Source organism: Amblyomma maculatum, chromosome 2 (assembly GCF_055883805.1).
Source record: "Amblyomma maculatum isolate TAMU_Amacu chromosome 2, ASM5588380v1, whole genome shotgun sequence".
Lineage (NCBI taxonomy): Eukaryota > Metazoa > Arthropoda > Arachnida > Ixodida > Ixodidae > Amblyomma > Amblyomma maculatum.
The window spans coordinates 161858687-162002865 of record NC_139345.1 but is presented as its reverse complement, the minus strand read 5'-3'; the positions used below and the strand labels follow the sequence as shown (position 1 = coordinate 162002865).

The 144179-nt window shown below is 46.3% G+C and overlaps 1 protein-coding gene, 1 long non-coding RNA gene and 1 pseudogene across 4 annotated transcripts; 2 read left to right on the top strand and 1 right to left on the bottom strand.

Moving 5' to 3' along the window:
* The first annotated feature begins 32226 nt into the window (after window positions 1–32226).
* Window positions 32227–46096, top strand: LOC146200319 (uncharacterized). 2 transcript variants are annotated; one of them, XR_014705221.1, is made up of 3 exons: window positions 32227–32669; window positions 36781–36878; window positions 45937–46096. It is a non-coding gene; the product is annotated as an uncharacterized LOC146200319 (long non-coding RNA). The 2 variants fall into 2 exon arrangements; XR_014705220.1 differs by lacking the exon at window positions 32227–32669 and having other exon boundaries at window positions 36734–36878.
* Window positions 46097–47352: 1256 nt separating this feature from the next.
* LOC146200318 (uncharacterized) lies at window positions 47353–49027 on the top strand (annotated as a pseudogene).
* A 17637-nt stretch (window positions 49028–66664) lies between these two features.
* On the bottom strand, window positions 66665–126965 carry LOC146200317 (carbohydrate sulfotransferase 4-like). Of its 2 annotated transcripts, XM_084595500.1 has the most exons (5): window positions 126658–126965; window positions 80626–80702; window positions 75060–75160; window positions 71910–72457; window positions 66665–69210 (listed from the first exon to the last, which is right to left on the bottom strand). In XM_084595500.1, exons 2-5 carry the CDS (start codon window positions 80631–80633, stop codon window positions 68626–68628), a joined length of 1242 nt encoding a protein of 413 aa, XP_084451626.1. In that variant the 5' UTR covers window positions 80634–80702; window positions 126658–126965; the 3' UTR covers window positions 66665–68625. The 2 variants fall into 2 exon arrangements, with proteins under 2 accessions (XP_084451626.1, XP_084451625.1); XM_084595499.1 differs by lacking the exon at window positions 80626–80702.
* Window positions 126966–144179: the final 17214 nt, after the last annotated feature.

Here is a 144179-nt window from a genome sequence, read left to right as displayed (position 1 = left end):
GACGCGGGACACGTGTCCGGATCTTACCTTTACTCGCAACATACGACACGCAGACTAGGTTAACACCGAGGAAACCCTCGGCAGCGACCACTGCCTTCTTAATACCACGATCTACACACGCCCCCTCAAGCGTCCTACCACACAAGAACACATCCCTAATTGGACACTACCTTCCGACAAAATTTTCCCGCCACTACCAACATTGCCATAGCAGAGCAAGGGTACACCAACTTGTGCCGGTCACTGATGTCACACCTTCGCACACATGAAACGCGGATCCAGCTCACAGAGGCAATAACGGACGTGGATAATCACCTCATTCACCTCTGGGTAGCTCGCCGCAGCCTTACACGCCGCTGGCGTTGCCAAAAAACACAACCGCAAACTTAAAGAACGTATTGCGATATCACCCACCGAGCCGCCGAGTACGTGGCTAGCTAGCCAACTCAACTGGGTGGATCGTTGCAATACAGCGGCCCGACAAATGTCTAGCCGTAATACATGGAGGCTCTTCCGAGCTCTCATCAATCCTACGCAGACCCACACTGAAACCCAAAAATATTTACACCGAGCAATCCACTCCTTTAAAGGCAACACTATGCAGCTGGCACAATCGCTCCGGGACCGCTACTTGTGCACAACTCAAGACCCCCGAGGATCGGTCTACTCGTACGCAGGCAAGGAGAACTCGGAGCTGGACAAACCTTTCCAGCTTCACGATCTTCGGGCAAGTCTAGTCAAAATGAAGAGAGGCACCGCGCCTGGTCGGGACAAGGTCGCCGTCAAGCTTTTGGCGAATCTGCCTGACTCGACGTACCAGTGCCTACTCGAATAGATTAACGCAATATGGACAGGGGAAACCCCCTTACGAATCGATTGGAAAACGGCACTTATGACTTTCATCCCGAAAGCTGGTAAACCAATAGACACGGATAACATCCGCCCCATCTCTCTCACCTCCTGTGTGGGCAAACTAATGGAGACTATGGTGCGCGATTGGCTATCCGAGTATCTTGAACACAGGCACACTTTCGCGGACACCATGTTCGGATTTCGCCCACACAGATCCGCACAGGATGTCCTTCTCCAACTTAACAGAGAAATTCTCAACCCATTCGAACGTTCCTACAATGACCGGGATGTACTCGCCCTAGACTTAAAAGGCGCTTTCAATAACGTCACACACGAAGTCATACTGACCCATCTAAGTGAAACACACTGTGGCAGCAATAGGTTCAATTATATTAGACAATTCCTTACAGACCGACAATCATACATCAAAATACAAGACAAGGAACACGGACCATTTATGCTCGGCACCCGGGGAACACCTCAGGGCGCAGTTCTTTCCCCGTTGCTTTTTAACATTGCCATGATGCGTCTGCCAGCCCAGCTGGCTGAGGCCGAAGGCGTGCAGCACGCGCTCTACGCCGACGACATCACCCTATGGGCAATGCAGGGCAGTGTGGGCGACATTGAGACCTGCCAGCAAACAGCGGCGAGCATACTGGACCGCTATGCCCGGCGCTGTGGTCTTCAATGTTCCCCCCAGAAATCACAGTTTATGCATCTCCGCCCCTCTCGGAGATGCAGTACACAAATCTCGCTGTCGCTTGCGAGCGGTCCAATTCATGAATCAAAAGCGATCAGAGTACTCGGTCGCTTCATGCATCACCAAAGATGCCCTGACACAACACTAGCCAAGCTCCGCCAGGTGGTGGACCAGGTGGGCCATATGGTCCGCAGGGTGTCTAATAAACGCGGGGGGTTGCGAAGTAAGAATGCCTTGCGGCTGGCAAACGCCTTCGTAACCATACGAATCCTGTATTCGACTCCTTACCTCCACTTGCGTAAGCACGAGGAGGATACCCTTAAGGTGATCCTCCGAAAAATCATGAAACGTGCCCTCGACTTCCTCCCAATCTCCACCTCCAACAGTCGGCTCATGGCCCTAGGAGTGGTGAACACTTTCAGGGAGCTTCGGGAAGCACATTTGATGAATCAGTATACCCGCCTCGCACAGACAGTGTCGTGTCGCCGCCTACTTGCCCGGCTGAACACTCAACATAAACAGGTCACAGTGGAGAGGCTCCGCATCCCAGAACTCTGGAGACGCGACCTCAGAGTGTGGCCTCTCCCTGCCAGCATGTCACGAGAAGACCATAATGGGCGGCGCCTGGCGCGGGCGGAAGCCTTGGCCCGCCATTATGGCAACAAATCAGGTGTGTTCTATGTGGATGCCTCGGGCCCCCATCCAGGGGGCAGGTACACGGCCGCCGTCGTTCACAACGGGAACACAGTCGATGGCCTTACATTCAAGGCCAAATCTATAACACACGCTGAAGAGGTAGCCATTGCACTCGCCGCCTCTGACCACACTTCTAAATATATCATCACCGACTCACGAGGGGCTTGCTGGAACGTCGCCCAAGAGTGGACCACCCCCTTAGCCTATAGAATATTTCAAAATTGCTGTCGGGACACGGACCCCGGTTGCCGATATCTCGTCTGGGCTCCTAGCCGCCAGGATCTTGCAGGGAACGAGGCAGCTGACGTTGCCGCCCGCGCACTTTCTCTCCGGGCAGTTTCCTCGGGACTCGAATCGGCTGAGGACATCGATTCTAATCCGGCTTACACATTCAAAGATATTGTAATTTTTTTATCAAAACTCGCATCGCAAGTACCCTAACCCCTGCAAAGGGTCAGGAAAAGCGAACGAGAGGCTGCTCCTGCGCCTCTTCACTAACACAATGCTGTGCCCGGCAGTACTTAAACATTTTGACTCCCAATTCACTGGACAGTGCCAGTACTGTAGGGAGGTGGCTGACACCTACCACAAGGTATGGGCCCGCCGACAAAACCCATCCCTTCCCCCCATCCCTAACCCCTCCCGGGAGGACTGGGAGGCGACGCTGCTCGGCTGCTGCGACCTACAGGCCCAAAGGGCCTTAACGCTGCGTGCGCGGGCGGCAGCAACCGCCAATGGGGTGCCTGACTAGGGTCTCCACCCAGTATTATAAGGCCGAAGCCCTTAAGCCTCCGCGTCAAACCTCCCAATATGAAATACACGTTTTCACCACCACCACCTCCCAGGTTGTAAGGTGCTCTAGACCCCGCGGAGGAGGATCCGCCGGGCATTGGAACAGGATGTGGGCCAGGGTGGCAGTGGGGTTGTTGCCAAATGTGCAGGATGGACCGGTGAGGGTATGGTGGTATTGAGACGGGAACTCTGGCCCAGTAGTCGGGCGTCTTACCCCTGCACCCCCGCGGCGGGGCTACAGTACTTTGCTGTATGCAAAAATGGGCTGACACAAAGCCGCCTGATGATATCACTCTCCGATAAGCGTGTAAAAAACAAAACCAAAGTATAATTTCTTTTGAATGTTAAGGAGTTGCGTTTATTTTATTCAAAAACAAAAGAGAAAAAGAAAGAAAATGCATACCAAATTTACTACGTCCGGAAAAATGCAGTAACCGACTGCAAGTTTGATTGAACATTTTGAAATGCTGTAGCTGACCGATTTTTTGGAGTACAACAAATTTGCGCGATATTTGGCACTTTATTCAGGAACAGTCACGAGTCCCCTAGAAAGGCGTAAGTTTTCACGACCAATATTTCCGACTCTACTCTTGCCAGCTCACTCAGCGGAGGAATGGGACAAGCTGTTGGCGAGCACAACAGGACTCGTACCTTGACGTTTTAAGGTTTACGGAGTTTAACCTCTTAAAGTTACTCAAGCTGTGAAAGGGGCCATACGTAAATGAGAGCTCCGGAATTTTCTACCTCCTGAGGTTAAGGTGGTCTGACATCGGACAGCACAAGGGCACTTTGCTTTTCGCCTCAACCAAACAGCAGCCATCGTGGCCGGGAACCAATCTTCCTTGCTTGGACACAGGAGTCGAGCGCCTGTAATCACTGCACTACCATGGCGAGGCTCGTCACTTGATATTATGCGCGCAAAACTAATGCGAAGTCAGTACATACTCCATCCTGACGAAAGGCAGACGACGCCAAAAATATTGCCACTTGATGTGGCGTTTAGAGCTATTGACCTCTTTAAAAGGAGAGCTAAAGTTCAGACAATGGTAGCTGCCTAGTTTGCGGCTTCTTTTATTGAGTTTAATATTGCTCCTCTTATATAGAGCGACTTTGATGCTCCTCTAAAAACAATACAGAAACTCTAGCAGACGCTGTAAAGGGTACAGACGCTCTGCCAAGCGTGTCCAAAAAGGCATACACCTTCTCTTCCACTATTTTTGCAGTCGGAGGTGGTAAAAAAAATGGCTGAGGCTTAGCTTGGTTAAGCCTGGTCAGATGCGAAGCATATTGATTGCTAAACACGGCTTTCCATGGTTACATTTGGCAAGGGCAAGACGTGGAACATGCTGCGGCACCTCCTCGACGAAACCAAGACCAAGGGCCACCAGCACAATAACCTGGCCAGGATCCTACACAAGGCAATCTGCGAACACGGGGAAGACGAGGTCAAGCGGCGCTTGGACGCCAAGTACCTGCCGACCACCCCCACGGAAAGACACCCGGATTACCAAGGCAAAGAGAACGAGACGCTAGATCGCGACATCCCGACCTGGGAAGTCAGAGTTGCCCTACAGGATCTCAATGGAAGGTCTGCCGCGGGTCCCGATCGAGTGACCAACAGAGCGCTCAAGGACCTCAACGAAGCGGCCATCGAAACGCTCACGAACTTCTACAACAAGTGCTGGCAAGAAGGAAGGCTACCCAAGCAATGGAAAGCAGCCAAGACAATCCTCATCCCCAAGCCTGGCAGGCCGCCCAACAAAGAGAACCTCAGGCCGATCTCGCTCACTTCGTGCGTGGGAAAGGTCCTCGAGCACGTTCTCATGAACAGGTGGCAGAGTTACCTGGAAGAATCGGAGTTTTACCCAAATTCCATCATCGGGTTTCGGAACAAACTCGGGACGCAAGACGCCATGATCTTACTGAAGAACGAGATCATCGACGATACGACGGCACCAAGGACAACAGAGCCATACTCGGGCTGGACTTGCAGAGCGCCTTTGATAAAGTGAGGCACTCGGCTATCCTGGCCCAAGTATCCAGGCTAAACATGGGCAGGAGGACATACCAGTACATCAAAGACTTCCTGACGGAACGGACCACCGAAATCTGTGCGGGAGACCTGCAGCTCGAAGAGAAGAAGCTGGGCAGCGTCGGAACTCCACAGGGGTCGGTAATCTCCCCACTACTCTTCAACCTTGTGATGATCGGGGTGGCCACCCGGCTAGGAAAAGCAGCGGGAGTCCGGCACACCATCTACGCCGACGACGTTACGCTATGGGTACCGGGAGGAAGCGACGGACACATCGAGACAACGCTGCAAGAAGCGGTCAACGCCATCGAGGAGCAGCTGGACGGGTCTGGACTCGTTTGCTCTCCGGCCAAGTCAGAACTGCTGGTGATTCCCCCGAAAGGATCGGGCAGGAAAAGAAAGAATATGGAAGTCAAGTACGAGCGTCCCAAGATCACGGTCAAGACGGCGGGAGGACAAGTAATACCGGAGGTCGAGAAGATTCGAGTACTCGGGCTGCTCATCCAGCGAAACCGAGCCAACGGTGAAACGGTCAACAAGCTCGCGGGCAAAGCGGCTGCGGCAATGAGACTCATCAAGAGGGTGTCCAACAGAAAAGCGGGGATGAAGGAGGAGAGCCTGACTAGGCTCGTTCAATCCTTCGCAGTTAGCCACATAACGTACGTGGCCGCCTTCCACAACTGGAGGCCGAGTGAACGTAACAAGATAGACGCCACCATACGCAAGGCGTATAAGGCGGCACTCGGTCTCCTTGGGGGCACGAGCACCGAAAAATTCATGGCGCTGGGAGACCACAACACACTGGACGAAATAGCCGAAGCACAGAGAACGGCACAACTCGAGCGTCTCTCCGAAACGAGAACCGGGAGACATACTGCGGGACCTTGGCCTCGAACCGAGGGAAGGCAAGCAGCAGAAAGACGTACCTATACTAGATAGCATCAACAGAAAGCTCAGGGTCTTCCCGATCCCGAAGAACGTGAATCCCGAGCACAACAGGGAGCGGAGGTTGGCGAGGGCCAGGGCTCTCGTAGACCTCCACGCCAGAGAAGAAGGCGCCGCCTACGTGGACGCGGCGGAGTATCGAGGGAACACCAACGCATACGCGGCGGTGGTTGTCGGGGCATCGACGGGTGCAACGAAGACCGCGGTGAGCGTCCGGACTCGAGAAGCGCACCGGGCGGAGGAGGTGGCCATCGCCTTGGCCGTTTCCGACCCCGATGCACTACAGTGTTGTGTGACTCTAGAACGGCAGTGAAGAACTACGCCAAGGGTAGGGTATGTAGTGAGGCCGCGCGCATATTGCGCAAGGCCGAAGGCATCGGACGCAAAAGTCCTGTCGTGATCAAGTGGTTTCCGGCCCACATGGGCAGTGACGTGTCGGAACGCGGAAACGTGAACCACAACGAGACGGCCAACTCGGCCGCGCGAGGACTAACCAACCGCGCGGCTGCAAGCACGGCCGACTCGGAGTCTTGGTCGCGGCGCAGTGCCAAGGACAAGATGACCACCTTCAACGAAATAGTGAAATGGTACAGACTGAACAGACTATGCCGCCACCTCACCCGGGGCTTACCCGGAAGGAGGCAGTGTTATACAGACAGTTACAGACGGGGTCCCTGCTCACCCCGGTGCTAGCTAAGCACATGTGTCCGAGTGTGCACGCGAGCGACATGTGTAGACTGTGCGCGAAGGAGAGAGCCACCGCGGCTCACATCCTTTGGGACTGTAGCGTAAATCCGCGCGAGGCCAGCGAGAATACGACGATCCCGCCGCAGCTAGAGGCTGCAACGAGGAGCTGTGATCAAGAGACACAACTCAAGGCCGTCCAGCAGGTCTCGGCAGCTCTAGAGAGGCAGCGACCGAGCGAAACCGAGGAGAGGGGGGGGGGGGGGCAGCACCCCCAAGAAGGGGGCGGCGGCCCTCTCGAACCCGCGGAAGTAGCGACGGACGTAACAAGACCTCAAGCAGCACAACGCACGAGACTGACGTAGTGGCCGCGTCACGGTAAAAGCTTGTCCTCCCTGCTTGGAGGGAGCCTAACCGATTCTGCAGGCATCTTAAATAAAAGTTGTTCTCTCTCTCTCTCTGGCTAAACTTTTCTTTCCTTGGTTACATGTGCTTTTACATGTTTAAACTCGGAATGCACAATGTTTTCCCATCGCATAAAACTAGGTAATAGCATGACTCGTTCATCTCTAATCTAACTGTGTTACCGGCACGCACAACGAACATGTCGTCCCCCAGGCCAACGATACTCGATTGCCACTACGCGAATATGTACGCAAAGCAAAAGCTCTTAGAACACCGACGTGCTAAAGGAATCAACGATTTTGAGTTCTTCGGCAACAACACGGTCGTATGGGAAAGCCTCCCAAACGTGTCGACGTACTACTAGACTCACTGTCCATACTAGTGGAAGCGTTGCTCGTATCAGTGGAGCATCGTTGTCGCCGAGCCGCACGCCGAGCACGCTTCTTGGCCAATCGTTCTTCCCGCTCTTCTGGGCTCTCTGCAGCACGCCGCAGCCTTCGCTTTTCATTCCACCGCTCGGCTGCACTCCCTGGAGGCATCGCCACCTTTTGTGAGGGTCTACTGGAGGTTGTTGCTGTTGTTGTGGCTGTAGGAAGAAAGAAAATAAAATGCACGGGCCTGCTACTGCTCTGTAGTTGAGCCACCTCCGCTGCCTCGTGCAGATAGAAGAGAATATAGATAAGAAAGAAAAGGAAGAGGAAAAGAAAGACGCGCGCCGCAAGAACAGCCGTCGTCCACCACCAGCGGTGGCGTGTGCAATGACGGCCTAGAACAGATAAAAATTCGGTGCCAGGCTAGCCCCCGCCGCAAGCGGCGGTGACCCACCTGTACCAGCCCCTACTGGAGGCGTTGTTGTTGTTGGTGGTGTGGCTGTAGGAAGAAGGAAAAGAAAATGCACGCGCCTGCTACTGGCTCTGTAGCTGAGCCACCTCCGCTGCCTCGTGCAGATAGAAGAGAATATAGAGAAGAAAGAAAAGCAAGAGGGAAAGAAAGACGCGCGCCGCAACAACAGCCATCGTCCACCACCAGCGGTGGCGTGTGCAATGACGGCCTACAACAGATAAAAATTCAGTGCCAGGCCAGCCCCCGCCGCAAGCAGCGGTGCCCCACCTGCACCAGCCCCATCAGGGCAGAGCCTACTGAAGGCGAGTGCAATCGTTTCCCCTTTATATATAAACCTGCGCTATACCACGTGGTCCGCACAGCTTGCAACCGCAGCCGACGGCGCGAGCCGGTCCCCGTCTCTCCTCTGTCGTGATGTCAGCGTATCACGTGTTGTGACGTAGCATTCCACACTCTGCATGGCGTGTAACCGTCACGAAGGGCTGTGCTTTACCTCTAGCAATATGCTTCGCATAAAAACAACTGCACACACACCTGTTTACCAGTACGTGCAACTCCTTGTTGTTGTGGCTGTGGCTGTTGGAAGAAGGAAAAGAAAACGCACGGGGCTGCTACTAGCTCTTTAGCTGAGCCAACTCCGCTGCCTGATTTATTTAAAAACTGATTTATTTATAGGAAGTGAAAGGCGCAGTAACTGTCTCACTTGTTTTCTGTGGACGCCGCAACCGCGTCATAACGGAAGGGAGGAAGATGGGAGTGAAAGTGGAAAAAGAGAAAGAGGAGCCGTAGTGGAGGGCTACGGAGTAATTTCGACCACCTGAGGATCTTTAACATGCGCTGACATCGCACAGCACACGGACGCCTCTTCATTTCGCCTCCATCGAAACGCAGCCACCGAGGTCGGGTTCGAACCCGGAAACTCCGGCACAGTAGTCGGGCGTCTTACCACTGCACCACCCCGGCGGGGCATTCGTTCGGACAGAAGAGAAAATAGAGAAGAAAGGAAAAAGAAGAGGGGGAGAAATACGCGCGCCGCAACAACAACCGTCGTCCACCACCGAAGCAGTGGCGGCTGCAATGATGGCCTACAACAGATAAAAATCGGTGGCTGTCTAGCCCCTGCCGCAAGCGGCATTGTTTTACTGTCCCAGCCCCGTAGGGCCAGGAACTACCAGCCTACATGCAACTCGGAATGCATTTATGTTTCGCCGTAGCTTGAAACTACCTTTGACGTACACTCTTTGTTTAAGTTTAAAGCCCAGTGACTGTGTTTGTAAGCGGTGCAATGGCAACCATTTAGTCTTCATGTGGGTCCGCCGCTTTCGACTGGGAGGACGTAAAATCCACCTACCATCAGGAGATCTTGATCAGCGTAAATGCAATACAAGGCATACAGTGTGAGTCATATTTTCCCCTTCAGCTGTATATGCTTGGCAAGATTCCACAGCTTAATAGCAAGAAATCGCTTAAAAATTACAAATTTTCCTTTCAGCCGGCCCCGCCGGGGTGGTGCAGTGGTAAGACGCCCGACTACTGTGCCGGAGCACACGGGTTCGAACCCGTCCTCGGCGGCTGCGTTTCGATGGAGGCGAAACGAAGAGGCGTCCGTGTGCTGTGCGATGTCAGCGCACGTTTAAGATTCCCAGGTGGTCGAAATTACTCCGTAGCCCTCCACTACGGCTCCTCTTCGTCTCTTTTCACTTTCACTCCCACCTTCTTCCCTTCCCTTACGGCGCGGTTGAGGTGTCCACAGAAAACAAGTGAGACAGTTGCCGCGCCTTTCCTTTCCTATTACAATTAATCAGTTGAATCCTTTCTGCCGTATGACTTGCAGCTAGGACCAGAGCACTGCGTCAACGTGCCAAGTCGGGCATAATAGGGCTGTAGAATTAAGAACAACCCCTTCTAAAATCGCTTGTCACCTTCGCGGAAAAGAACAAAATTAAAAGCTCCGTCAAGTTTGGTGATACTGTAACTAGTGGATGACCTTTTTAGATGACTTTCATTATTTAAAAAAATGTAGCTGGCTTTTTGTGACTAGTATCATTGGATATGTTACAAAACGTTATAGGGCTCAACGCTGCAGAGCTGAATGGGGAGGTACCTTCAGAAATGTGTAATGTGGAGCGAACGCATTGGCTGCAGGGAACCGAGCGTTGCATCGAACGCAACCAGCGCTCCGTTGAACGCATAAAATTGCAGCGGCTTCTAGGCAATCCACGTTTATGCCGGGAGCACGCGATACTGGTAGAGGCCTCCTGCTCCACCTGGTCAGCTTTACGTGGCGGCCCGCGCATGTGCAGTGCGAAAACTATCCTTCTCTTCTACTTCGCGCCGGCGCGAACCTTTACTTGGGTGCTGCTATCGTCCTCCCTTTCTCTGTAGCTACAGCAGCAGCGAAACACCAGTGGAAATACGCAGCTTTTTGCCGTGATAAGGTGCATGTGCAGGAGCGGCTCCTAAATCACCCGGCAACCGTGGCTTTACATGGTGTAGTGAAGCTTTCATTTCAAAAGAGGGAAGAATGTGCAATAACTGCAACAGGAATGTCAAAATGTTTTTTAACAAAGAAGCTTGAAAGAATTATTGCCTAAATTTAACAAAAATGGCGCTCGGTGTTTTTTTTTTCTTTCCCCAAATTAGTTCGAATCAACGTTTATAGGTTTATAGGTGAACAAGGTTTTCTAAGCATAGAAAATTTGTCTCCGGTAATGCGCCAACTGACTGGGCGATTATTAGGAAACCAGCAATTTGTACTGTCTGCGCACTGAAACTCTGACTAAAATTATCAAAAGGAAAGAAACATCGCCCTAACCAACTACCCAGACAGACTCCGAACTCCTGCAGATTATGACAGTAAAAAAAGCTTATAATGCTTCTGAACGCGCAGTGAAAAGTTCAGTACAGAGGAACCTTTCTTTTAGCCTACATCGAGAAGCAGTTGCTATGGGCAGGATTTTATCCCGCGTCCTTGGCTTCGGCAGCTGATCGGCCAAGCCATTTAAGCCGCAACGGCAAGGTGAGCAGGTTAAACATGCTAAAAATAACAGCACAAACCCCCGTAAGGTAAACACAATTTCGTACAGTTCGCGAATTGCAAGTATCTATAGCATCCGCATAATAAGCAGGTGAGCAATAAACGACACAAAGAAGCCAACAGCAGTCACACTGCGCGACTCGGCACCAAACGTATTATGAGCACTAAGAGCTCTGTTTTGAGAAAGGTCTTGGCAATTATTAATCCCCATCGAGCCTCGGCTGTGCTTCTTCAAAGGCATTAGGCAAACCGCAAACACCTCGCCATTTTCTATTTCGGGGCAAAACGTTCACTCGATGCCGCTTATCGTATCACCTGTGCAAAACAAAAATCAAGCTAGAATTGCTTTTGACTTTGTTTTATGCACTTGAGAAATTGGAGGCAATAACATTTTTTTTTTCTATGGCTTCAACTTAAGCAGTAACTCATAACTTTTCGAGCTGAACTACATCCTGTAAATGTTAACCCGACGTTGATGGGAATAGTTCGTTATGGATCACTGCCTTGTCGTGGCGGAGGGGCTTGCGAAACTCGATGAAGTCGTGAGCTCTGCTGTGTAGGGCCACCCAAGATAGACAGGTCACGGCAGAGAGTTCTGACAAAATGTGATTCACTGGAGAAGGTAATGGCAACCCACTCCAGTATTTCCTGCCAAGAAAATCCTATGGCCAGTCACAATACCATTATCGATATGGCGCCGGAAGATGAGCCCCCCAGGTTGGAAGGCGTCCCACATGTTACTGGGGATGAACAAAGGGCGATTCCTAGTAGCTCCAGGACGAATGAAGCGGCTGGGCTAAAGCCAAAAGGACGCTCAGTTGTGGATGTGTCGGGAAGCGACCGGAAAGTCCGATGTTGCAAGGAGATATATCACATAGCAACATGGAATGTAAGATCTATGGCGCAAGGTAAACTGGATATCGTCAAGCGAGAAATGGACAGATTGAACATTGATATCTTGGGTATCAGCGAGCTCAAGTGGACCGGAATGGGAGAATTTAACTCCGGCGACCATTATGTCTTTTATTGTGGGCACGAATCCAAGAGAAGGAATGGGGTCGCTCTCATAGTAAACAGAAGAATGGGCAAAGCAGTGCTAGGGTACAACCCCAAAAACGACCGAATGCTTTCACTTCGGATCCAAGGTCACCCTTTCAACATAACAGTTATCTAAGTCTATGCACCGACCACTGCTGCTGAAGAAGCTGACGTTGAGAGATATTATGCGGACCTACAATGCCTTTTAGACCGCACCCCATCATCAGACGTCGTTTTTCTCATAGGAGACTGGAATGCTAAGGTCGGGAGTGAAGAAATATCCGGAATTACAGGCAAGTTGGGTCTTGGTGAGCCAAATGAAGCTGGGCAGAGGCTAGTAGAGTTCTGTCAAGAAAACAACCTGACCATAGCGAATACTCATTTTCAACAGCACAAGAGGCGCCTGTACACATGGATTTCACCGGACGGTCTGTACAGGAATCAGATCGATTATATTATTTGCCGGCAGAGATGGAGAAGCGCTATACAAGCAGTAAAAACAAGGCCTGGGGCCGATTGTGGCACCGATCATCAGCTTCTTGTTGCCAAAATTAAGCTTCGATTGAGGAAAACGCAGAAAACTAGAAGGCCTTTCAGGTATGATCTGGATCAGATTCCATTAGAATATGCTGTGGAAGTGAGGAATCGATTTCAAGAATTAGATCTAGAAGACAAAGAGCCCGAAGAGATGTGGAATGATGTTCGTGATATCATACAAGAAGTTGCTACTAAGGTAGTTCCAAAGCAAAAGAAATGCAAAAAAGCAAACTGGTTATCTGAAGAGGCTTTGCAAATAGCTGAGGAAAGGAGGATGGCAAAATGTATGGGGGAAAGAGAAAGATACAAGGCTCTCATTGCGGATTTTCAGAAAATAGCAAGGAGAGATAAGAATGCCTTCCTGAACATACAGTGTCAAGCAGTTGAAGACAACAGCCAATTAAGGAACACAAGAGCTCTGTATAAGACAATCAAAGATATCAAAGGAAGCTTCTGTGCTAAGCTGGGCGTGATAAAAGACAAACGAGGCAAGGACCTCACTGAAGCCTCAGAGATAAAGAAGAGGTGGCAGGAATACACAGAAGAACTGTACAAGAAGGACCCGGATGTGCAAACCCAAAATAGGACGGTTGTGATTACTGATCTCGAGCCGGGCATCCTGAAGAGTGAAGTTGAATGGGCCTTAGCCAGCCTTGCTAAGAACAAAGCTAGCGGAATTGATGGTATTCCAGCTGAGTTGCTTCAAAACCTCAACCACGACGCTGTTAACACACTGCATACATTATGTCAAAAGATTTGGGCAACCCTGCAGTGGCCACAGGATTGGAGGAGGTCAGTTTACATCCCCATTCCAAAGAAAGGCAGTGCCAAAGATTGTTCCAACTACCGCACGATCGCGCTTATTTCACATGCTAGCAAGGTGATGTTAAAAATCCTGCAAGGTAGGCTGCAGCAGTATGTGGATCGGGAGCTTCCGGACGTGCAAGCTGGGTTTCGCAAGGGCAGAGGAACTAGAGACCAAATTGCCAACCTTCGCTGGATCATGGAAAAAGCAAGAGAGTTCCAGAAACCCATTTACTTCTGCTTTATTGATTATGCGAAAGCGTTTGACTGCGTAGATCACAGCAGATTGTGGCAAGCTCTCCAAGAGATGGGAGTTCCAATTCACCTCATCTGTCTCCTCAGGAACCTTTATGAAGGGCAAGAGGCCACAGTCAGAACTGGGCATGGTCTTACTGATTGGTTTCCGATTGAGAAAGGGGTGAGGCAAGGCTGCATACTGTCGCCCTGCCTATTTAACCTATATGCAGAGTGCATCATGAGGAAGGCCGGTCTGGACGAGTCTTCAGCTGGAGTGAAGATTGCTGGAAAACGTATCAACAACCTTAGATATGCGGATAATACCACTTTAATGGCAGAAAGTGAAGTGGAACTCCAGAGACTTCTGATGCGTGTACAAGAAGAGAGTGAGAAGTTTGGGCTTAAACTGAACATTAAAAAGACGAAGATTATGGCGTCTTGCCCTATCAAGTCCTGGAGCATCAATGGACAAGAAGTGGAAGCTGTGACAGATTTTCTGTTCTTGGGCGCCAAGATTACCTCGGAAGGAGACTGCGGCCATGAAATTAGGAGACGCCTGCTTCTGGGAAAGAGAGCAATGGTTAGCCTTGACCGCCTAGTAAAGAGCAGAGACATTAGTCTGCCAACCAAGATCCGTAAAACCCGTGCTATGGTCTTTCCAGTTGTGATGTATGGATGCGAGAGTTGGACTGTGAAAAAGGCTGACCGCCGAAGAATTGACGCGTTTGAATTGTGGTGCTGGCGAAGACTCTTAAGAGTTCCTTGGACTGCCAGAAGATCAAATCAGTCGATATTGTCGACCATAAACCCTGACTGCTCATTGGAGGGTCAAATTCTAAAGTTAAAGCTCAGCTACTTTGGTCATCTGATGAGAAGAGAGGAGTCGCTGGAGAAAGATTTGATGTTGGGAAAGGTTGAGGGTCGCCGGAGAAGGGGTAGGCAGCGAACGCGATGGTTAGATGGCATTCTCGAGGCATTGCAGATGAAGCTATGTAATGTTAAGAAGATAGTGAGAGACCGGAAAGCGTGGCGTGACATGGTCCATAGGGTCACGAAGAGTCGGACACGACTGAACGCCTGAACTGAAGTTTTAGAGCGCATTTATGTTTCGCATGACCTCAAAACATTTTTGAACCTGGAGCCAACAATATTAATCATACAAAATGAATAGGTATGCACATTTTAATTACGGACTTTCCGAAGCAGTTTTGCTCGTTTTCATTGCTCGAAAAGTTCCATTATAACCGGATTGGAACAACCAACCTTTTTTTCTGCCAACACATGAATAGTCTCCATATACGTAATTCTGAAGTTCACCGTGACTGTAAACAGTTCTTGAATAACCCGTTTCTGCAGTTAAACAGGTGTTCTGTCAATGTTATATGCCAGATAAATGCTCATATACAGCCTGACAGCTGGCAAACATTTCATCATATTTTTCACAATCCTATATTCCTGCAGCATATCAAGGCAAACATTTAGGTTCGGTTTGATTCGGTGCGAAGTCGGCCACGCGTATGTAATAAAGCATTTTGTAAGCTTTGTCATTTCACTCCTCTTCAAGAAGTTCCTGAATGTCACTAGTACCGGGAGCCGAATTAGAACTGAATTTTACTTAAGAAAAGTCTCAGGACACATATGGCATCAAAGCTATCGGGACACTGTGTATGAGGGTGTTTAGCACAGGCAATACAATTAAACATCGAAGACACTGATTAACTTTATAATACAGAAGTTCTTTCTTTCACCACAAATAATGCGCAAAAGAGCGGGTTAATTATTTCGCGTTCGTATACCAGCGACGCCCCCTTGCCCAGTGCTGCTGAAATGAATGGGGGCGTAGCCTGCAAAAATTGTACTCTCGCGTTGTTATGGTTGCGTAATTCGACCTCCCAGAAAAAGAAAACAAAACAAGGCGCTTTTGCGACGACAGTTTACTGACTTCGTGGTGAAACGTGCATTTCACTTAGGATAAAACACATACAATAAAAGAATAGTGATGCCTAAGTGCCCTTGCATCTGCAACGAGAAGCAAACTCAAGGAAATTGCTGGCAGTACATTTCCCCATGCCAATGGTGCCGCCTTTCCTGATGCCACCGAATTAATTGTAAGTGTTGCTGGGTCCAGTTGTTACTCGTGTTGATAATGCTGAGTTGTTTGACGTCAAAGAAAAAGGAGCCAGAACACAAAACTTTTGCAGTCATCTTAAGCTACAGCCGTCCGTGCATTTCACGCAAAAAAACAACAACAAAAAAAGTTGAAAATATCCAGCAATGACCCCTTCCCCCCCCCCCCCCCACCCATATCTATCCCCCTTCGCAACACCGAAACCTTTGAATAGGAAGCGTTATATGTTGCAACTTCAGTGGTTTTTTTCTTCATTGTTCCGTATTTTGCCAGCAGTTCATACATCCAATTTCATCTCTGAAGCAAACACAGAACGAACATTTATTGCTGCGCACGCCAACTACATCCTCAGTCTAAATGCTGGAGTTATCATCTACCTGCAGTGATTATTATAGCTTCGAGATGCCGGGACATTGAATATTTCCCGGAGGCTTATGGTAATAATGGTCCATATGTTCCATTTTTTGGCTCTAGGACTAAATTGGACTTTTTTAATGGGGCCTAATGCTCCAGAGCGTGCTACGAGAGGCGACGCAGGAGAGGGCTGCTGAAATTTTGATTGGCTCAATTTCTTTCTTTACGTGCATTGGCATCGTACAGCACATGGTCGCCTTCATCGAAAAGCGGCCGCCACGGCCGGATACAGTTGCGTAACCTTGGGTGCAGCACTCGAACATCCTAAGCACTGATTTATAACTTTCTGAGCGGCGCATTTGTACTAAAGCATATTGTCGAGTTCAGGTTACTTTGAGTTCAGGAATGAAAGTGGACACATGGCATGCTGAGGAGACGAACTGGTGATGACTTGGCTGCCGCTCATTGAGATACACGAATGAACATGTCCAACACCTTGGTGCGTCGAGGATGAGCCGAAGCTATAGGTAAACTCGGTAGAAGGTTTGTTGGCACAACAAGGTTGGGGAGACGAGTGGAACGTTCGCCTCTATTATTCCAATAAGTGTATTTGTCTCTATGATGATGCGCCTGCAGTTTCACCCTTTATAAAGCGCCAGTACTTGCCGCTTTAGCAGCTGGTGCCTATGAAAACTTATAACTTCATCTTCGGACAAATGCTCCAGCAATAAAGTCAACATCAAGTAAACAGTATATAACCTGAGTTCCAGCACTGCAAGTGGTTACTTGTGCTTGTCACAAATATGCCTACGCCAGAAATTTCAGGGAAAATCCGTTTTTGTAAAACCTAATGGCTGCAGATCGCGCTGTCTTCTTTGTAGTAAGGGAGGGCATGCTTTGGTTCCGCAGCTTCCTTTGGGTCACCAGAAAAATGCTCCGGAACGCAGTCGCCTTGTTCTCAGCTACAAATGATAGTGGTTATGATAAAGATTATTTTTCTTCATTGCTGGATTCGCAATGAAGTACTCCCGTACTGGTTCTGAGAGAATCGCATGTGCTCTTTAGAGAGAGCCAAAATTTGCGAGAAGTTTACCCGCTTTTTTGAACAACTTAGCTATCCTCCTCAAGTACTTAGTCATTTTCAAAACGTTTTCAATGTCGCTTGATTTCCCCTTCTCTTCAGGTGCCTAGGAAAACAACCATACCACATAATACTGGCGCTAGGTATTTCACTATAAATGTGTCTGTTGGCCAAGTGAGGGCACTTATGTGTGGTTCTATCTTCAAGTTGAATCGTCAAATCGCTGCCTACGCAGCCGCTTTTCCTATCCTTATTGTTGGCTTCTACAAAAACACCAACTTAACATTTGTGTTATGTCCTCACTGATAGCAGCATTTTTTAGCTCATTGTATGCTACATTTCTTTCAGTCTAGTGCACTGAGCGATATTGTTTTAACCTTCGAAATGTCTCCCCGTTATCTTTTAGGTAAGCTCCGCACCTGCAGAGTATTTCATGTCGAGGGGTCTTTGCTCAGTCATGCAACGAACTGGCTAAGCCATTGATAAACATACCTAAAGAGCGGACATTCCCGTAGGTCCTTGCAACCTAGCTGTTGCATTGCAGCCAGTGCCACGAGCAAGTTGGTCAGACCACTTATTTCGCCCTCAGAGATTTTAGACCCATGCTTGAGCTTTGGTTTGGTATTCATTTAGATAGAAATGATTTCAATCCTGATTTAGATTTGGGTATTAGAATATTCAGCCTCATTTTCTATAGTGAAGCGCGCGGGCTTTAATATTTAATTTTTAAGCATGCAATGTATGCAGACAAAATAAACCCGCATAGAGCAAGAAACTATCAAACTTCCCAAAGAACCTAAGCAATGCTCAATTAGTTTGTACAGATTGCAATATTGCGATTAGATCACTTTTGTTTGTAATATTGTGGCGTTTTTGAGTCGCCTTTCTCAGTTTCATACAGTATGATACTCTGGTTTCCGACCAAAAGTTTATTTTTTATTGTTTTGTTTTGATTTCTGCAGAACGAGTTCTGGATTGCACACTCTATAATATGCTTCATATTACAAAGGACAAGATGAAAGGAGTTATGGTAAACCATATAGCACCATGTAAAGAAATAAAGAAAAAAATGCGCATACGCGCTGTGTTCTGCCTAGAAAACATCCCTCGTCAGAACAGCACAAAAGTAGTCGTCAAGGATGAGACACAAGCAAGAAAGAAAAAAATTACAGGACACTTTGGCGAGTAAAGGGATGAAAGGCTAAAGCCTAAGTGCCGCATTCTGCTAGTTCGACTGTTGCGCATGTGGCGATGAATGCTGGTACAAGTAGAGCGAGCGACTACTTTTTCATATTCTGCGAGTACATTTATTCAGTGAATTCTGATTGGCAGCGACGAGCTCGCGCTCCTTGCATCTTCGCAGTTGCTCTGCGTTTACTGTTGTGTGATTGATTTTACCGGGTGAGCGGCAATAGTTAATAATTATTAGTTATTTACGTATTTAACTGTCATTATATAGTAAATGTTAAATAATTAGGCATTACACAGTAATCAAGTAGTAATGCGTAATTAGTAAATAGGGAGTTTTAGTTTAGAGGGGTTTACGGTGATTGCGGGATTAGCGGAATAGCGGAACGGAAATGCGCATGCGCTGAGCGCTAGCATAGAAATAGCGCTAGCGCGTTCACGCAATTTTGAGAATTTAGCGATCGTCTTTTGCGCATTTAGCGCGAAAACATGGCAGCGTCCATGGATCGGGCAGCCGTCCGCTTCAAACGAACAAATAGTCGCTGCAGTTCCGGTTGGCACGTTTACGGACAACTACTGGTACTGTCATCATTCGATTTGACTAATCTTGGTTCGACGACGATGTGCAGGGTGTAAAGAAGCTTTGTTGTGGAGATTCGGTCTGGAATCTAATGCTCCTAGGCCTATGGGGTCGCCTGCGACGATGCCTCCACTCTGAACGCAGCGAATTGGTTTAAAGCCTCGTTTCTGCGGTTACTATATTTTATTACTAAATTTGGCTATTTTATGCGAGAGTATTGAGCTCGTTGTGAAGTTTGCATTGCATCTTTTCTACGTTCAAAGTCTCACTTCAAGCGGGCATGCAGGCGAGGTTCTCGTAGCATACGTCCATCAATCTGCAGAGCAGACGAAAGCAGACGACAAGCGCCGTAATCAAGATGTGCAGTGACAGAGTCGGAGCACGGTGCAACGTAAATATGCGTATACGGTTCTCTGCTCATGACGACGTCGCAATGCTGCGAGAAGTACGGAACCTGAATCCGTTTAGGGACTTGTCGCTATGGCCAGAAGTTGCGAGCAACGTACAACAAGCTACGGAGAAAGCGTTCACAGCTCGTGCTATCAAAGACCGCTGCGACTTGTTGATGTCTCAGTATGTAAGCGAAGACCAGGCGAACATCCGCAGGTAAGTTATTTTTGTTACTTTTTAGCGCTACGCGATTCAAATTATACTGGCTTTTTCTTATAGATCGGAGACCGAAGAGGAATACGATGAAAAAGCGCATTTGCTGCAAGAAATCATCGATGTTTCAAGAGAGTTTGGATACACGGTAAAGAGCCGAAAGCAGCTACCGCGTGTTCAAGTTCAAGGAGGTGCATCTTCTGCAGTACGTTGCGTACCTCCTAACGCACCTGGTGCGGTCGAGTCTGCCTACAGTTGAGAGGGCGACCGTTCCTACTGACTGTAAGCCATTCATTGTGAAGACATAAAAAATTCTCCCACCTCAACCGCTAGCATCGTTTGGTATGAAACTGGCGCAGAGCTCGCGCACTGCAATAGTAAGTCTAACAATCGCACTTGCCTGGTTCGGCCGCGCTACTTGGAATCGTCTGTATTGAGCTCGAAAAAGCGAAAGCTGGCAACGCAGCGTTGCAGCCAATGGGGGGTGCTAGTTGGTAGACAGTACAGAAGAGGCCAAACATCGCTCAGAAAGCGCACGCAATTGTTCGTCTGCTTCCAAAAGTTTCGCTTTGCTCGCGAGTTCAAGATGAGCTTGTCTCGGCTCGCTGCGGCTCAACCTGCGGCTCCGCCTTGTTTCATTTCAGTCAACACTTTGCTACCAGGTAACGCTGGCAAGCACTTCGAATATATCCTCAGCTGTTGATACCTCCATACAAAATAGATTGTGTGGCGTTTGCTAAACGCTATACTAAAGCTCGGTCCGACAGGGAGTCGTTTGCGGCACGCTAACTTTATTTCCGTTAGCCCCGCTATTTACACTAACGCTAAACTAAAGCTCTCTAATAATTAGTGAAATACTCATTATTTAGTAATTGATCACTTATTGGCATATGGCCATATAAGGCATGCATTCGCGCATACAGTGGTGGTGCTCTATGATTGGTCGAGGCCTCCATGACGTCAACTCGTCCCGACCAATCAGAACCGCCCCAAAAGCGTGACACTTTTACTCACGTCAACGACGAGTCAATAAAGGCATTCGCCTTAAAATGCACCTAAAGCCCATGTTTCATTTTTGTACATAAGCTTCCAGCAACAGACTGTTCCTAAATCCAAACACAACACACTAAGTACGTAACTGTACCGAAATAATAAGCTTCCCGTGTATTTCACAATCAAAATTGTCTGATTCCCGTATTACATAGGTATTACCTAGAGCTTACTATACGCGACTAACAGCAATAAGTATGTTCTGAAAACTGCATGCTACTGACAGCAGCCAACCAACGCGTCATGTAAACCTGGCGCTTGCGAGCAGGCCACGGCGCATGCATTGTGCGTACACTGTGAAACGGCGTTCTAAAACCACCCCAAATGCGCATTAGCACTGTTCGAGTCGCGCCAAATGAAAGGCTTGTGCTATTATGCGGGTGAGCCACGTGAAACATATTCTGTGTTTTAAAGTGAAGGTGTTGCCTGTGGCGTTTGAAAAATTGAGCGTTTGAAGTAATGCACATGTTCTTCCGGAAAAAACGACCGAAAATCAAACAGATGACCGCCGAGTAAGTATGCGTCAAGAAAAATATTCCACGTTACAAGTGTAAGATACGTTCACTCAGCATACCAATCGACTTGTTAACAATCTTCTCAGCTCAAGAAATATAAAAATTAGAAACAAGTTACCGGAGGAATGAGGTGGCACGCTATAGCGGAAGGGAGCGGGGTGAGTTAGGCGGGCGTAACCAGCACCACATGACCGGTGCACTATCAGCGGCTATATCGAAGTGGGACGCCTCGATTCAACGCGATATATGTTCTATAAACTTTCTATCTCCGAGGTAAAGTGGAAGCGCACAATGCTACGCTGCATAGAGGTGGGTCAGACATTCGGTTGCGAAACGGTTCGAGTGACCCTTTATATTTATGTTTCTCTATGCCATGTGCAGGCGCCCACTAGCGCCGGATGTGGAAGCCAGAGGGGAAAACCACGTCGCTCTTCGGATACAAGTTTTTGGGGGCGCAGCCTATCAGTCCGCTACGTTGGAGTCACAAAGACTGTACCATGGGCACTCAGAGGAAACTCCATGGGTGCCCTCTTGTAGACAAATCAATATGTTGTACAAATTGTGACGTACGCATGACGTGTGCAGCAGAAGAATGTCAGGTTACGTAAGCACACAATCCGGATACGTATTCCCCAGAAAAAGGAGAGAAAAATGACGGAAAAAAAACGCCGCCGTCTGCTACTATATATTTGCGCCAAGTATGAAAACAGTCTATGCTCATGAAATCGAGCTGCAGCGGTGCATTGAGAGCGATTTATCTTTTTGTGGCGTTCCTGTGGACGGTGTGTTGAGCAAGTTTACGCGACACGAGTAGCGTTACAGTTGAAGGGCAAGAATGGCACCGATATATTCGAAGTGGCTTGGCGCATAATAAAAGCGGAAAGTGGCACTGTGCCTCATAACACTTACCTGTCATCGGGAAGAAGGGTGGTTTTTGGGTAGTCTCGTTATATATTTTTTTTCTTTGACAAAATTTAGTGGGTACAGAGTGTTTAGTATCACATTGTAGAAGGAGAATTCTTCACATTGGTATTAGCGACAATCAACACATTAATGAAATAAGTGATGAAAAAAAAAAGCGTCTACCCTAACAAAGTCTTGACTAGAAACATCCTTTTTTCTCAGGCTTACAGAAAGCATTTGTCTTGAGACACGGGTTACTATTGTCAGGCATGCGCACAGAAGAGGACAAGGAAGTGCGAAAAAGATGTTCTCCAGAATAGAGGTTGAAGAAGAGGCAGCTCACCATCTGTTGGTTAGTGCACAAGGATAAGGTGCAGCATCACTCTGTAAATAAACTTAACAGTGTGGTGGCAGGTGCTGCAACGATCACCACGGATTCTTCTCTACCTCGTTCGAGCCGACGACTCGCTGGGCTCCCCCTTTGACCGCCACAATGATCCAAGACGACAACGCACGGCAGCTAGGTCCAGCGGCACCCGTATGGCAGCATTACCGTGAGCCGCGCACCTTTTCTGGCAAGGCTGGCGAAGACGTGGATGACTGGCTCACCAATTACCAGCGGGTGAGCAAGTACAATCGCTGGGATGCCGCTGGAAAATGATGTTTGTTTTCTTGGACTCCACAGCCCTGACATGGTTTGAGAACCATAAAGCGTCTCTAACGAGCTGAGATCGGTTTCAAGAGGAGATTCGAAATTGTTTCGGGGATACCACGGCAAAACGGAAATGCGCTGAGCAGACTTTATTCGAGCGAGCCCAAGTGCCTGGCGAAACATGCACAATATACATTGAAGAGGTCCTAAAACTCTGCAAAGCGTAGAATCCGAGCATGTCTGACGAAGACAGAGTTGGCCACCTATTAAACGGCATCGCGGTGAACGTACATAACTTTTTAAATACAAAAGAAAACTTTGATTCTCCCACGGCCGTGATCAACTACTGTCGTACGTTCGAAGCTTTAAAGCTGCATCACATAATCCCGAAATTCGGCCGTCTGCCTAACGTGACCACTGTTGCAAGCGTGGATTCTCACGAGCATTCACATGAGCCTCCGCATTTCGCCGACATGATTCGCCAAATTGTCCGTGATGAACTCCCCCGCCATCCAGATTTTGTGAACCGCAGTGCGATCCCCTGTGATAGCTGCTCCCTGTAGGCAGCTCCTATCCAGCGCTCTTCTTCTTGGGGTTCTACCGCCCCTCCTCCCGTCCGTGACCACCGAAACGACTCATACGGCCCTGCTCCCCTGCTCATTCCCACTACAGGGCGTCATCTCCTCCGCAACGACCCCAGCGGCTGGATGTTGCTGATCGGTTCGATCCTGTTTCCGAGGACTGTTACTTGGACCATGCTCGTGGACCACCAGTCTATTACCGCTGTGGTATGCTTGGCCACATATCCAGATTCTACCGCCGCCGGAACCCGGCACCACGCTACCAGCGCCAATGGTCAAATCGCCGTTCGTGAGTCCAGAAGTCCGTGACCCGACTGCCCCCTCCTTCGGGCTCCTACCACTACGCACCATCACGCTACGACTCACCAGTTTCAGACCGCAGCGTGGCGCAACTCTCGACTTCAACAGTGGCGAGATATGAATAAGCCCCAGCCTTCGATGGGCCCTCATAGAAGAATCGCCGCGGCCTGTCCAAGTGTTTTCTGTCTTCGAGGATACCGCCGTTCCGTTGATGTCCGCCATCTTCATCCCACTTGTGTTCTCGGGCGCGCTTCCCAGTGCCTTCCACGCTCTGGTGGAACCCGTTTCCCTTTCCGGTGCGAAAAAGAATGTGTTGGTGCCCCGCAACGTTGTTCGAGTGAACGAGGGCCGTGCCACGCTATGGACTGTCAGCCATACCAACGAACCTGCCGCATTGCCGCGTGGTTTGAAACTCACCGACTTTGAGGAAGAACGCCTTTCTATGCACATCGTCGCGTTCAATGACGGTGTTGCTCGTTCAACTAGGCGTCCGATAATGCTGATTCCCAGTTTCAGTCCATGATAAACGAATCGCTACAAACCAACGACCAGCGAATATTGATGGATGTTCTAATGAAAACATGCGGACGTGTTCGACTTTGCTCGAGATCAGTCACCACAAATTCCGCCTTCCCGCACCCATCACATGAACGAAACTGGATCTACAAACCCGATTAGACAGACGCCATACCGTGTTTCACCTTCAGAACGTAAGATAATTTACGATAAGGTCCGCGATACGATGCAAAGAGGAATTAATCAGGACTCATCTAGCGCATGGGCCGCCCCTGTTATTCTTATGAAAATGAAAGATGGCACCTCGCGATTTTGTGTCGGCTATAGCCGCCACAAAGAAGGATGTTTACCCTCTCCCGCGTGTTGATTATGCCGTTTACTGCCTCCATTCAGCTTCCTACTTTTCATCTGTAGATTTAAGGTCCGGATACTGGCAGATACCACTGAATCCGAAAGACAAAGAGAAGACAGCATTCGTGACTCCCGATGGGTTATATGAATTTAACGTCATGCCTTTCGGCCTATGCAACGCTCCAGCTACCTTTGAAAGATTTATGGACACTCTTTTGCGTGGACTGAAGTGGCAAATTTGCATGTGTTACCAAGATGACGTAGTGATTTTCGGGAGGACCGTCACCGATCATAACAACCGTTTAGCTGTGGTCCTTAACTGCATGAAGAAAGCGGGTCTCGTGCTGAACTCTAAGTGCCGCTTCGGTGAACGCCAGATCGTTGTGCTAGGGCATTTGATTGACAAAGACGGTGTTAGGCCTGACCCACAGAAGATTGAAGCTGTCAGCTGCGTCAAAGAGCCCAAGTCTGTTAAAGAAATCAGGAGCTTCCTGCGACTTTGTTCTTACTTTCGACGCTTCATCCCTAAGTTTGCTGACGTAGCCTACCTCCTGACATGCCTCTGGCAGAAAGATATTCCTATTTAATGGCCTCCTGAATGTGATTCTGCGTTTCGCCAGCTCGTTTCTTCTTACCTCGCGGCCCATAGTGCGTCATTTCTGCCCGACAGCTCCCACTGAACTCCACACTGACGCAAGTGGCATCGGCGTGGGTGCTGTGCTCATATAACGGCATGACGGGAACCAATACGTTGTCGCTTACGCAAGTCCCACCCTTAGCAAGTCTGAACGCAACTATAGGGGGTATTCACTGGCGCGCCATGCGCGTTGCATTGTGGGCAATTTCGGGGCAGACGGCCATTTTTGTGTCCTCCGGGGTGGAGGGTTATCGTGCGGTCCCGCGCATTCGTCGCTATGGTTTATTGCGCTGTCTTCGGCTGTAATAGCCGTACACTGAGCAGGCAACAGAAGCTAAAGAGCTGTGCGAAAGACATTAGCTTTTTTAAGGTTCCTAAAGTACGCACGAAAGAGTGCGAACGAGCAAATACGCTTTCCGAAGTGCGACGTCGCTTATGGCTGGCGCGGCTCAACCGCGCGGATATCACGAATCCTGACCAATGGCGGATCTGCTCACGGCATTTTGTATCAGGTATGTACACAAATACCGCCAACTTTAAGCGCTGAACTTTCGATGGACAGAGAAGAACACGGAATATAGCGAATGCATGCTTTCAGTGAAAAAAAAAAAAGACACGGGGCGAAGAAAGGAGACAGACGCAGGACGAACGCTGAAGCTTCAGCGTTCGTTCTGTGTCTCCTTTCTTCGTCCTTTGTGTGTGTGTGTGTGTGTGTGTGTGTGTGTGTGTGTGTGTGTGTGTGTGTGTGTGTGTGTGTGTGTGTGTGTGTGTGTGTGTGTGTGTGTGTGTGTGTGTGTGTGTGTGTGTGTGTGTGTGTGTGTGTGTGTGTGTGTGTGTGTGTGTGTGTGTGTGTGTGTGTGTGTGTGTGTGTGTGTGTGTGTGTGTGTGTGTGTGTGTGTGTGTGTGTGTGTGTGTGTGTGTGTGTGTGTGTGTGTGTGTGTGTGTGTGTGTGTGTGTGTGTGTGTGTGTGTGTGTGTGTGTGTGTGTGTGTGTGTGTGTGTGTGTGTGTGTGTGTGTGTGTGTGTGTGCGTGTGTGCGTGTGTGTGTGTGTGTGTGTGTGTGTGTGTGTGTGTGTGTGTGTGTGTGTGTGTGTGTGTGTGTGTGTGTGTGTGTGTGTGTGTGTGTGTGTGTGTGTGTGTGTGTGTGTGTGTGTGTGTGTGTGTGTGTGTGTGTGTGTGTGTGTGTGTGTGTGTGCGTGTGTTCTTGCGCTGAAAATATGCATTCGTCGTACCAAGACTAACTAACCAATCTTTCCACGTTAACGGAATGTAATGCGCAGCACGTAGCACAAAGTCGATCGGTGCGTGTTTCAGATTGCTTGACAGAGGGCATGCCTCGCTGATTAAAATGGTTCAAACAGTGCATCATAGTCGCATTAACAGCTGGTGTTTCGCAAATTGTATATAAACTAACATATGTGTCTGTTCTGCACGAACGAAAATTTTCGCGCAGGCTCGCCCGCTGCCCTCTTCGATGAGTGCAATCCAGACTGGGCTCCTTCACTACATCTTGGCTATGACGCAAAACCTGCCGACGAGAGAAGATACAAACGGCTGAAGACTCGGCGAACTCGGCGAGAGCAGGTAGCTCCAGCTGGTAATTCAAGTATATGCCTGCATTATGTGTAAAAAAAAGTGTTCTTGTTGCGAAAACACTTTTCTGTTTTACTTTCTCAGATGAACCAATGGATGCATCGGTCAAGGCACCTGCGTTAGTAGAACCTGCAACCTCAGAACCTGGTATGCGCTGTTTACAGTATGGTCTGCACTGCCACTCACACTTCATACCTTACCTAACTAGAAGTACCATTGATTGTATGTGAGTTGCTCGCCAACAGCAGTGATATGTACATAATTTGGTAGCATTTGAACAAGAAGTTGATGTTGAAAACTTCAACATGTCTGATTTTTGCTTAATTATGCATTTAATGTTTTAATTTTCTACTTTCCTTTGTACAGAGGCAATGGATGAACCATTCGAAGCAGCTGCAGCGATAGAACAGCCAGTGCTTCTCGTGGAGCCTGGTATGTTTTTTCTCAGCATTGCCTGTACTGCCAGTGCCTCTCCATGTATTTAAGTTAAGTGCCACCGATTGTGATGTTATGATTACATTAGAAGTATTTACAGCTATAATGGCAAAAGTTTGGAGCCAAAGGGGTTAGCTTCAAAGTGTGCTGTGGGCTTATGTAACATAGATAACTCAAAGTTTCAGAGGACTTGGGATGTTAATTAGTTCCTGTCACTGACAAATATGAAACGTGAGTGCATAACGAGCTATACAGCAAGGCTTAGAATGAAACTTCTTGAGATCTTTGATTTTGACAGAGGGTGTAGATACACAGGTAGTAATCAGACAATGCAGTAATTTTTTCAACTTAAGCTTTGCACTATACCCTACTGAAAAAATTGTATGTGAGCTGTACAAGAAAGTGTGAGAGCGAATGAGAATGTATAAGAATATGTGAGTTCTTGGTAGATTAAACGTGGATTTATGAGAGCACGTAGAGCCACTGTGCAGGAACGCATGAGATTGTACAAGTTCTTGTGAGTTTGAATGAGCCCATGAGCGAGCTCACAGAAGCACGCACAGCCACTGTGCAAGATTGAATGAGAATGAGCTGGTCACGTATTTGTGCGAGCTTGTAGAAGCACATGGAGCCAGTGCGTGAACAGATGCTCTAAGAGAGCATGCAAACTACGTGGCCATGTACATGCTTGCATGCTAAAAAATTAGTCGTTGAGACTGTGTAGGTCCTTCCAATATGAAAGAGGTCAAAGTTAGAGCTTTAATATAATGATTACTTCATGATTATTTGCGACAGGTACACTTTTTCATATTTCACAATTTTGGTCTTGGCTTGCAGCACATTTTCAACATTAGTAGAAAAGTGCTTGCTTCCATTCATTATGAAGAAATCTTTATATGACAACATGCACGCTGAGCAACAACTACTCGACATATCAAGCTTACTGTAAAGCAATGTCAAAAGCGAGATACTTCAACTAGATCTAATAGCATCATTTGCTTCTCTTTCAACCGTTCGTTTCTGAAAGTTGGACGCAGCCATAGATGCACGACAAAGGCTGTGTGCACAACATTGATGTGTTGCCTGCCAAGCAGATGACGGTCAAACTGGCGATCAAAATCTCCCTTACATTGTGTTTTGCATATGAATGGAGACAACTCACTATAACTGCACACTATTACCACCATTAGGCATCACAAGTTTGTATGAAGAACTGGCTTGTAGTTTCATCTGTAGAAGGAAAAGTAAATGTGATAGCAGAAATGTGAAAGCCAACTGCAGTACTAAACTTCACGAGCTCATATTCACTTGTAAAGACCACAGAAAGACAATTCTCAAACGACTGAACAGCACTAACAGATGGGATGGGAGAGAAGATGACAACAATTCTGCTTCTTTATCTCCCTTACTATCTTAGAGCACTGTTCACTTAATCGACTCATTATAACCAACCAGCCTGACTCTCTTTTTCAGCACAAGGATAGGCTGAGCAAAACAGCTCCTACAGCCTTTTGAGTTTTGACTTGCACATCTACACCTATATACACCATTTTTAAGTTTCCTGAGACTATAGCAAAAATTTGCTGAACTGCACTACTCTGAATTGAAGCTTTCTGCTGCGTAATGACACTTGCAAATGTTGTCCGTCTCAATGTCAAATAAAAAGAAAAAAAGAAAGGATTGAATCGGTGATCTTAGACTAATGAAGAGATACACAAATCCTAGTACTTTATGAGAGGCGATACCAACAGTATGTGTTGCATCTTGAAGCTATGCACACTATACACATATATGCTGAATCATCATATTGCAAGGAAATGTATTTTATTTGGCATATTTTTCAGTGTAGCTGTAGGCTGCGTCACGCGAGAGGCATTGAGGAAAGCTGCATGTGCAACTCCACGAATATATGTTGTGCAGTTTCCACCAGCAGTGCATAATCATTATGCTGCATGGAAAGAGCAGCTTGATTGCTTTAGCTTCTTTACTGTATGCTGTAGGCCACAGAGATAAGTTGAAATATTTGTATGGTCAGTTTCTTAATTGAAGTAAAGAGCGTGCAAACACCCCACACTGCCTTCACTTGAAGCTTGACCGGTAAGCTATTTTTGCATATCGCATATCTTTCCTGATTGAGAGTTCAGGCTTTCACCCCACTGTCCTTGCTTTTGCTATAAGCTACAGGCATTCAAAAATTTCGTCACCATTTAAGAGTTAAACACTGAAGTAGTGAGGCACATATCACACAAGAAATTATCGCTCTCAGGTGACCAGTTCGAGCTGACAGCCATAGATGTGGCGCCCATAAAGGAACAGCGGGTGAGCCGAATTGGGCTCGCCCGCTGTTTTTTATGAGCGAGCACAATTAATTCAGCATCTTCTGTTTCCAAGCAAATCACTTGATCTGTAAAACGCCGTATAGTCTTTCAATATTAACAAACAAACAATTGCCACTGTAACTGTTTATGAACAGGAGTTTTCGCAAGGAACTTGGCAATGAATTTGGGCCAAAGCTCCGATTCGCCGAACCACAGACCGCGGTCAACCTAACGTCCATGACAAGCAAAGCACGCAGTTTGTCCAGCATCGCGAGAAAAGAAGCGAAACTCACGGTGGTCTTTCGCTAGCACTGCTAATTTTTGAATGTACAAACTACAGGCGCGTATACACGACAAACATGCAGCGTTAGCGCGTAGACGCCCGACATCGTGCTTGCCACTGTTCGGCGAGCAGCAAAGTCGTTAGGTCAGCGACTTCCGAAACCGAAACAAGTCGAAACCAGACGAGGCAGCCGAAGCCGATCGAAGTGCTAGCCGTAGCCATTATGAGTTGGTGGCGTCGCGCCTTTTTCTCTTGTGTGTTGTTGGGGGCCTTGCTGCTGGCGGCTCTTTATTTCGAGATATACGAGGCACAGAGCGCAACAAAATAGCTCGTGCGATGTGCAGAAGCGTGGTAAGGTTGTGTGCATACCTGTGCAAAAAGTGTGCTCGCGTGCCCGACAGGTAGTGCGTTTCCTTTGTGCGCTCTCACTGCAAACACTACGCTGACGACGGGACTCTTGGAGGGCGGCCACCACTCGGCATACTTTTGACATCTCGGAGGTAAGTTAATTTCCATCTTCCCTGTACATTCTCCTAAAAACTTTGCGCAGAACTGATGATGCATGCCAACACAGCGCTAGTTCGTAAACATCAAGACGCGCATGTCATTATAACATACGGTAGTTTGCTTTTGACGAGGGAAGGGTGAATGCGTTTGCAGTGTCTAGGAAAAGAGACAGTTAGTGCCAGGGGCTGCACGCTCAGAGTAGAATATGCCGTACAAATCATCACTCGTAAGACCATTGCGGGGTGCACGATGCTGGCGCCTACTGCAATTCAGCCTTCGGCAAGAATTTAGAATGGGCCAGTTCCAAGTACCTCGACCCGTTGCGCTGCAGTTGAAGATCAGGCGCTTGTGCAGTTGCAACTACACGGATTGAATAAGTGGTAAAACCTACCTGCGTTACAACAGGGCTAGATCATTATTCTTATGTTCCATAAATATTGCGGATGACGAGATATGGAGCCGGCGAACATGCGACGGCGGTATGATTCAGCAGCAACCGTACTTAAACTCCATTGTCGAGCCTTGGGTAGCAGAAGGGGAAAAAAAAAGTTTTGAGCTATTTTGAATTTTTTCGCCTGTATTGGGCTTGATATTTTCTTTTTCATACTTTGGTCGTGACTGAAGTAATCCCCAAAAACTACTAAGCGCATATAAATGACAGACACCAAACTCAGACCTTCAGTCCAGAAATGTCAGTAAGGTGTAAAGGTAATTATGCATTCAACAGTACCAATAGTATTGATTTTCTTGTTTAAGTATTTACAAATGAAGCGAAAAAAAATCTTAGTGCTGAGATGCCCCATTTTCATCTTCTCTAATATGAAATGTGAATCAAAATGTGCAGTTTTTCTGTACTCAGTATACCACTGATTCATCACAGATGTGAGAATATGAAATTCATGCAAGTTTCAAAATGAAGAGTGCATGCAGAATTCCAAGCAAAGCAAGCCTTTGCTTAAAGTATCATTCAGTTGTGGTGTTTTTGTTTAAATTTATGCATGTTTTGTAGAAGCAACGGTAGATGTTGATATGGAATTAGTGTTGTGTCTGGATCTAGATTATGAATGGCTACCACATTTATGAATTGCTTGGTTGCCACATGCACTTCCAGACATTGTTTGAACAGTCACATCACATTCTGCATTTGGCTTCTTTTTACTTTTTTTGCATGGAACTGTTTCCACTTTAGAGTGTGTAGCCTTTCACAATTCATAATTGATCGGTTGAGCATGTTTTGGCATGATAAAAGGTTTGGAAGTTCGAGAGCATTGGCCCTTCATGATGCACAAGGGGCAGACTGCTTACTGCACTGGTACCACTATCTTCCTAGATTCCTAGATATCACTCATATTTCTATACAGAATACATGTTTTCAGAAATCCATATTTCTTGTCTGACTCTGCACATTCTTCAGTTGACATAATGGGAGCTAGGGACGAACTTTTGCCTTTCTTGGTGCACTGCTCCTATTTCATTTAAAGAGCCGCCACATTTTCTGTAACCCGATTTGGGGTGCAAACACTGCATGTTCATAGGGTGGTCAGGGAGCAAACTTGGTGGCCCTGTGAAGGCCATGAACAATATGCTGATGATAGGCTGCCTTTAGACTGACTGGCTTGCATTTCTCGGTGTGTTTTGTATGTGCGAGGGTTCCATAAGCTGCCACATATATTGCTTTGACTTGATGTTGAGGTGACTGGCATGATTAAAAAGTAAATGTGATGATCGAAGTCTTCAGAACATTCAGAACATGCTGGGATTGTACTCCTGGCTTAAGTTGCAGACATTGTTTGCTGGTTATACCTTTGAGAGGAAATCTAGTAGATAAAGCTATGGGCAGAGTGCTTGCTTGGTATTCCAACCTAACCACCCAAATGTCACTGTTTACTGGAAACAGATTGTTCAAGCTTCCAGCCTTCCACTTGTTTACTCGTACATTGCAGTGAAGTGCATTTACGCCTTGGCACATGGCAGGCTCAGGGGCTCGTTCATCGCCACTGTACTAGGTTAGACCTCCAGTTGACTCAAAATGCCTTTTGCCATTGCCATGAAATAGTGTTTAAAAGAAGGTTCGATGACAGAAATACTGTTTGCTCTCTTAGTAGGTAAAGAAGAGTTAGCATAACATTTCTTTCGAGTTACATTACCTGGCATCTCTAGATGCGCGTTGTGCCTGCTATGGGCACTGAATTCTTGGTGTGAGATCAGAGGTTCCTGCAGAATCGCAGACTTTTATAATGCTACTTAAATTATGAGCAGATCGAGGTGATAGATGACAAGACTTTACTAATAGTCAATTCCAATCACAGGGTTTAGTGACTTACAGAACATTATTTTCTGCTCTTTTTGGAGTAACTGTATTCCAAATGCAGATCCGGAACACAGGTCCCATCTTCCCAATGCAGATGGGGAGCGATTGCTGAGCCAAGATCGGTCCCTGGAGCAGTGGATTGCTCTTCCGAAATCAACAGAACCGGCTAGAAGTTTGCTTGAGTATTTGTTCAGCTGCACCTTCTATTTCCAGTAGCATGCTCTGCTGTGCTGACTGTGCCCTCTGTGCTCCATAATAGATGATTATTACTTGCCACTGCTATGAATGCAAATTGCTGTCATGAACTAGTGCTTACTCTTGAGGACAGCAAGTCTAAGAGTAGCAGTATTATGCAATAATCTTTTTTAAAGACCTCAGCTCGGAGTGTGACTAGAAGATTTTGTGCGGAAATCATCTTTATGTGCTATTCATGATCTTAAAGCCATTCCTGAACTCTGAAACAGTGAAAATGGTGAACTGCGACTTCCTTTTATTAGAGAATAGTGCCAAAGAAATTTTACCCTGCTTGCCCGCACTCGGCTATACGAAAGAATGGCATAATCTGTTGATGTCAATGCCATCCCAAGAAGCAGCGGGAGAAATGCAGACCTATTACAGGTTTAAAAACAGCTGGCACGTGTACACGAAGCACGGGCTAGCACACAGAATAACAGGCAATTCTTCTGTCAGTTCATGGGCACCACCTACTTGCGCTGGCATGAGTTCCAAACGCAATGGGGACACAATCTGTACTGGATGCAGGTGCTCTTTTGCGGAGCAGGCAGACCACTTCACTTCTGGGATTGTAATTCACTGTATGTGCAGAGGAAAAGCAAGTGAACGTGTCTCTGCTGGCATATGTCGCATTGCCTGCTGTCATCCTTTTTACTTTCAATATGTGCTAATGACAGGAATGCTCATAGCACAAGTAGAGTTAAGACACTGATCTGCGCCATTATGGAAATGCCAAGATGTTAGCATGGGCAAACATCTCTTTGCATCACCGCGAAGCTTGCTAAGGCTCAGTTCAATATACGAGCAAGCTAATACAATGCGGGCATATGTCAGAGAGCTCTTTAGCTATGGGCCTACGCAACTGCTGCCATACCTTTAATGAGAATTCTTGACTAAAAAGGCAACATTTTACAAAGAGCAAAGTAAATGATAATGACTTTTTTTTTTTCATTTAACAAAGCTGGTGGTCACAGTGAAGAACTCATGCCACGATTGTTAATATGCCTCTACTGCCCCATTTGTAAAGCAAGCATATTGAAATTCTCGAATGAGCATGGTTACAGTCGTGAGCAGCTCTGTTAGATGTATGTCCATAAGGGTGGCATATTGTGTCATTGTTCAAAAGAATTCTAAACAATAGGTGGTTTGGAACTTAAAGGAGAAAGAACAGAGAAGCTGGCTGTAGAGGCAGAAATACTGCAAATGGTGGGTGGTGGACAGGTGCCAAGCTGTCGGTATCTGCACTTTGCAAGGAGCCTCATGCTACTCATTAGCCGCAGCTTGGCCATACCCAGCTTATATAAGCTTGGCTTGTACAAAACATGCCTGCAAATGTAACCCTCTTCAAGGCTGCCTGCACCCCACTGTGGTGGTTTCAGTGTTTAGGGCATTTGACTAGTGAGCTGGGTGACGCGGGCTCGGTCTGAGCCGGGGTGGTTACATTTCGGTGGTAGCAAAACGCTAAGTCCCCATGTGCTGTACAGTGTCAGTGCACATTGAAGAAGTGCAGATAGTCAAAATTATCCAGAGCTACCTACTATTGCTGACCCTCATTGTCTAAGTTTCTTTGGCATGTTGAACCCTGTCATCAAATCAAGGTTGCCTACTGTTAGCGTTAGTAGATGACCTTCGTAATGCCACAAAGTCTGCTCCTCACCACTCTCCGAAATTTTGTTGTTTGCAACTCAACTCAGGTTACTTACAGTTTGATGACCCCTTTTTCTGAAACACTAGCAGTTGACGAACTCACTCCCATGCAGTGAACTCTGAGAAAAGTGCTGATTTAGTCATAAACATTTTTTTTTCATGAGAATTTGGTCAGTCATATGACCATTGAAAAGTCATCTGTTGATATGTTCATGTAACAAGCTAGGTAGCTTTATAGATGGCTTGGATATGATATTAGAAGTGCTATGATGGTGAGCTATGCTTAGTGTCTGCAATACCTTCATGATGAATGTGGTGAATGCAGATGACATTTTGCTCCACTTTTATTTCACCAGTGGGTGCCTGGTGAGTTGTCAGTGCAAGCTATTGAGTTTCACTTTCTTCATGCAGTTTACAGAGCTGTGGAATCTTGATAATAGCAGAAGTATTATATTTATGGTTCACTAACTACTGTTTTTTTTTTAAATATAAAATAAGTAAATGCGCAGTCAGCAACCCTGGAGTGCAGCGTGCTATTCACCTGGACACCATAGATATTTTAATCATGCCATACCCCTTTGTTACTTTCAGTTTTCAGTTCTACAAGGCTTGATCACGGTAGCTCATCACTATACTCGGGGATAACTGTGGCTATGCAGCTGAAGTTAGGCAGAAAGGAAGAGGCAACATACCTCTTTCCCCTTGCCATGTAGAGTGGGTTACTTCAGCCCTAGTGACCTTGCATTAACTCTCCAACTTACTCCCTTCACTTCAGCCCAGTACACTCCTAGCCCAAATAGTGAGCAAACCACTCTTCACGGCAAGGGGACAGAAACTTTTCTCCTTTTCTTTCGTACCAAGACTCGGCTGCATAGCCCCAAAACATTGCCTCCATGTACAGCAAGATTCAATGCCACATTTCTTCTCAGTGTCAGAGCACCCTCTGCTTGCTCTGTACCGCCCTTGCAGCAGCCCAGTGTTTTGTTTACCACAGAAAATCATGTCTGTGCAAGCTGTGTTGGCATGGAGAGCTGCATATCTGAGCCAACTTTCATGCTTTATGATGAGGCTCTCATTGATTGGCTTTAAGTTCCATGAAACGTGGTCATGTGTGTTGATTAGTGTCACATGAAGTAAAATTTCACTGACTAAAATACAATCATAAGGATGTAATTTGGGTGAGTTGGTAAGGTGTCATCTTGAAAGTAGCAGCACGAAAAAACAAGGACGTGAAAAGAAGCAAGCAGATGCTAACTCGCAACTAATGTTTATTGATGCAAATAAGAAATATATAATGCCAAGCAACACTGCAAACCGCTCAGTCACCAATAAGCAGACAGCAAAACATGAATCACTAAAACTTCCGAACGGTTCCATTTGAGTAGATATAGGTAGAGGTCAACTTGGCTGTGCATTGTAAGAATGCACTGGTTGCTTTCAGTTTCTTTCTGCTGTGCACATTCTGGCTGTCATCCATTGCAAATCAGCTGAGAAATCATTGAAGCTAGACATATTTTACAACTAGGTAATGAATGTGTTAGTGAGCCATCCATCATGTTACCATGCAGTGAGTTGGGTTATCTAGATAGGGAACTGTTCTTAAATTTTAGTGATTCATGTCTTGCTTTTTGCTTATCAGTGATTGAGTGGTTTGCGTTGTTGCTCGTCTTCTCTATATATTTCATGTGTGCTTCAATAAACATTAGTTGTAAGCTAGTGCCCGTATTGTCTCCTTTCATACCCTTGTTTTTTCTTGCTGCTTCTTTCAAGATAAAATACAATCTTTGCTACTTCGGTCATAAAATGAATTTTAATGAAGTTCCACATCTCTTAGAAAAGTAGTATTGTAGTTGCAGGCATGTATTAGGCCCTGCAGTACCAATTAAGGTGCTCGCTCGATGTAAAGCATAAAGAAAGGGAGGGCTTGTCTGATCTCGAACCTAGTGGGAACTGGTGGATTATGGATAGGCTGTTAAAATGCACTTGCAGTTAAGGTCAAGTAAAAGCTTTTTATTTGTAACTAGGGGCACTGTGATGCCTGACTTTCTCTTTTGCCAGGCTGGCGACGAGATGGAGTGAAAGGAGTTATTTTATTTCACTGTTGGTATGTCTCGGGTGATGTCAACATTGTTTCTTCTCTGGCATTGTAGGCAATCGCCCTTCAACTAATTGAATCCCAAAGTGAAATTTTGAATTAAAAAAATAATAATTTAAGATTATTTAGCAGGCAGAGGCAAATTTCATGCAGTGACCTGCACCAGCATGTCGTGCATCATTTCAAGAAAAAAAAACAGTATTGTGGTGTTCCTACTCTGTGCCTTTATTTCTTGCTCACAAAGCCTCTGCATGTATGTGTTGCACCATATTACGTTTTCACTAATTTCTTGGGTCATGGTACTTTTTACCTTGCAGCAAGTTCCATGTGGCTTCGTAAGCAATGGCTCCTTCAAGCTCTATACCCTTTGCCGGAATTGTGCTGTGCTGTGGTGGGCAAGAAGCAGGACATTGATGTAAGTACTGAAGACATCTTTCAGTATGTGTAGTTTTTTATTTGCCTAACCCACTACTGCATTTGTGACCCCTCATGTTTATTTTGACATTTAGGTTTCTTCAGTGTTTTCTTTGCTTGCTGCCGTTGCTTATTGGCTATGACATTTGGCTGTTGAGTTTGAGAATGCGGAGTGGAATGGTGCCTGTGGCCTGTTGATATAGGCAAAATGCAAATTTGCCTGCCCACATTTGGTGCCACTGCATAGCTTGAAGAACTTTTGTGGAAGAGGGCTCTGGAAATTAACCCAGAGCCCTCCTTCTTGATGTCTCTCATAGCTCATGTTCAGCTTTAGAGTAATAAAAGGACATTGAGGACAAGCTGAAGCTGTCTTTTATTATAAATTACTGCATTCTATCCACTAAAGTGCTACTTACTGAAAATGCGAGCTTACTTTAAGATAGGAAAAGCCAGAAGTTTTGAAACAGATGTCATTACCAGCTGATTTCATAAGTTCTACATGATGCATCCATACTTTATTGGGCACAGGCCCCAGAGGCTGGGCTGGTAAGCCATTCCCTTCAATATGATGATCATGGAGTGTGGTTTACACAGGTCTTTGATATCATTGAGTACGCTTGGTTTTCAGGAACTATTTCAAGGAGCTTTGGAACTCCTGAAATTATTTGCTGCTTAAAATTCTCAAAAAAATTGCATGGTTTTTCTCTAAAAGCAAGCCTACATGAAAACTAAAAGTGCACTTCAGAGGGAACAATCGAAGAGAGCATGAGCCTATATAATATAAACCCAAAGTGACAGCCTGGCATGCGTCTAGACCACGGTTACAGGTGGCTCTCTTTTTCGCAGTTGCCACCTCTCTTGTCCCTATTTAATTTTTCTTTTTTTCAGCATGTTTGTCTTTGTTTTCCTAAATTTCACACATTTATGCAAAACTACTGTGAATAAATTTTTCTCAAATTTGAACTCCTTGAAGACCTTTCTGGAGGGTTATTTTTCTGGTCTTCCTGTCTTCAACTAGACCCGTTGATGGCTGCTTTCTTATAAATCAGCTCTGACAAATTTCCTCTCTAAAAGGCCCCCCTGCACTTTTTTGGTAGCTAAACTGAGGGCGAATATAATTTGTATGTAAAGTGAAAAGAGAAAACAGGGGAGTGTTATTAATAATACTATGCCATATGTAATCATAGACCATGAATGAAGTATGGGGTTTTTCTGGCAGAATATTTCTGCAATGCTTCTCTGCTCAGCGCAAACCCTTTCACTGTGGCGACCAAACCTGTTTTGGGGGCAGAAATAGGTGGCTGCCAGGAGACATTTCTTGTGACAATGACCACATCCATTACCTGCTCCACTCAGTAACAAAATTCATACCCCCCCCCCCCCCCCACTTCCGCCCTTCTGGTTTTCAATAGTGAAGGCATGCTTCTCGTCAGATTCGTGCATAACATGAGGTTTGATACAGAAATATTCAGCATTGCACCCTCTGCCCCAAAGGGAATTGGGAGGATATTTTTGCATGTCTTCAGTGCACAATCATGTGATACATCAGTGACATAGCCTATGTGTTACGTACACATATCTTGTGGAGTTTGTATTCTTTTTTTCCTTGAGAGAGAAGCGCTGCTCAGTCAAAAAGCATGATGCAAGGGAATTTAGAGTGAGCGCCGATTCTGTGCATTTGCTATCTTTTGCTTAGCTTTCATTCTTTTTCTTCCGGTGGTTTAGTGGCGTTGGTGGTATTCGAGCAATGCAAGGACACGGAGTCAAGAGTGTTCTTCTTCACAGTGCGCTGCAGGGATTGTGCATTTGTTTTCCTCATTGTAATGAAAACATGCAAGGCTAGTGCATGAGTTACTTGCACACACGCACGCCACACACATGCTGTTTTGCAGTGGCAGAAAAGAAATAACTGTCAAGACTGAGAGCATCTTCTAAGGGCACATAAACGTTGGTGTTTGAAGTTAAGTTGTAAATTCATAAAAGATGTGGCTTAGCTTATGAACCAACAATTTTCCGGCACTATCGTTTCACACAACGGGTTTAACTTAAGGTACAAGGGTGGCCGATCGAGCCCTGTGCTCTAACGTGCTGCGCACAGAAGCAATCAAATCTTGAGCGCTCCCTATACTGCTGCTCAGGTCAAAGCAACCCAAACCTCATTGAAACAAAAGTGACGTGGCTATGTCACTCCTGCATGTCCTGCATGGGCTTTTTTTTTTCATTCTACTGGGAGAGAGTGAGAAAAGGGCTGCCTGGTCTGTGCGGGAAGGACGCAAGGGTGCTGGGATGTTGGTCCTTTAAAATGAGTGGCGGGTGGGAAGGGGGAGTGGAGGTAATGGAAGGGGAGTCTAGCTGTCCTGCGAGCTAGACGCACAGCAGTATGCATGCTTTCTTTTTTTTTTTATTTAGCAGTGCGGAAAAAATGAATGAATCGAGGGGGGGGGGGCAGGCTGGCCAACGCAGGCAGCACGGTTTCAAGTGAGTGATGGCTTGGAGCTGCCTCGGCAAAGCACAGAGCAGTGTGCATGCTTGCTTTTTTTTTGTAGCACCGAAGGTTTGACTGCTTCTGTGTCCGCACATGGGCTGGTTTTGTACCTTGAGTTAAGCCCCCCATGTGATACAAGCCTGAGTCGCTTTGGGGCGTTAAACCCCATAAAGCAAACCTTATGTGAAACGTCTTGTATAATTCCATTGCTTAATCCAAACGTCAAAGTTTACGTGCCCTTTAGAAGATGCTCTGTCTTGACAGAATTACTTTTTTTTGCGCCACTACAAAACTGCATGTGTATGGGCACGTATGGGCATGCGTGTGTGCAAATAACTCTCACTCTGGTACTCAATATATATGCAGCCCCGCACACGGCAAGTACTCTTGCACATTTTTTTTAGACTGCAGAAAGCAAACGCACCATCCCGGTGACATGCTGTGAAAAAACAGACTCACGACTCCAGAATCCCGCATCGCATTGCATACCAGCCGTTCCACCAAACTATCGGAAGAAACAGAACGAAAACAAAAAATTGCAAACGCACAGAATCGGTGTGCACTACTCTCCCGCGCATCGCGTCTTTTGACTAAGCAGCATGCCTCTGTAAAAAAAAAAAAAATCTAGGAGATATGTGTATGTGACATATAGGCTACATCACCCATCTATCACGTGACGGTGCACCCAAGATGTGCAAAAATATTCTCCCACCAAGATTTTGCTATATAATATAGGTGACGCATTGAGTTTTGCAAAGGGTCCAAGTAGGTCATTGTGCTCCTACTTTCTCCCTGGCCAATTCAAGGGGTGAGAGGCACCTAAGAGCACAATTACCTACTATAATCTATATGATCTCGAATGGACCAGGTGCAGCAGACAGCTTGTGAGATTGAGTATAGTGACAGGAAATCTTGACTTCATAAGAATACATTGACTTCAACTCCACGTAGCCCTGAATGCCTGCTTTTCATTTATTGGCAGTTATGTGACCTTGAGGGCTCATAGACTGGCACTCAACTTGTAAACACTTGACATCTTATCATTTGTTCTCTCTGTGGGCTTTGTTCTGCGGGTTTACAAGCTTTTTACTAAAGTGGATACAGTGAGTATGCACAGATCTGTTCTCTGAAGCATTGGCTGAGTGACAGCCCAGGTCAAGCCTGGTTAACTTAAAACTTCTAGCACATTATTTTTTCTGGGTATGGCTTTGGTATTCCTCCTGACATCCCAGCTTCTCACACCAAGTAGGCATAATCATGGTCTATCACTAACTCCATTGCTGTAGTTGATCATCACATACTTCTGTGGTGCTGCACATTTTAAGTATATGAGCAGTGTTTCAGAACCTACTTAGTGCAGAGCTACGGTACAAATTTGAGGACTAATAGTAAGTTTGCTCTGCTTGGTGGCTTCCACAGACAAGGACACACTTGTGGGGAAGGCATGTTGCATACATACCTGCAGCTAACCCTTCCGACTTTTTAGAAGACTTCAGATGTTTGACCAAACTTTCTGATTGCACGATCACTGCCCTAAATCTTCCGATAAGGGGCTTCTGCCTGCAAAGAATGGCTTTTGCGGAACCAGCACCGAGGAATCAGCAGCCGCATTATAATTTCAAGCACCTCCATCAGAGGCCACACTAGCACCATCGGCATCATTGGCTAAGCAGGAAATTTAGCCGAGCAAGAGTAGGTGTCGCTGGCTGCGAAAACAGTTGGTGTACTGCGCTTCTTGTAGGCAGTGATGCACAGCTAATGCAGCCACAGTAGATATAGATGCTGTGCTGGCTTTGCTTTCGATCTCAGCTAAGGGCAGCCACTCAGTGTAATTGAGGTTAAAGGCTTTGCCCAAATGTCATGTTATCTTATCCTTCTTATTGAGCTCAGCCCTATGCCTTATGTTACTAAGCTTCTCTATGCTCAGCAATGGCGTGATTGCTCTTTTTTTCGGAACCAACGCAGCCAACGACGGTCACGGATGAAATTACGTGTAAATGGGCTAGTTATGGTTTTGCATTAAAAAATTTAAACAGCGCTCCGATGGTACTGAGAGAAAACTGGTAGTGGGCATGCAGATCAGTTTTGCGCTGGCTATAGAGACGTAGTGAGAACATTTGGTGGCGGCCTGCAGATATCTCGACGGACGCACACCTTTAGACATGCATTGCAAGCTTGCTGATGCATGTTTTTATGCTTAGGATGTTTAGATTAGGACGCATCAGACACTGCCTGAAAGTAGCAGCCGCCTCCCCCTTTTGTACACAAATGCTGCCTCCTCCCCCCCCCCCCCCATTTTTGCAGTCTTCCCATTTCTGGTCTTAGCAAGTACGTGTTGAAAATCAGTATGCAGAAGACTAAGGTAATGTTCAACAGCCTCGGGAAGGAACAGCAGTTTACATTAGGTAGCGAAATACTGGAAGTAGTAGGCGAATATGTCTACTTAGGACAGGTAGTAACCGCAGATCCGGACCACGAAAAGGAAATAATAAGAAGAATAAGATTGGGATGGAGCGCATTTGACAAGCACTCTCATATTATGACTAGCAGCTTACCGGTATCGCTCAAGAGGAAAGTATACAACAGTTGCATCTTGCCTGTACTCACCTATGGGGCTGAAATGTGGAGGCTAACCAAGATAGTTCTACTTAAGTTGAGGACAACCCAGAGGGCTATGGAACGAAAAATGGTAGGGGTAACATTAAGAGATAGAAAGCGTGCAGAGTGGGTCAGAGAAATAACTCAAGTTACCGACATTCTAGTAGAAATTAAGAAGAAGAAATGGACATGGGCAGGACATGTAGTGCGAAGAGAGGATAACTGATGGTCGCTGAGGGTAACAAACTGGATTCCAAGGGAAGGAAAGCGTAGCAGGGGGCGGCAGAAAGTTAGGTGGGCGGATGAGATTAAGAAGTTCGCAGGGGTCAAGTGGACGCAGCTAGCACAGAACCGGGTTAAGTGAAGAAATATGGGAGAGGCCTTCGCCCTGGAGTGGATGTAATCAGGCTGATGATGATGATGAAGAAGTACGTGTAAAGGAAGCTGGGGCCACTAGTAGCGCGATTGAGCCTTGTGAACAATGTCAACATCTGTGCTACAGGCATCAATGGCTTGCTTGTCACATCAGGGTACTATGTACTCTATGGACACACGGTGCTGACAAAGCGGTTGGTTCACTTGTTCTGTGGAGACATATTCACGGTAGGCAGAAGGCATGGCTTTTCAAGTGCAGTGACCATTGTGGCTCCAAGCTTTGTTTGGAAACTGAAATCAGCGAGTTGAATTTGTTGGTTTGGGTGTATATGTAGCGAAGAAGCACGCATATTTTCTTCCCTCTCCCCTGAGCCCTGCAAGCTTGAAGATCAAGTGTAGCAGCAACTTCAAATCAAATCTTAATAAACAAATTTGGTCACTAAATTTCACAGCATTTCTCAATGCATATGTCATGCTCTACATGAACAATATCACAGCAGCAGCGACATTTTGCCTAACATTAAGCGTTTTCAGCTGTTTTTCACAGCTGCCTTTTCATGCAGCCTGTGAATATCGAGTTTGCTTCTGAATGTTCAGAGGACTTGACATTAGGACATGAGTGTTTTGCGTGTGGAATAGTTAATTCAAATTTTACCCTTGTGGCCAAATTCAAAAACATGTCTCCACTCGACGCTACCTCAGCTCCATAAAATGCAGAAAACAGTCTGTTCTCTACTTAAGGTTCAGTTCAAATTCTTGAATGCTTTTCAACATTTCTTCCGACTTACCCTTCAGAAATATTTCTCCACTCCAGACAGCACAAGTGGCATACGGGCAAGACTAATGGCGAATTCGAGCGGGAGAGCAGGCGCCCTCGAGAGCACTTCGAAAGTGCTCTCAGACAAGTGGGTGCCCTCCAGTGGTAGAGCAGGAGTAGAATCACTGGCTTCCAATGGTAGAGGAGGAGGTCTTTTCCTTTGCTGAGAGCACCTGAATGCACTCCCGGCTGCTCCCTCATCTAAAGCGAGTGTAGAGGAAGTCACATGACATAAAGCGGTGTATCCGCACCATCTTTTTTCTTTTCTCAAGTCGGTGACGCTCTAAATGGTGGCTGCAAAGCATTGCTCAGGTTTGAGAGTCACTGCTGGCATTGAAAGGGCCAAAGGAGGCAGATCGCCGCGCTGTGAGAACAAAGGCATGCAAAGCAGTTCTACATGGAGTGTTTGCTTCTCGGGTTGCAACTGCTGCTACTGCGGGTAGGCGGAGAATGCTGGGGAGGGAAGTGCGGTCACAATGGTCGTGGCGTACTGCTCTCTACACGCAGAGAGCGTTCCCGTGGGAGGAAAATTACACCCTCGCTCGGCGTGCTCCTGTACTTCTCTGTACTGCTCGGCACCTCTGCTCTCGTCCCCCCAACCGAATGGGCCATAAGGCCAAAATTTGGCCCGGAAAGTGCATGCCACTACGTGTAACATGCTCATTTTCTAATGCCAAGTCCTTGTGGACAGCATCGACAAGCTGCCTCAAGAGTCACAGGCTAGTAGGCTGTGGCGGCCGCTTTTCGATGGAGACTAAAAGCAAGGCGCCCATGTGCGGTGCGACATCAGTGCACGTTAAAGAACTCCAGGTGGTTGAAATTTCTGCAGTCCTCCACTACAGCATTTCTCATAGCCTGAGTCGCTTTTGGACGTTAAAAAAAAAGTCAGAGCCTAGTAAAATATGTTTTGCAGACTGCATGAACAAGTCAGCTGTGAAAAATGGCTGAAAACAATTCACATCTATCAACATTCACTGCCAGTGACATATGGCTGATGTAGAACAGGATTTAGGCATTGAGAACTGCTCGAACTGCTGTGAACTCTAGTGACCTAGTTGCATATTTGCCCTCTGAGTGCTCAGCGGCGAGCGTTGAGCACATGTGAGGTTCAAAGAAGCATGTTATAGCGCATGCACCCAAGCCAACAAATTTGTCTTTCCAGAAGCAAATGCCGCTTCTGTTTCCAAGCAAGCTAGGAGCTTTAATTTTAAGCGCACTTGAAAAGCCATGCCTTCCACCAACTGCAAATATCTCTCCACAGCTAAAAAGACAGAATTGACTCCCCCCCCCCCCCCTTCAGCACTGCATCTAGACATACAAGTATATTTGAGGCAATCAGAAAGCCATTGATGTGTGCAGCACAGGTGTTCCATGGCACAACTGCACCTCCGGTACCTCGCTGTCTTCCTATTTACAATATGACATTCCCCACAATTGCACCACTGTCCACAGTGGTTCACAGAAACCACTGCACATGTTTCATTTGCTGTTAGCCATCAAATTCTTTCTGCAACTTGGCACTCGGCGTGCTCTGAAATGTTGCTAAGGTATCTGGTGATGACTTGAAATGTGTTTACACCACAGTAGCATAATGCGATGATCAACTACAGCATTGAAATCTGCAACTGACGATAGTTATCCATGCTCAACGTCAGCCGCAGAAACTTAGGAGGCTTTTCTTGGTCGTACTTGAAACGATGTTTCAGTATTTTTGCGTCAGATTGAGGTTCTCGGAGCCAATGCTTCAGAGAGTGGGTCTGTGAATCCTTATTGTATCCACTTTCATGAAGGGCTTGGTATGCAGTAGAACGAAGTCTGCACAGTGTGTGAAAGCTGCGATGCCCCATGTTTGCAAGTGGAAGTCTAGGTGTCCCCATAGTAGTGTCATTGCCACTTATAGATGCTCTGTTTTCTCATGCACTCGAGGAGCAATTCAAGTGGAGCTTCATTTCAAAAAAAAAAAAGGGCCTCGAGGACCGCTTGGAGTCAAGGCATGTTTGTGAATATCAGTTAACCTGATCCCTATGCACTGTTTCCACTGCCTCGGGTGGTTAGGGTATTTCTCGACCTTATTGGAAGGAAGGCTGAGGGGCCGTCATGAATCCTAACCAAGCTTTTAGTAAACTTGGGGAGAGTTGTGCCACTTCTACATGGCATTCTCGATCACCATTGAAAGATTCCATCATCTCACTAAGCTCTTGTACCCCGCTATTGCCATTGATAATTCGCTGCTGGGCTCAAGTAATACTCGTGCACTTTTGAAGATGTGTTATCAACTGTTTTTGTACAAGTTGCAATGATGATATACTTTCCGTACTGTTCTGTGTGCAATTTTGTTTTTCTTCTATGACCATATATGTAGAATTGCATAATCTTTCATTTCAGGTTTGGTTTTATTCCTAGCTCTGTGTGCTAAGCCATATCTAGAATGCACACTTCTATTTCTCAAAGTCCAGTCTCCAGTTCTGGACTGCTCTGTTCACTCTAGTTATTGTAGCTTTCCATGAAGCAGTGCTCAGATGTCTTTGATTGATAGGATATGGTTCAAAGACCCTTGAAATATCTGTTCGACTAAGGTATTAGATTTTGTGATGGACTGATGCTGAACGCCTGTATTCTTGTGTCAGTTCGTCATATTTCTGTAGTTCAGAATCGAAACTTTTTGAATTGTTATCAATTAAAAATAGAGCACCTAATTACCCCTTCCTCAGAATGTTTTGTAAAGACAGCTGAATTTTCGGATTTTGGAATATAGTCCTGCTTTTTTTTTTTTGCATTTTGCAGATGTCGCACAGCGAAAACCTGTATCCAAGCTCGAATCCAACAGGCCAAGAGCAGCTGAAGAAGGAAACCTGCATCCAAGCTCGAACCTGGTGGACCGAAAGCAGATGTTTTGTGACCACACTGTATCAGCCAATAAAGCCAATCCAGGTGACCACATGTATCTTTTGGAAGCTTGCATTCTTTGCACTTGAGACTCATCTCATGGAGAGCATCATTTCTGCAAAACATTTTGTGTCATAACTGTAGCAGAAACTGATTGAGGCCTTGCACAAGGCCTAAAGCTGCCATATCAGTATTATGCACAACACAAACATGAGGTGTGATGTAGGAGCCTTGCAACCATGCAGAGTATCACCATAGCATGGTAGCATTTCCATGCCGAATGTATCATCGTTTGAGATCAGACTAATGTCTTGCACCTTCAGAGTGCACTCATTCCTTGCACTAAAGGCCCTAATATAGTCCGAAGTTTTCGACGCAACTGGCTAAGTCTGCGACGTCAGCCACGGCACGTCGGCCATGACGGGCGCATCAAAAAACTGCCGCTTCTACAGGATGGCGCGGCTGGCGTGCCCGATGCCGCGGCGCGCATGCGCACAAGACGCCCTCGAGGGCTGGTACATTTTTGGGGTGCATTTTCGAGCAGACGATAGGGCACCTACAGGGACCTGGCTGCAGCCTATCAAGGCACTAATTACTATTGTGATGAAGGCAATGACGCGATGTGTTTACTGCGAATGTTCAAATGGCACAAAGCATTTACAGGCAGCCGTGGAGACGTCCAGCCCAGCAACGGCCTGAGCCCGCGTCGACGACGGCTACAGACGGAACTATGATTGTGTACGTGCGTGTTTTACTGAAAACTAATCAAAATTTAAGTGTATGTACGATTACAGAGGAGTTAGAGATTACACAGTAATGAGGATCACATTCTCGGCTGGCTGCAGCTCCTGTAGAATTCCAGAAATTTCGCGAATTCCCTGGTTGTTGAGCCGCTGACGTTCCGTGAGGCCAAATCGAGTACGGCCTTCGATTCCGGCGTGTACCGGTCACAACTCTATGCGAAGCCGCTTCCGCAGTTTTTGGTATTCTTCCAATGAATGTACTGCAGATAAGTGAAACAACACCATCGTTACACCTTCTAGAGCAATGCATTAGAACGAGCATGGTACACACACCGCAGCGAAGAACTCACAGCTGTGCCCAGCCGCACTACTGACAGTTTGCATCCCAGGCATTTTTCTTTCCTTTGAACGTCTGTGTATAGTCAATCCGCTTGGTATCATTAACGCAGGGCTGCCCTCGAATTCCTTCTAGCAGCTTTTCCGCAACAGTGTCTGAAATGCGCGCGTGGTTATAGCGCAGTCTCTGTCTACATGCAAGCCGCCATCTTCACTGCGCGTGAGGAATGCTGGGATGGATGGCCGACGCGGCTATGGCGGTCGGCGAGAAATAGGCGAGATTCTGTTTGCGCGTCAGCGACGTTGGGCCGCGTCGGCTCGCGCTCGCTACGTCCATCACGCCGTGACGTTGGACTATAGACCTCGGTTTTTCGCCGACGTAACGTCGCGGAGGGCGACGTGCGCGCGCGCGTTTCGTCGGACTATATTGGGGCCTGAAGTGAGTGCCCACATCCATGCACTCTGAATGTTGATAGCTATGCACAAATTTTGCCACACACACACGGGTACAAAGATCTTCACAGTGTGCACGCCTTCGCGCCGTGAACACGTTGCACGTTCTCCCACCGTGCACACATCGCACATCCTCGCTCGCACATTCTCGCTCGCACATTCTCGCTCGCACATTCTCGCTCGCACATTCTCGCTCGCACATTCTCGCTCGCACATTCTCGCTCGCACATTCTCGCTCGCACATTCTCGCTCGCACATTCTCGAATCGCACATTCTCGAATCGCACATCCTCGCACGCACAAACTCGCGCTGTGCGGGTCGATAACCACGCACAGATAATCACGCTGAGCCTCGCACAATATTTTCAGTAGGGTAGCCTTGAAACGTCAGGCAGGTATGGGTTTCTGTGATTTAATTTCCTGTCCTCATTTTTGTCTGTTGTAGGTACAGGTTGCCAAACTGACATGACAGCTGCATACATCCACAAGCTTGAAGAAGAAATCATCAATCTTCGAAATGAGCTACATAATTCAAAGGAGAACTTCACAGCAACAAGGTTTTCTGAAGATTGTCTTCGTGGCAATGATGAGAAAGTTGCATTCTACACAGGACTACCAACTTTTCTGATGCTTTGCTCATTGTTCAATATTCTCAAAGACCATGCGGCACATTCCTCTAGAAATCTACTCTCGCAGTTTGAAGAAATGATGTTTCTCGTGAGAATGAGGCTAGGTCTACGTACACAGGACCTCGCTTATCGCTTTAAGGTATCACAATCCACTGCATCAAGAATATGTGAAAAGTGGCTCGATGTCTGTTATGACCGGTTAGGTGTACTTGTACGCTGGCCAGAAAAAAAGGATATTGTAAAGACAATGCCAACAGCATTTATGGAAAATTTTGGTCTGAAAGTGAGGGCAATACTGGATTGTTTTGAGGTTTTTATAGAAAGGCCAAGTTCACTGCTGCCTAGAGCTGAGACATGGTCGTATTATAAGCATCATAATACGGTTAAATTCCTACTGGCAATCTGCCCGCAAGGCATGGTCACATTTATTTCTAAAGCATTTGGTGGCCGAGCAAGTGATAACACGAAAACAGAGGAAAGTGGTATTTTGCAGTTTTTAGACAGAGGAGATGTTGTGTTAGCAGACAGGGGTTTTTTAATTGCTGAGAGTGTCTGAATGAGCTGTGCCACACTAGCTGTGCCTGCATTTACGAAAGGCAAGCAGCAGCTGTCAAGTGCTGAAGTTGAGCGAAGCAGAGAAATTGCCAACGTTCGCATCCATGTTGAGCGTGTAATTGGTATGGTTCTAAACAAATACACCATACTGAAAGGTACATTGCCGGTGGAAGTGCTGAAAAAAAACAGCAGCAATGAGTGCCTAATAGACAAGATTGCAAAGGTGTGCTGTGCACTCACCAACCTATGCAATTCGGTTGTCCCATTCGAATAGTGCGGCAACTTCCTGTTGTGGTGGGCACCTGTATCTGTATGCATGTGTTGTTTTTTTGGGGGGAGGGGGAGTCATTTATGGTAGAAGAGACTCAGTAGCCATTCATCATTTTCTTTTTATTTCTGTCTTTGATTCTGAATCCATGTTCAACACTACACAGACATGGGAAGCTCATCTTGGAGCTTTGATACCAGTCATGACGATTTCGATGACACTGACACATCTGTGCAACGTTGAGAGGAAGTGTGCAGAGCGGGTCAGAAAAATAAATCAAGTTGATGACATTCTAGTGCAATTCAAGAAAAAGAAATGGGCAGGGCATGCAGTGCGAAGAGAGGACAACTGATGGTCGCTTAGGGTAACACAATAGATTCCAAGGGGGAGAGAGCAAAGTAAGGAGAGGCAGAAAGTTAATGGGGCTGATGAGGTTAAAAAGTTCTCAGGAGTCATTTGGATGCAGCTAGCAGAGGACCGGGTTAGTTGATGTAATATGGGAGAGGCCTTCACCCTGCAGTGGGGATAGTCAGGCTGATGATGATGACACATCTAGATATGAATTTACGTTTGCTGCACCCAAGAACTGCTTGAATTTGTGCAGCACAGGCACTGTGCATATCTCTGACGTTCACTCTGCACCTAAACTAGTAAAGAAACCTAAACCAAGATATTACCATCTTTTTTTTTATTATTAGAACCTCAAGGGCCCCCAGATGGAACATTACATGAGGGGTAATTCTATGTAATTCGTAAAAATGTATTCGTTACGAATTAAGGGGCTACCTTCAGAAAAACAGGAACGTGTGTAGGGAAAAAGTGCATGTGTCGCAAAGTGCAGTGACAGTAGATCTGATTGCGCTGCTCCCCTGTTCATTGCCTATTTTGTTTTGTAAACAGAGACACTAGTTGCTCTGTGGTTTAAAGCCTACGATTTAGGCTCAGCTAATGTCAAATGTACACAATAATTTCACTACTCTTTCAAGCTTCCTTACACCGCATTTACTTGAGGAAAACAGTTTTTTAGTGTGAACATTGGATTCCTATACAATGCGTCAATTTGTGAGGCTAAAATTGAGTGCGCTGGAGATTTACACCAGGAAGTGTACAGCTATTGCCAGAGTCAGTTGATCTGACAAAGTTTTGAAATTATTACGCTGTTTTAACTGTGTGTGGGAAAGGACAAGAGAAGCCAATATGTTTACTCACAGGCACAACCTAGGGTGCAATTTGGTGCTCAACTATGTATGTGTATCGTTTTTTCTGTTGTGTGCTGTGTACAGTTGGAACCCTAAGTCTCTGACAGAGTCAAACACATGCCTTAACGTGAATTGTACACTGCAACCAAAGGGAACCTTTTGCAACACCAGCCAATTTGTAGGGCAAGTTGTGCTTTGTATTTATGTTAAAGTGGCACTATAAATAATGCTTTTACATGCATTGGTGACAGCTGGCATTTTTGGAAGTTTCCAGTGACGTAGACAGGCTTTATTTTGAAGGCTGGTTTCCAGAACATCAGTTGCAGAACCAGTACCGGCTCTTCGGAGCTTGTTTTAGGCCAACACAACTGAAATGAAACCATTTCATTTCGCACTTCTTGTTGTCGCAGGCAATCATACGGCCTTCTTCATGCCCCTTGCATAGGCAAAACGTTTGCGTTGTTGCATTTTCTTTATCATTCGATGTTTGTGTTTTTTGACTGTCGAACATTGTATTCGAATGCTGAGCATTACATGGCAGTGGTGCCAAAGGCATGGGGCTGTTTGCTGGTACCTTTCATTGTATTTTTCTGGCTGTCATTTAAGCTGACATCTTTTGTTACTGAATGTTCTTTACCTTTGTTGTTTTTATTCTTGCTAGAGTTTGAGAACTGATGCGCATCTAGTTCTGGTAGGAGGACTTTCTTGAAGAAATTGCTTGCAGTGGCAACTTGCATTGTGATGAATTCGTTGTTGCTGAAAACTCGTTCAACATTTATCTCTTTCTCATTCCACAGGACAAAATCGGCATATTCTGTTTTGCACACGAACATCTGTAATTGAATCTGGTAGTAGTAGCTGTGTGTTCTCTTTAGTTGTAGAGTGTCGTCAGAGTCTTTGACACAGGTGTTTGTATCTTTGAGCAAATCGCTCAAGAGGCCGTCTTTCACTCTCCACGGACACTTTGCTTCAACAACTCCTGCTCCACAGCATGTACGCTGGACAAGCATGTCAGGTGTTGCAGCCACGAAAGGATACTTCTGCGAAATAAAAAGTCCAGCTTGTTTGAATTCAACGTTCTGGTGGTACTCAGTCATTACCTGTTTGTACTTTGAAAGTGCCTCGGGCTCTTTTTCACGGCCATATCTTACTGCAGGTGTGGACAGCGTGCTCGTCGGTGGGGTACAGATACGGTTCATAAGACTTGCTGAGGGATCCACTAGCCGTGTATGACACACGTCATACAGTGTTGTTCCAGTGATTCGACCTCTCCTGTACAAATGCCAACTAGTATTCATAGCCTGGTTTCTCGTTCTTTTCTCAATGCTTGTGATGGCTTGCTCACTAATTGTTAGAGTCTCAAATACTTGTTCACATTTTTCTAATAATGCTTTGTGCGGTAAGTCGGCTGCATTCTGATCGTAAAGCATCCGTAGGTCAGCACCACTGCAGCTTCTGGCTGCAGGTACAAATAAGTTGCTGTACTTTGGGTCTGTGCTTGCAACAGCAGGCCGAAGTCCGCTGGCAATCACGATATCAAAGAATGTTTCCCACTCTCTCCTCGATGGTGGGGGCGCGGGTTTTCGGGTTGGAATTTTGCTCTCAACGCCTGAAGTGGGACCCTCTAAACGACGTTTTTTCATGGTGGAAGATGAAAAAGATGAATAGGCCGTGCCGTGATCTTTCGGATGTGCGCTGGTAGCCAGCTGTTGTCGCGATCCGTGCACGATTGCTCTTCACGTACACGCACGCCGTATTCAAGATAAAATAATAACGCGGCGACGTGGGAGCAAGCTTCCCCTTTCCCGGCCATGCACATGCAGTGCGCTGCCAACTCCTCCCCGTCGTCTTTTGCAGCAATCCAAACCTTCAAAGGTGGGCTCGCCAAACTCTGTGAGTGATTGACCTGCATGTGGAATGAAGTTTTTTACCGGTGGTTTCAGCTCATCCATAAATAACACGTCTTGCGCAATTACATGCACGCCGTAGAATGCTTTTCCCGGGATTATCTTCATTCTCAAGTACTTTAGCTGGCCAGCTAAATTGCTGAAACCTTGCAGCTCAAATTTCCCGCGGAAATGGAAACTGGTCGTCAGTAGTTTTTAACATCAATTTTATTCGAGCCCCTTGTCCCATGCGATCAGAAGTGGGATGCTTGCATCGTGCGTGCCTCGCCGTGGTTAAGATGCTAGACCACTGTGCCGGAGTATCCGGGGTCGAACTCGACCGCCGGCGGCTGCGTTTTAATGGAGATGAAACGGTGAGGCGTCCGCAGCCTGTGCAATGCGAGTACACGTTAAAGATCGTGTGTGGGGGCGTAAAAGCAAACGCGACTCTCGTTGTTTACATCTGCAGCGCCCTCCTGAGATTCGGTGAAGGAAGGTAGGGTAGGCGGGCCGACTTGTTTTACGGAAGGTTAGTGCTTATGAACTATTTATAAATAATTAGCATTTCACTAAAACTGCACTAAAACAAGAGTTTTGTTCGTGCATCGCAATCTTTTTAAGCTCGCGGCGCAACGAGATGGCACCACCGCTGCCATCGCTGCCACACACGACGTACGAGAACATCCGACTTTTTCATATAGAATGAGGAAAATACCCCAAACAAACTTGGTATATAAAAGGTACTGACGACCAAATATTATTTCTGTGTAACTTTGAGCTTCAGATAATCAGCAGTTTAGCCGGGAGAAGCACTCTACGGCATGAATGTAAGTGCGCAACCTACCTGCGTTATGGCGATGACGGTGCCTGGGTTCGTCTGCTTTAGCCACGGCTGCTTAACCCACCCGCTTGTAAGGTAGTTGTGTCCTTCAAGTGATTTGTACGCCTTCATTTGGTTTCGGGTGACGAAGCTCGTTGATAGCACAAGGAACTCGTGGATTTCACACATATTTATGTGCGGCCACAGATCGACACTTACCGTGCAGTCGCGCATATCGACTGCGAATGGGTCAGTGCCGCAGAGGTCGATTTTTTCAATGTAACGTGCTCTGTCCACATCGCGCAGACTTTCCAGATAGTTGAAACTATCAGTCATGATGGCGATTTAATTTTTATGACATCAATGCTGCCATGAAGTAGAAATGACAGCGAAGCGCACACGATTAACTGAACCGCTAACCGGCGACCGCACTAGTCGAAATATAGGACACAAAAATGGCGTCGGTCACGCAGTGACGTAAGCTGTAACGTCATGTGAATGCCCCCTATACCGTGATGGAGCAAGAATGCCTTGCCGTCTTTTCTGGCGTACAGCGGTTTTGCTCGTACCTTTATGGACGTGCCATTACAGTCATCACCGATCATTATTCGCTTTGCTGGCTGGTTAATCTACGCGACCCCTGCGGTCGGTTGACCCACTGGGCATTACGCCTTCAACTTTACAGGGTCGTACAAAAGTGGCCGGCAACACCGTGACGCTGACTGCCTCTCGCGGCTGCCTCTTCCAACTACCCTCTGCGATGGCAACTTTGACGAATATCTTGCCGCCGTTTCCGTACAATTTCCGGATCTTGCCACTTTCAAGCGAGAACAACGAAAAGATCAAGACTTGGTATCACTTTTTGAAATAGCTTGTGATCCGGCATCTGCAAACTCTTTCTGCATTCGCGACGGTTTGCTGTATTGAAAAAATTACTCGTCTGGTGGTGCGCGCTTTCTGCTAGTCGTTCCGGCTAGCCTCTACTCCTCTGTTCTACACTCTATGCACGATGACGTTACAGCTGGGCACTTGTGATTTGCCAGGACTCTTACCCGCATTAAGGAACGTTTCTGCTGGCCAGATATGCGTCGAACGACTCAGCGTTACGTGAACTCCTGCGTGCAGTGGCAGCGGCTCAAACTCCCCACGACTTCTCCGCCGGGCCACTTACATCCGTTGACCACCTACCACACCATATGAGCAAGCGGGTGTTGACCTCATAGACCCGTTTCCCTACTCGTCCAAAGGCAATCGTTGGGTCATCGTGTACGTAGATCATGTCACGCGTTACTGTGAAACTGCCGCCATCCCTTCCGCCACCGCCGCTGACGTCTTTTTTCTTCACGCTCTCGTCCTCCGTCATGGGCCTGGGCCTCCTCGTGTCATTATTAGTGACCAAGGTCGCCAGTTTACATCAGATGTTGTGGAATAGCTTCCGCGCTATTGTACTTGCCACTCGCGTCACTCTACGCCATACCATCCCCAGACAAATGGCCTCGTTGAACGTACAAATCGGACACTGACGAACATGCTTACAATGTATGTTGACTCCCAGCACAAAAACTGGGATGACGTGCTTCCATTCATTACTTGCACCCATAACACCTCGAAGCATGAGACAACGTTTTAGAGTCCATTTTTCCTCCTCTACGCCCGTCAGCCTCGACGTTCTCTCCACACCATTTTGCCGTTCTCCCTCGACGCCGAGCCTTTTGTTTCGAGCACCCTCTGCCGCACTCTGTCCTCGCAGGACCGCTCTAAGCAGCGCTACGATCGTCGGCATCATAATGTCTCCTACCTCCCTGGTGACTTAGTGTGGCTCTGGACACCTTTCCGCAAGCGTGGTTTGTCCCAGAAGCTGTTGTCGCACTACACAGGCCCATTTATTGTGCTCAAATGCATCAATGAGTTGAATTATGTCGTGTCTCTCCAATGTTCCCAAGGTCCGCTCTCGGAAAACACAAGTAGTCCATGTCTAAAGAATGAAGCGCTGCCACTCACGGAGCTCTGACTCACAGCCCAGGGGCTTCGTCTGCGAAGGGGGAAATGTCAGGCATGCGCATAGAAGAGGACAAGGAAGTGCAAAAAAGATGCTCTCCAGAATAGAGGTTGAAGACGAGGAAGCTCACCATCTGTTGGTTAGTGCACCAGGATGAGGTGCAGTATCATTCTGTAAATAAATTTAACAACATTTAGTTTTTTTATCACAGGCTGCAAGCGCAACACCGCTCCTTGAAGAAGGATGGTTTTCGGCATCGCTTTGAAGTTGAACTAACAACGTTTTTGTTTTGAGCAGAAGAAGGAAGATATATAGAGAGCTGCTCGAGAAGTACCTGGCGAAGGTTTTTAAAAGAGCACGTGCATATTGCGAAGCTCTCTGTCCTCTTGCAGGGGAGGGAAATTTTATTTTTTGGTGATGTCTTTTGTTAGAGATGATGGTACGAGAGAGGTATCTTCGAAGTAATTATTTTATGCTTTGTAAGATAATATGATCATGTCTACTCTCGATAAGAGCGGAAGGAATTATTCTTTTTTGCCTACCGCTATTATTTCAAGGCCAATATAAATATTTGCTTACCAGTACATATAACCTAATAACTAGCAATTGTTTTGCTACTTGCCTCCTTTCTTTCTCTACGCGGCACAAACGTTCATATTAGTTGATGTGTAGTATTTACATCTCGAAGTTGTCCTTGGGATATGAGGGACACCTCAGCGAGAGTGCCATTTAGATGCAACACCCGGTGTTATAGTTTTCTAACAGACTTGAAGATTGCTCCTTAAACTAGAACTTGTTGCATTGCGGCTCCTGGAGAATGTAACGTCAATGGCAGGAATTATTCCTGGGACCCTGAGCATGATAACCATATCTTATACCCTATACGATGTGACGCCCAGAAATGGAGACAAGATGAGGTCGATGAAGAAGCGGCTCGTGCTGGGACAAGAGACGATGATGTCGACGAAGAAGCGGCTCGTGCGGTAGGACTCGCAAGTCGCCACAGCTGGGCCTTAGGCGCTCGTCTTGCGTCAACTGAAACCTCGCTTGTAACATCTTGGTGAGAGGCGCTTGGTTCACGGTCACCAGAAACCCTGAAGACGGATTCCCAGCTTGAACAGCGCCGATGTCGCCATCTTGCTGGCCTGCCGCCATATGTGCCTACAATGTCTGTTGACACCGATGCTTCGAGTTTCGTGCCTAGCAGCTCATCGCAGCATCACCAGTAGCCGCGTTCGTTCACGGGCTCACCCAGCGAAGACGTGGATGATTGGCTCTCTCCTACAACCAATGGGTGAGCCGTTACAATATGTGGGACTCTTCCGCTCAGCTAGGTAACGTAGTTTTCGCGCTTAACGGCACAGCCCTAACGTGGTACGACAACCACGAGGACACTTTCATCACCAGGGACCGCTACGTGAAAGAAATAGAAAAGTGCTTTGGAGATTCTGACGCGAAGAAGAAGCGAGCTGAACAAGCGCTCTCTCAAAGAGCTCAGCTTCCTTGAGAGCCGTGCATCAAATATATTGCCACCTGGTATCCCCATGTTCTTGCTGCGCCTGGAAGAAGAGGACACTGAAGTTGACTCGCGTGCTGTGCGCCGAACGTTGGCTTCTGGTACAGCTTCGTCCCGTCGTTTTAGTCACGTCTAGCCCTGTTGTCCGTGAAATATTTTGATGGAGGTGCGGGGTATCGATCCCAGTATATGTCCCGCACTCCTCCGCATACCCAGGATTCAGGTCCTGTACCTATCGACACTCCTGTTCACCGCGCTAGCCGGAGGAACCTAGGACTACCACCTGAGCACGGGCCGTTGGAATTCACTACCGCAGCCGCCCCTCGACCTGTCATGCAAACTCCAACGTATTACACTCTACAGACACCACGACTGCATAAGGCTTTCCACGGCTGTCAGACGGAAGACGTTGAAGACAGGCTCACCCAGTTTGAACGGGTCCCCACATTTAATCAGTGGGACGACACCGCAAAGCTCAGGAACGTCTTCTTTAGCCTGGAAGATGGCGGTCGTACTTGGAACGAGAAACGCGAAGGCGCCCTAACATCGTGGCGCGAGTTCTGCCGCTGCATCTTGGACACCTACACCAGCCCGGATCGCCGAGAACTAGCGAAAAGGGCTTTACGCTCTCGCATACAGATGCCAAACGAGACCATAACGATGTACGTGGAGCACATGACTAGGCTGTTCGACCCGGCCATGCCCGAAGAGAAAAAGGTGCGCCATCTCATGCACGGCGTTAAGGAACAACTGTTCGCTGGGCTCGTGCGCAATCCGCTGAGCACAGTTGCCGAGTTTCTTTCGGAAGCAATCATGATGGAAAAGATGCTCCAGCAGCGGTCTACGACCTACGACAGGCCGGTACTCGCCGCTTCGCTCACGGAGCCGCATTCGGCCTTCGGGGCTAGTCCGGATCTTCTTCGCGACATTATCCGCTCCATTTTGCGTGAAGAGCTCCAGAAGCTTTTCGGTGCTCCCCAGCCGACGGTCGGCTCTGTCACTAGCATTGTCCGAGAAGACCTCCAGCAAGCACTTCGGCCTTCCGCACCATCTGCTAACCCGCCATCCTTTTCCACCGAGTCCTGTCGGCCAACGTATGCGGACATCTTGCGACGTCCCCCAACTGATTCCACACAATTGCTGCCACCCGACCAAGGCTCACTGTATTCAGCCCGCCCCGAGCCGTACATCGACAACCACCGACCACCCCAGCGAAAGGCAGACCTGTGGCGTGCCCCAAATCGACAGCGCCTGTGCTTCCACTGCGGAGAACCTGTTCATCTGTATCGACAGTGCCCATATCGACAACTGAGACTGAAGGGTTTCCCCATCTACATGCGTAGCCCTCCTTTAGGCAAACGACCCCGTGATATTGAGGACTACGTAGCCCAGCGGTGCATGGCGCCAACTTTTAGACGACAGTCACGATCTCCGTCTCCACGCCGACCATCCTCGCAGCCCAGCTCCTCCGGGATGGCGCAGCAACGGTCGCCTAGTTCAAGCCGGGAAAACTAAAGACAGCGACCTCAGAGGGCGAGACCGCTTCAAATCGACGCGACGAAGATCCCCCGACAGCGCGACCTGTGAGCAACCGCGACTTGATGGCCCGATGACAGTTCGTACAAGTGAAGATAGACTCTCGCTGGATATACCTGTGCCCCTCGACGGCTGTAAGGTTAGCGCATTGGTTGACACTGGTGCTGATTTTTCGAATTTAAATGGGAAGCTAGCGGCGCTTCTAAAAAAAGTGATGACGCCATGATCTGGCACGCAGATTCGAACCGCTGGCGGACATGTCGTAACTCCGAGCGGACAGTGCAGGGCGAGACTCCAAATTCGCACCTCCACGTGTGTTGTCAGCTGCCTTGTGATATCTGACTGCTCCCACGACTGTATCCTTGGTGTCGATTTTCTCCGGGAGTATGGGGCCATTATCGATCTCCGGAAGCGTACCGTGACATTTTCGACCGAGGAAGCTGATGACACTGACACCGCAGACCGCCAAAGCTGTGCCTCTCTTCGAATTTCTGCCGAGAGCGTTTCTATTCCGCCACGTTCCAGTGTTTTTGTGACTGCTAACTGCGATGAACTACGTGACGGTACGGCGGTCGCTGAGGGCAACCAGTCCCTTTTGCTCACCCACAGCATCACCTCGGCGCGGAGTCTCATTCATCTCCGTAACGGCCGATCTGAGCTCCTGGTGACTAACTTCACGAACGAACCCCGCCATCTTTTCCGCGCTACCGCAATCGCATTCGCCGACGCTTTAGCGGACGTTTCTGAATGTTTTACGTTCGAAAAAGTTGAAAATGTGCGCCCATCCCTTGATCGTCTGGATATTAGTACAGATCTCTGGGAAACACAGCAGCACGACCTGCGTTCTCTCCTTCTAAAATACAGTGCTTGTTTCGCGACGTCATCGAAAATTCGGCAAACGCCTCTTGTGAAGCACCGCATAATTCTCCCGACGATGCCCGCCCTATACGGCAGCAGCGGTACCGCATCTCAATGACGGAACGTGAAGCGATTCAGACACAGGTTCAGGAGATGCTTCGTGATGGTGTCATCCAACCCTCCAACAGTCCGTGGTCGTCCCCTGTCGTGCTGGTGAAAAAGAAGGATGGCACCCTTCGCTTCTGTGTTGATTAACGAAAGTTGAACGACATCACTAAAAAAGACGTCTACCCGCTGCCCCGTATCGACGATTTGCTCGACAAGCTTCGTCGCGCCCAGTATTTCTCCTCCATTGACTTGAAGAGCGGGTACTGGCAGATTGATGTCGAGGAGCGGGACCGCGAAAAAACAGCTTTTGTCACCCCAGATGGACTGTATGAGTTTAAAGTGCTGCCATTCGGCCTATGTTCAGCGCCGGCTACTTTTCAGCGCATGATGGACACCGTTCCCGCCGGCCTCAAATGGCAAATCTGTTTAGTTTGTCTCGACGACGTTGTCGTGTTCTCTGAAACCTTTGGAGAACACCTCGAACGCCTTCGCGCAGTATTAGATGCCCTCCGGTCAGCTGACTTGACGCTCAAGCCCGAGAAGTGCCACTTTGGCTACAAAGAGTTGAAGTTTCTCGGTCATCTTGTGAGTGCCGCAGGCGTTAGGCCAGACCCCGATGAAACTGCCGCTGTCGCTAAATTTCTCGTTCCTGCCACGAAGAGGAGTTTAAAACGTTTCCTGGGTTTGTGTGCGTACTACCGCCGCTTCATTGCCGACTTTTCCAAGATAGCCGCACCCCTCACCCGCCTCACGCGGGATGATACACAGTTCGTGTGGGCCGCCGAGCAACAGGGGGCTTTTGCGGAGCTGCGCAGACGACTGCAAACTACCCCTGTTCTTGTGCACTTTGATGAAGATGCTGCCACCCAGTCCACACCGACGCCAGCAACATCGGCCTTGGCGCTGTACTCGTTCAACACCAAGCTGGCGTGGAAAGGGTCATTGCGTATGCCAGCCGCACGCTCTCCCGCGGTGAAACATGTTATTCCACTACGGAAAAGGAATGCCTCACGGTTGTGTGGGCAACTATGAAATATAGGCCTTACCTCTATGGCCGTGCGTTTAAAGTCGTTACTGACCACCATTCTTTGTGCTGGCTGGCCAATCTCCGTGACCCATCGGGGCGCCTAGCACGATGGAGCCTTCGACTCCAAGAATTTGATTACTCCATTGTGTACAAATCTGGTCAGAAGCACGAAGAGGCTGACGCGCTCTCCCGGCCACCCTTCGGATTTGTCGATAACGTCACGGATAACAGAGGTTTTCTTGGACTAGTGAATGCCTCAGACATAATGACCCGACAGGGAGCTGACCCAGACCTTCGACCTGTCATTGACCACCTGGAGGGTCGCGCTGCTGACGTCCCCCGCAAGTTTGGAAGGCACCTGTCTGCATTGTCTTCGGAATGGCGTTTTATTCAAGAAAAACGCCAGCACCTTGATCGAGCGCACCTCCTTGTCGTGCCGGCCGACCTTCGCGACGATATCCTTTTTGCTTGCCACGATGAGCCCACCTCCGGCCATTTGGGCTTTGCACGCACTCTCGCTCGAGTTCGTCAGGCCTGTTATTGGCCTAAACTTTCTGACGTCGTCCATCGCTACGTGAGAGGCTGCCGCGAGTGTCAACGTCGAAAGGTGCCTTCTCTCAAACCCGCGGGTTTGCTCCAACCTATTATTCCACCTCGGACGCCGTTTGACCAAGTCGGCATCGACCTACTGGGCCCATTTCCGCTGTCATCGATGGGTAACAAATGGATTATAGTCGCGACCGACTATCTCATACGTTATGCAGAAACCAAGGCAGTGCAACGGGGCACATCAATTGAGATCGCTCAAATTTTTATGCAGCAAATCGTGTTGCGCCATGGCGCACCGTCCCTAGTCGTAACCGATCGAGGCACCGCGTTTACGGCACCGCTCATGCACGACGTGCTCGAGCTTAGTCATACCAGCCACCGAAAAACTACTGCATATCACCCGCAGACGAATGGCCTCACGGAGAGACTCAACAAAACCACCGCCGACATGATCGCAATGTACATAGACTCGCAGCACAAAAACTGGGATGAAATTCTCCCCTACATCACATATGCCTACAACACGGCCACCCAAGAGACGACGCGTTTTACGTCATTTCGCCTAGTCTACGGACGTGACGTTAAGACGATGTTGGATGCCATGCTTCCGAGCTGCACAGATGATCATCCACTCACGCCAGACGCCGAGCAGTTTGCTCAGCGCACCGAGGAAGCACGTCAGCTTGCCCGCATTCACATTCAACAACAGCAGGGCACGGATGCACGTCGCTACAATCTCCGTCATCGACACGTCGCATACCATCCTGGAGAGAAAGTTTGGGTGTGGACCCCGGTGCGTCGGCCCGGCTTGTGTGATAAACTGATTTCTCGTTACTTCGGACCTTACGAAGTTCTGCGCCGACTCACGGAAGTGACTTACGAAGTTCTTCCAGTGGGTACTGTGCAGCCCTCGCGTCGGCAACCACGCTCCAATGTCGTGCACGTTGTCCGCATGAAGCCCTCTTTCACGCGGTAGTGCGCTATGCGCTTGTTTCGTTGTCGCGTAGGAAACCTTACCCCGCCTCCGTTATCTATGCTGTCCATATGCTGATCTTCCTTTTCGCTTACATTGGCCATCGCTCGCGCTCCGTCCCTTATTTCTTTTTTTAAGAGGGGGAGTAATAACACCTGGTGTCCCCATGTTCTTGCTGCGCCTGGAAGAAGAGGACACTGAAGTTGACTCGCGTGCTGAGCGCCGAACGTTGCCTGCTGGTACAGCTTCGTCCCGTCGTTTTAGTCACGTCTAGCCCTGTTGTCCGTGACAATATCAAGGAAGTCTTGAAGCTGTATAAGCTTGTCGATACTCGCATGACAGAAGAGGGCAAAGTTGGCCATCTTCTTAAAGGGTTTAATCGGCAAAGCAAGCCTTGATTCAGTGGCTGACGTGATCCAGCGTTGCCGTACGTTCAAGACGCTGAAAATGCGTTGGGTAGCACCCCGGACGTTTGGCTGGTGTTACGTCGGTGGCCACTGTTGATGCTGCTGACGTAACATCGTCTCACGATCTGTCCTCCACGATCCGTCAGATCGTTCGTGAAGAAGAGAGCCGGTCCCTAGAAATAGCGTGGGACTCCTCAGCGCTGCCCCCATCGCATCTGCCGTGTGCGTCTTCAATAATTGCCTTTAATGCAGCGGATTTCGTTAAATAAGCGGACTTCGATGAATAACGGGGACCGCAGCAGTGTCGGCAGAGCAACATACCGATAACACCCGTAAAGCAACGGACCCGCTACTACTAGCCGATACATAACCGAATAGTCGATGCGACGCTCTCAGTGGCGACTACTTGCCTGCGCCACCTTTTCGCAGACGTCCTGTGTGCTATCACTCCGGCCAACCTGGTCACCTCTTAAGATCATGTTTTCGCCGTCAAGCATCGCGTTACGGCTACGACTCCATGAGCTACCCGGAGCAGCAGGGTTAAAATCCTGGCTCTTCTCGTCGTTCGCGTTACCATCCTGGTTCCAGCGATCCGGCAAGTACCACCTTTGCGGGATATTTCACCGCTATCGAACAATCGAACAGAAGCATGACACCACCTCCAGCTTCCCGCGAGCGCCGTTCTCCATCGCCCCGGCGCCGCTCGCCGTCGCCGGAAAACTAGTCGGCGCGACCAATGGGGGTGAGGTCGCTGGACGTTGGCTTTTACAAGAGATACCCAGCAGAAAAGAAAAAACAGCTTGTTAAGCTGGTTTTTCTTTTCTGCTGTGTATTTTAACAATGCATGTAATCTCACTCCTGCCTAAGGCCTTCTGTGAAGGCTGGCAGTATTCCTGAAATAAATAAACAAATAAATAAATAAATGCTGATGTTACGAAACAAAGTCCACGTTTTAGTTGATGGTGTTCCAGTGATGGCTTTAGTTGATACCGGGGCCACCATATCCGTAATGAGTGCTTCATTTAAGCGTTGCCTCGGAAGAAAAGTGTTTTTAGGTGGGATTAAAGTTTTCAGTTCTGGAATGTGAGTGGCGAACCATTTCTTGCGGTTGGAGTGTGAAGTGTTGAAGTTTCTTTGGGTGGTAAAGTGTTCCGTGCGGAAATGGCAGTGCTTGCCCGATCAATGCACGACGTCATCCTTGGGCTCGACTTTTCTAAGATGTGTGGCGCCAATGTCGACTGCCAAACTGGCGAGCTTAGCTTCGGCAAATGAGTTACGATGGAAGGCTTGTGTAGTTGTAAGTGCGTTTTGTGTTTGTGAAGATACCGTTGTGCCTCTATCATCGGCTGTATGTGTATAGGTTTCCTGCCTCGACGCCACCCTCGACATGTCTGAAGCCACTTTAGAACCGGTGCTCCTCACCTGCATTCAGAAAAATGTCTCGATATCTCAAGGCATGGTGTGTTTTGCCAAGGGCCGCACTGCACTCTGGGCAGTGAATTGCTCTACAGAACCTGTCGTTCTTCCCACAGGTTTGAAACTTGCATCCTACAGTAATGACAAGCCAATATCGGTTGACTTGATTATCGAGGATATAGACAAACAAGTGACTGATATCCAAAATGAATCGCGACTGCTTCGTATGATTAACCCCTCGCTCTCAACGAAGGAGCACTGAGCACTGCTGGCCCTTCTAGGGCGACACTCCTCCTTGTTTGACTTTTCCCAACCAGGTGGCCCATCTTTAATTCGTGCTTCATGTATCCTACACAGGATCGACACTGGCGCCTCGCATCCGATTAGACAAAAGCCCTATCGAATACCACCGTCTGAACGAGAGGTGATAAATGAACAAGTGAACGAGATGTTAACGAAGGGTGTTATCCAAGCGTCGTCGAGTCCTTCGGCTGCTCCAGTGACTCTTGACTACCGTCGTCTAAATGCAGTCACTAGGAAAGACGTGTACCCTCTTCCCCGTATAGATGACGCCATTTACTGTCTTTATTCTGCCTCCTACTTTTCCACCGTCGACCTTGGATCTGGCTATTGGCAAATACTTGTCCACCCGGCGGACAGAGAGAAAACTGCATTTATCACACCCGATGGTCTTTACGAATTCAATGTGATGCCATTCGACCTCTAATGCACCCGCCACCTTTGAACGATTCATGGACACCATACTCCGCGGTTTAAAATCGGAGGTGTGTATATGTTACTTGGACGATGTCGTGATTTTCGGGAAGACGTTTAGCGAGCACAATGAACGTTTAGCTTTTGTGCTAGGCTGTATGTGCAAAGCTGGCCTCGTGCTGAACTCAAAGAAGTGTCGTTTTAGAGCACGCCATGCGCTAGTTATCGGACATCTCGTCTATAAAGACTGCGTCAGACCTAATCCCGCAAAGACAGCAGCGGTGGCCTCTTTCAAGCCACCCCAGTCCGCCAAAGAAATGCGAAGTTTTCCGGGTTTGTGTTCTATTTTCGCCGTTTTATTCACCGCTTTGCTGATATCGCACATCCCCTGACAAACCTCCTACATAAAGATGTAGCTTTCGAGTGGACACCTGTGTGCGACTCCGCCTTCCGCCACTTAAATTTATTTTTACGTCGCAACCTGCGCTCCGCCACTTCGATCCTTCAGCGCCCACAGGAGTGCATACAGACGCAAGTGGTGTTGGAATTGGCGCGGTTCTCGTCCAGCGCAGCGAAAGCAAGGAGCACGTCGCGGCGTACGAAAGTCGCTCCCTTAGTAAGCGGGAGCGCAATTATACGCTCACGGAACAGGAATGCCTGGTTGTCGTTTTGACATACAACGCTTTCGCTCGTATCTTTATGGATGCCTGTTTACTGTTGTCACAGATCACCATGCTCTCTGCTAGTCAGTTAATCTCAAGGATCCGTGTGGCTTACTTGCACGATGGGCTCTAGGGTTACAAGAGTATGACTGCAGTCACATACAAAATTGGCTGTAAGCACGCTGACGCAGACTGTCTTTCCCGCCTTCCTCTTCCTACGACAGACTCTGACGATTTCGAGAACTGCATCGCGTCAGCATCAAACGCTTTTCCTGACAACTCCACGTTTATACAAGAATAACAAAGAGATCCCACCTTGGAACCTCTCTTCGCAGCGGCTCAAAATCGGTCATGTGGACATCGTTTTTGTGTGCGTGATCGCCTGCTCTGGAAGAAAAACTATTCCTGAACAAGTCCCGCTTTCTTCTGGTTGATCCGAGGAACCTATACCATCCTATATTACAGGCTATGCACGACGACCCTAGTTCCGGTCATCTTGGAAAAGCAATAACTCTCCACCGCACTCAGGAGCGCTTCTGGTGACCAAAAATTCGAACAATTACTGAGCGGTACGTCGCCAACTGCACCCAGTGTCAGTGCTACAAAAGTGCTACAAGCGTCGTAGAGGGGCACCTTCACCCCATTACACCATCCCGCGCATCATTTTAGCAAGTGGGCGTTGGCCTCTTTGGCCCCTTTCCGGTATCCCATAAGGGTACCGTTGAATCATTTTTTGCGTGGACTACCTCACTCGATACTGTGAGACGGCAGCCATACCCGCGGCCAACGTGTATCAAGTCTCCTGCTTTATGTTACGAGTAACAGTCCTTCGTCACGGACAACCACGGGTTATTATCAGCGACCGTGATCGCCAATTTACGGCCGACGTTGTAGAGGAGATGCTCCGTTTATGTGTCTTTCATCTTCGCCATTCATCGCCTTATCATCCGCAAACCAACGGTCTAACTGAATGCACCAACCGTACAATAACTAACATGCTGTCCATGTACGTCGACGCAGATCATAAAACCTGGGACAGTGTACTACCATTGGTTACCGACGCTTTCAACACCGCCCGTCATGAGACCACTGGCTTTATTACATTCTTTCTGCTCTAAGCTCGCGTCCCGCGATATACCTTGGGCACCATCCTCCCGTTTTCTGCCACTAGTGATGAAGGTACCTCGGTAGCCGAGACCATCTGCTTTGCCGAAGAAGCCTGCCGGCTTACCCACCTTCGCATCTTAGCGTCCCAGGATCGCTCGAAAGCACCGTACGATGGCCACCATCGTCACGTTATTTACCAGCCTTTTGGTCTTTCTGTGGCGACCTATCAGGAAGCGGGGTCTGTCACAAAAGCTGCTGTGCCACTGCGACTGACCCTTTGTCGTTCTTGCCCAACTTAGCGAGCTGAATTATCGCATTGCTCGCCTCACCAAAAGCGGCCATCGCTCTGCAAAAAGTGAAGCCGCGCACGTCGTTCGTTTAAAGCGGTATCAATCACACTACAATGTTTCAGTCGCCCAGTGGGCTTCAGCTGCATCAGGAGAGGTGTGACGCTTAGAAATGCAGACAAGAAACAATGAGGTCGACGGACAAGCGGCTCGTTCTGGGACTCGCCAGTGGACACAGCTGGCTCTTCGACGCTCGTCTTGCGTGAACTGAAACCTCGCTTGTTACAAAGAAACCACAGCTGGCTTTATGTCACCTTTTCAGAGCTCACAAGAACAGAAAGGGATTAGCAATTAAATAAATTGTTACACAAAATCTTCTTGTGGCGTGTTGCGAAGTAGAAACAGACAAGCTGATTACGCTGTCTCTAAAACAAGATTGTCTACACACACCCAACTATTCAGCATCATCATCAGCAGCAGCAGCAGCCTGACTACACTCACTGCAGGGTGAAAGCCTTTCCCATATTTCTCCAATTAACCTGGTTCTGTGCTAGCTGCATCCACTTCACCCCTGCGAACTTCTTAACCTCATCCGCCAACCTAACTTTCTGCCGCCCCCTGCTACTCTTTCCTTCATTTGGAATCCAGTTTGTTATCCTAAGTGACCATCGGTTATCCTCTCTTCGCACTACATGTCCTGACCATACCCATTTGTTCTTTTTTTAAACTAGAATGTCAGCAACTTGAGTTATTTCTCTGACCCACTCTGCACGCTTCCTATCGCTCAATGTTACCCCTACCATTTTTCGTTCCATAGCTCTCTGGGTTGTCCTCAACATAAGTAGAACTCTCTTGGTTAGCCTCCACGTTTCAGCCCCATAGGTGAGTACAGGTAAGATGCAACTGTTGTATACTTTTCTCTTGAGCGATACCGGTTAGCTGCGAGTCATAATCTGCGAGTGCTTTCCAAATGTGCTCCATCCCAATCTTATTCTTATTTCCTTTTCATGGTCCGGATCTGCGGTTACTATCTGTCCTAAGTAGACATATTCGCCTACTACTTCCAGTGCTTCGACCTAACGTAAACTGCTGTTCCTTTCCGAGGCTGTTAAACATTACTTTTTTCTCCTGCATATTGATCTTCAAGGCCTCAATTAATCAATAGGAGTCAATTCAAAACATCAAATATTTAGGTGCTTGGTGCGTCTTTTTATATTCATATATAATGAGAAACTAACGAGTCTGATGTTTTTACCTTTCTTTATTTATAAATAAAATGGTTCTAAAAACAACACATGGATGTTGGTTACATAGCACCAACAAAATGTGTAATATTATAAAGGACGTTTTTTAGACCTGATTTCACAGTGACTTTGCCGCAACTGACTCGAGAAACATTGGCCACTCAAGCAACGCCGCACACAGCTTCTCTTCGTCCTTACTCGGCGTGATGTCTAAACGACAATCTTTTAAGGCTGCTTATCTAAAGGCCATGGGTTCGCTCTCGGCTTTTACTGCCAGATTTCCATGGACGAAAAATAGAAAAAAAAATACAGGCGATTTAGCCTGCTTGGTACGAATGCCAATTACCTATGATTGCAAGCTTTCAAAGTAAAGCGGAGTTTAGACACATATGGGCTAAACTGGTGTTTGTGGAGCTTTTCTGGCTACGCACTCGAAGGCTGTTCGGTCGTTTAAGCAGCTTCAAAACACAATGCGATAGCAGCATGTTTTGGAATTTTTCTGAGTACTTATGGAAACTCCCAAAGACTATATTCAATGCACAGCGTGAGTTTCTCCCTCGTAAAAACGCTGGATTTTGTCGGCAATGGTAGTGCACTGCAATGCCCAGCTAAGGTGATCTGCTCACGCCACCATGGTATTGAATACTTTCCGGAGTTAGTCCAATGTGGCGCAATGTATTCCAAGGTAAAGGTTCCTTTACATTAAGGTAACAAAAGCGTTTGTAGAAATAATTTCGAATGCCATGAATAAAATAAAATTCAGAAGGTATAGAAGCGCGCGCTAAAACCCACGTGGTGTGTAAATTCTATCTGCCTTCTTTTACGGCCTAAAAACGCTAAAATGACTAAAACCCATTAAAGAAACTTCTACGGTGAAGAGGTAAAAGTTATATAGCTGATAATAATAAACGACTTCAACACCCATCTTGCATTTCTTGTCTTTCTCTGATGCGCAGATTCCGGCCCAATGGAACAGGGGCGCCCACTGTTGCTTTTCTATGACTCGTATTCTATGCCGCTTTAACTGCTCAATTTCCCAATACTATCCTAAAAACTACAACAGTGCTATTCTTGTTTGAAATGGATCCCAGCAGTTCCGAGTGGTGCAGGTGCTTCCATTGAAACACTGTGTTCAATGCTTCTTTTCTAAAGTTCTCAGTTGCTATAAGTTCGCCCCTTTTAAATGCGTTACAGCAATGCAGAACCTAGTGCATCGAAAATAATTTAAGTATACTGGAACAATTTCGCATTTCCCATTATTTACGGCTATACAAGAGAATATTTTCCATTATCTTATCAAATTTTCCCCTCTATGATTGTGTTTGTTTTAAGTATACGAGCCCTTTGAGGGACTGCTTGCGTTTTGAGTTCAGCATCAGCACCACCATGCACCAGGAACTTGTAACCAAGTACCTTCATCACGTCACTGCACGCTTCTTCAATCGCACCAACGGTCACTCGAGACAGTTTCTTTCTCCACAGGTCGGGGACATCGAGAGTGTTCCTTTTTGTAGCATGCGCGTTCTTCATATCTTGACGTGTTGCCGTCGTGTGGTTCGCCAGGTACTGCGCCACAGAAGGGGTGTATTCGAGGTCGAGGCGAGAATACAGAGCCTTGGTCTCATTCACTGGATCTAAGGCGAGATCTTCGAAGCGGAGTCTGTGTGTACGATTAACTGGCAACAGCCTCGTCAGCTCATCGAAGTCTTCGAGGTCAGCGCGCATCTGAGCGCACAAAGCGCTCGCTTCATCGCACTCTGCATTTTGGGTACACCATTTCAGACCTCGGCGAGACTGGTAGGTGCCCCTAGGGTCCCGCACGAGATGGAGCACTCGAACCAAACTCGCAATGTCGGGATTCCGCTTGAGCCAGGCAGTCACCTGCAAATAAATGCAATGGACAAATCCCTTACTGTCAATAGACATCTTAGGCTATTTAATGGGAAAGGCAGGAGCTACAATCATCAACGTATTTTAAAACATCCTTCGATATGGTGGCTACAAGCGTCACCACACTGCAAAGAAGTCCATTTTTATCTGAATAGAGCATTCGCATTTACTCCCAGTGTAAAAACATTATGCGGTCCTTTTAACGGCTGCGTCTTGTAAGCGATTGTCACACTGAGTATGAGCTTTCAATCTTGAAATGCAATACATTTCGCTTTCAGCATGAATCAACCACCGCAATTCATTGGCTACAGTGTGCCTCCTAGTTATTAGTGGAAGAGAATCATGCTAAGCCCTTTCAAGAATCTCCAGTGAGCAGACGACCTCAGTGTTTTTCATTCAGTTGAGCAGGTGGACAAAGACTGAAAACAAAGCTTTTGGGAAGAGCTCCTCAGGCAGCTTAAGCATGATACTTTCATTGCACAGAGAACCGAGAGTGCATCTAAATTCCGCGAACCTTGATTACTCTCAAAACAATTTTTTTAGTTAGGCGACAAATAATATTTCATTTTATTGACAGCAGCAGCAGCTACATTAAGAAAACGGTTTGGTTGGTTTGTTGGGTTTAACGTCCCAAAGCGACTCAGGCTATGAGAGACGGCGTAGTGGGGGACTCCGGAAATTTCGACCACCTGGGGTTCTTTAACGTGCACTGACATCGCACAGCACACGGGCACCTTGCTTTTCGCCTCCATCGAAAAGCTGCCGCCGAGGCCGGGATTCGATCCCGCGTCCTTGGGAACAGTAGTCGAGCGCCGTAACCACTGCGCCACCCCGACGGGGTAACATTAAGAAAAAACAAGTAGGCTTATACCGTCCGGAAAGCGGTGTCGCGAACGCAGTGATAAACATTCCTATCTCTGGTGTCTGTGATTTCCATTTAAATAAATTAACTTTGTGCTCAACATTTTTTAGAGTGGTATAAAATATTTGGAAGGCTGAACGTAATTAATCAGAAATGTATTCTTAAATCGTACATTGGAATGACAGACAGATGAAGATAATAAACTGTAAAAACTATGCGCTTTCGGCGCGTGACAGAACTAGCTTCCTCGAATGAAAGGCAACACATACCTCCATATCTTCATTGGGTCTGCAGTTCAACTTGTGCCACCGAGCTCTCTTCGATGTCTTTAATATATTAGCTTTTAGTGTCTGACGTGTGAAAAATACATTTTGCCTGTGTCATAACGTCTATCAGGTATTTGGGATATGTCCAACAAAGAATAAACTTCAAAACAATAAGGGATGCTTAAACACGGCTAAATCTAAGTAGACTAAGCAGAAGCGCTCAGTCCCTGCAAGGGTGTCGGTTAAACTAAAGGACACCGCAGCCGGGTCTAGACAACACGAAGGTGGCGAAGGAATTGCGAAGCGAGAGGTCCCAGAAGGCGAGCCAAGTGGGCAGCTGTGGCAGTCGAGAGAAAAAATAGGCAAGGGACTGGGAGTCTGATTGGCAATATTGCATATTTTTGAAGATATGTACGGGCAAGAATGAAGTTTGCCAAATGTATGAGGAAGAACCAATGTGCGGTGAAGAAGGGTGCGAAATAGCAGAGGAAGAAGAAAGGAGCGCCGCCGGCTCCGCACGCCATACGGGCGAAGAAGCCGGCGGCGGGACGGCCGGCCTCTGCTAATCACGTTCAAGGCCATATGAAACACACGCCGAACAAGTTACGAAAACACATACTAAAGTTAACATTTTGCCTAGAGGGCTGCTGGAAATTTTGTTTCCGAAAAATTTTATGAAGAATGTCTTAAATGGTTTTATCTGCTCTTCAAGATGTCGTTAATGTATATTAATGTTCCTTTTAGTACCGCTGCAAAGATAACTCTCGAAACGATGAGAAACACCACTATAAGCATTTTGTGCTAAATAGTACCCCTGGCTCCAAAAATAACTAACGAAACTTCCTTCGTGGCACGAGGTCTACTTGCTTTGCTGCCGCACCTGGGATTTATTTCCACGGGATCAATTTTATTGATCTCATACCACGAGCCTCCAACCCCCCAATTTATTGTCAAGCTTAACTCATACCATTTTTGAATGTTATTTCTATTTTATGGCTGACCTACTCCTTTTTAGCCCGCGCTCTGTATAAAGTTTGTACAGACATAGTTGTTCTCAAGTTGTTATCAATTTGTTTTAGCATACCGGGCCAGACTTAACTTTTTGCAATTAAATAGAGTAAAATTTCATCCTTTACTGCCGCACGTACCCGCAATGATTTATATATGCTGAAAAATAAATGTGCACGAGTTTTTTATGAAGAATTATGACCCAAACCTAATATTTATTCGATAATTGTATAAAGAATTCATTCGAACCTCTCCCAATCACATATCTGCTCTGCAATAATACGCATTGCAACAACAAATGTGATAACACTTTATTGTGATAAATTGTTCATTTTTACTTTTAGAAAGACAAATGCTGATAATGGCGACGATGCTAACGAAATTCTAGCCCAGCGAAGAAAAGGGATAAGTGACATTGCTTAGAGTACAAAAAAGAAACAGTTGTTACTGAGCGCTTTCCCCTCATGATGGAGTGCAAGTTATGATGGAGTGCCACATTGACCACCCCTAGCCCTAATCCGCTCTAAGAAATTCAGCGGAATTATGATCCTCACCTGCCTTATGTACAGCCTGGTGAATTTGAAAACTTGAGTGCCGGCTCGCAAGCAGACTGCCGACATATGGCTTGGCGACGTGCACGAGGGCCCCTCTTTACATGAATCTGCGAGGAAATGGTTGAACCTGTAATAAGGTTTGGCCTCAAGCCACGCCGTGTACAATGGGATGTCCTCCATGCGGCATCGGAGCAGCTGCTCGATCAGCTGGAAGGCGTGGCGCTCTCTGCCGGAGCGGATACGGCCGCTGACAGTAAATAACATGAGCGGCTCGAAGTGGAAGTAAGTCCTGGGTCCCGCAGAGAGGAGTTCACCGAGAAACGTTGAACCAGCTCGGTAGTAGGTGACGACGAGCACTATTTTCACGTCGGTGAGGGGAACAATTGAGTAGTTCCTGAGAATGGCTTGGAAAGCAGCCGGGAGTTGTCCTTCGACAGTAGAGTCATCGAAGTGTACTTCCAAACCTTCCTTAATAGTGACGTTCGTGCCAGGACCGGCCCCAGCACTTCCATTTTTTCTTGTCCCACATTGCTCGCCTTGTCGCCGAGCTACGAAATAAAAAATAGAGAGGGAAAAAGTATAAAATGTTAACGCATTTAGTTCTCCTACGACCGACCTAAGAGATCGACAGTGCATGAATAAAGTTGGGCACGTTATTATTTATTCCGGATACCAATCAGAAGCTACCATCATCATTCGTTTGAGTGGCTTCTTGGAACAGACTAACCAGAAAGCTAAATGTTCCTGATTAAAACCGCCAGAATTTCAACGTTTTGGGCATCATACCGTGATCTTTTTTCTTGAATATCAGCGTGTCTGCATTCCGCACATTCCAAAATTCATCACACTGTCCAATGGGAAGAGACCCCGCGAATTGTGTCGGAGCAATTACATGAGTTCACTTCCTCAGGCATAGCGGTTATTCCATGCATATTTGGCAGCAAAAGCAAAGGGTTCCAATTTAAAAAGGCAACTGTCCGCCATTATTGCAGATTAGTCCGATATTATGTTCAAAAATTTGGCGAGACAAAAACTAAAATAAAAATGTTCATTGTTTCTCGATTCGCGCTCTATTGTTGCGTTTTATTGACACTTCCTCGGTGACCTTTGATTTAGTGGCGCATCTGTATTTCACAGCGTCACCTGCGCTTCATTCTCATCAACTAATTATGCAAAGTAAAAAATAGTGGCAATCACGGAGTTACTGTCTGACAAATTATGCTGAAAAAGGCACTGCTATGCCACAAATACCTTTATCTGCTGCCACGGCATGCCCGAGAGACGTACACCGTGGTTGCTTTGTTGATTAGGACTCTGAAGATACGTGTCTATCATAAATATTTCAGATATCTTATCACAGAATACTGTGCTTACGTAAGAAACAGTGACATGCGCTTGAAAGCATCGCTGGGCAAAAGCTATCACATTTCGGATTCTGGATGTTAACCACCTCTCCCCACGTCCTTCCACATGTGTGCTTTTCTACAGCACGGCTTATAACAGTTAATTTACTTAATTGCCTGTTACAAACGAAAAACGGCTGCTGAACAACAAAGCCCTTTTTCTGATCCCTTGTGTGCGGGCAGGTGACGTAGAGCGTTGCTTTTTTCGTTGTCCAGCCTGATACGTATGCACGTGTTGTAAAGCTGATGTAGCCGTAGCTACATGCGTAGAAAAAGATACCTTTTTAGCCTTTGTTGGCAAAAATTGTTTTCCTGTCTAATTTCAGTTTATTTTATTGAGGCGACACGCAGAGTTATAGGCCGACTGAGTTATAGGCAGAGTTTTAGGTTTACTCCAATGAGTAAGAGTTTCGATGTTACTAATGATAGCGTGACAGCAATAGCGCGTTTCCGAAGTTCATTAACAATCAAATTCGGAGGGTGTTTCTCGAAGTTTACTTTATACCTAGAATCTGGGGAACATTTTATTTTTTTTTTTATAGCGAATGCCTAAACCTCCCGAAGCGTTATTTCCTCCTGTGATTGAAGTAACGTACTTTTTATATGGTAATAAGCAGGGCTCCCGAAAAATGCAGATTTAAAGAACTTACGGTGAATGCAAATGTGATATTTTTGTTCATACCTTCCTAATTTGAGCCGTGTGTTGGAGTGAAGTCTTTCACATTCATAACAGGTAACACTTCAAACACCCATCCGATATTCTAAATACATAGAATGCGAAACATTAAATGAAGTCCGAAATATAGGAATATACAAAACCCCTCTAACGGCCTTAACTATTTCTTTAACGCGGCTATCTTAATGCAGAGCAAAGTATTGTATATTCCGGCGGGAATGTTTTTCCATTCGAAGAGACGAAACAATAGGTAAACGCAGCTAATAAGTGAATAATGATTCCTTTCATTTAGTTTACACCTAGAGCTGGAATTACTTCTTGGGGCACTAAAATGTGCTTGCAATATGGGGTTTTATTGCCCAGAACTGCGGCGCAACGTATCCGAACAAGGAGAGAACACAACACCGGCGCACACTACCAACTGTACCGTCCTGAGCAGCTGCAGTATAGTTGCACTGGCTGAAGCTATCAATTATTGCTTATAATTTATAAATTTTTAAACTAGAAACATTTATCTAGACAGATGACTCATGGCAAGGTATTCGACAACAAATTTGTCTCCTGCGATAGATGCAAGTACAACTACTTCGTTGACGGTTAGTAATGAAATGAATAAGGGTGCGGACCCTCATCTCGTTAGTAATATCACAAGAATAAAAACTCCCAAATTTAAATTTTAATTTCATAAAAGTTTTCGGAGATTATGCAGATTTATCCAAAAATGTAGTGCCCACTAGACGGTGTCCTAAAGCTGATAGTTGAGGAATGAATTTTCGCCCCTACTGTATTCGAAAGTGTGTGGGCTCGTTATTCCGCGGAACTACTATTTATACGCGTGTAGGCTTGTCAAGCCGAGACGAAAGGCGAAATGAGCAGCGGTTTTTCAACCCTTCGCTCTACAAACGTAAAAACCAATTAATAGCTCTCAAGTACTAATCTGGAATTAAGACGGGTCGCGCAAGTCCAACTCGCGTTTTCTGCGTGATTGCACTTTTCAAGGACTTCTAAAAGTGTGCACTGCCTTAACGGTCTTGTAAACTTGCAACTCTTCCCGCTTATGCATGCTCTCACCTTTGATCGCTTTCTCGTAGAGCATCCACATACAGGTCAGGTAAAGTGCGAGCAGCCCGACCGCCACGATACCGCAGCGTCTCCTCCTTACCATAGGATGGCTGGAAAACAAAACATATGCGCGCGTGCGAAGAAAAGATTATCCTAAAGGTACGTTTCGTTGAAGTAATTGTTTTTATCTAATGTTTATTGGTTACAGAGATCTGCACGGGACGTAAAGGAATGAGCACTATAGCATTGTAACTGCACTGCATTTTCTTTACGGGGTAGCCCCACTTACATACGGCAGGTTATCAGCTGTAAATTTCAGAAATTATAGAAAATAGTGCTGACAAAGTCGATCTCTTTTCATACAGGAGCCTATAGTATTCTTTTGCCCACAGAGAGTTTTCATGGCCGTAGCTGACCTCTTTATCAGCGGCGGTATGCAACTGAACCTGGCAACGTTTAACGCTAGAACGCTAGCTAGTGAGGCTAGCTTAGCAGTGCTGCTTGAATACCTAACGGGCCTGAAAGGGGATACCATAGGGCTTAGGGAGGTTTGGAGAAAAAATGACGCATACACTGTACTGAAGGGAAGGCACATACTGTGTTATCGAGGTTTACTGGACATGATGAGAACAAGGAGTACGGTTTCTTGGCAATAAGTATATAGCCGGTAATATAGATTCTATAGCATTACTGATAGGGTGGAAGGCTTCGTAATTAAACTTAATAAGCGGTATAAACGTAAGGTTGTACAGGCCCAAACACGTAGTCCCTACCAAGCAAACGAAAGCTTCTACGAAGATGTAGAATTGGCAATGGGGAAAAGAAATACTCAGTGTACTATACTAATTGGCGACTCAATGACACGGTAGTGAAAAGCAGGTTGGAGACCAGGCAGTGGGTGACTATTACATTCATTCTAGAAATAGCAGATGGAGTTGAGTTGAGTTTGTAGACTACAGAGTGCCATAACTTAAGAATTATAGATACCTTATTCAGCAATCCGAAGAACATGAAGTGGACATGGAAAAACCTTAATAGGGAGACTAACAATGAAAGTGACTTCATACTGTGTTCTAACGCTAGCATTTTTCAAGCTGTAGAGGTAATCGGGAAAATGCAATGGAGTGACCACTGGATAGTAAGGTTTCGAATAAGCCTAGATTTGATGGGGGAAGAAAGAGATCAGAGAGGAAGAAGTCCATCAATGAATTAGCGATGAGGGGAAGGCAGGAGAGTTTAGGATCTCGCTAAAGAATACATATTCATCTTCATCCGCGGATTGCCTTAGTGTAGAAGCAATGAACGATACCTTCAAAGATATGATTACTGAATGCGCGGTAAAAGTAGGCGGTAGGATAGTTAAAGAAGATATTGGTTAACTATCTAATGAGACGAAAGATTTGATTGAGAAATTGCCAACTATAAAAGGCTAAAACTGACAGACCGTATAACTTGCAAAGCTATCTTAAGTAATCACAAGCACAAAATAAGGAATTATAATTTAGAGAAAACCAAGCACTCTCAAAAAATGGGGGCAGCTTTAATGTGGATGAAGAAGTAGTTAGGTACAGGCAAAAATCAAAGGAGGAGGAGGAAAAAGATGAGCAGGGAAGGCAGGTAGGTTAACCGGTAAAAGAAACCGGCTTGCTACCCTGCACTAGAGGAGAGGGATGAGTGGATATAAAAGTTATAGGTTTACGCTAAAGGACAAGGCTGGAAATCTCATCACGAATATGCACATGATAGTGAAGGTAGCAGGGGAGTTCTATACTTACTTATACAGTAGTAGTCAGAGAAAGACTGGCATTAGTAAAGAGTAGTCAGACATTCCGCCAGTGACGAAGAACGTGGTTGTATGAAAAGGGACAAAGCCGCTGAGGAGGATAAGGCAACTACAAGTTTGTTGAAGGGCGGGCGATATCGTCGTAGCAAAACTGGCCACTTGGAATACCTGGTGTTATCAACGGTACTGGAATAATGAAATAAAGCTAGCATAATAATTCATATAAGAAAGGAGACACTAATGATTTCAAAAATTCAGACAAATCAGCTTACTATCCATTACGTACAAGGTATTTACCAAGGTAAGCGCTAACAGAATTAGGAAAACATTAGACTGCAATCAAGCAACGTGTAAAGGTTTTCGGAAAGGGTACTGCACTATCGATCACATCTATACCATCAACCAGGACATAGAAAAATGCTCAGATTATAACCAGCCCTTATACATAGCATTCATTGATTACGAAAAAGCATTTGACTCATCAGAAACCTCGCTGGTCATGCAGGCATTGCGAAATCAGGGTGTAGACTAGCTGTATGTGAAAGTTGTAGAAGATATGTATTGTAGCTAAACAGCAATAATTCTGCATAAAAAAACTCCATTCCCGTGAATAAAGGGTTTGGCAAGGAGACATGATCTCTCCAGTACAATTCACTTTTTGCTTTGAGCACGTATTCAGACAGTTGGGTGGGAACCGTTAGGGATAATGGTGGATCTTGAAAACTTCAGTAATCTGCGAGTCGCTGGTGAGATTTGCTTGCCGAGTAACTAATGAGTTGAATCGCAAAGAACGATTTATGACAGACAGTTAAACCAGAAAGGTAGGCCTAAATTAAATGTTCAGCAGCGTCGGGAAGGAACAGCTGTCTGCAAAAGGTAGCGAAGCATTGGAAGTCGCAAGTGACTGTATCTACTTAAGACGGGTAGTAACCGCAGATCCGGATTATGAAAGGGAAATAACTACGACATTAAAGTTGGGATGGGGCACATTTGGCAGCTACTTGCAAAATATCACTAGTAGCTTACAGATTTGGCTCAATAGGAAAGTATATACCAGTTCCATATTATATGCACTCGCCTATGGGGCTGGAACGGGGAAGCTAATGGCAACGGTTTTACTTAAATTCAGAACAACGCAGAGGGGTATGGAACTCAAAAGGATAGCTGTTACGTGTAGGAGTATGCAGAAAGGTCGTCAAAGAAATAACTCGTTAATGACATTCTAGTGGAAATCATGAAGAAATGGACATAGACAGGGCGTGTAGTCCAAAGAGAGGACAACCGACCGTGCTTTAAGGCAACAAATTGGATTCCAAGGGACGGAAGCGTAGCAGGCGCCGGCAAAAAGTTAGGTGAGCGCATGATGTTATCTTCGCAGGTGTCAAGTGTATGTAACTAGCACAATACCGGGTTAATTGGAGGAATATGGGTGAGGACCTCGCCCTGCAGTGGGTGTAGTCGGGCCTGTTGCGAGGCGGCACGGCACGGCGACCGCAGCGATTGACTGACTACTGCCACAGGTACGGCCCGGTCCCCAAATACGCATTCACGTTCATTCCTAAAAATACGTAAGATTACAGAAAAACGCATCCGATACAGCGCGCATGTTACAACACTAGCGCGGCACTGTGAATCGCAAAAAATACCAAAGGGTTTGCGGCTACAGCTATCTCCGGCTATGACAACCCTGAACGACGATGAAGAGGCGGAGTGGAATTGCATTATAATTAAATGACAGCTCACTGCGCCTTATGGACCTAATCATAAGACACAGCCATCGAAAAGCTCTCGAATTTGAAAATATGGAAGAATGCTGACGCCGCGAACAATCACTCACGGAAAATGAACTAATTGAGCTCTGCGAATTTGACAATCGTAAAACAGCAGAAATCAACATAAACAAAATAAAAACACTCAGTTAGAATGGTGTGGTCCCTACGCCTAGCTATCTGTTAACACCGCCTGTGGCCAAGGATAAACCAGCCCCACCTGAGGCTAATGATAAAGTAGCTCCTCGCCAGCCTTACGGGTCTTCTAGAAACCAGTCTACCATAGATACTGATAATGTAGTGAATGTGTCGAGTCTGCCGCTCTCTCCTTCGGAACGAACGTTGCTCTCTAGGGGTCTAACCTGCCCTAAAACAGGGAAATTCAATGAATTTCAGTTATTTCAAGATTTAGATAACCTTGCAAGGAGTCTGTGTCTCCGTGAATACTTCAGTAACCACGAAACGAAGTGTGAAGTTAACATACCTGGGATATCTGATAAATAATCGACACCAAGGGAACACAGAGACAAACATTTAGATATGTACATCGCTGCTGTTCAAAACGATATTCTGGCTGCTTACACAAAATCAAAACCTAATGCAGTCCGTAACAACCCGTCACCCGAAGAGCGCCAAGCCCTCGACGCTTTGAGTCAGCGGTCCGACATCATCATCAAACCTGCGGACAAAGGCGGCGCTATTGTTGTTATGGACAAGGCCGAATATTTAACAGAAGGTTTCCGACAATTGGAAGATAAATGTTTCTACACTAAATTCGGTAGCGATCCCACAAGAGACTTTGAGACCAAAATCAACAATCAATTAGAATCTTTGTTTCAAAAGCAAAAGATACCCCAGGATATGTTTAAAGCAATGACGCCCATCAAACCGGTTTCCGGGCGATTCTACCTCCTCCTGAAAATTCAAAAACCCAACCGTCCCGGCCGCCCAATTGTGTAAGATAACAGTACATTCACCGAAAATATTTCCGCAGTCCTTGACTTCCTCTTTAAGGACATTATACTAACTATCCCTGCCTATATTAAAAACACAAATCATTTCCTCAAGCTAGTGTCCAACCTCGATATTCCGACGGAAAACTTTTTCGTCACAATGAATGTAGCATCCCTGTACACGAATATCCCCTATTCAGACGGCATACGCCCGGCAGTCGATGCATACCTTAGGACAGACCCCTCGGTGAACCTGGATGAGGAAACCCTCTCTACTATTCTTAGCCTGGTGCTTACTCACAATAACTTCGAATTTGAGGGAAGGCACTACCTTCAAGTTAACAGTACGGGGGTGGGAACTAAGGTGGCACCGGCCTATGCCAATATAATAATAGCGGCCCTCGAGAAGCAATTCCTGGACATTCAGTCTGTGAAACCCCTCCTCCATAAACGTTTTCTTGACAATAACTTACTCATTTGGCCCCACAACTAAGCCAGCCTGTTAACATTTATACAAAATTACAACTCCTTTCACCCATTCATATCGTTCCCCCACAGCTTTTATAAATCCTTAATTAACTTCTTGGACGTTAAAAAACAGAGAAAAGGCAACGTGCTTAAGATACCCTATACCGGAAACCTACCGACCGCCAGCAGTACTTACATTTCAAAAGCAGCCACCCACACCACTGTAACCCAGCCACCCAGACATTATCGCTTCTCTTACTAATCTAGAAGCGTTCCATCGCCAACTCATCACATTATATCACTGAGCCTTCATTTTGCCTTATTTGTCTTATATATACATTTTTATTAAATTTGTATTAAATCTGTGTGTGTACCATTGTGCTTTAATCTGTGTCGCGTATTTCTTTTTCTTAATGATATAATAATTTCCGCGTCGTACTATTTTGTTTGTTCATATATTAATTACCTTTGTATTTTTTGCCTGTTTCCTTACATTTTATGTATATATTGCACTGTATAGATTTTATGTCCCCCTTACACAATGCCTAATGGGCCTGTAAGGTATTTTCAAATAAATAAATAAATAAAACCAGCATACTCACAGGCCCATAGATTCCGACGGATTTGCTCTGAGCTAGAGGACTTTGACCGCCATGCGGAGCAACTGAAAACAAATCTTCTGCAAAAGGAATACCCCCCCGGCCCCCTTCATTGTTGATGATGCCATTGGGAAAGCTCGAGGCTTAGACAAAAATGAAATAATCAACTCTGAAAAATCCAAGCACAACGGCAGGCCAACAAACGTCGTTTTTACACATTCCTCAAACATGCCACGGGTTAGTAATATGCTATCGAAACATTTAAATATAATCCAGCAAAGCAGTCACTTGTCTTCCATTTTCAAACAGCCACCGAGAGCAGTGTATCGGCGCTCTAGAAAACTAAAGGACATGTTAGTTGAATCTAAAACGACCGCCAATACTAACCCTAACCCCGTATGTAAACCGTGCGGAAAACCACGCTGTAAAGTTTGAAATCTTGTGCAGGCGACAAATATTGTAAAAGGCAACTTCTCTGATTTCACTTTTAAGATTAAAGAATCCTTGAACTGCGACAGTGCCAATGTGCTAAGCTGCGGTGTGGCATGGAATGCATCTTCCAGACCGAAACACCATTCAGGTTTCGTTTCAATAACCACAAGGCCCACGCCCACACACTGCCAAATCTCCTTTTTTTCTAAGCACCTGTGCCTTCCAAACCATACTTTCGAAAACATTCGGGTCATTCTCCTTCAATCAGGCTTCCAAACAAGTCGACAAAGAGAACAAAGAGAATCGTCCTTCATACACGAATTTCAGACTCTAACCCATGGAATAATTGAAACGTTGGGCAAATTTGCCTTTCTCAAAGCCTACATAACTAATAGACGAGATATTTATCTCCATTTGCCCACTGCTAAGAATTTTCTCCTTTTCACGCAAACTATACTGCTCGTTATTCAGCTCCTTGGCCTCCCCCCTCTAGCCGATTTTCTATCCCGCAACAAACACCTTCACTGAGGAGACGCTCGCTGGAACGTCTTGATACGAATGCCAGGCTGCGGCATCTGGTTTCGGGAGAGCGCGTCTGGCCGACGGCTGTTTCGTCGCCGCGGCCGCGCGCTGCCCTTGCTCCGATCGCTGGCGCGTCGCGGGGTGGAACGACTTTGTCTAGAACACAAAACTATTATCCCAATGGTTTTTTGAACACCTGCCCCGCTAGGGAGCGGGCCGTCCTGATGTGCATGCTCGCGTTGTCTGTTTTTGAGCGCCTTTTTTTTAAAAGGTAATTCTGAACCTTTGCTCAATTTCTGGCTTCCTTCGAGGGAGACTTGCATTGCATTTAGTGTCTTCTTCGTGGAAGCACGGCGCGTATGTAACATCCGTCGGTTCTCCACTTTATCTTTTCGCCCCCTCCCCCCCCTTTTTTTTCTTTTTGTCCCTTTCTCTTTCTCTCTCCGTCTTTGTTGCATTACCAGCCATTAATCAACGGGAGCTTATCGCTCTTTCTATCTATTCAGTAAAATTTGTTTCTCCAAAGACAGAGAGCGACAATTCCTTATCCCTGTCTTAACAGTGGCGTAGTGTGCGGACTGTTGGAATAAAATAGATAATCGGGAAAAATGTGTGACATCCTGTTTATATATATATATATATATATATAAAGGAAAGAAGCCGACAGTCGGCGAGGCCGAAGAAAGCGTTGGGGATGGTCCTTTTATGTCTTTTTCTTTTAATGTTTACTTGGATAATCACAGAAATTATTACTGTAATCTGATTAGGGGAAAAATTATTAAACACAAAGTAGAAGAAAAAACAACGTGCCGATGGTGGGAACCGAACCCATAACGCGTCCGGTGCTCTTCCAATATATATATATATATATATATATATATATATATATATATGTTGTTTGTTTTGTGGGGTTTAACGTCCTAAAGCTACTCATGATACCAGCTACCCGCATCAGTATAGCTTGGCTTCGCCGCACCGCCTACGTTTTCAGCGTCGATCATAGTTTTCTATGTAGGAGTGGGTTTGCAGATAGCTGTTACATGTTACGATGTGACTAACAGCTCCTGACAATTACCACTTGCTCCTGGTGGTGGCTCCCAAAAGTTCCTTACCTGCTTGCTAATATATGTAGAGATTGAAATTAAATACACAAAACACATACAGGGACTTTTGTCACATCATCCATTCACTGCATGGCGATTTTTTTGCCCACATTCCTCAATTTAACCCGGTCCTGTGAAGGCTGCACACACTTGATCTCTGCAATATTCTTTACCTTATCTTCCCGCCCAATTGTCTGCCTCCTGCTGCTATGCTTCCCTCTTGTTTAAATTCAATTTGTTACCCTTAGGGACCATCGCTTATCTTCTCTTCGCAATATATGTCCCACACGAGTGCATTCCATTTTCTTGATTTCGATAAGAATGGCATTAATACGAGGTGTTTCTGTAACCCACTCATCATGCTTTTTGTACGTTAGCCTTACATCTAAAATTGTCAGTTCCATAGCTCTTTGCCTTGTAATCAAATTAAGTAGAAACCTTTTCGTTAGCCTCAGCATTTCAGCCCATACGTAGGCGCGACTGCCATGTAAAGGCCGTGGTGCCGGGTTCAATCTCCGGATCAGGACGAATTTTTTTTTTTAACGGCGAAGTTTCTGAGAAAGCTGTATATCTTTCCTTTGTAGCCGTATGACTGCGCTTGGATGGATGACAATGACTCCCTCATTAGTACAGGTAAGACGTAGGTCCCCAGCTCCCTTCCCCCTTTTAATAGCTTCTAAAGCTTTGTAAACCTTTTTGTTAATCGCTGAAAATATGATTATTGTTCACTACAGAAAATTTCGATTAGTCCTTACAACTTCGGCTGCTGTATAGATAAGTATACAACTCTTCAACCCCTTTGAGTATCTTCTACATATTAGTAATGACCTTTCCCGCCTGCTCTTTTAGCACATACATCTGAGTTTTGCTATTACCTAATTTTCTCTTCACTGCTTTCTGGCTATAACAGTTCCCCAGAGCTTGTTCGAGCTTATCTATATAGTGGTTTCGTGTATGTGGCTTAACGACCAAAGCGAGTCCGGCTATGAGCGACTCCGCTGTGGAGAGCGCCAGAAAACTCAACCATCTGGAGTTCTTTAACCTGAACTTAAATCGCACATCACGCGGACACCTTGGTTTTCGCCTCCATCGGTGTTCGGTCCTCCCACGTCATTGGCGTCATAGAGGAATGAATGAATGAAATTTGATTGAGTAGGAGTAAAACATTTATTACGTAGGAGCCTATGGAAGGGGCAAAACGCGACAGTTCTCTCGGAGGAAGAAATTGCAGTCTCTGCTCACGCCAAGTGCATTCTTTAGCTCTGTTATTTTTGTCCCATTTTCTAGAATGGCCCGTTCGTACAAACGAAAAACGGTGAGCGCTGCATGGAGCGAGGTCAATATGACGAAGTCTCTAGAAAGCGCGCTCCAGCGAAAACATTCATTCGCGCTGCAGCGATAGCCTTCTCTGCAAGAATAGCGGGACATAGACTGCCGGTCAACGACAAGGTTAGCGCACTAACCATGCTCCCCGCCAACTTCTACCGATGACAATGAAGGGTCTGCTCATAGTGACACGAGCAAGCTCTTTCTGCGCAGGGCACCATGCATTGTACTTTAAGTGCTCTGAGTCTAAGAACTGAGTTTTATTGGTTTTGACAAAATGTCTCGCTTTGACCCATCTCACCTCTCTTTTTCCCCTTGTATCGGGGTGAAAGGAGACAAATAGCACCTTTTTATTAACTGATGAAGATTCATATTGTGGTGCTGCAAGGTTTCTTAGTTTTGCTGGCCGCTTGGTAAGGAATGCTCGTGTACAAGTTTCAGGGTTTTCAAATAGAAGAGTAAAAATAGCAAGAGGTTGCAAATGTTTGTCTCGTTTTACTCCGCCATACCACAGTGTATTGCTGTTCTTGAAAAGCGGGGCAAAATGTGTCCTGTAAGATGCATTCTCTAAGATTCTTACTATTCGTTTCTGAAATATTATAACCTATTTAAGTTGGTTTTCATTGTAGTTCCGCAAAGGAAAAAACAGCATTGAAGGCGTGAATGCACTAGACTATAATTCAGCTTCTTTTTTTGTTATTGGGGTGGCAGGTTTTCTAGTTGGTTAATAACATCGAATGATCTCAGAATACTGATATTTATGCTTCGATATGATCTGGCTACTTCAAGTTTTCTTCAAACAAAACATTAAGAAATGTATGAGATTCGCAGTGCTGTATGGTTTCATAATTATATTTTAGCGCTATGTTTTCTTAAATATTGATACGTGGCAGAAGGCTAGTTCATGAAAACCACTACAGCTGACGACAGACGTAAGTGTTCTTGCAAGCACCAACCGTGGCTTCAGCTTCGTGGTCTCTCACTGTTTTTCCATCGTCGTCCTTCTCGGAGGCATATACGTAACAATATGCTTACCACGATGGCGAAAAACATTTTACTTAGCTTTTTTCATGCTAAGATTTTATTTATTTATTCTTAGCCAGTCAAAATGGTTCATATGCAAAATATTAGCTTCGCTTTGAACAGTGCATAATTTTGCACGAGACAAACACACGTTAGTGCTATCAGCATATATACTAATGTCTGCAAGTAGGGGCAAGTTATTAATTCCATTTATGTACAAACAAAAGAAGGTGGACCGAGAATGAACCCTTGTGGGACAACGTTTTTGATTTATTCTAGTGCGGAGTTCGATTTGAGTATTTCTGTGCACTGCAGTATATTACTTAAATAGCTTTTCACCAGGTTAAGAGCAATTCCCCTATGCCATAATTAACTTTACAATAAGATGTCATGTTTGACACAGTCGAACGCCTTTTTAAGGAAAGACAATATTCCTATTGTAAGCAGTTGATTCTCAAAGCTGTTGACTATTTTTTCCTTAATCTGCTGTAGTACTGTTTAAGTACAATGCTGTGTTTGAAACCCGTACTGTTTATCAGTTGTAATATTATCTACATTCCATAAATTTAGTATTCGTTGATTCGTAAATATTACGGATAATTTTGAGTTTTTTAATTCTTGTGGAAAAATACCATTTCACAGTATCTGATCACAGATATAAAAAAGTTTTTCACTGATGTAACCCACGACTGTTTTGTGACAGGCTGCTCTTTTTTACCGTTAATACAAGAAACTGCGGAGTTCTTTACCCTGAGTAGAAGTTCGCCTATTTCTCTCTTATCTGTAGAGGCGAAAATTAAGTATCTGCTTATACTAGTTGAAATATATGATATATGCGTACGGTTTCAAATGTGCGAAGCCCTTGAGGATTCCGCTTTTCAAGAAATGTTGATTAAACTCTTTCACGAATGAAACTCCAGTGTTTATTGTTCCTCCATCGTTTATCTTATAAACAAACCTTCGTTTTTATGAAGAAGCAGTTTATTTAGAGTTTTCACGATTTTCGGGGGTCATTAAGAATATTACTAAATGTTTGTCATAACTTTCACGTGGAAATTTTAATTCCGGGGTTCATCTGTTTCTTACTTTTTAAATTTATTAAGTATTTTACTAGTATCTTATTAGGTTATACTATTAGGTCTTTATAAAAGTAGCAAAAGTTGTTCAAGCTCTCTTATTCGTTTTACCAGCTCGTTGTCAATCCATGGTTTCCTGCATTTCTTATGGAATTTAACCTCTCAAAAAGAAACGCCTCCTCATAAAGCTGTTTGTATATTGCAGCAAAACGGCAGACACCATTAAAGGATCCGTCAAATTGTAAATGTGACATCAGTATAGTCCGGTTATTGATCTTTCAAAAATAACCATCGTACTCTCATTTATTGTATACTTGGTGGTCGCGCGTCATGTTCACGTTGTCGGTATATATTTTATTCTGGTTTAAAGATTGCAAATATTGGCATGTGATCACTTCTGATATTAGGACACCCGACTCTAGACCAGTTGTTTGCAACGTGAAGAAGCAAAGTTTCGGATACATTGGTCACCCTAGAAGGAACAGAGGAATCATTTACGTAGCCAAAATAAAAGAACATCCAAAAATGCCCGTGCGTGATGCTCTAAATAAAGGAGATTAATATTAAAATGTCCCGTTACAACGACATGTTTACCAAGATGTGACCCTAAACAAACATGTGGCCAATGAAATCTACCAGCTTAGATATGACTCCAGTGTGTGGCCTTATAGGTAGCGTCAAATATTGTGCTAGCACGTTCAATATTCAGGAATTCGTAGTCATCAAGCGTAGCAGTGGCTCACGAGTGACATGAAATGGAAAGTTGAATTTGACATAAAATCTACAGCTCGCCCTTTTTATTTTTCCCGGAAAGCAAACATACCTATATCCCGGAAGTGCACTGCATCAGACTCATCATGAAAACATGTCACAGAAAAAAACCATTATGTCCAATTCATGGTCTAATTCATCTAGGAGCAGGCAGACAGATTCATGATTATTTTTTAAACTTCATCCATTCAAATGGAACATAGAAAGACGGTTGTCACGACGAAATGTTCTGAATTCTTGCATTTACGGAAAGTTATTGTCAATTTAAGACGAATAAACCAAGAAACTGGCACACTGCATGTAAATTATTTTCTCGCGGTCTTCAATCGCGACAATGTTGATAACCCAAGAAACGGAGGCACGGCGTACGAACAGTTTACCGTTCTTTTGTCACGCATAATGACCATCTTTTTCATGCGCTCGTGCCTTCATATGCCAGAAAACCTTTTTGTTCTTGAGCTGCGAGGTTTTCATTGTAATAAATGTTTTTCTTTGATTCTTTCAGTGCAGCTTTTTTTTTTTCTCGCGCCAAGCATCTCTTGTTCTACGGGAAGTAAAGCGGATAAGAACGGGTGGAAACTCTACATTCTTGTTGGTACTAGCTTTCCCGGTTGCCACGACTATTGCATCAGCTCGTGACCTCAGCGGAAGGTGATGGGCGGATTCAATGTCTGGCTGAGACAAATTCAGAAGCTGCAGATCCCATGCGCTGCGATTAAGCGTTTATAGCAGGTTTTCACTTTCTCGCAAAGAAGGACCATGCACTCCTATATTGAGCCGTATCCTATACTGATGGAGATCATTTACTTGCTGGCGAAGGTGATGAATCCTGATCATTTGTTCGAGCGTCCTGACAACTGCACCGCCACCACGGCGGGGCTTGTCAATATTATACTTCCTCATACCGGACACTTTTACCCTGCCTATTAGCTTTGATAGCACTGCCAGTTATATCATGTCTGTTGGGTTGGAGGCTTCGATTACTACTCGGCTTCTTAGTCAGATTATTCGTTTGCTGATATATTTTTTCAGTGTACTTTGTCACTATTCTACCATATATTCTTCTTGGCCGTGAGTAACGATATCACGGAAATTATCGTTTATTGATTCTAAACTAAGGCAGTATTCCTTTGTTAAATATGAAAATCTGTTTTGAAGAAAGATCCGAATTTGTATGTCTTCCCCTCATCGCTAGTTATTTGATGAACTTCCTCCTTACTATTCTGTTTCGTTCCCTCTTAATATTTTTTTTGCTCGAGAATACTTTATTAATGATCACAAGTTCTAGTGTCGTCTCATATAATAGCGCCTCCTAACAAGGTCATGGATTATAGCGTAGGCCCTTGTTTTTTCATGTTACTTTAACACAGTAATATCTAGACCATTTGTGAAGAATTACTCGAAAAGCCTTAGCTACAGGCAATAGTCTGAAAATTCATATTAACCTGAGAGCGTTCTCACCTTGCATTTTTGCTCCGGCGATTGCGTAATGATGTTGATAATCAAGTGATAAAGCCAAATGTTGATTAATCAGCGGGGCAAGTAACGTCACGCGACCAGGCTCTGTGACTGAGTTTTCAGCTGCGCTGGCAGCAGTGCTTACGTTTGCTTAGACGCGTTTAGACACATCCACCTATCGGTTCAGAACTGAGCAGCAATTAATGCCGCCTATGTCCACCTGTGTAAGCTTCAAGCAAACGGGAAGGCTACCATGAAACTACATGGCTGAATCTGAAATATGAGCGGCTACTCCGGCTTAGCTTTTCGGCTTAAAATAGTAATAGCAGAGAAGAAGCAGACCGACTGAAAATCATACATTTTGCTATCGCATTCTCATCTAGTATTGCAATAAACTTTGAGGGCTTGCTAATGCATCTTTAATTAGATACATTCGACTGCATTTAGCTTGTACCTATGGTTATCTGCCTTGTGCATTTAATGAAACGATTGCAAATAAGATGAGTCATTCTTCTTAACGTTTCTTTCAGTGCTTGAAGAATATTCCGGGTATTGTAGTTCCCGATATGCGGCATCCCTCCATGTGGTATCCAATAGACGAGTTCTCCACACATAGCCACGCTTCGTTTCCCGCACCATCTGGCCCCACAGTCACCGTTAATAATGCGAAAGCATATTTTGCTCCATAAGCACATTGGACAGAGTATGCCACCAGAGCTTATCCACCCGAGCTGTCACTAATTATTTTTCGTAAACTTACCACATTGCATACTATAGAAGATCATGCAAAAGGTTTTCGTCCAGATAGTGGAGAAAAATATTGAGTTTAGTGTTGTCCGTTTTCCACATGAAGAAATCCTCCTCCCTCGTCGCCAACAATCCGACTTCTGGAGAATCCATGTCCTTAACGCTCGTGATCCTGCACAAGCACACCACAAGGGGCTAACACCCACCTCTGCGACGGGTGTAGAACACTTCGGGCAGGTGTTCGCTCCTATGTCTTGAGAGGTCCATCGGCTCGTGACCAACGGGGTAAGGGCCGTCCCAGCCCTTATGATTCTAAGAAATACCTTCCCCAGTCTAGTTAATTTATGAGGGAGGGGGTAAGTGCATGGTCGGATGAGGGCACGTGTACGTTTCCGCAAAGAGGATGGAAGGATGAGGACCACGGAGCGGGCATCAAAAGGTAGCTTGGTGAGGGGTGCATTAGTGTTTGGAATTTGGTGTGTGATTTTGTCACGTTTTCTCAGCTCAGCGTTCTCAGCATTATCTTGTGTCCAGTGTATTTGGATGCGTATCTTTGCTGCCTTATTAAGTGCGTGGATCTCCAGGGTAACACTTGGTTTTTTGGTCACTCTCTTCAGTTGTGTTACAGCGGCTAAGGAGTCTGTATAGACGTGGGCCTCTTTTATGGATTCTTATTTATGGACTTCATTTCATAGCATCGCGAATTGTAGGAAGTTTCATCACAAGGCAGTCCGAATCTTTTGCTATGTATTCGTTATGTACGTTTAGTTCTTCGTGAGTGGGGCTCGAAGCTGCTGTTCTGCCGTCGTTTTCTATAATCGATTCGTTTGTATATGCAATACAGATTCCGGGGGGAGCACTAAGCAGAGGGCGAGATGCCGGCTTACTTTGCGTCTCGGCTTAGTTGTTTTATTCGTCGTAATAGCCGTGAACATCCCATGGAAGGTGGTCAGCCATTGTCGATGTTTGTCTTGTCAACGCAATTCGTCTTGCTGCTCGCGGTTCAGTGAGTTCAGTCACTCTTTTAAAGTATGCAAATTCCCGAAGAATAGGGATGGTGGTAAGTTTTGGTAATGCTGTGATTGTGCGTATTGTGCTCCTATTTTTGTTTCCAATTCTTTCCACTATTTCCAGTATTTGGAACAGGGCCTCAACCACCAATTCTACAACACGTCTTGCCATCTACGTTCCGGTACCTTTTCCCCTGAACTATGTACGTTTCATCAAGTGTAAAGAACTCGCGGCTACGTTTTTCGTCCTATATAACTATTGTTTATTTGAAAATTTATGAATATCTATGACTCTCAACTCATCTACGTTTTGTAATGCCTAATTTCCAACCATAGTGAACTCATTTTGTTGCATATCATTTCCTTCCATTCATATTTGCTACCTTAATATAGTTGGACCTTTCTAGTCGCAGCGCCACACCTGCATCGTGAACGTACTGATCTAGTGTATATATGGGCCTCTTGCAGACAAATATGTTGGGTCTCAGGGTTTTTATGAGTAGCCCATACTGTGGCACCGATTTCGCAAATAATGCTGTGCACCTCTAGAACTTCAGCTCATTTCTACGCCAAGGGGATAAGTGCGATATTAAACAACAAAGGTGCGTGCTCATACAGAGTCGAACTACCATCCTTCTGTTTCATCATCCGAGCACGCTAAAGACTCCTCTGCGGCACCTTTATCACAACAAATTCTTATTTTTTCGTTCTTATTACCTAGCGTAAGACCAGCTGACATTGCTGAAGTTAATAACAGTGGCACTAATTAAGAAGACACAAAGAAAAATAATTTAGAAGCTCTCTCCGAGCAGGTTATGAGGGCCAAGGAAAGCGTCTCGGGTCATTTCATTAGTGAAAAACAGAATAAGGCTACACAACCTGACATCTTTCACAAGAAAACAATAATTTCTCTTGTGTACTAGAACAATGGCTCTTAATTGACTTAGAATAAATGATCCTAAAATTTCACTTGGGCTAGCTAAAATTACCACACCTACTACAAGAGTGCCTCCTAAGCCACTTTTTTTCACGCGCACCACACATAGTCCAAAGTCCTTTCTTCTTGTCGAGTCCAGCCATTCAATAAAAACGCGTTTCTTATGATATTTATTTGTATTGGCAAGCACAGAACAACATTTCTTTCACATCATTGATAGCTGCAGTTCCGCACACAGCAACGTCTTCTTGCTCATAGCTGCAAAAATACTCAAATCGATTTGCTTGAAGACCGAGTTCTATAAGTAACGAGTCAATTCGTAAAATTTGTTTTACACCAACCCATGCCCGTAAATATCTCTATTTTCAAACTTGAAAAGCTCTGTGACTGCGAAGACAACATTTCCTACTCCCAAGCGCACCTTTTCAGAAGGATTTGGTCTAATGACCTATATTTTCATGCCAAATTTGAACACAACCAAGATCATAGCTGGAAAAACTTCTATCTACCATTTAACAGACCAAATGCAAAAAATTCCTTACCCTCTCTATTTCCTCACACTCCCCCTGCCTGCAATTATTCGTGGAGAAGCTAAGGCGCATTTAAAACCCGGGAATGATGATGGCACCGCCTAGACGAGACGTTGTCTCGGCATGCTATTGAGGCTCCCCCTCATCTTTCGTTCAGTGCTCTTTCAAACCATATACAATGGAACACTAAAGAGGCAATAAAAAACAAATACTGCACACACTCAAAACTGGCCAAGCGCACTGACAGTCGTACAGCATGCAAATTAGTTTTGATGCGGTCCAGAAATTATTTCGGTGGTAGTCCTGAGGGGCTGCCAGAAAGAGTTTCAGTAAGAGATTGTTCGAGGGAAAAAAAGCTTGTTTAAATACGTTAGTCCTTGCATATAAAGGTGTAATGATTAGTGAATAGTTACTTCTTGATGAGGTTGGTTGGGCGAACGTTAGTCAAGTATTATGCAAGAGGCTCTAGTGAGAAATACAACTTAAAAACTAAAGAATCAGCGTAACGATTTTTCAAGACAGAACGTAATTTTTTGAAGAAAGTGTGGAAGGAAAGAAATCACTGCTATATAGCCAAAAAATGACACGAACTGCTTTCCTCTGTACAGTCTCAAGTTTCCTAACTACCGTTGTGACAGTCCTGGTTCTAGACCACGGACGCATACTCAATAAGAAGGGGGACGACAAATTTATGCAGTACATTTCTTGGTGCTTTAATGACTTTACGAAACGTACAGGGGTAGTCAAAAGCTTCCAGGCTGCAGGCTTTGCGTCTGGCCGGTTTGCTGTTGCGTTTAAACCTATCCTATTAAACCTATAAATTATCTCAGAGATTAGAACAATGCTTCTTCTACCCTCCACTGATAGTTTTAGATTTGGGGACATCGTAGCTGCCTGACTATACTGCTCAGAATAAGACCTTGGCCTGGGAACATTTCACTACCCCTCTGCGTTCTACATAACCAAGTTTGCTCTTTGCTTTGCCGCCGATTGAGTCAACATATTCACTCCTTGACATGTTACACGCAAAAGTTATTCCAAGGTACTTAAATTTAGAGACTTGTGTTAGTAGGTGAACATTTAATGACACTTTTTATGGGTGAAGGGAGGACAACTGTTTTCTGGAAGTTTAGATTCATCTCTCGCTTGTTCATCAAACAAATAACCTTGAAAATGACTTCTAAAGCGGTTATGGGCCGGATGGTTGTTATAGGGACAATACACGATGCAATCATCAGCGTAGAGACATATCTGATATGTGATATTCCACGAAGGCTAAATTATGACAAGTAAAAAGACTAGAGGGCAGTTAACAGAGCCTTGGAGAACACCAGCAGTTACGCCTATACACTGAAAACAGTATTGGACCCAAGACGCTGCCCTTGGAACAGCACAGCTTATATCAGTTAGAGCAGATAAGGCCCTCAGCATAGTTAACTATTTGCGAAACGACAAAAAAGTGCACTCATGAGGAAAATGAAGAATTTGATTATAGCGTTCACAGATTAGCTAATATAACCGGAAGTGAAAAACACGATCATATCTTTTAAAGTAGTCACAGAACGCTCTGTCAATCTGAAAACCTGTCATTAATGGAAACCTTTTCAGTTAGCTGCGTACCGCACAGAAATGCTTTTCTATATCCATGTTGGTTTGGCAAGGAAGGTATTGTTTTCCAGCTAGGTAGAGCGCGATTCAGGATGCGATGGCATGTTCAAGATGATTGCATACAATAGTGGGTAGCGATATGGGCGGTAATTACTGGGGCTATTTCTATCCCCAGCTTTAACTATTCAAAATATTTTAACTATTTTCAGTGTTCCGAAGTTTTCGCTGGCGAACAATGATTATTCGAATATGTGAGCAAGGATGACAGCAAAATAATTTACTGCACCCTTAGGAATTTTAGTATTCATACCATAAATGTCTCAGCCATTTAATAATTTAACGTTATCGGTTTGTTTTGGCCTGTAGTGTTTACCAACAGGCTATGAGAGACGCCGTAGTAGAGTAGTCCGGAAATTTCGACCAACTGGAGTTTTACGTGCACTGACATCGCACAGAACACGGACACCATTTCGTTTCGCCTTCACCGAAACGCACCCGTCAGCGGTCGGGTTCGAACCCGGGTGCTTAGCCACTGTACTCAGGCAACTTAGCCACTGCACCACCATGTGGGCAAGAGGTTATCGATCAGACTGACTTGAATTCTAGAAGACGATATGGGGACAAGTTCTATGTACTCATCGACACCCTCGGTTGTTTTTGTGTACTGGACTGGTCTTGATTAAAACGGGTTTAAAAGGTGGTGAGAACAAGTGGACAGTCCTGCGTACTTATGGACGTCCTGGTGGGGTCTTGCAATGAAATTAGAGCGATTGGGATTTGGGCGAGATAGTTTTGATTATTATTGAAGAGTTACCCTTGATCTCAGATTGAATATTACATAAAAATGAAGTTCGTATGACTTAACTTAAAGCATGGCAGTATTTTTCAGCAGCTGTTTTATGGGTACGCCATAATTGTGGTGTTTGTAGTTGATTTTTCCCTGCCAAAATAATCTTTATGTTTTTTTATCGTGCGGTATACCCTATGAAACCAAGTTTGTAACATATTACCTAAATAGGTAATTCACGGTATGTGAGAATGAAATAGCTCTGTTAATTTTTCCCTATAAACAAGTTGAAAACTATGTCTATCAAGCGTTTTCCTAACCGTTATTGATGGCGTCATAGTCTTCTCTTTTTTTTTTAATCTAAACTGCGTTGAGGCCATGTCATACGCTGGAAAAAAGGCATAGTGATTGTAAACTCAATACGCAGTTAATAAATAAATAATTCAATAAAATACACTCAGCTCTAATTTTATGGAGCGACGGCAAGGATCAAGACCAATACGTTATCACCACAGAGAGGGTAATTGTCTGGACAAAGCAGGACTGTATTGAAGATTTGCATTCCTATCATTCCCGCTCTTGGCCGCTTTGTTGATGACGGAAGAGAATGTGGCGTCTCTTTGAAAGGGCTCCACCCTCTGTTTGTTTTGTTTATACAAGTACCTGCAGTAACTAGGGCATTGTGGCAGATGGGATATAGAAGGAAAACGTATACCTTAAATGACAATGTGACAAAACAAAGAAAATAGCTAAAATGAGCTGTAAAAATAAAGGAAATATAATAAGCAGCACTGATAATTCTTTTCAAGGGCAACGTCGTCAAGGCGCCCCGCGGTGCAAAATTCAAAACACAGTGAACAGATAGGGTACATTATAAGGCGAAGTGCAATGCCGGCCGAAAAAATTAGCTAAACAGAATTATAAAATTCTGTGGCAGACAGTGCGACAAAAAAGACAAATTCATAACACGTTTAATATTCATCAATGCCCCTCGGAAGGCAACTGTAGTGTTCGGAATTATGCCAAAAAATTAATTACAATAGACATCACTTCGACACCGTGCATTTCGAGAATATTCAGATCGTGATCACGTCGTTTAGAAATAAAGACTGGGAGGAAAATATACAAGTTCCTTCTTATTACTTTGCCACCTGAGTAAATTAGGAAAAATGTTCCAGTTTTGAGTTAGTCATTGGGCTGCTAGTATGATCTGTAAACTCTTGTAATGCTCTCACGGAAGGTATTACCCCAAACAAACCACGCGGCGCGATTTTGGATACGTTTAAGTTTTTCTATAAGATTACAGCTTTTCAATGTCCCACATCGCGAAAGCGTACTCAAATATCGAACGAACATTTATGTACAGCAGTTCATTTACTTTCGCGGGGGTTCATAAAAATACCGCCTAGCAATGTCTAGCCATCGAGATTTCTTTAAGGTTAGTTATTCAACATTTCTTTCCATGTCAAATTATCTCAGTCAGACCTCGAAATATTTGTGTTGTTTTTTTTTTCAAGGAGCAGCTAGGACGTCGAAAGTTTCAACTGATTTCACAGGAAAAGGGTTACGGTTGATTGACTTATATTTACATTGTTACTGTTGAAAGACATCCCCATTTAGTACACCAAACGCGAGTTTTGTTCAGGTGAGTATGAAAACTATTAACCCTTCTCATTATTTTCTACATTATTGTAAAAGCACAATCTGCATAAAATCTAATTTTGCATTCAATATATTGCACAATGTCATTTAAAAAGACAAAATAGGTTTCCAAAACAAACCATTGGGGCATGGCATAGTTCAGGAGGAAATCTGTTTATTTATTTCCATTAAAAAAAATATGGTACGCTCCCCAGCCAAGCAATTTATAATTCAGTCCACCGTCGCAGGTTGTAATCAGAGACAAGGTAATTTATGCAACTGCAACGCATGAGCCAATTCAGAAATATGCAGCCTCCCAGAAATTCAAGGTCGAATGAGATGGTTTTATGAATAGCAAAGCTTATTTGGAGACGTTATGATGGGCAAATTTCGACTTATTTGTCTGAAGAGTCTCCGAACCGCACCATACAATACGCTTCGTATGGCGGCGGTACGATGACATATGGTGTGGTATGTTATGTCTTAATATTGTATGATGTAGTATGGTATTTAAATTCTAACAGGATAAAGCGACTAAGACTATGGGAAACACCATCGCCTTGGAATACGTTTGACCAGCTGGAGTACAACTTATGATGTGATTAAACAGTACATGATGTTCTTGCGTTTCGGCTTCCTTTAGACGTAGCATAGGGATCTAAACGAGAACACCCGGCGCATCAGAAACATACTCTTCAATTCCCTCCTATTAGGTACTGTGAAATTCAGGGCAACTTTACCGACAGCACGAAGAAAATAGATCGAATATTCATCCAAACATACTTAGGGAGGCAAAGTGGAAGCGCGAGGGGTAATGTCCCTTCCGTGTACTCTAGAACCTAAAGTGTTTGTCGGCACTGGCATTATTGATTCCTTAAGTAATGCATGAGGGTTAAAAATCATTTACTTCCCTACATGCTCAATGCAATTATTCGCGGAGCTTCAAGTTTAATCATGCGTTGCATGACCAAGTTTACAATTCCAGGTGACGGCGTTCAATTAATTCAAGGCTTTGCTGTGCCCAACAACAAACAGATAGAGACGCTGCCGCCGTTCAGCTGGTACCGCTCCATAAAAGCGACCTTCACAGGCCTTTCCATGAGATCCAAAATAATATTCCGGTTTCAGGTCTGACTTTTCAATTTGTACAAATTATTTGTATATAAAACGCTACCGCGCTTGCAATTCCCGGTTTTCAGAAACACAAATCGATAACTCACTCCACTCTGAGATGCCTCTCTAGAGGCTACAGTCAGAACTGGGCATGGTCTTACTGATTGCTTCCCGATTGAGAAAGGAGTGAGACAAGGCTGCATACTGTCGCCCTGTCTATTTAACCTATATGCTGAGTGCATCATGAGGAAGGCCGGTCTGGACGAGTCTTCAGTTGGAGTAAGATTGCTGGAAAACGTATAAACAACCTTAGGTATGCGGATGATACCACTTTATGGCAGAAAGTGAAGTGGAACTCAAGAGACTTCTGATGCGCGAACATGAAGATAGTGAGACGTTTGAGCTTAAACTGAACAATAAAAAGACACAGATCATGGCGTCTTGCCCTATCACGTCCTGGAGCATCAAGGGACAAGAAGTGGAAGCTGTGACAGATTTTATCTTCTTGGGCTCCAAGATTACCCCGGAAGGAGACTGCAACAATGAAATTAGGAGACGCCCGCTTCTGGGAAAGAGAGCCATGGCTAGCCTTGACCGCCTAGTAAAGAGCAGAGACATTGGGCTGCAACCAAGGTCCGTATAACTCGTGATATGGTCTTTCCGGTTGTGATGTATAGATGCGAGAGTTGGACTGTGAAGAAGGCTGACCGCCGAAGAATTGACGGGATTGAATTGTCTTGCTGGAGGAGACTCTTGAGAGTTCCTTGGACTGCCAGAAGATCAAATCAGTTGAAATTGTCGACCATAAACCCTGACTGCTCATTGGAGGGTCAAATTCTAAAGTTAAAGCTCAGCTACTTTGGTCATCTGACGAGAAGAGAGCAGTCGCTGGAGAAATATTTGATGTTGAGAAAGGTTGAGGGTCACCGGAGAAGGGGTAGGCAGCGAACGCGGTGGCTAGATGGCATCCTCAAGGCGCTGCAGATGAGGTTATGTGATGTAAGGAAGATGGTGAGAGACCGGAAATCGTAGCCTGATATGGTCCATAGGGTCACGAAGAGTCGGACATGACTGAACGACTGAACTGAGCTGAAAAAGCTTTAGTTCTAAAACGCCGAGCTTCATGCTACAGAGTGGTCAAGAATGTATCAAGAGTAACAGGCAAACTCCGACCTCATCCTTGAAAGCTAATACGTGATGACAAATCAAGGGCTCGAATAAGGGACTTCTAGAACACGCTCAACACACTTCTCCGCTTCAATCCCCGGGAGTGACATCACAGTGGTCGACTTGGTGATAATATATAAAGAAAATGCGCCGAATCATATATGGCATGCTGCTCGCCTTGGACATACGCGAGATGGAAGTTCTAGACGTGCCCACTCATGATACCATTCAAAGCCATCATAAGTGCGACCGATTAAGCTTCTGTAAGCCCTTTTAAAGATGTGTAAAATGAGGTACATTAATTTGGTGTCCATGAGCGCAACAGGTTTAACCTCCGAACGCTACTACAATAGTTGCAATCAAGTAGACATTTTGATGACAATGTGCAAGAATTAATCGAGCATCTTAGCAGACGCATACTACTTGTATTGAAAAATTATTAAGTGAGAATTACCTGTCAATGTTGCTGCTTCTTGGTGGTCTTGCTGGAGAGGTATCCAAGCACTGCTTCAAGCTGAGCTTTTCCTCATTTTCTGCTGAGAGCGCTCGGCAGTGCAAAAAAGTCATGACATTTCAACGTGCGCTTTAGCGTTAGAATTTCTATCAATCAAATGCCACGGCTACACAGATTTTCCATCATTGTTTGTGTTTTATTCAGCTGTACACATGTTTCTGTGCGTGGTTAGTTTCTTCTGCTTGTAAATAAGTACATAGATGAGACCATACGAGGAGCGTTGTGTCAAGAAGGCCACCTGTTCCGCTACACTGCTTAAGAGCTTTGTAGATACGCTTCTAATACGTCTCGGTTGATTTATGCGCAGCCGTTTTATCAAGCAATACGAACGCGCTTTCGACACTTCGTAGATATATCTTGCAAATAACCTAGAGTAATTGTGTTGACAGTCGTTACTTGACAAAGTCCCAGAAATGAAGCCTCTACACTTATCGCTATGTTCACTCAGCTAAAAAAATTATAATTTCCTATGCTGAAATAAACCTAGAACTGAAAATGCTGCCAATAAGATTTTTTTTTCCAGTCAAATTGCCCAGAGCGGTTTTGTGCGCTTTATTCATTCTAAACGAGCGCGAGAATTACGGACAGTTAATAACACGTCGTTGTCGTTTATTAAGAATTCCACCAAGTATAGGCCAACTTCTCACGTTAAAGGTGTGGTTATGAAACCACATTCCGCCTCTGTTAGAACATCTTTTAGATTTTCTTCGGTAGGATATAGGGTAAGCAGTGAAGTAAATAAGGCAAGTGTATTGTATACGCATTTGAACGTGACAGCGAATATGCTGTGCTGATAATCACCGTGGGCTTTGTAGGCGTCGACGTCATAGCTGTGAGCGAAAACTCACAGGTAAGCCTCTGGAAAGTACTAGCTGGCAGTTCACATGGTCGGACAGGGATTGCCTTGTAAGTAGTAATTTTTCTTCATTTTTCGAGGATTGGCGTGGCCTTAATGAGACGGGATGTTTGCTTCACAGATTGCACAATGCAGCACAGCATCATTGTCGGCGGATATGTTGTCTTGCACTTATTTTACAGCTAGTGCAACGCTAAGAACCTTGGCTGAAAAGCTTGCAATCATATCAGCTTCTGGTATTGGCTGCGTGCTTTCGTAGTTTCTAACTGTTACTTTCATGTACGCACTTTCTATCTACTCGAAGGGTGTGCAGAGAATAAAAGCAACGTGTGTGTTTTTGAGTGCATTGGCGTCTCGATTTATTTATGCCTAAAACCGCCACTCGCCACCTGTTATATTATTCCCGGGAGCCTCCACGTTCTTGAGGTGGTTCGGATATCAATCAGCCGACAGTAATCATAGATTAATGTGTAGATATACTGATGAGGATGCCTCTTTAAAAAACTAATGTGTCTAATGTTAAAGCACTGTACCTTGCCTATGACGTCCAGCAGAGTATTCCCAAGTCACAATTTAGATACTTTGTACCAGAGGCACTATGGATTTCTCAAAGATTTTTATCAACGTGAGATACATTGCCGCCTAATTTTTTGGGATCTTTCATGTGAAGGATGTGCAATCTCGGGGAGGTATTCACTTTCTGGAAATGTTTGCACTTGCTCCGTCAGTCGCACTTTTGTTTATAGAGCTTTTAATTTGTCGGCTAGAAGAAGCAGCAAATAAGTGTTGTTTGAACGCGGCGCCTGCTATCGATTTGTGAAACTCAACAAAGGTTAAGGCAAGGATTTAGAGGGAACTGTGCTGAGGCCAGCTGTACGCCATGACTCTAATCAAAAATTGCATACCTAGTACAGCGCAAAGTGGCAGCTCAAGGTAACCCTGTCCGCCTGGCAAACAAAAAACCAATGTAAGAGGGGAGGAGATTGAAGTTGTCAAAATTGGATAGCAACGTAAAAGAAGAAAATGGTCGAAATGGCGTCGAGATTGTCTACAAGTTAAACAAGGGCCAATATGGTATTTTGTTTCTGCTGAGAAGCGTTAGCGTTCCAAAAATTAATCCGCTCAAAAATGGCATTTCGCCAGGCGCGGCAATGCCAATCACAGCAAAGACTGGGTGCTGAGTACGTGATGACGCACGGCCCATAAACGACTATCATAAATTACGGTTACGGTTGAATGACTTATATTTACATTGTTACTGTTGAAAGACATCCCCATTTAGTACACCAAACGCGAGTTTTGTTCAGGTGAGTTTGAAAACTATTAACCCTTCTCATTATTTTCTACATTATTGTAAAAGCACAATCTGCATAAAATCTGATTTTGCATTCAATATACTGCACAATGTCATTTAAAAAGACAAAACAAGTTTCCAAAATCAAATAAATTGGGTCACAGCAGAGTTCAGGAGGAAATCTGTTTATTTCCATTAAAAAAAATATGGTACGCTCCCCAGCCAAGCAATTTTCGCAGGTTGTAATCAGAGACAAGGTAATTTATCCAACTGCAATGCATGAGCCAATTCAGAAATATGCAGCCTCCCAGAAATTCAAGGTCGAATGAGATGGTTTTATGAATAGCAAAGCTTATTTGGTGACATTATGATGGGCAAATTTCGACTCATTTGTCTGAAGAGTCTCCGAACCGGCTTTGCTGGTTATTTATTCAAGGCTTTGCTGTGCCCAACAATAAACAGATAGAGACGCTGCCGCCGTTGAGCTGGTACCGCTCCATAAGAGCGACCTTCACAGGCCTTTCAATGAGATCCAAAATAATATTCCGGTTTCAGGTCTGACTTTTCAATTTGTACAAATTATTTGTATATAAAACGCTACCGCGCTTGCAATTCCCGGTTTTAAGAACAACACAAATCGATAATTCACTCCACTCTGAGATGCCTCTCTAGAGGCTACAGTCAGAATTGGGCATGGTCTCATTGATTGCTTCCCGATTGAGAAAGGAGTGAGACAAGGCTGCATACTGTCGCCCTGCCTATTTAACCTATATGCTGAGGGCATCATGAGGAAGGCCGGTCTGGACGAGTCTTCAGCTGGAGTAAGATTGCTGGAAAACGTATAAACAACCTTAGGTATGCGGATGATACCACTTTAATGACAGAAAGTGAAGTGGAACTCAAGAGACTTCTGATGCGCGAACATGAAGATAGTGAGACATTTGAGCTTAAACTGAACAACAAAAAGGCACAGATCATGGCGTCTTGCCCTATCAAGTCCTGGGGCAACAAAGGACAAGAAGTGGAAGCAGTGACAGATTTTCTCTTCTTGGGCTCCAAGATTACCCCGGAAGGAGACTGCAACAATGAAATTAGGAGACGCCTGCTTCTGGGAAAGAGAGCCATGGCTAGCCTTGACCGCGTAGTAAAGAGCAGAGACATTGGGCTGCCAACCAAGGTCCGTATAACTCGGGCTATGGTCTTTCCGGTTGTGATGTATAGATGCGAGAGTTGGACTGTGAAGAAGGCTGACCGCCGAAGAATTGACGGAATTGAATTGTGGTGCTGGCGGAGACTCTTGAGAGTTGCTTGGACTGCCAGAAGAACAAATCAGTTGAAATTGTCGACCATAAACCCTGACTGCTCATTGGAGGGTCAAATTCTAAAGTTAAAGCTCAGCTACTTTGGTCATCTGACGAGAAGAGAGCAGTCGCTGGAGAAATATTTGATGTTGGGAAAGGTTGAGGGTCACCGGAGAAGGGGTAGGCAGCGAACTCGGTGGCTAGATGGCATCCTCAAGGCGCTGCAGATGAGGTTATGTGATGTAAGGAAGATGGTGAGAGACCGGAAATCGTAGCCTGATATGGTCCATAGGGTCACGAAGAGTCGGACATGACTGAACGACTGAACTGAGCTGAAATAGCTTTAGTTCTAAAACGCCGAGCTTCATGCTACAGAGTGGTCAAGAATGTATAAAGAGTAAGAGGCAAACTCCGACCTCATCCTTGAAAGCTAATACGTGATGACAAATCAAGGGCTCGAATAAGGGACTTCTCAAACACGCTCAACACACTTCCCCGCTTAAATCCCCGGGAGTGACATCACAGTGGGCGACTTGGTGATAATATATAAAGAAAATGCGCCGAATCATATATGGCATGCTGCTCGCCTTGGACATACGCGAGATGGAAGTTCTAGACGTGCCCACTCATGATACCATTCAAAGCCATCATAAGTGCGACCGGTTCAGCTTCTGTAAGCCCTTTTAAAGATGTGTAAAATGAGGTACATTAATTTGGTGTCCATGAGCGCAACAGGTTTAACCTCCGAACGCTACTACAATAGTTGCAATCAAGTAGACATCTCGATGACAATGTGCAATAAATAATCGAGCATCTTAGCAGGTGCATATTACTTGTATTGGAAATTATTAAGTGGGAATTACCTGCGAATGTTGCTGCTTCTTGGTGGTCTTGTTAGAGAGGTATCCAAGCACTGCTTCAAGCTGAGCTTTTTCTCACTTTCTGCTGAGAGAGCTCGGCAGTGCAAACAAGTCATGACATTTCAATTTGCGCTTTAGCGTTAGAATTTCTATCAATCAAATGCCACAGCTACACAGATGTTCCATCATTGTTTGTGTTTTATTCAGCTGTACACATGTCTCTGTGCATGGTTAGTTTCTTCTGCTTGTAAACAAGTACATAGATGAGACCATACGAGAAGCGTTGAGTCAAGAAGGCCACCTGTTCCGCTACACTGCTTAAGAGCTTTGTAGATACGCTTCTAATACGTCTCGGTTGATTTATTTGCAGCCGTTTTATCAAGCAATACGAACGCGCTTTCGACACTTCGAAGATATATCTTGCAAATAACCTAGAGTAATTGTGTTCACTGTCGTTACTTGACAAAGTCCCAAAAATGAAGCCTCTACACTTATCGCTATGTTCACTCAGCTAAAAAAATTATAATTTCCTATGCTGAAATAAACCTAGAACTGAAAATGCTGCCAATAAGATTTCTTTTCCAGTCAAATTGCCCAGTGCGGTTTTGTGCGCTTCATTCATTCTAAACGAGCGCGAGAATTACGGACAGTTAATAACACGTCGTTGTCGTTTATTAAGAATTCCACCAAGTATAGGCCAACTTCTCACGTTAAAGGTGTGGTTATGAAACCACATTCCGCTTCTGTTAGAACATCTTTTAGATTGTCTTCGGTAGGGCATAGGGCAAGCAGTGAAGTAAATAAGGCAAATGTATTGTATACCCATTTGAACGTGACAGCGAATATGCTGTGCTGATAATCACCGTGGGCTTTGTAGGCGTCGACGTTATAGCTGTGAGCGAAAACTCACAGGTAAGCCTCTGGAAAGTACTAGCTGGCAGTTCACATGGTCGGACAGGGATTTGCCTTGTAAGTAGTAATTTTTCTTCCTTTTTCGAGGATTGGCGTGGCCTTAATGAGGCGGGATGTTTGCTTCACAGATTGCACAATGCAGCACAGCATCATTGTCGGCGGATATGTTGTCTTGCACTTATTTTACAGCTAGTGCAACGCTAAGAACCTTGGCTGAAAAGCTTGCAATCATATCAGCTTCTGGTATTGGCTGCGTGCTTTCGTAGTTTCTAACTGTTACTTTCATGTACGCACTTTCTATCTACTCGAAGGGTGTGCAGACAATAAAAGTAACGTGGGTGTTTGTGAGTGCATTGGCGTCTCGTTTTATTTATGCCTATAACCGCCACTCGCCACCTGTTAAATTATTCCCGGGAGCAATAATTCCTCCACGTTCTTGAGGTGATTCGGATATCAATCAGCCGACAGTAATCATAGATTAATGTGTAGATATTCTGATGAGGATGCCTCTTTAAAGAACTAATGTGTCTAATGTTAAAGCACTGTACCTTGCCTATGACTTCCAGCACAGTATTCCCACGTCACAATTTAGATACTTTGTACCAGAGGCACTATGGATTTCTCAAAGATATTTATCAACGTGAGATACATTGCCGCCTAATTTTTTGGGATCTTTCATGTGAAGGATGTGCAATCTCGGGGAGGTATTCACTTTCTGGAAATGTTTGCACTTGCTCCGTCAGTCGCACTTTTGTTTATAGAGCTTTTAATTTGTCGGCTAGAAGAAGCAGCAAATAAGTGTTGTTTGAACGCGGCGCCTGCTATCGATTTGTGAAACTCAACAAAGGTTAAGGCAAGGATTTAGAGGGAACTGTGCTGAGGCCAGCTGTACGCCATGACTCTAATCAAAAATTGCATACCTAGTACAGCGCAAAGTGGCAGCTCAAGGTAACCCTGTCCGCCTGGCAAACAAAAAACCAATGTAAGAGGGGAGGAGATTGAAGTTGTCAAAATTGGATAGCAACGTAAAAGAAGAAAATGGTCGAAATGGCGTCGAGATTGTCTACAAGTTAAACAAGGGCCAATATGGTATTTTGGTTCTGCTGAGAAGCGTTAGCGTTCCAAAAATTAATCCGCTCAAAAATGGCATTTCGCCAGGCGCGGCAATGCCAATCACAGCAAAGACTGGGTGCTGAGTACGTGGTGATGCACGGCCCATAAACGACTATCATAAATTTCTATCGATCATGAACGGCTATGATTACGAGACGACAAGTAGGTAAATTAGTATGTTGTAAAAAATGATCAAATTTTTCGATGCACTCGCAGGCTCAATATTTCTGCTTTTATGAGAACCGTTTTAATGTGCAAAAATTAACAATGACGTCTTGACCTTAAAGCACTACTCGAATAAATGTATCCGGTATATAAAAGAGAATAAAAGGTTTCTTCCTCAGTTCATCTATTTTTGTGCATGTGAATAAAATGTTTCTTCGCTCAGGGTTCGCTTAGGGTAACAAACTGGACTCCAAGAGAAGGGAAGCGTAGCAGGGGGCGGCAGAAAGTTAGGTGGGCGGATGAGGTTAAGAAGTTCGCTAGGATCAAGTGGATGCAGCTAGCACAGAACCGGGTTAAGTGGAGAAATATGGGAGAAGCCTTCGCCCTGCGGTGGGTATAGTCAAGCTGATGATAATGATGATGAATAAAATGAAGCTGCCCTAACCATAGTACCAGATAAAACATAACAGGCGCTGTCTTTTTCCCCAGTAGGGTGTTATTCGTGATTCATGTCCATCCAGTGCGTACACTGATTAAACTTACTTCTGTAACACATTTCGGATGTTTTCAATGTTTCTATTCTCAGATGAAATCTGCCGAATAGACTGCTTTTGTTCTTTATTTGCACCTTTTAGGCTGCCACTTTTTTCAGTGAGCTGCACCCTAAATCTGTCCAATTCTGTGTGACATCTCCACAACTTGTTTCTGGCACGTACAGCGTTTGAGTCCTTTTTTGTCTTAGAGCATATCTTAAATTTTTGAGGCACCCAGCTGAATTTTAGAGTGCTTTGTGTCAGAACCTTTACTATTTTGAAAACTGCATGCTATAAGGGGTTCGACACCTTTTTAAGAGTTTATTTCACTGAGTAAGCTCGAGAAATCTAGTAATTTTGTTTACTCTGCAGTAACGCGATGCGCGAAACGTTTGTCACGAATATTCGGTATTAAGCGCAGAGCCCAAACAATCTCCGCATGGCTTTCTTGTAGGAAGGCTGCGGAAGGTGGGAGATCGCAGAAGTTATCTGCTGGTCTTGGCGAACGCCATCATTGCTCACTATATGGCCCAGGCACTCATAGGCGAAGTGGCACTTTCTTGATTTTAATATCAGTCATAATGACTTGATGGCATCTAGTACTGTCCGCAATCTTTTCAGATGGTCTTCAATGTTTGACGTGAAGACTACGACGCCATCCATTCATACGAAACAAATCTTCCACTCAAAGCCTGCCAGGACAGTGTCCATTATTCATTCTGTCATTGAACCAGTTGGCGATCGGTCATCATACAACAGCGCGGACACGATGAAAGGCGAGGTAAAACGACACAGACAAGAGCCCACAAGAAAATGATTGTATATTTAAATAAACATATCACCCGGGAACCACAGGCGCCAAATCATGCCCTTGTAACACGCAACAGGCTATAAGACAATATTCCGCAGAGTAGCTAAAGCCGTATTACCGAAATAAGAGTGAAAGACAAAAGAGAGGAATAGGATCATGAGCAACACCTTATCAGCACCTGAATAAGGTTTTAGTGTCACAATATTTCTACAAGTAGAAGACGCGCACGAGGTGTGGCGAAGGTAGCGAAATATAAATTGCATGAAGGGAACCTGACTGGCCTCCAAGGGCGCAAGTACGAACGGCTGCGATCTTGCTATTAATATACGTCCCCTTGTAGAGTCGGCCACTTTATAAAAAAAATTTCCCGTGGGGGTCGACTGCGGGGCACTGCGAGGCCCAGTGGTCCTTACGCGAAGCAGAGCGACAATTGTGATTGCACACACATGCTCACTAGCCGTCCTCTTGGAACCAGTGTCGTCTGCTTGGCTGTCCTCACTCGTTCGAACTTTCTCTTCGACCTGGTTTTGAGAGCATTCGTTCTTTCGTGCTCTATCTTAAGTTGAATCTGCTGCGTGTTTTTGGTTTTTCCTTTCGTACAAACGCGTAATGCTCCAAAGACGAAATTAGACCCGCCTTCTTTTCGTCGCTAGAGTCTCGAGGGTAATTGTGGCAACTAATTCAATGCATGGATTTCGAGGGTTCTCTAGAAATAGTTACTCGTAAGTCAAATATGAGAGCATTTCAGAGATCTGCATTGCAGAAAAGCGAACGCATGTGTGTTAGCTGCAATTCTGTAGCTCCTACTGCCATAACGTAATCCTTTTGATTGTCATAATATAGCCCTTTTGAGTGTCGTGATATATTTCTTTTGAGTGTCGTGACCTAGCCCTTTTGCGCTGACTCCAGCAGAAGATATTTTTGGCGCGTACTTGCCGTCACATGCTTTCTTCTCGCGGATGTCTTCCAGCGCATTATCGGGGTATGGTAGCCACTTCCGCGATGCTGTGGATAAATTGGCCGGTTGTACAACAATGCAACAGATGCCGAACTAGCAAACGTCTGCTCCGAATGTGCTCGACGTCTCCGTGGAACCTCTTAGCAGTTTGCCTTCCGCTATGGTTATAGCTGTACCTAGGACACGCACCCAACGACACCATAGTCAACTTCCTTCCCTTCCTTGAATTATTCACAGTACAAAATGAAGATTCTAGCTACACCCTTAGCTTAGTGATGTAACATAATCGTGTCAAGAGTTGTTTAAACACCTCATCTGCCGGCCGTTGTCACCTCGGCCACAGTTAAGCGGAATACCGTAAATTATACTCTCCATCTACTCCAGTGCGCAGTTGTCTGTCTGCTACTTGCATGTTTTTTAGTCATTTTTGTGCGCTGTTTCATTTTTTTTCTATTCAGAGTATCTTGACAGTCGCCCGACTCTGGGACCCTCCCAATGTAGTAAATGTTACGTACTCGTGTAAAGTCTGATGAAACAATTTGGTAGACAGATAAGCTCTGTGTTAACTCTATGACACGATAAGGTGACAGTGCAATATTTTAAATCACCGATGCTGTTATTGGCCCGCATCACCACATTGCATTGCTTCAATCACGCCCAATCCCCCAGACGTAACTTTAGAAAAATCAGCGTGCTTGCAGAGTCGAACTAGTAGCTTGCCTGGCTGATGACCGAAAGGTCATGAATTTGAGTTCCAATTAAACATAAACGCTTCACAACTTGAACAAACTACTTCCTAAAAGTAATTAATTTGAGACATGTGGTGACATTCTGCACACGCGCCAATGCCTCTTTTACACTTTAATTCCAGACATCCATTCGTAACACGGCTTTCCTGAGAGCTTAACGACGCCGAGTTGCTGCGTCGCTCTGCGAGTCAGCTGGCAGTTTAACGCTTCCGCGTTAACACAATCTTATGTTTTTTCCCACAGCGCGTATTTGCGAAATTTTATGGTCTTCTCAGAGTGCTGCAATCGGCTAACCACATTATTTATTGATTTTCCTGAAAATCAACTTCTTAAACTGTTTAGTGCAGTCTAGATACACTAACTTTTACAATTTTACCTTTTCTTACGGTCAAACGAACATATCGAATGGTAGTTCAATTTTGTTTCGACTGTTCTGTCTGTGTTTGGAATCGCTGCACTGATTCATCCTGACTGATATATGTGCTGTTTTAGCTATAAATCTCAGAGCATTTCAAGAAAATACATTCTAGCTTTCATCTTTGATCGATTCTAGCATATATAGTGAGAGATATAATGTTTTTTGAGGGGGAAACATGAGAAACGATACTTCATTTAGCTTTATTCTAGCTTTAGAAGCCCATTCATATTGTAGCGTGTGCAACAGCAGCCGCTAGGCGGCTGGTTATCGAGAGTCTCGTGCACGGACTCGAAGAAGTGCCCCGTGGCGTTCGAGAAGAAGCTGAAGTTAGCTGCCGTCTCTCGGTGCTCCGACCCTGTTCTTCTGCGCCTGCTAGCTCAACCCTCCAGTAAAACCCAACCTTCTGGTTACGGGCCTAAACGGCTACGTGACACTGGTGGAGGTGAGGCCTTGAACTACATGTCTCGGGCCTCTCGCAGCCGCTCATCGAGTCCCAACCGGCTTCCGCTCGTATCTACACACGTTCATCGCTGCAGCCGTCGCCTCCGGGGTCTGGCGCCGGAATTCGCTCCTCTACCTGAACCGACGCCAGCTGACCAGCAGTTAGAGACTTCTGCAATGGCCCAGGCAAGTCAACATCAGTTGCTGCTTCAGCAGCCTCGTACGCCCCCCAGTTTCCATGGCGGTACTGGGGAAGATGTCGACGACTGTATCGACCAGTTCGAGCGAGTGGCGCAATTTAATCAGTGGAACCCGGCTCAGAAGCTGCGCAATGGGTATTTCGCGCTTGAAGACTGTGCCAAAACGTGGTATGAGAATAGGGAGGCCAGTCTTCAAAACTGGGATTCCTTTCGCCAGCAGCTGCGGGAAACCTTTGCCAACCACGACCGCCGTGATCGCGCACACCGCCTCCTAGAAGCTCGTGTGCAACTACCTAACGAAAGTGTGGCCATGTTCGCCGAGGACGTGACGCGTCTTTGCCGACGGGCTGATCCCGACATGACGGAATCAGCGAAGTTGCGCCACCTGATGTAGGGTGTAAAAGAACCCCTCTTCGCTGGTCTGGTTCGGAGTCCGCCTCAAACCGTCGCGGACTTCATCAATTAAGCTACCCTCATTGAGCGAGCCCTGCAGCAAAGATACCGGCGCACGGAGTCTGCCTGTGGTCAGCCCTTCAGCAGTGTGGCCACATTGAACAGGTCCACTGACGATCACTCTGCGTGAGCTGATCTGCGAGGTAGTTCGCGAGGAGCTCCTCAAGTTCAATCTTGGATCGCCTAACCCGACTGCCGTGGCTGTCACCGAAGCCGTGCGGGAATAAATACGTCAGACATTGTCACCGCCTGAGTCGGAGTCACGTTCTATGAACTACGCAGCGGCTCTTCGTCGGCCTGCAGTGCCGCCTGCGCAACAGCTTCGTTTCAAAGCACTGCCGCCGCCCACTTTGCAGAGACCGTTCTACCAACCGTCCTACCAGCCGCCATCCCAGCAGAGCCTCGTCATGCAACCGTCCGCTCCTCAGCCACTGTTCTACCAGCCGCCATCCCAGCAGAGCCCCGTCATGCAGCAACCGGTTCGGAAGGCAGACGTCTGGCGCACTCCTCGCCAACGGCCGCTGTGCTACCGCTGCGGAGAACCCGGCCACTTGTACCGTCGTTGTCCATACCGGGAACTCGGTCTTCGGGGTTTTGCTCGTGATTCCCCGCGTCCCCGGGTCGGCGAACGCCCTCCAAAAATCGAAGAATATCTGGCAACCCGGGCAACCTCTTCCAGCGACAATACACAGTCTTCTCCCGTGCGCTACTCGTCACCCGGCCGCCGTGAGTCTAATCATGTGCCGAGGCGCCAAGCCCACAACGGGGAAACTGAAGGCGGCGACCTCAGGGGGGCAGGTTGCTGACGAACGGAATCGATGTCCCGAAGACCCTCCCGTGACGACTCAGCCCGATGCTGTGACTACGATGCCTCCGCCACACCATGAACCCAAAACTCCCAGTCAACCTCAAGCCGATCACGTTCTTAGCGCCGACCTTTCCGTTCTCGTCGACTGACACCCAGTAACCGCTTTGGTAGATACCGGAGCAGACTTTTCAATAATAAGCAAGAATTTCGCAGATCGGCTCGCCAAGGTTAAAACTGAATGGCTGGGGCCGCAAATTCGTACTGCTGGCGGTCACCTTATGACGCCGATCGGACAATGCACTGCCCGAGTAACCATCGCCGATTCAGCCTTTGTAGCCGTTTTTGTTATCCTGCCACACTGCTGCAAGGACCTCATACTCGGCATGGACTTTTTACGTGAGCATGGGGCCATTATTAATGTTCCTCGCCGTACTGTCACGTTTTCGACGCCTGCAACGACGACCGCTGACTCCGAACGACGCCACGCACCTTTACGCATCGTTGACGCGGATGTATCTATGCCGCCACGTTCGTCTGCTCTCGTCACAGTCAGGTGCGACGACCAGTCCTGTGCTGCCGGCGTTGCCGAACAGAACACAGAGCTTCTGTTACATCATGGAGTCTGTGTTGCACGCGGTATAGTTCATCTGACTAATGGTCTAGCTCACGTGCTGACTACGAACTTCGGGAACGAACGGCAACGCATCGCTAAGGGCACCACGGTAGCCTACTTTGAAGGTGTCGCAAAAGCAGCCCACGACTGCTTTGTTCTTGAGACCAACACGTCTGCCAGCCAAACGCCCAACTTCGACCCTGATGTGAATCCCGCTCTATCACCGCAGAGAAGGACATACTCGTCGGGCTACTCTTTCAGTTTAAAGACTGCTTCTCATCCGCCTCCGCGGTTAAACAGACGCCCTTGACCAAGCATCGTATAATAACCGACGACCGCACCCGACCAGTCCGACAGAACCCCTACCGAGTGTCACCGCGGGAACGCGAAGTCATTGCTCAACAGGTAGACGAGATGTTAAATGACGGTGTCATACAACCATCGAGGAGTCCCTGGGCTTCGCCTGTTGTCCTCGTTAAGAAGAAAGACGGAAGTTTAAGGTTCTGTGTGGACTACCGTAAGCTCAATCAAGTCACAAAAAAAGACGTCTACCCGCTGCCACGCATTGATGACTCATTAGACCGGTTGCCCCACGCGCGCTACTTTTCATCGCTTGATCTTAAGAGCGGTTACTGGCAGATCGAAGTCGATGAACGTGATCGCGAGAAGACAGCGTTTGTCACGCCCGACGGACTTTATGAATTCAAGGTCCTACCTTTCGGATTGTGCTCCGCTCCAGCGACATTCCAGCGAATGATGGACGCAGTTCTATCTGGTCTTAATGGCAGATGTGTCTAGTCTACCTGGACGACGTTGTGTTTTCACCAACGTTCGAGGAACACCTCCAACGTCTCTCCGCTGTGCTACGGGCTATCAGATCTGCCGGCCTCACGTTAAAACCACAAAAGTGTCACTTTGGCTATGAAGAGCTCATGTTCTTGGGCCACGTCGTCAGCCATCGAGGAGTTCGTCCCGATCCCGCTAAAACAACAGCCGTCACAAAATTCCCTACTCCATGTAACAAGAAGAGAGTTCGCCGTTTCTTGGGCCTCTGCGCCTATTACCGCAGGTTTATTGAAAACTTTTCGCGCATTGCCGCTCCGTTGACACGTCTCCCCCGGGATGATGTCACCTTCACCTGGACGGACGAAGAGCAAAAGGCATTCGACGAGTTACGGCACCGCTTGCAGACAACACCTGTGCTTGCTCATTTCGATGCGAATGCCGAGACTCTGGTCCACACAGATGCCAGCAACGTGGGTCTAGGCGCTGTACTCGTCCAGTGGCAAGACGGTGCCTAGCGAGTTATCGCATACGCCAGCCGGACTTTGTCCCGTGCCGAATCGAACTATTCCACCACCGAAAAAGAATGTCTGGCTGTTGTATGGGCGGTGATAAAATTTCGACCCTATCTTTATGGCCGGCACTTTCGGGTTGTGAGTGACCATCACTCTTTGTGCTGGTTAACGAACTTGCGAGACCCCTCCGGACGCCTTGCACGATGGAGTTTACGGCTACAGGAGTTCGACATGACCATCGTGTATAAGTCTGGACGTCAGCACAACGACGCCGACTGCTTGTCCCGTTCACCTGTCGAGGCTGCGCGGGAAGACGAAGAACCAGACTTCCCCCTTATCGCAGCCGTCGACGCGCTCACTGTTTCGCAGCAGCAACGTGACGACCCGGCTCTCGCACCACTTATCAATTTTCTGGAAGCGCGCTCTACAGAAGTTCCCCGTCTCTTCGCCAGAACGCATTCATTGTTTTGCATGCGAAACAATGTTTTATACCAGATCAACTTCGCTCCGACGGGAAGAGATTACCTCCTCGTCGTACCAGAGTCTCTTCGCGAAGAAATCTTACAGGCATGTCATGACAAGCCCACCGCGGGTCACCTGGGGTATGCTCGAACTCTGGCCCGAATTAAAAAGAGTTATTACTGGCCAAACCGTGCGGCCGCAGTACGACATTACGTGAGGACATGCCATGATTGCCAGCGACGAAAAACACCGCCTGTGAAACCGGCCGGTTTACTGCATCCTGTTCAAGTGCCAAGATACCCATTCGAGCAAGTTGGCATGGATCTGTTGGGTCCTTTTCCAATTTCTGATTCGGGCAACCGGTGGATAATTGTCGCTACAGATTACCTCACGCGTTACGCTGAAACGAAGGCTCTCCAGCGCGGTACAGCAATCGAGGCAGCGAAATTTTTCATCGAACGCATCGTGCTGAGGCACGGCGCCCCGACAGTTATAATAACGGACCGAGGCACTGCTTTCACTGCCAAGCTACTGGAATCTGTCATGCAACTAAGCAGCACTACCCATCGCAGGTCAACCGCCTACCATCCACAAACTAATTGCTTAACAGAACGTCTGAACAAAACTCTCGCCGACATGATGTCCATGTACGTGTATGTTGAACATCGGTCGTGGGATAACGTCCTGCCGTACGTCACGCTTGCGTACAACACGGCGCAGCAGGAAACAACGCAAATGATCCCGTTCTCCTTATTGTATGGCCGCGAAGTTTTGACAATGCTCGAAGCCATTTTGCCCCACGACGGCCGTGACCTCGAAGTTGGCGCCGAGGAGTTCACTAAACGCGCAGAAGAAGCGCGACAGCTGGCGAGGGCACGCATCCGGAACCAGCAAGGTCGAGACGTCCAGCGTTACGATCACCGCCACCGTGTAGCGACTTTCGAACCGGGCTAGAGTGTGGCTTTGGACTCCGATTCGACGTCGGGGACTATCCGAAAAACTTCTTAAGCAGTACTTTCGCCCATACAAAGTGCTCCGTCAGCTGAGCGACGTCACGTACGAAGTGCTTCCGGACGGCTTTTCTTCTACTCGTCGCCAGCAGAAATCCGAGGTTGCCCATGTCGTGCGCATGAAGCCGTACTTTTCGCGAGGAAATTAGCGCACCGCCTACCGCATGTTTCTTGCTTTATTTTTTTTATCTCTGCTTTCGAATTCATCAAGTTGACATTTATTTTTTCTAGAGAGGGGGTAATGTAGCGTGTGCAACAGCAGCCGCTAGGCGGCTGCTTATCGAGAGTCTCGTGCACGGACTCGAAGAAGTGCCCCGTGGCGTTCGAGAAGAAGCTGAAGTTAGCTGCCGTCTCTCGGTGCTCCGACCCTGTTCTTCTGCGCCTGCTAGCTCAACCCTCCATTAAAACCCAACCTTCTGGTTACGGGCCTAAACGGCTACGTGACAATATATACTGGAAAAAAAACCATTTCAAAGCAAGGAAGCTGCAGTTGATCAGCTAGCAACCTAAAACCTTAATAAACTTTAGAATTTTCATTAGGCGCATGTCGTGCTTGCTGAACTGAAGCTGATCCTTCGTACGGTCTTACCAAAAAAACCGCCACAAAACAACACATGCTGCAGAATAAGAGCGAAGAAACGTTTTATAGACGGCTTGATACAGTATGCCAGCGCTAGCGAGCGCCTCTTGCTTTGCCACTCCGCTATGCGCTTTCTGTCACATTTTTTACACGACCTGACACCACATTTTTGCGGACCGACAGAAAGGCTGGCATATTCTCTGCGGCATCGCTGTTTTCTGCTGCGCCGAATCCCGGAGCGCAATTTTATTGCGGTCGTAGTAGGGCCTAAAGACGCCTACGGGGTTAATGTCATGAGAAGAATCCGGAAAAGCGAAGGTCCCACGTCATTTTAACTGCTGAGCCCAAGGCGCATTTTTCTGTGCCAAATACCATCTGCTGAACTCTGGCCAAGTGTCTTCGATCTGTTGAAGCAAACGCGTCACTACGCCACGTAAAACCAATGTCGTCGTGTGGAAAAAGAGTCGCTACTGCGCATGCGCCGAGCAATAGGTGCGCCGCGCGTAACGTCAGATATGTGCTGCCGCCTCCGGCTACGCAGCCTCGCTTCGCCAACAAGCAGTACGCCGCTCGGCCACTGCCGACTCCACAGCCTCGCAGCACGCGTTGAACATGCATAGTAGCTACACATTCGACACGTGTGATGTCACAGTTGCGCCACCGCTGACTCCTCCGCTTTCGGCGTCGCCCATGCGCCCTAGCTGCAGATTACATCATTACTCGGCCACATAAAGAACAAAAAGCGTTCACTCTTCAGATAACCGATAAATGAAGCAGTGGGAGGTGCACGCCTTTACTGCAACCGACGTCAACGGGGACTACGGAAAGCAACGTCGATGGATTCCGAACTTGCGGCATCGTGTAAGGCGAGTCGACAACGGGAACGAGAATCCCAGATCTCGGGTTATCGCTGTGTATGTCTTAGCTAAATGAGCGACAAACAAGATAAATAAGCTGCTGCAATAAAGAGGTTTACTGCCTGTAACCAAGCGTACAAGCATTCGAAACGCACTAGGCTTAACCGGAGCTAAACCACATCAATTTTTTATCCATCTCGACATCCTCGTTGGAAAATTCTACAGCACCTAGCCCCTTTGTAATTATTAATTTGGCATGCCGCTATTTTGTCAAAGCAGGAAGGAATGTTGTTTATTTTTTAAGGCGATGTTTCCTCTCGATGAATAATAAATACCAAGTATCATTATAATCGAGCTGCGCACTGGAAATATTATATTTGATAAAGATGGAAGCATTCATTTAGGGGGATAATGACAGCTGATTTTAAAGCGTAATTAATTTCAATGACTGAGGTGTTTTGCTACTGAAAATGTTTGCTAATCACATGCTACATTTCATTTACCTATTTGAGAAACGTCGTAGTGCAATACTAAGGCATGAAGCCAATGGTCTTCAAAGACTAGGACAGGAGAATACTTCTATTTGCTTTTTGTGCGGTTGATGCTCAATTACAAATTAACAACACCGTCATTTCATTTTTGACGACAATCTTACCGAATTAAGGGGAAAAGCAACCACTCATATCCGGTGTGATGCAAGTCATCGCCTCAAACTTTTGTCCTTAGGCGCTCTACGAACTCAGCTACAGTGACATCCGTGTAATCTGTTTTCGTGGTTATTTATGTTGTTGGTAATCAAATATCGAAATGTCCTACAGCGCCATCTGTGTTCATAGTCATGAACGTAGAACGCCCTGCAACTGTCACATGCAGCGTGATCCGGTAAACTGTCTAATAATAGCCATAATTGGGCACCTCTACTGATTTCTGGACAAGCTTTTACATTTCTTAACCGAGTCTTCGTCTCCTTACTTTGTTGAGAAGTATCCAGGATCAGGTACATTATCTAAAGTAAATGACCAGCTCATGAAACGTCGAAGCATACTTGCAAATTAGCTAACGAGCTTACTGACCTGAATACTAAAAGTAAAATATGACAACCTCTAGCTTTGAAGAGATCGTGAAATTTGCATAACTATCAAAATAATGAGCAGTGAGGCAACACCACATAAGGAATCATAATAGGCAGACAACAGATCAAGCATCAAAGGCCGGAGGCTGCCCGAATGCGGTGAATAAGCAAATAGACAAATTCAGGAGAAATCTAGATTTCTGTTCTGAGAAACAAAGTGAGAACCGTGTAATACCCATAGACGAGATGGTTGGTCGATAAAACCAGGAAATCAGGTGAAGAGTTTTCTAACGGTTGTTCTACAAAAGATAACATTTATGCTTTCAACGAGATGATAGCGGGATGAAAGTAGTGGAACCTGAACCTACAGGTATAATGTTCACAAATTTTACAAGAGGGCATTAAAGAAGCCACAGCCTCAGTAGTCTTGCATGCCACAAGAATAACACTCAAAGACAATAATAGGAAATTAATGGATAATTAGTCGGCAAGCCACAAATCGCCCAGAGATTCTCATTTTTTGTTTAATTTTTTTAGGTAGCATACACTGTGAATCCCCACTGAGAATCCTTACAGGAGTGGGTTCAAATACAAGAGGTATACAAGTGTACAATAAAACAGCTTAACCACAATATGATCGGGTCAAGCAGGAACTGTACAGTCAGGTATACAACGAAAATAGCTGCAAAAACATTTGTTTTTTGAGTATACATCAAGTAAAAAGATATTTACACAATGGCCGTCAAAGTGCGCGTTTCTGCAAGGGCTATCACCATCTTTAGGAACAGATAAACCGCGTTTGGCAACATCATATTTTAAAAATTTACATTTTATCTATTCAAGCTGGCACTTGTGAGTGCATATAGACACATTCGTTCTAGAACGGAGTTTACTCACATCATACAAGAACCAAGTGTACTGACACTGCACAATGAAAACAAATTTGCATATAATCAAGGAAAGGAAACACAAAACTATCAGGAAGATCTACAAGAACGCCTCACTTTGACTTGACAGCAGCGACTCTCAAGCGAGTCTAACAAAACTTTCCAGCGTATACTGCGATGTTACTAAGCTGCCCAGCGAGTTCCATTCACGCACAGCCCGAAGGAAAAAAAGAATAATATGCAGTGTTGGTGCAAGAGCACTGTTCGAGTATATAGTCATGCATGCTTATGTCGTGTTGCTGTAGAACGGCTGAAGTTGACATAAGTGACAGGATTTATTTCAGCGCATAATGAACTAGCAGATATAAGAATTTGAGTCTATGCAGCGTTGCGCGACTTTATAGTGCGGTCAGGCCTGCGCGTGACAGCAGTTTCGTGAGAGAGTCGGCGCGCCGATACTTGTTGCAGATAAAGCGAACCACTTTCCGTTTCAACGACTCGAGGATGACTATATCTTTTTATAGAAACGGGTACCAGAAGAATTTCGCATAATCTAGTATTGGACGGATGGCAGGCTTTGCGCGAAGTTTCGTTTCTTGAGTGGAGTAACAAAGGACGTGTTTTAGAAAGAATAGCCTCTTCATTGCCTTTTTGGTGATGTGATGCACATGAGCATTGGAGCCGAAGTCTTGTGTAATTATTACAACCAAGTATTTCTTTTCAGTTACAGTGTCAAGAAAGACGTTTCCACATGTATAAGAAAAGCTAAGCTTCGAAGTTGTTTTTTTGCTACTGTCATGTAAACAGTTTTTTCTAACTAGACATTTGCCAACTATTGCATCACCGCACTATATTCTTGAGCACCGAGTTCAAATTTGCCTGGTCTTCGGGAGTGTTTATGTGCTCATAAAGCACGCAGCCGTCTGTGAACAATGATATATTGACGCCACATTATACGCTATGTCATTTATAAAAAAAAAAGAAATTTCACAGAACCATACGGAAGGCCGAATTCAACCAAGACGGTATCAGAAACGTTGTCTTCGTACCGGACAAACTGCTGGCGTTCGGTCAAGTAGTCGGCTATCTATCTGACGACTGACCCATCCCCAGGTGCACAGTTAAGCTTAAAGAGCAATTTAGCGTGTGACACTCGGTCGACAGCCTTCGAATAGTTTAAAAATATTACATCTATTTGGCTTTCAAGGATTCCTTGTGCGAGGTCACAAAGAGTTCAAGTTGGGTATTAGTAGACAGACTACTTCTGAAGTCGTGGTGGTTGGTATGGATCGTGTTATTGGCCTCGGCATGTTCTTCAAAAAATTTTAATATGATCTGCTGTAGCCTTTTGGAACAAGTGCTTGGGAGAGACATTGACCGGTAATTGCACGGGGCTTTAGATCCCCTCATTTGTGAATGGAGACTAGCTACTTTCCATTCAGTTGGTAGGCGGCTAATTTGAATTGATTTCGAGTATCTGACATATCGCCCTAGAAAACAGTTTGTTAGGCCATCTAGAACGCAACTTTTTTTGGCATCTAAGTTTTGTAACAAAAAAAAACAATTACAGGTACAGGTATGGTGTTATCGCCCAACAGATGCATGAAGTCATTACTACGACATGTCAATGTCCCTAAACCACCAGTCAGCCGTAGGAACTGATTGAAAACAGCTGATAATTGGAGTCAGCTTTTTTTCGTCTACATCACAGCCCCCCTGAGTACTCGATCAAAAAGCGACCGCCACAGCTGGGATTCGACCTCGCTTTCTTGGACACAGGAGTCGAACTCTTATAGAAACGCTACACTACATTGCAGAGATTCGTCACTTGACACAATGCACAAAACACTTGTGCGAAGTCAGCCCATGTGTCATCATCACGGAAACCAGGCCACGCCAAAAATGTGGTTATCAAAAGTGGCGCTTAGCGCACATGACCTCTCTAAAAGAGAGCTAAAACTCAGATGATGGTAGCTGCCTACCTCGCGGCTCCTTTCAATAATACCGGTTTCCATTGGGCGAACAGGAGCAAGAGCAACGAGCAGCCAGAGCAGCGCACGAGAGCACTGGTACAGTGCTCTAGAATATTGGGCAGTGTCTCGTACGAGGGCGGAGCATGGGCTCTTGCGATGACTGCTGCGCCATCGGCCAGGGGGCGCTTCGTGTAACAGGTGTGCGCAGCGAGCCGTCCGCTGGCTGCGCTGCCGTGAGCGTCGGCTCATCGTATCTGCACTGAGTGGTGCGCTTAATTCGATATTTAATGCTTGGTGATCGCCTATTTGCTTAAAATTTTAACATTTAAACCATAATGCATTGTTCCATGGTCTTCGCGGCTGTATGGCGCTGTAATGCCAGCGACGATATTGGTACAGTGAACTAGAATATTTCACTGTAATATTGGTGCGGTGCGCGCTATTAGCCACGAGCTAAATACAGCTTACGTCGCACTTCGCGTGTGTTATGAGTGCATCTCCTGTTTCCGAACCTATGTGAGTCTATTGCACACAATTGGATAAATATGTTGCAGAGAAAGAAATTCATTCGAAGCCTGCGGTGTTTCGAAACTCTCGAATCTGTCTGAATAGCAAAATGTTTTATAGAGCTCTTGCGTTGTGGAAAAAAAAAAACAAAACAAAAGAAAACAAAAAAAACAAGGAACGTCATTCTGCAGACAGTCATTTATTCAGGTTCCAAACATGGCACAACATGCAAATAATTGGTAGGCCGTACGTACTTGACCACAAGCGTACACTTCTGGGAAAAGAAATTTCCGCTTAACGACGAGCACTCACCAGCAACTGGTTGTATGCCTGTACCAGCTAGGGCACTACTGTAAACATGTTTCATTAGTGCCTCCGCCTCTACTGGATTTGAAAGGTCTTGCGAACAACCTTTATCCTCTTATAGAAACTTCTGCCACAAGAGCCTCCTCACCCGATTTTGTGGCCGACATATCAATTTTGACAGCTTTTTCAGGGCCAATTTGCTACTGTCTCCGGCAGCATCCAGCTCACATGCACTCGGCGTAGTGGAAAGCTTTTTCTCAGCGTGGCAAGGCGATCCTTGACCACATTTCGGGTGTTTTAGTAACCAGGCTGCAGGATCTGCTTTTCAGCCATGCAGTAGTGGATTCATACTAAACTTCCGAAGCTCTAAATCTCAAATGTAAAGGCGAGCACCTGTCCTCACTTCTTAACTAGTTGTGATAAAGTGGAAATCCTCATTGGCTTTTAATACAAGTGAGAAGCAAAACATGCAGCCTGGTTACTTTTGGTAGAGACGGCACATTCGTTTTTCTTGGCAAAGTCCCCCCTGTTGGGCTCCTCGGGACTGTCGCCGTCAGATGTAGGCTGCTCTTCATGAGCCAGCTTGTAAACACCGTCTCCGCTTCGCTGCATAATTTGTCTGTTCACAGATGTTCCCGACTTTCATTTTCTTTTTGGCAGCGACTTTGAAACATATTTTGGTGCGTCCGGAAAGATGGTCGGAACGGCGCCATCAGTAAGTATGTGACCGGCCTCTACTCTAGTTCACCGTTGATTGTTTTATACGTGCTCTGAATGAAAACTTGTTCAAAAAAGCGCTCGCACACATCGCTTGCTTCGTTCAGCACTCTGTCTGCTTTCTGGATGTTCTGTGACCAAATCTCACAGCGATCGGCGTCGATGGATACACGGAAGAGAGAGGAACTCACTTGTACAAGCTGTAACCGCTGTTGCAGCCCGGCACTGTCCCTTGTGTCGCGTCGTCTTTCCGTCGTCGTGTACGCATTGCTTAGATGTTCCAAGTGGAGAGCACAGACGAGGTTTCAACAACACACCAAGGAAGCGCAACAAACGGCGAAGAACATGCACAACAACGAAACACGAATTCCTCAAATCAACGCGCGAAGACGGTCTGTGCTAGTCTTTGCATGCAAGCGAATGGAGCTCGGCTCGGTGCACCGCACCCGTTGGCACACCTGTTACTGGCAGCGCCCTCTGGGTGTCACGCGCGCTTTCATCGCGGCGGCGACCTCGCTCCTCTATTGTTCCCCGGCGCGGACGACACACTGCCCAAGATTCTAGAGCACTGTAGCACTGGGGACGTGCGTTCCTGTCACCCCAACAGAACATTCACGATGCTCGGAGAGCAGCGTAGCGAGGGGGAGCGCGTTACGTCAGTCGTCAGGTAATCAAACTTTTCCCGCGCTCGCGTTGCGCGTATTCGCCGGCCGAACGCCACCGCTGCCGTTTCCGCCATTTTTCTCAGCCGTCCTGCCCGGACTCCGGGCGAATAACCAGAAGTGACATCAAAAAGGTCACGTGACTTCCTTCGTTCTCCCTGTAGTTGGATGGAACGTAAGCGTAAGGTTGTCTTTCATCCTTCTTATGTTTTAAAGGAAAAAAAAAGAAACCGCACATGGCTATTTAGCTAGAAGTACAACTCTGTGCCCATTTATGTCGCCCGGTGACACGAATCCCGTGACACGAAGCGATGTTTGTCCTACACTCTTTGTCAAAGTTTAGAGCCCAGTTTGAGTGCTTGTAAGCCGTGCAGTGGCATATCCATTTAGCATTCATGGAAGTATTCGGCGTTGCTGTGCCAGGACATAAAAAAACCTTCTCACCAACAGGAGATCTGGAACAGTGGAAGTGAAATACGAAGCACACACAGTAACTCAGAAGCACACACCATGGGCTCTACACGTTTGAATAGGTGCACCTCTCAATAGCAAGAAATCGCTTGGAAATTGCATCGTTCCTTACTGCCTTATGACTTGCAGCCAGGCACACAGCAGTGCCCCAATTCCCTGAAGTCGGGCATAATAAGGCCATGAAGTTAGAAACAAGCCCTTCAAATATCGCATATCACTAGTAACCTTCGCGGAAAGAAACCTAACTTAAATCTCCATAGGGTTCAGTGGGGCCGTAACTAGTGCGTTCTCTTTGTTTTCGAGAGTTTTTGTTGCGTACAGCTACACTAGTCAGGTCAGAGCCGAGTTTCGAGTGAGTGTGGCCCGCCCGTTAGAGTGAATGTGCCCCGCAATCAGAGCCTCGTCTAATTGCGAAGAACAAGAAAGAGGAGGAGAATGAGAAAAATAATGACGCTCGGTCACCCACAGCTAATGCTTTCGCTACATATTCGTTTCAACAGCATTGAACCCTTCAATTTTTTTTTATTGGATTCCCCACCGTGGTGGTGCAGCGGTTAAGATGCCCGACTACTGTACCGAAGTACCAGGGTTCCATCCCAACCGTCGGCGGCTGCGTTTTGATGGAGACGAAAACAGGCGTTCGTGTGCTGTACGATGTCGTCGTTGTTGCTGCCACTGTACGAAGCAGGAAAACAAAATGTACGGGCCTCCTACTGGCTCTGCAGATAAGCCAGCTCCGTTGCCTCGTGCAGACAGAGAACAAAATAGAGAACAATGAAACAAAGAAGAAGTGGCAGAAAAAGGCGTGCGTCGCCATAGCCGGCGTCCGCCACTCGAGTGGTAGCGGCTGCAATGACGGCCTACAACCGGTATAACCTCTAACGCCAGCCTTTCTTTATTGGAGCAAACATCTAAAACTTTCAGCCCAGTCAAACATTCTGGAGGATCCTTCAGCTCCGCCTTGAAGGGTATTCTCGGAAAAAGCAGCGCACCTGCACAAACACAAGGGAGGAAGAGACGAGACACAGCACTGTGTCTTGTCTCTTCCTGCCTCGTGTTTGTACAAGTACGCTGCTTTTTCCTACAATGTCGTACTAATTCGCCCATCAGTCTACGCTTTTAAGAGTATGACTCGATATCGCCGGCTACTAGCGCATCTAAAGTGCCCGGCTTTAACCAAGCCGAATGAAGGTGCCTGCGTGGCCTGCAGGTTTGAGGTGAATGCAAGGTTCCTTGCAGGCTGATGTGAGGCTGATGTTGATATCACCCTCACATATGAGACAAGAGGTCAGAATTGGCAGCTCCTGCCAAACGTAAGGTCGGGCAAGCCTACTTTCAGTCAGTGTGGGTCAATGTACGCTTCTAGCTACGCCTGCCAGCGCTACGCTCGTGACCTTTTGCTCAATATGCCAGTGCCGGCGGACAGCCGCCGACGCCAGCTTTTCGTTGAAGGGGGCCTTTAATTCTACCGCGTTAAAATTTCTCCGTTCAATTATTCTCACCACCAAAATTTTAGGCTTTACCCGTTTTTGTCAGCAGTTGGCCTGGGCCAACAATCTACAGAAAACTCAAATAATTGCGGAGTTGCAGTCCGTAAGCATCCCTAATCCCCCCCCCCCCCACCCTCCTTATAGTTGAAGTCTTGTGACAGCCAATAAACCAGCTGATTTTCCAGCGAAAGCTGTACTTATGCAAAAGTCGAGCGCTGGCGGAACGATCCCATATAACCTTGAACTGAACTTCAATATCAAACTTTACGCTTCAGTGTCATATATCGCCGAATAGCTTATGTGGAAGAAATTACACTACTCTAATTCCTAGTTCTAATTATATAAGCATAATAGATATTTTTATTTATAAATTTATCTTTTGCTTCATGTTAAGGTATGTATTATTGATAACAAGTGCAATCGATGAAGAAACGGACTAATACAAGGCCATGCTAGGTAACGCTTTGAACGCTAGTTACACGCCTGATAATTTTTCCCTGTAGTGCCTGCGAAATGCTCCTGTTTTGTTCCGTTTATCGAGAGATTTCCTCTTAATTTATAGGTCGTAGATACAACTTATAAAATTTTCAATAATTTTATTTTGATGTCTGCATCGCAGAAAGAACGCGAACATTATTTGTAATGCTGCCGCAAATCATTCAAATCTGTATTTGCTCTTATTTCGACAGCCGCCAGCATGCCGCTTTATTACTCTGATTCTGGCACGTGTATCATTTTTGTGTTCTTTGTTTGATGATGCGCGTTGTCGCGAGACGCAGATTTATCAGTTTCATTGTCACCAAAATGCTCCGAGCTGTTTCTCAAAGATACCGGCCACTTGTGTATTTTTCTGCAATCTTCTAGATTGCGCTCGTCACTGTTTGCGGCCTTATCTCGATCTTTCTTTGCAGCCTTTTAAATTAAGCACTGATGCGTGAAAGCGGCTTTCTTTGATCGACAACCACTAAGCACGATTGTTGTTATCGCCGCAGCCGATTGCTTAATTTTTGTTTTGTTTTTTTGAAGTAAACCCAATGAAGAGTTAATTTCAGTGCTTCGACACCTGTGTGTTCATTTGGGATCACGGCAGTGTCACCTCCACGTGACAATATTAAGAGCATTTCAATCCAGCAGGATAACTGCATTCCGACAATTGTTGATAGAATTCAGGGCACGTGATATCGTCTTGTCAAATAGTACACAAATCGCATTTCCCACATGATTTCGAGGAGGGTGAACTCGGGTTAATTCTATAACTTTTATGCGCTAAACAATCTCAAGCTATGAGAGATGCGATAACAGAGAGTAGTCTACAACATGAACTGAAAAGCTCAGTAAATATACTCCGTTTCATACATCAAGTCCAACAATGCCAAAGCTAGAGCTCTTGTTTGCGCTGCCCGTATCCGCGATAAAAAATAGTGCCTGCTCTTGACGAGACATAATAATAGTTTTGTTTGCAAGCTTAATAGAACTTACATTTGTCATCAACTTCACAAAGCGCACCTTTTTTAGAAAAAAAGATTCGGATTCGATGAATTTGTATGTTTTGTTTGTCGTTTTCTTTCGTTTCGCGTTTTCGCTGCTTGCAACCCTGATAGCTATGCCCTCCGCGCTGCGCAACACAGCGCCCTCGACTGCCCCTTCGGAGCGGATTTTGTTTTTATAGCATCCGCACTGCAAAGATGTCCAAGTACGCGAAGCAAGTTATTGCAAATGTGCATGCTCAGAATACAGCCCGTTTCCGCAGAAACCACTCGGCCACAAAACGAGCGCGTAGTAACACGCCTCCCTTCTTTTTTTTTTTTTTTTGCTGACTACTTGCATAGCCTTCACTGAATTGCACCTGATGTATGAAACGGAGTTTAGGAGCCTTTCTTTTCGCCTTCATCTAAAAGTGGTGGCTGAAGGAGTTCATCCCGCATCTTTCGGTTCAGCAGCTGATCGACGAACCAGTTCCGCCCCCACGGCCAGGTGCACAGGTTAAGCTTACAATTAAGACCAATACAAGCTACCGAGAAGGAACGCACACATTTGTGCAGTTCGAGAATTGCGAGTTCCTGTAGCATCAGTATTACAAACAGGTAAGCGATAAACGACAGAAAAGAAGTCTACAGTAGTCACCCTGTGTGGTTCAGCCACAAACTCCCGTCATTGTTTTCCGCGCAAAGTGCTCGGCTTTTGCAAAAGTTTTGGCAAATATGAATCAACGTTTTGCCTTGACAATTCTGCGCCAGAAGCATTATAGCAAACTGCAAAAACCTCGCCACTTTCTATTGCAGGGTAAAACGATGACTCAATACAGATTATCACATCGGATATTGCAAAAAACAGCAAGTGTTGCTTAGATACGCCGCTATCTTTGTATTATGAGCTTCAAATATTTGAGGCAAGAACAATTTATTCCTGTGACTAACTTTAGCACTGTCATAATCCATCCCCCCTCTTTCCCAGAGCTGCACTATATCTTGCAAATCTGAATCCGACGTTTATGGAAATAGTTCGTCAAAGTTTTTAGTGTGCGCATACGTTTACCTTTCTTGGGTTTCGTATGCCCTCAAATATTTGCTTAACCCGCCGCACACTAGAGTAGTCATAAAACAGATATTCGCCTTTTAACAGTAGGCTTTACGAAGTAGCATTTCCCGTTTTCAAAAGCTGGCATTATAACTGGCCTGGTAAAATCAAACTGCTCTGCCAACTCAGGAATACGCTCCATGTAAGAAATTGTGAAACACCGTAACGGTAAACACCTCTTGAACAGCCCGTTTCTGAAGTTGAATAGGTTTTCAGTCACTCTTTTGACACCTTAAATGTACATTTACGGCCTGACAGCTGACAGACATTTGACCATATTTTTTAGAGGGCCTCTATTTCTGCAGGGTATCAGGGCAAACATTTAGGGCAACTTTCATTTAGTGTTAAGTATGTCAGACGTACATAATAATGAATTTTGTTAACTTTCCAATAGTTTCAACTCTATTTGACTCCTCTCAAGGAGCGCCCCTAATCTCACCAGCACCTGGAACCAAATTAGAACTGAATTTTTCTCAAGAAAAGCCTCAGAACACGAAAGCCATCACAGCTATCAGGGACACTGTCAATGAGGGCGTTTAGCGAAGGCAATACTATTAGAGATCGACAACTTGTATTAACCGTAGTATACTAAGGTTCGTTTTTTTTTTCTCAACAAGTAATGCGCAGAGGAGCGGATTAATTATTTAAAGTTCATATATCAGCGATGTCGCCTTGTCCAGTGCCGCTGAAGTAAATCGTTGCGTTGCCTGAAAAATTGGCTTCTCGCGTTGGTATCGTTGCGAATGTCGACCTCCCAGTAAACGAAATCGTAACATGGGGCAGTCTGCTGGCGCCGTGGCCAAATGTGCACATCACTTAATATAAAATACGTGCGACAAAGAAAAAGTAGTGATACCTAAGTGCCCTTCCATCCGCAACGAGCGGTAAACCGAAGGAAAATTCCGGCAGTACGTACCCGAGCAGATTATTTGTTGTCGCCATGCCAATGGTGCCGCCTCGCCTAATGCCGTCGAAGTAAATGTGGGCGGTTTTGGATCGAATCGTTGCTTGTGTCGATATCTCTAATTCGATGCCACAGAAAAAGGAGTCAGTACACAGAACTGCTGTAATTGTAGTTCTCTTGGGCTACAACCGTTCGTGCATGTCACGCAATAAAGATAAAAGAGGCTGCAATCAAAGTATCCATCAAGGTCCAGATATCTATCCGTCAGTCACAACGCGCAAACACATGAATAGGAAGCGCAGTGTGTTGCAACTTCAGCAGTTTTGGTCTTGGCTAGAGTGGCATTCCTGGTTTTAGAATGCATCATTGTTCTATATTTTGCCAGCCGTTCTTAACTGAAAGAAGCACCAAACAAATTTTTACAAAAATGTACGTCTACTATAAGTCATCATATATACCTGTTGATGCTATCACCCACCTGTAGTAGCCGCGGCGTTTTCCGGCCTTAGCTTCGAGATGCCGGGATAGTGAGCACTTCGCCGAGGCTTCTGCTAACAGTGGTTTATGTTGGGTTGTATTAATATATTTGGTTTTGTTTATGGGGATTAACGCCCTAATGCGCGCTAGGAGAGATGCCGCAGTGAGGGGCTGCCAAAATTTAAATCACCTTGGACTCAACGTGCTCTGACATCGCACAGCACACGGCCGCCCCAATCGAAAGGGACCACTGCTGCCAGGGTTCAATTCCGCATCCTTGGGCGCAGCAGTCGAGCGCTCTGACCACAGCGCCACGGTGGCTGGTGTACGGTTATCACCGATTGCTTTGTGGCACTTGTAATCTAGTATATTGCCAAATGAAGGCTAATTCTGATTTGAAAAATGAAAGTGAAACCATAAACACTAGCTGAGGAGACGAACCAATGATTAGTTGACTGCGGCTCATTGATATACACGAATTATCATATCAAATACCGGCGTGCATCGAGGATGAGCCGAAGCGACAGGCAAACTCGGTGTAAGATGTCTTGGCAAAAGAAAGCAGGCGAGAGGAGTGGAACGCACGCAACTATTTTTCTATAAGTTAGCTTATCCACAAAATAATGCGCCTGCGGTTTCACTCTGGACTCAGCACCCAGGGATTGTAGCTTTAGCAACTGCTGCCATGAAAATTGATTATAACTTGATCTACAGAAGCATTTTACAGCAACCAAGACAACATCAACTGAACAGTATTCATCTTGTGTTCGAACACTGCAAGTGGCTATTTGTGTGTGTGGCACGGCTAGAACTTAAAGGGACATAATACGTGAGCGCATGCCTTGGTTCTACAGCTTCTTTTATGATCATCAGAAAAATGTTCCGGAGTACAATCACCTTGTCGGTATCTACTAAGCGTAGCTCTTGTTCGTTTTTATCGCTGGATGCACGGTGACTTACTGCGTTACTCACTTTGGGAGAATTATTGCACACTTAAGTCGAAGTGGTCTGAAAGCTGCCTGGCTAAGCGATACATAAATCTTAACCGCCCTTTTTGTGTACCTTAGCTACTCTCCAGAATTAAATCTAGTCACTTAGAAAACACTTTCATTTTCGGTTTGCTTCCCCTCCTCTTCAGTTGTCTAGGAAGAAAACCGTGCTGCAGAATACTGGGGCCAGTGACTGTACCATAAATGTCAGTCTTGGCAAAGGCCGAGAATTAAGTGGGGTTCCAGGTGAGTCGTCCAATCACTTCCTTAACTGGCGCTTTTTTTAACCTGAGTGTTGGCATCTACCAAAAGCAGCAACTTAGCAGTCGTGTTAGCTCCTCGCGGATACTAGCATTTTTTAGCCTGATTTCACGCTGCATTTTATCAAGTTTAATGCATTGAGAGGGGTCGTTTCAGTCTTTGAAACTGCTCCCTCGTTATCTTTGAGCTATGCTCCCCACTTGCAAACAGTGCTCAGTCATATAAGGATCTGGCCACGCCAAAAAGAAACACGCGTAAGATTGGACACTCCCGTAGGGTCGTGAAGCCGAGCTGGTGCCCTGCCGCGAGCGGCATGAATGGCTAGTCAGACCGCTAATTTCGCCCTCCGAGATTTTAGTCGCGTGCTTTAGCTCGGGTTTGGTTTTGATATCCGTAGCAATGATGTCTATCCTCCTTTGCTTGTGGCTATTAAGATACTCAGTTACATTGTCTATCGTGCGGCACACGTGCTTTACTATTTCATTTCGAAGCAGATGAAATGAACTCGCGTATTTCAAGAAAGCAACAAACTTCTCAAAGAACCTAAGCAAGTCTCGATTAGTTTGTGCACGTTCCAATAACGCGATAAGATTTGTTCTTGTTGTAATATTTTGCCGTTATTGAGCCGCTTTTCGAAGCTTTACACAATAGGAGCCCGTAGCTTCATATAAGTTTTTTATATTGTTTGTTTTCATTTGCGCAGAAAGAATTCAGAATCACACATTTTATAAAAGACTCCATATCACGATATCACGAAGAACAGCAAGAAAGAAGTTACGGTAAAGCACGTGGAACCACGTAACGAACTAAAGAAAAAAATTCGCAGGCGCGGTGCGTGTTTTTCATTTCAAACATGGCAGAAAAAGAGCTGTCAACGGCCAGGCACAAATAACACAGTACAATGGACCTAAAGCCCACATACAATTTTGTACGCCAGATTTGAGCAGCAGGCTGTTCCGAAATAAAACCAAAACACACCAAATACATAATAGCGGCGAGGGCTTGGAAAGTAACGTCGGGGTGCAGGACGACGCAATGCAGCAGCATAGTTCATGTCTGCTGCTTCTTGCACAGGGGCAGTCGGAGCAGTCACTTGAGGAACACCGAGTGCCTGTTTGACTACTTCATGGACGACGTCCTCTAGCGTCGCCACCTGGGGTTGTTGCGATGATGGCAGCAATCGGTGGACCTCCTCTCCCACGATCCTCCGGAATGAGGTCACGAAGGTTCTCTCCGCTTGCAGATGTGCTGCGGTAGTGGCTTTAGTAGGCCAGTTGAAGTGGTCGCTCTTAGTGGCGCATCCTGGGGTCCAACGTCCTCTTGATTGTCGATGCTTCACTTTCAAATTCGTCCACAGGTTTCGGCGGGTTCCGGACAAGTTCTGCAAAAAGCGAACCTTTAACGCCACGCATTAAAAATTACACTCTCTCACCTTCGGCCATGTTATGGTCGGCGGGGCGAAACAGGCGCTCCATCTCCTATACGTAGACCAGGACGGGCTCGTTTGGGAGTTGAAGTCCTGATTGGAGGAGGGCCGAGCTCTTTCTTTTCGGACATAACTTACAAAGGACATCAAAACCCGTGCTTTGAATGTCTCCCAGTCCTTTAAAGAAGTCTCGTGATATTGGAGGCAAACTCGGGAATGTCCTTGAAGAACAAAGTGGACTTTCCTGAGTTTCGCAGCGTCGTTCCAGCCGTTAAATTCTGCCACACGCTCGAAAACGTCCATCCAGTCTACCGCACCTTTACTGGGTAGACCTCGTAAGATGGGGGCTCCGGGGGCTGCACGCGGACGACTGGTGCTGCTGACTAGGCCATTTCCAAAGTTGGTGCTTCCGGAGTCAAATGGGATTAGGCAGCAGACCATGTTCGCATTGTAGACCTTCGAGTCGGCGGCTGACTCGGTGACCTGTAGGCTGGCCCCCCAAGGCGACAGGAATAAGGCTGAGGTCTTCGCTTGAAGGATCAAGTGCCGAAACTCCACCAGATGCCACGTGGTGGTGACACAAATGAAGAGTCTTGGAGTGCAATGAAGAAACTCTTTATTGGGCTGACTTGTGCCCGCAAGAGAACTAAGTGATTCGGCGGCGGCGATAGCAACAATCCTGTTCGTCGATCGTCGAACTAAGAATGCATGTTGTACACATCAACTCTCAATGAACCATCTATATAACGTCTAAAACTGTTACTAGCACAACCTGAAACATTGTAGAAACATACGCGACTGGTCGAAACCTTCGGGACAGATCGCTGTGCATCTTGCGCGACAACGAAACTGATAAAGGTGCGTCTGGCGACATCGAGCATTAACAAACTACGAATACAGAATTGATACGCGGGCCAGAATCACAGTGATAAGGCCGCATGCCGGCGGCTCTTAAACACAGCTTTGAAAGCTTCGCGGCAATATATAAATAGACGCTTTTCCCCGTACGGTGCTATGGGTGGGTGGTTCGCTTCATAGCAATAATAATACGGTAGAAAGCAGAAGGTTGGATAGCTCTCGATGTATGTAGCATAATTGGTAAGAGCACCGGATGCGAAATTCCGTAGTCGTGTGTTAGGTTCCCACAATCGGCGAATTGGTATTTCTTCTACTTTGCATTTAATTATCTTTCTGGTTAAGATTCACTACAGCAATATTCAGGTGAATCGGGAAAATAAAGTTGAATAAAAATGCCGGTTGCTTTCCTTGGCCTTGCGGACACTTCTTTCCTTCACTCCCTTGAACGCGCGAAATAACAGCTTTAAATATTATTTTTGCCGAGTACATTTACCGAGTGGAACAAACTTAACAGTGAGTCCGTTACTCAGAATAGCAGAGATATGTTTGAAAAGTACCTGCAAATGATATGAATTTTATCCATTTGAGTTTTGTTTATATGCTTTATATGCTTTTATTTCTGTACTGAACCGCAGTGTCTATAAATAAAAAAAAATGTATGTATGTACGCAGGCGGAGATGAAGCATATGTAGATGGTGGTCGGGCAGCAACAACCGTCAACGGCGCTGCGACAGGCATGGAATGATGGGCTGAAGGAAGAGATTCAGCGACCTGTTCTTGAATAATTTGGCGCAAACTAGGAGCTAGGCGTGAGGAAGATTCTCGATGGCAAGACATAAGGGAGAGCTGTCGAGCAACGTCTTCCCGAATGAAGCTCTTAATTTTTGGCAGGAGCGCAGAATGTTCGCCTGCATCTGTCAGGCCAGCAAGCGACTCAGAGTGCATGGTGTTCGCGCGAGTTATGGCTCTTTGTTTGCGCAGTTCATCATAACTTTGGCACAGTGTTACCACTTTCGCGATGGGGCGAATATCTCGAGCCGACAGCATCTGAAAGGCGTCGTCATCGATGCCTTGCAGAATGTGCTTGATCTTGTCGGCCTCTGACATCTGTGCGTTCACGCGCTTGCACAAGTCGACGATGTCCTCGATATAACTCGTGAAATTCTCGCAAACCTGCTGAGACCGCGCACGCAAGCGCTGTTCAGAGCGGAGTTTCCTCACAGCCGAACGGCCAAAAATTTCAGAGAAGCTGGTTTTAAGCACGGACCATGATGGAATGTCCGCTTCATGCTTCCGAAACCATAGATTTGCTACGCCGGTGAGATAGAAAATCACGTTGCTTAACTTCGTTTCCGCGCCCCTTTTGCTGTAAGCGCTCACTCGCTCATACGATGTGAGCCAGTCCTCGTCGTCATGGTCGTCAATGCAGCTGAAGATGGCGGGCTCGCTGGCGGAGGGAGCCGGGACAGAGAGATGGCCGAGCCAACTTGTACGGCTTGGTAGTAACCGTCCTCAGGCATCGCAGGAGGCGGTAATGTGCGGCTGTGGAGTTGCAGGGCGAGAGGATAGATCTGACCCCGCAACTCCACCAAATGTAAGATGGGGGTTTATTGGACAGATCAGCAGCACTCGATCAGCAGGACTGGGTCGATCAGTGGCGAACACAGCGACAGCGAACGCAGTCAGGTCCAATACGCGCAGCGATCGCGATGCCACTGACTGGAATGTTCCTGGTGCACTTGTTCCTTTTCACAATATATATATATATATATATATATATATATATATATATATATATATATATATATATATATATATATATATATATATATATATATATATATATATATATTGTGAAAAGGAACAAGTATATATATATACTTGTTCCTTTATATATATATATATATATATATATATATATATATATATATATATATATATATATATATATATAATGTAAAGAAGACAAAGAACGGAAAATGCTGCGGCATCGCCATCACCATCGCTTGGCTCCGGCGCCCATCTCTCGTGCTGAAGCTGTGCCCTGCGGCTGGCAATTCGACCCTGCTCTGCCCGAATTACTGGCAGCGCTAGACGTTCAAACGAACTATTAAATCCACATCTCACTTGGTGGAGGTCAATCTGAGGTTCCCTGTACCCATCTCGCCCTGGAACTTCGCAGCAGAACGTTGACTACACCAATGACGGAGCCGACTTCATTGCACCTACCTCCGCCCGTCACCTGCACAGGTGCGATTCGTCAACGGGACCCCGCTACCTTCAGTGGAAGCAGCGATGACGACGTCGACGATTGGCTGACCACTTACGAACGGGTCAGCCGTCACAATAACTGGGACGACAACCGTAAGCTCACCAATGTCATCTTTTACTTGAGCGATGTCGCTAATCTATGGTTTAGAAACCACGAGTCGGACTTTACTACCTGGGCGAGTTTCAAGACGAAATTTTCTGATGTCTTTGGCCGCCCCGCCGTCCGAAAACTCCGCGCGGAACAGCGTCTTCGGTCGCGACTGCAGCTACCCGGTGAAACGTTCACCAGTTACATTGAGGACATTGTTGATATGTGTCGTCGCGTTGACCCGACCATGACCGAGGCCGTTAAGATACGTCATGTCCTCATAGGAATTGATGACGGCGCTTTCAACATGCTCGTCGCCAAAGGCCCCACGACGGTCAAGGAAATCTACGACCTATGTCAATGCTACGACGAACTCCGCAAGGAGCGTGTTTTGATTCGCCAGCCTCAAGCATCACTTGCTGGACTAGCCGCGGAGAGGGAGTCATCTAGCCTCTCTGAAAACATCAAGGCTTTTGTACGTCAGGAGGTCGCACGACAACTGTCCCTGCAGCCATATGTTAAGGAGTCGTCACCAACTGGCCTTGTTCCGGAGCTTCGCCGTGCAATCCAACAGCATGTATCTGAAGTCCTCCCTAATTCTGTTCCTCAATCACCTCCGGTCGCACCCTCAATGCCGTTCCCCACGCCCACAATTTCATCGTCCGGCGTTGCGCCACTGAGCTATGCTCCAGCATTCGCGCCGGCTCCTCCCCAGGTATTGCGTCGCTCATATTCCGAAGTTACTTCAAGTCCACCTCCTGAGCCAGCATATGCCTATGCTTCGCCCCTTATGCGTTCGGCACCAACAGCGTTTGCTCCCCCCTTGCGTCAGACACCATCTCCATGGCGCACTGCAGACAACAGGCCTATTTGCTACCACTGCGGCATCCCTGGGCACACTACACGCTACTGCCGGCGCCGAATAAATATGGCCTTTGCTGCGCGGCCTGCGCCACCTTATTTGGCCCCCCAATTCCCCGTCCCATCGGGTCCTCCAACAGCATCCCCTGACCATCCGGACTTCCTGCCTCGTCGTTCGCCATCACCACGTCGCCGTTCCATTTCGCCAATGCGCCGACGACCCGCCACTCAGCCGGAAAACTAACCGCCGCAGTTCGCGAGGCACGAACTGCGTATTCGACAGAATTTCAAAGTCCTCGTCTTAATCCCGCGAATGTTGTTCCTGTCATTATTGAAGATGTTCATACTCTTGCGCTCGTCGACACCGGTGCCGCTGTATCAGTTATCAGCCAAAAACTCTGCCGCTCCGTCCGAAAGGTGACTACGCCTCTCGAGGGGCTATCGCTTCGTACCGCATCCGCTCACAGTATACAACCGACAGCTATCTGCACTGCTCGCGTCGTCATTGCTGCAGCCTTGTACATCATCGAATTCGTCGTTCTCCCCACATGTTCACATGACGTCATTCTCGGCTGGGATTTCCTGTCCCAGCATCATGCTATCATTGACTGCGCCAGTCCTCAAGTAGAGCTCATTGAATCGAGTGATGCACCGTCTGATGCCCTGCTCCGCGAACCGTGTCGTCGTTTTGCGACCAAACTCCTCGTAGCTCATGACACAACCATCCCACCCGTTAGCGCTGTTCTGGTTCCCCTCACTGCCTCTTTTACCACCGCCGCGACAGTCCTCTTTGTGCCCTCTAACGTTGTCTGCCGCCGCCGCCACTTACCGTTGCCGTTTGCCGTCCTTGACATGAACAACGGCGCTAGCACACTTCTGGTAGCCAATCCTCTTGCGTCACCCGCTATGTTGATCGAAGGGGAGTGCCTTGGCCGCATCGAGCCCGTGGACCTTCTGTTCGCTTTTGATGATGGGTCATTCCCTGTTTGCCAAGTTGACGCCTTGACCCTAACTCGTGTGGCTTCCGATCCGCTACAGCGGGACCTTTTTGACCATTCTGTGGACAGCGCTCTAGAGCCGCGCCACCGCGAGCAACTTCTTGACCTTCTACACCAATTCCGCTCCTCCTTCGACATCCCGCAAACTTCCTTGGGCCGCACGACGACCATTTCCCACCTCATCGACACTGGCGCTTATCCACCTCTCCATCAGCGGCCGTATCGTGTGTCCCCGACTGAGCGCCGTGTTATTGCCCAACAAGTCGATGACATGCTCCAACGCGGAATAATTGGAGAATCCTGTAGCCCATGGTCGTCTCCTGTGGTCCTAGTTAAAAAGAAGGATGGCTCCATACGATTTTGTGTTGATTATCGCCGTCTCAACAAAATCACTCGTCGTGATGTGTACCCCCTCCCACGAATCGACGATGCCCTAGACTGCTTGCAAGGCGCAGAATTCTTTTCCTCACTCGATTTACGCTCCGGGTATTGGCAGGTGCCCATGGCAGAGGCGGATCGTCCTAAGACCGCCTTTATTACTCCAGACGGACTATACGAATTTAATGTTATGCCATTCGGACTCTGTAACGCCCCAGCCACATTTGAAAGAATGATGGACACTGTACTGCGCGGCCTGAAATGGAACATCTGTTTATGCTACCTTGATGATATCGTCGTCTTTTCAACCGACTTCCCGACCCACCTGACTCGACTTCGCCAGGTCTTCACCTGCCTAGCCCGCGCCGGTCTTCAACTGAACCTCAAAAAGTGCCGCTTTGGTGCCCGCCAGCTCACAATACTCGGACATGTTGTGTGTAAAGATGGAGTTCTGCCTGATCCTGAGAAGCTGCGCGCCGTCGCTGACTTTCCGAAACCGACCACTTTGAAACAACTGCGAAGCTTCGTGGGCCTCTGCTCGTACTTTCGTCGTTTTGTTCGGAATTTCGCAACCATCATAGCCCCCCTTACACAGCTCTTGAAAGGCACCCCTAACCTCTCCTCTTGGTCGCCAGCCTGCGATGATGCATTCGCGACACTGCGCAATGTTCTAACGTCACCGCCAATCCTTCGCCATTACGACCCTACTGCACCTACAGAACTTCACACCGATGCCAGTGGTGTCGGCCTCGGCGCCGTCCTCTCCCAGCGCAAGCCTGGCTTCTCCGAATACGTTGTCGCCTACGCCAGCCGTGCTCTCACCAAAGCCGAGTCCAACTACTCCGTTACCGAAAAGGAGTGCTTAGCAATCGTGTGGGCTGTAACGAAGTTCCGCCCTTACTTATACGGCCACTCCTTCGAGGTAGTTACAGATCATCACGCTCTCTGCTGGCTCGCGTCTCTCAAGGATCCGTCTGGCCGTCTCGGGCGCTGGGCTCTCAGGCTTCAGGAATACGACATCCGTGTAGTGTACCGCTCTGGCCGCAAGCACTCTGACGCCGACGCTCTTTCTCGGTCACCGGTGTGCTCGCCTAACTCATCGTCCCCTCCTCAAACACTCTTGTCAGCACTCACCATTGAGGATATGCCTTTCGAGCAACGACAAGATCCTTGGGTTTCTAACCTGCTAGATATCCTTGGCACCACTTCCGCGGCTACGCATCCTCGGGCACTCCGCCGACAGGCCTCCCATTTCGCCATTCGGGAAGGCCTTCTCTACCGAAGAAACTACAACTCAGACGGGAGAACGTGGCTTCTTGTCATTCCGCGCCACCTCCGCTCCGAGGTTTGTGCCCACCATCATAGTGACCCGCAAAGCGCTCATGCCGGCGTCCTCAAAACATATGATCGAATTCGTCAAAGGTACTACTGGCGGGGAATGTACAATTTCGTACGTCGCTACATTCGCTCTTGTACCGCCTGTCAACAACGCAAGATTTCTCGCCACCCTGCTGGCCCTCTTCAGCCTTTACCGTGTCCAGCTCGCCCGTTTGATCGCGTGGGAATCGACCTCTATGGTCCGCTACCATGCAGTGCCGCTGGTAATCGATGGGTCATCGTCGCCGTCGACCACCTGACCCGTTACGCCGAGACTGCTGCCCTTCCCGCGGCGACAGCTCGAGAGGTAGCCCACTTTCTTCTGCACCACTTCATTCTTCGACACGGCGCCCCCCGCGAGCTACTGAGTGATAGAGGTCGTGTCTTTCTTTCCGAAGTAGTCCAAGAGCTCCTGTCGTCTTGTAAATCGATACATCGAGCTACAACTGCGTACCACCCGCAAACAAATGGCCTCACGGAGCGCTTCAACCGTACGCTTGGGGACATGCTCGCAATGTATGTTACATCTGAATCTGGAAGCTCGAACTGGGACCGAGTACTGCTATTCGTAACGTTCGCGTACAACACTGCCACCCAAGCAACAACTGGTTTTTCGCCCTTCTTCCTCTTATACGGCCGTGAACCATCATGTACTCTGGACACAATTTTGCCATACCATCCAGATGCCTCTGAGTACAGTGCTTTGTCAGACATTGTACAGAAGGCCGAGGAATGCCGTCAGCTAGCTCGCACGTTTACCTCCAACACTCAAGGCTATCGCAAAGATCAGCATGATACCGATACTCCTGCTCCCACGTTCCAGGCCGACAGCTTCGTTTGGCTATGCGTTCCTGCCACCAACAAACTAGACACCAAATACCACGGACCTTATCGCGTCTTGGAACGCACATCCCCTGTAAACTACGTCATCGAGCCAGTCACCCCTTCTTCCGACCACCGCCGTCGCGGCCGCGAGATTGTCCACGTTAGCCGCCTCAAGCCATATTACAACCCTCTGGTCGTCTCTTCTCCCTGAGTCGCCAGGATGGCGACTTCTTCACGTGGGGGAAATGTAAAGAAGACAAAGAACGGAAAATGCTGCGGCATCGCCATCACCATCGCTTGGCTCCGGCGCCCATCTCTCGTGCTGAAGCTGTGCCCTGCGGCTGGCAATTCGACCCTGCTCTGCCCGAATTACTGGCAGCGCTAGACGTTCGAACTATTAAATCCACATCTCAATATATATATATATATATATATATATATATATATATATATATATATATATTGTGAGCCCTCCACGGATCTTCTTTCATTTGTACATATCATCATCATCGTCCCGCGGCGCCGCCTCCGGCGAGCGCTTGGGTTTTCCCCATCAGATGAAACGCGGACACGGCATCTGCAGCGCGATGCAATTTCACGTGAGAATGATTGCCTTCGCCAGTCGGACCATGACTCCAGCTGAGAAAAACTACACCATTACCGAGCAGGAATGTCTCGCCGTCGTCTGGGCTGTTCAAAAGTTTCGCCATTACCTATATGGTCGGCATTTCACAGTTGTGACCGATCACCATGCTCTTTGATGGTTATCTTCCCTGAAAACTTTTTAAGCAGACTTGGCCGTTGGATTCTACGTCTGCAAGAATACCATTTCGAAATCGTTTAGAAATCGGGTCGCCAACACCAAGACGCCGACGCTCTTTCTTGCTGCCCGGTTTCGGAATCAGCCTGCTGTTATTCTTCACAATGCATTTCCACATCTGACCACAGCCGATCATCGCTTCCACCGACGCATATCACTGCAGTTTCTTTTGACGGCTCTAAGAACAAACACGCTCTCCGCTCACAGCAATTAGCTGATGCCTACTGTCAGCCCATCATCGACCGCCTTATCGGCGCTTCGAGCCCACCCAACGCTAGGCTTCGCCGACAGCTTCGTAATTTCAAGCTTGAAGATGGCATATTACGCCGCTACGTGCATTATTCTGATGAAACTCGCTGGCTCCGAGTCGTAGCGCGTGTGCTTCGCCCACGTATACTAGCGGCTTTCCACGATGATGCTACTGCAGGTCACCTTGGTTTTAACAAAACATACGACCGCGTGGAAAGACGATTCTTTTGGCCTGGCCTGTCTACCACCGCAGATAAATACGTTGCTTCCTGCCACCTGTGCCAACGTCGCAAGCGGCCGACGTCTTCCCCCGCTGGTCTCCTAAAGCCCCATCCTTGTCCTGCCACACCACTCGACGTAGTCGGCATCGACTTATATGGTCCCCTACCTCTCTCCAATGGGGGTAACCATTGGATTATAACAGCTGTCGACCACCTTACACGCTATGCTGAGACGGCCCCTGTACCGACTGGTTCCGCTGAAGAGGTAGCTAATTTCTTTTTGCGGTCATTTGTATTGCATCAAGGCGCTCCTCGGGTGCTTCTAAGTGACCGCGGAACGGCCTTCTTATCGACAGTCGTATCCGAAGTTCTTCGTTCGTCATCCACCCTCCATAAGACAACCTCAAGCTACCATCCCCAGACTAACGGTCTGACTGAGCGATTTCACCGCACCCTGTCGGATATGATACCCATGTACATCACACCGGATCATCGAAATTGTGATACTGTTCTACCATTCGTCACATTCGCCTATAATATATATATATATATATACAGCCGACTACCGGTTACTCACCATTTTTCCTCGTTTACGGCCGTCCTCCCACTACAATCCTCGACACTTCCTTCTTCTCTACGCCCGACTATTCCTCATCATTACCAGCCCAGTTCTTATCCCGTGTGGCCAGATGCCGTCATCTTGCACGCCTCAACACAGAAGAGTGCCAGCAAGACCGCAAGGGTCGCTACGATTCCAAGCATCGCGTGGTCTCTTTTCGTCCTGGTGACGAAGCACTGCTCTATACACCACTGCGCACCCCTGGCCTTAGTGATAAATTTCAGCGCCGCTATCTTGGTCCCTACAAGGTAATCAACCAAACTTCCCCAGTAAACTACCAAGCCACACCTGTTGATCCCCCAGCTGACCAACGCCACCGTGGAACTGAAATTGTTCATGTATCTCGCTTGAAGCTGTTTTTGCGCCGCGGTACATTGGTTGGTTAGGAGCGGCCAGGCTGGCCGCTTCCGACCCCCCGAGCAGATTGTGTGAGCCCTCCACGGATCTTCTTTCATTTGTACACACCATGATCTTCTTCTTCCTCTTGTACATACCGTCATCATCGTCCGCGGCGCCGGCTCCGGCGCGCGCTTGGGTTTTCCTCATCAGATGAAACGCTGACACGGCATACCTTGCTTGCCTTCACTACTTTGCCGTCTGGACCTGGCCTTCCTTCACGATATATATATATATATATATATATATATATATATATATATATATATATATATATATATATATATATATATATATATCTTTAAGCCAATTACGGTCAGCCGAGTACCAGACCTAGCGCTTGCAGCTCGTCCTTCTGTTCCTCATGCGTGCACGATGCCGCGCATTGCAACGTAATTGGCATGGCAGTTGTCCCCGGGGTGGATAAAGCTCGCCCTCGAATCAGTCAAGAATATTTCGAATAACAGCGTTTTATTCGTGCCACATCAGCCAGCTGAGTGTTCCACGAGAGGGGATTGGTCGATGTCACTTTAGCAATAACGTCGGTGACATCACTCAACTGACTTAGAACAACAAAGGGTCCGACGTATCACCACAATCAATTTTGGTAGTCTGCAACGTCACAGTGACGTGCTACGCCAAACGACATCTGCGGGTTCCTAAACTACTGCAGCATGAGCTGCTTCATAAAAACCTTTGTATGCTATTTGGACGTGATGGTACACAAACGGGCAAGACGATGGGATTTTTCTGGGAGACGGAGTTGTTTAGGCAGGGATTGGTCATTGTGCAAGGCGAATGAAATTGTGTCAAGGAATGTAAACGGCAAGAATGCGTTAAAAGAGAATGGTAAAGCCTAGCCTTCCTATCGTACATTTGCATCTCATCGCTCGTGTCTTGTCGGCTTTCGTCGCAGTGATACGTAAATAGATATAAACAGGATGTCACACAACTTTCCCGATTATCTATTTTATTCCAACAGTTTCGGACGGTGGACCGTTCTTCTTCAAGGTAGAATTGAGAATGGAGAATACGTCCGCACATTACGCCACTGTTAGGAGAGGGAGAAGGGATTCTCGCTCTCCGTCTTTGGAGAAGCAAACATTACTGAATAGATAGAAAGGGCGAAAAGCTCCAGTTGATTATTGGCTGGTAATGCAACAAAGAAGGAGAGAGAAGGAAACAAAAAAAAAAAGGGGGGGGGGGAGAGAAACGGGCAAAAAGAGAAAGTTGAGAGCCGACGAACGCGCCGTGCTTCCACGAAGACGACACTAAAAGCAAGAAGACAAGTCTCCCTCGAAGGAAGCCGGAAATTGAGCAAAGGTTCAGAATAACATAAAAAAAAGAAAAAAAAGTGAAAAACAGACAACGCGAGCATGCACACCAGGACGGCCCGCTCCCCAGCGGTGCAGGTGTTCAAGAAACCGTTGGGATAAGAGTTATGTGTTCTAGACGGAGTTGTTCCACCCAGCGATCGGAGCCAGGGCAGCGCTCCGCCGCGGCGACGAAAGAGCCGTCGGCCAGACGCGCTCTCCCGAAACCCGAAAACCAATGCCGCAGCCGGGCATTCGCGTCAAGTCCTTCCCGCGAGCGTGTCCTAAGTGAAGACGTTTGTTGCGGGATAGAAAACCGACCAGAGGGGGGAGGCCAAGGAGCTAAATAACGAACGGTATAGTTTGTGTGAGAAGGAGGAAATTCTTAGGAGCGGGCAAATGGGAGATAAAGGCCTTGTCTATTAGTTATGTAGGCAGAAAGGCAAAGTTGCCCAATTTTTTCTTAATTCCATGGGTTAGAGTCTGAAATTTGTGTATGAAGTACGATTTTCTTTGTTCTCTTTGTCGATTTGTTTGGAAGCCTGATTGAAGGAGAATGACCCCAATGTTTTCGAAAGTGTTGTTTAGAAGGCACAGGTGCTCAGAAAAAGGGAGATATTGCAGTGTGTGGACGTGGGCGTTGTGGTTATTGAAACGAAACCTGAATGGTGTTTCTGTCCGGCCGACGTATTCCATGCCACACACACCGCAGCTTAGCATGTATACCACGTTGGCACTGTCGCAGTTCAAGGATTCTTTGATTTCACCTTTAAGATCAAAGAATCCTTGAACTGCGACAATGCCAATGGGATATACATACTAAGCTGCGGTGTGTGCGGCATGGCCCTGCGAACGAGGACTGGTTCGCAGGGCCCACGCTGCGGCGCATGGCCACTGGGCTGCCGGAATAGGCGGACCACCCACAACTCCGGGAACTCCCATGCACTAAATAAAGTTTTCAATCAATCAATCCCCCCTCTGGTCGGTTTTCTATCCCGCAACAAACGTCTTCAATTAGGACACGCTCGCGGGAAGGACTTGACGCGAATGCCCGGCTGCGGCATTGGGTTTCGGGTTTCGTGAGAGCGCGTCTGGCCGACGGCTCTTTCGTCGCCGCGGCGGCGCGCTGCCCTGGATCCGATCGCTGGCGCGTCGTGGGGTGGAACAACTCCGTCTAGAACACATAACTCTTATCCCAACGGTTTCTTGAACCCCTGCACCGCTGGGGAGCGGGCCGCCCTGGTGTGCATGCTCGCGTTGTCTGTTTTTCATTTTTTCCTTTTTTTTATGTTATTCTGAACATTTGCTCACTTTCCGGCTTCCTTCGAGGGAGACTTGTCTTCTTGCTTTTAGTGTCGTCTTCGTGGAAGCACGGCGCGTATGTAACATTCATCGGCTTTCCACTTTCTCTTTTTGCCCCTTTCTCTCTCCCCCCCTTTTTTGTTTGTTTGTTTCCTTCTTTCTCCGTCTTTATTGCATTACCAGCCAATAATCAACTGGAGCTTTTCGCCCTTTCTATCTATTCAGTAATGTTTGCTTCTCCAAAGACGGAGAGCGAGAATCCTTTCTCCCTCTCCTAACAGTGGCGTAATGTGCGGACGTATTCTCCATTCTCAATTCTACCTTGAATAAGGACGGTCCACCGTCCGAAACTGTTGGAATAAAATAGATAATCGGGAAAGTTGTGTGACATCCTGTTTGAATTTAACTCTGGCCCATTAGTAACAAGCAAACCATGTCTATATATATATATATATATATATATATATATATATATATATATATATATATATATATATATATATATATATATATATATATATATATATATATATAAGCTTTACACGAGAGGTAAGGCGCAATATCAGTGACCCTTTTTCCGGCAAGTGTGACTTAGGATAGTACACAATCGCTCCTGTCGCGTAGCATTCCTTAGCGCGCGTTCAAGTGTGGCGCTGCAGGTGGCGGGAACGCTAGACATAACCTAATCTCATAGAATCTCGCGAAATTTGACAGATCTCGCGCGAACTCTCGCGAAACGCCTACAAAAGCCTTTTGCCTTAAAATGAGAATACCCGGTCACTTCATGCTTAGCTGCGTTATAGGCGTGAGTCACGAATGGTAGGAGTGAGTGAAAAAAAACGTTTATTTCTGATATGGCGATTACATATTGAGGGACGAGGAGCGGTACCCTCAGTCCAGGATCCCAATTGCCCTCGCAGGTGCTTCAGCCCGGCGAACGAGCAGACGCTGATCGGAGAGCGTCGCACTTTTGTGATCTGCCGCTGCGTACATAGATATCATGTTTATGAGAGTGCGTTTAGGGCGCTCCGCAAGGGTAGTAGGGTGTACAATGACGATATTCGGAGCCATAAAGCGACAAATGCTTTTTCACGATATCTGCAGCAATCTGTTGACTATGGTCACTTGATTACTCGAGAAGCGTCGTGGCGAAGAATTATTTGGCGTAATAAAACACTCGACACGTCGGCTGCTTCAGCAGAAACGAGAGCAGAAGTCTCCACATATCGATTCAAACAGTCAACAACTACAATAATAAAGCGGCAACAGTCAGACGACTTCGAGAAAAGACCAATCACATGAATTCCAATTTTTTTATAAGGCCATGGAGAGGTCTTGACCACTTTAAGAAGGCTACCCGGTGGTATGGTGCATCGCTTGAGACGTTGCCAAGGGATACTACTTGCCACGCAGATCTTTGTTGTCGTGTACAACCTTGTCGAATAAAATAATTGTTGGACTCTCGCGACAGAGCGGGCAAAGGCTTCTGAAGTGATGTCGTCATGCATCGCATGTAAGACGGCGCCGCGAAGAGGAGCCGGGACGACAAGCAGCAGACGGACGCCATCAGCCGCGTACTTCTTTTTGAAGCGTATAGTTCGTCTCGAATAAGGAGGTTTCCTTGGTTCAGGCGTTCACGCCTTATCAAACCAGGAAAACAGAGCGCGGTCTTGACATTGCTCTTGCTGGACCTTTACAAGGTCAGGCAATATTTCGGTCACATGAAGGCAGTCGTCTAGATAACCTTCACTGACTGCCGTACCAGGAAGAGAAAATTGGACAAACAGCCAGCGTCAGCGGGAAG

Coding starts and splice junctions, on each gene's coding strand:
- LOC146200317 (XM_084595499.1), bottom strand. CDS start 126,683: ATGGCGACAACAAATAATCTGCTCGG. Junction 72,458..75,059: donor CTACGAGAAAGCGATCAAAG/GTGAGAGCATGC, acceptor TTTATTTCGTAG/CTCGGCGACAAGGCGAGCAA. Junction 69,211..71,909: donor CCAGGCTGTACATAAGGCAG/GTGAGGATCATA, acceptor ATTTATTTGCAG/GTGACTGCCTGGCTCAAGCG.